Source organism: Genypterus blacodes, unplaced genomic scaffold, assembly GCF_046128005.1.
Source record: "Genypterus blacodes isolate CSIRO-AG114 ecotype Tasmania unplaced genomic scaffold, CSIRO-AGI_Gbla_v1 ptg000216l_1, whole genome shotgun sequence".
Classification (NCBI taxonomy): Eukaryota; Metazoa; Chordata; class Actinopteri; order Ophidiiformes; family Ophidiidae; genus Genypterus; species Genypterus blacodes.
In genome coordinates this window covers 970,001-1,100,000 of record NW_027467015.1, presented here as the reverse complement: position 1 = coordinate 1,100,000, position 130,000 = coordinate 970,001, and the positions used below count along the sequence as shown (strand labels likewise).

At 44.3% G+C, this 130,000-nt stretch overlaps 13 protein-coding genes, 1 long non-coding RNA gene and 1 pseudogene across 19 annotated transcripts in view; 5 read left to right on the top strand and 10 right to left on the bottom strand.

The window, feature by feature from the left end:
- Positions 1-14,098, bottom strand: part of grin2bb (glutamate receptor, ionotropic, N-methyl D-aspartate 2B, genome duplicate b) — a 60,063-nt gene extending 45,965 nt beyond the window's left edge. Inside the window, exons 1-2 of the mRNA XM_076170290.1 lie at positions 14,087-14,098; positions 855-1,538 (exon numbers count right to left, since the gene is read on the bottom strand). Of these exons, the coding sequence (XP_076026405.1) occupies positions 855-1,538; positions 14,087-14,098 (696 nt within the window). The remainder of the gene's footprint in view (positions 1-854; positions 1,539-14,086) is intronic.
- Positions 14,099-21,948: 7,850 nt separating this feature from the next.
- atf7ip (activating transcription factor 7 interacting protein) lies at positions 21,949-44,335 on the bottom strand. Of its 4 annotated transcripts, none has more exons than XM_076170311.1 (14): positions 43,745-44,335; positions 30,036-30,088; positions 28,677-29,180; positions 28,101-28,533; positions 27,812-27,990; positions 27,564-27,701; positions 27,394-27,465; positions 27,229-27,308; positions 25,649-25,713; positions 23,954-24,574; positions 23,473-23,574; positions 23,256-23,327; positions 23,004-23,089; positions 21,949-22,870 (listed from the first exon to the last, which is right to left on the bottom strand). In XM_076170311.1, the coding sequence occupies exons 3-14, from the start codon at positions 29,172-29,174 to the stop codon at positions 22,409-22,411; spliced, it is 2,808 nt and encodes a 935-aa protein (XP_076026426.1). In that variant the 5' UTR covers positions 29,175-29,180; positions 30,036-30,088; positions 43,745-44,335; the 3' UTR covers positions 21,949-22,408. The 4 variants fall into 4 exon arrangements, with proteins under 4 accessions (XP_076026426.1, XP_076026427.1, XP_076026423.1 ...); XM_076170312.1 differs by having other exon boundaries at positions 23,256-23,333; positions 28,704-29,180; XM_076170308.1 differs by having other exon boundaries at positions 23,256-23,333; positions 43,745-44,334.
- A 7,663-nt stretch (positions 44,336-51,998) lies between these two features.
- Positions 51,999-60,685, bottom strand: septin3 (septin 3). Of its 2 annotated transcripts, XM_076170359.1 has the most exons (11): positions 60,542-60,685; positions 60,049-60,154; positions 57,822-58,214; positions 57,578-57,706; positions 57,404-57,485; positions 57,116-57,253; positions 56,345-56,462; positions 56,147-56,242; positions 55,804-55,900; positions 55,621-55,672; positions 51,999-54,590 (listed from the first exon to the last, which is right to left on the bottom strand). In XM_076170359.1, exons 2-11 carry the CDS (start codon positions 60,065-60,067, stop codon positions 54,461-54,463), a joined length of 1,254 nt encoding a protein of 417 aa, XP_076026474.1. In that variant the 5' UTR covers positions 60,068-60,154; positions 60,542-60,685; the 3' UTR covers positions 51,999-54,460. The 2 variants fall into 2 exon arrangements, with proteins under 2 accessions (XP_076026474.1, XP_076026475.1); XM_076170360.1 differs by lacking the exon at positions 60,049-60,154.
- A 4,629-nt stretch (positions 60,686-65,314) lies between these two features.
- LOC143016173 (serine hydrolase-like protein) lies at positions 65,315-68,239 on the bottom strand. Its single transcript, XM_076170365.1, has 12 exons — positions 67,974-68,239; positions 67,741-67,884; positions 67,537-67,650; positions 67,380-67,421; positions 67,142-67,161; positions 66,953-67,027; positions 66,649-66,758; positions 66,491-66,570; positions 66,362-66,396; positions 66,158-66,234; positions 65,980-66,055; positions 65,315-65,670 (listed from the first exon to the last, which is right to left on the bottom strand). Exons 1-12 carry the CDS (start codon positions 67,984-67,986, stop codon positions 65,536-65,538), a joined length of 921 nt encoding a protein of 306 aa, XP_076026480.1. The 5' UTR covers positions 67,987-68,239; the 3' UTR covers positions 65,315-65,535.
- A 56-nt stretch (positions 68,240-68,295) lies between these two features.
- LOC143016172 (uncharacterized) lies at positions 68,296-71,350 on the bottom strand (annotated as a pseudogene).
- A 913-nt stretch (positions 71,351-72,263) lies between these two features.
- Positions 72,264-75,648, bottom strand: LOC143016176 (serine hydrolase-like protein). The gene is made up of 12 exons (XM_076170368.1): positions 75,381-75,648; positions 74,988-75,131; positions 74,320-74,433; positions 74,114-74,155; positions 73,998-74,017; positions 73,747-73,821; positions 73,393-73,502; positions 73,235-73,314; positions 73,131-73,165; positions 72,964-73,040; positions 72,680-72,767; positions 72,264-72,572 (listed from the first exon to the last, which is right to left on the bottom strand). Exons 1-12 carry the CDS (start codon positions 75,406-75,408, stop codon positions 72,429-72,431), a joined length of 957 nt encoding a protein of 318 aa, XP_076026483.1. The 5' UTR covers positions 75,409-75,648; the 3' UTR covers positions 72,264-72,428.
- On the top strand, positions 73,000-76,837 carry LOC143016178 (uncharacterized). Its single transcript, XR_012965489.1, has 2 exons — positions 73,000-73,077; positions 76,692-76,837. It is a non-coding gene; the product is annotated as an uncharacterized LOC143016178 (long non-coding RNA).
- A 5-nt stretch (positions 76,838-76,842) lies between these two features.
- Positions 76,843-79,967, bottom strand: LOC143016177 (serine hydrolase-like protein). Its single transcript, XM_076170370.1, has 12 exons — positions 79,751-79,967; positions 79,413-79,556; positions 79,201-79,314; positions 79,075-79,116; positions 78,980-78,999; positions 78,820-78,894; positions 78,530-78,639; positions 78,361-78,440; positions 78,239-78,273; positions 78,061-78,137; positions 77,879-77,966; positions 76,843-77,321 (listed from the first exon to the last, which is right to left on the bottom strand). The coding sequence occupies exons 1-12, from the start codon at positions 79,959-79,961 to the stop codon at positions 77,214-77,216; spliced, it is 1,104 nt and encodes a 367-aa protein (XP_076026485.1). The 5' UTR covers positions 79,962-79,967; the 3' UTR covers positions 76,843-77,213.
- Positions 79,968-81,810: 1,843 nt separating this feature from the next.
- On the top strand, positions 81,811-82,864 carry LOC143016159 (myoglobin-like). The gene is made up of 3 exons (XM_076170337.1): positions 81,811-81,893; positions 81,977-82,196; positions 82,669-82,864. The coding sequence occupies exons 1-3, from the start codon at positions 81,811-81,813 to the stop codon at positions 82,807-82,809; spliced, it is 444 nt and encodes a 147-aa protein (XP_076026452.1). The 3' UTR covers positions 82,810-82,864.
- Positions 82,865-83,773: 909 nt separating this feature from the next.
- LOC143016193 (myoglobin-like) lies at positions 83,774-86,388 on the top strand. Of its 2 annotated transcripts, none has more exons than XM_076170397.1 (4): positions 83,774-83,796; positions 85,312-85,397; positions 85,481-85,700; positions 85,923-86,388. In XM_076170397.1, the coding sequence occupies exons 1-4, from the start codon at positions 83,794-83,796 to the stop codon at positions 86,061-86,063; spliced, it is 450 nt and encodes a 149-aa protein (XP_076026512.1). In that variant the 5' UTR covers positions 83,774-83,793; the 3' UTR covers positions 86,064-86,388. The 2 variants fall into 2 exon arrangements, with proteins under 2 accessions (XP_076026512.1, XP_076026513.1); XM_076170398.1 differs by lacking the exon at positions 83,774-83,796 and adding an exon at positions 84,579-84,685.
- A 1,257-nt stretch (positions 86,389-87,645) lies between these two features.
- Positions 87,646-90,820, bottom strand: pane1 (proliferation associated nuclear element). The gene is made up of 6 exons (XM_076170334.1): positions 90,649-90,820; positions 90,160-90,236; positions 88,642-88,740; positions 88,467-88,546; positions 88,164-88,255; positions 87,646-87,920 (listed from the first exon to the last, which is right to left on the bottom strand). The coding sequence occupies exons 1-6, from the start codon at positions 90,703-90,705 to the stop codon at positions 87,771-87,773; spliced, it is 555 nt and encodes a 184-aa protein (XP_076026449.1). The 5' UTR covers positions 90,706-90,820; the 3' UTR covers positions 87,646-87,770.
- Positions 90,821-91,191: 371 nt separating this feature from the next.
- LOC143016153 (putative RNA-binding protein Luc7-like 1) lies at positions 91,192-98,678 on the bottom strand. Its single transcript, XM_076170327.1, has 10 exons — positions 98,134-98,678; positions 96,647-96,741; positions 95,391-95,489; positions 94,495-94,605; positions 94,249-94,392; positions 93,951-94,127; positions 93,675-93,841; positions 93,561-93,590; positions 92,809-92,964; positions 91,192-92,467 (listed from the first exon to the last, which is right to left on the bottom strand). Exons 1-10 carry the CDS (start codon positions 98,192-98,194, stop codon positions 92,218-92,220), a joined length of 1,290 nt encoding a protein of 429 aa, XP_076026442.1. The 5' UTR covers positions 98,195-98,678; the 3' UTR covers positions 91,192-92,217.
- A 1,378-nt stretch (positions 98,679-100,056) lies between these two features.
- On the top strand, positions 100,057-101,536 carry smdt1b (single-pass membrane protein with aspartate-rich tail 1b). Its single transcript, XM_076170400.1, has 3 exons — positions 100,057-100,258; positions 100,991-101,150; positions 101,300-101,536. Exons 1-2 carry the CDS (start codon positions 100,097-100,099, stop codon positions 101,126-101,128), a joined length of 300 nt encoding a protein of 99 aa, XP_076026515.1. The 5' UTR covers positions 100,057-100,096; the 3' UTR covers positions 101,129-101,150; positions 101,300-101,536.
- Position 101,537: 1 nt separating this feature from the next.
- LOC143016195 (myosin phosphatase Rho-interacting protein-like) lies at positions 101,538-106,945 on the bottom strand. The gene is made up of 12 exons (XM_076170399.1): positions 106,879-106,945; positions 106,624-106,672; positions 106,361-106,429; positions 106,081-106,170; positions 105,804-105,898; positions 104,385-105,006; positions 103,919-104,153; positions 103,159-103,258; positions 102,850-103,009; positions 102,554-102,667; positions 101,962-102,048; positions 101,538-101,825 (listed from the first exon to the last, which is right to left on the bottom strand). The coding sequence occupies exons 1-12, from the start codon at positions 106,887-106,889 to the stop codon at positions 101,679-101,681; spliced, it is 1,779 nt and encodes a 592-aa protein (XP_076026514.1). The 5' UTR covers positions 106,890-106,945; the 3' UTR covers positions 101,538-101,678.
- Positions 106,946-121,577: 14,632 nt separating this feature from the next.
- kcnj4 (potassium inwardly rectifying channel subfamily J member 4) lies at positions 121,578-123,434 on the top strand. The gene is made up of 2 exons (XM_076170338.1): positions 121,578-121,669; positions 121,793-123,434. The coding sequence occupies exons 1-2, from the start codon at positions 121,578-121,580 to the stop codon at positions 123,432-123,434; spliced, it is 1,734 nt and encodes a 577-aa protein (XP_076026453.1).
- Positions 123,435-130,000: the final 6,566 nt, after the last annotated feature.

The window sequence follows — 130,000 nt, the reverse complement described above, 5'->3', positions numbered from 1 at the left end:
TCATTCTCATAACCTTCACCCCTTCTCTCATTCTCATAAGCTTCACCCCTTCTCTCATTCTCATAACCTTCACCCCTTCTCTCATTCTCATAAGCTTCACCCCTTCTCTCATTCTCATAACCTTCACCCCTTCTCTCATTCTCATAACCTTCACCCCTTCCCTCATTCTCATAAGCTTCACCCCTTCTCTCATTCTCATAAGCTTCACCCCTTCTCTCATTCTCATAACCTTCACCCCTTCTCTCATTCTCATAAGCTTCACCCCTTCTCTCATTCTCTCACTTATTTATTCCCCCCGCCCCCCCTTCCTCTCGTCTGTCTCGTGCTGTTTGTACCTTGAATCATAGACACTCTGGTGGGACGCAGCTCTATTTCAATTTGTGCTCCAGTGTCCCAAAATATACAACCATAGAGTTTCAAAATGATGTCCAGAGAGTCAAGAAATCCATCAGAAATGCATTAATAATCAAATACAATTACTGCAATGTATTAAATCTGGCCAAATATGCTAAATAATCCATTAATTAAACTGATGAATATCTAACTAAACGTTTGTGTATGGAGAATATTTGTTTTCTCATTGTGGGTGGCGTTAATATAAATGTGTTGGTAAGAAGAAGTAGTCGTATTAAGAAATCACTTTTGGAGGCAAACATATGTCACAAGGTTCTGTACAATCTAATCAGATCATCTGCTCAGAGGAGAAACCATGTAGCTGTGAAGTTTAGAGTACATAAACGTACACTGATGATATCATCATGTTGGGTCACACATGGGAGCTCCAGAGCAATTATGTCTGTGTCAAATGATCTGTCGTTCACTCTTTATCTAAAACAGCTGATTAGTTCTCCTACCTTGGCAGCCATGACCATGGAGGAGCCTCCTCTGATACCCAGGATGGGAATGAGTGTCTGGGCGGAGATGAAGTCCAGGATCTGAGCGATGGCCTCCTGGTCCGTGTCGTCACCGAACACGACGCCCTGCAGCGAGTTCCTCGTCATCTGGCCGCAGATCCGGTTTATGATGCTCTTGGGGTCGGTCTCGTTCATGGTGACCACCTCGACTTTGGGAGGATAAGGGATGTGGAGGAAGTCCTCTTTCTCCAGTCCGGCGCCCAGCGCGACTTCACTAGAGTTGCCCACCAAGATGACAGCGATGCTGAGCGAGTTGATCAGTTTGGGGTTGATCGGGGGGATTGGGGGCGAGCCAGGAGGATAGTGAGGGGGCGGCACGACCCCTCTCTGACTGGTGCCACCCTTCTGACCACCTTGTCCCCCTTGAACACCTCCTCCGGGCCCTGTGGCAGGACCTCCGCCCCGGCGGGACTCGCAGACGGGAAAGAGGAGGACGAAGAGGAGGAGCAGAGAGAAGGACAAGGAGAGGAAGGGCAGGGTCGGCCGAGGTCTTGGATAGAGATGAGGGGTCGAGTGGTCTGGAGGGGGGCAGGAAGAGGAAGGGGAGACGGATCGCTTGTCCTGAAGATGGGAGGGAGAGAGGTGGAGGCTGACAAGCATTGTGGAGGAGTGTAGATGCAGACCCTGGAGGGAGGAAGAGCATCATCAGCATAACACACACACCACAGAATCCACCGTAACTCAAACATAATGATGACATCATGGCGTTTAAGTTAACAAACCTAACCCTATCCTTACCCTAAAAAAAGCAAAAAGTTGAAGTTGTAAATGTAAAAACTTCTAGGCTCTTATTGTGTATCAAACCGCACACAATGTGAGCATCAAGCCACAACAACAGAGCCATTATGCTGAGCTGTGAGGCGCTCAGAGGAAGCCTGTGGCACACATCAAAGACAATGGAGGAGGAGATGGTGAAGTGTGTGTGTGTGTGTGTGTGTGTGTGTGTGTGTGTGTGTGTGTGTGTGTGTGTGTATGCGTGCGTGTCGGGTGCGTGCGCGTGCGTGTGTGTGTTCTGAGAGACAATGGGTGCATTCTGACAGATTGACAGCCTCACAGCTTCATGGACTGGCTGCTGCTACGCTGCCAGGCTAAGTGACCATTAGACACTGAGACCTGGCTTGACTGATGCTCACTCGCTCTCTCTCTCTCTACCCTTTTGCTCACCCCAGGTCTCCGAAGTCAACCGCACACCTATGACTTTACCATTACACCGCCATTATTTCCTATTAACAGCTTAACACAGAGAACACTGGAGAAACGTGATGGTGGAAGAAAAGGGGGAGAGAGAGAGAGAGAGAGAGAGAGAGAGAGAGAGAGAGAGAGAGAGAGAGAGAGAGAGAGAGAGAGAAAGGGGCGTGGATGTGAGCAGAGGGAGGCGACAGGCAGCCAGAAACACAATTAGTCACGGCCTGATGAAAGAGAAGTGTGTGTGTGTGTGTGTGTGTGTGTGTGTGTGTGTGTGTGTGGGCATATTTCCTGCAAAGATAAAGTCGTGGAATCTTAAAGTTCACGCTCATGTTCTAAGCTTCAGAGAGCGACAAACGCAGGACTCCTTCCTCTTCACTCACTCAACACCTTGGCTGATCTTTTATTTAGCAAGCACTCCGTGCCTGGGTGTGAGTGCGCGTGTGTGGAGTCAGTCGATCAGCGCCTAAAAAGAAACCCTCCAAAGAAACCCAAGGAGGCGACAGAGTGTGTGAGAGGAAATGTGATCTCGGGCTAAAAACAGTTTGTCTAAACGGTCTAATTAGCAGAGGTTTGTCAGCCTTAATTGCAGGTGCACATGCTAATTGTAAACGATCTAAATCCTCCGCGAGGACGCCACAGAGGAGCAGAGGGAAGGAGGAGGAGGAAGAGGAGGAGGAGGAGGAAGAGAGTGGGAGGAAGGCAGCCTGGTGAAGAGGAGAGGAGAGAGAGAAGAGTGGGGCGAGGGAGAGAATAAATAGAGACATACACAAAAGAGATGGAGGTGGAGGAAGGAACAGCAATAAGAAACCAAGAGGAAGGAAGGAGGAAGAGCGAGGGAGGGAGGGAGGGAGGTGTGTGTGTCGGGGGGGGGACAGCACAGTAGAAAGATGAAAAGAGAACATGATTAGCACAGGATGATAAAAGAGGAGGCAAGGGTGGAGGGGAGGTTAAGTAAAGCAGAAAAGAGGCAGAAAGGAAGAATAATTGAAGAGGAAAGGAACGCACAGAGAAAAAGGTGGAGGAATAGGTGGAGGAAGAGGAGGAGGAAGAGGAGAAGAGAGAAAGTCTCAAATACATACAGAGTGTGACAGTAAAGCAGGGAGCGCGGACCCACACAGTGTGTGTGTGTGTGTGTTCCTGTGTAACAGCAGAGCTTGGTTTCCATAGTAACGTTTCAAATATGCCTCCACACACAGCATCCTGATGGACGGGAGGATACACACAACTCACACACACACTCTCACGCAGAGCGCGGCGCAGCAGCGTACGTGCCCTCTGCTAATAACACACAATCTGAGCCACTGTGTCAAAAACGTAAACAACACACACACATACACACACACACACAAACACACACACACACACACACACACACACACACACACACACACACACACACACACACAGGATGCGCAATAACTATTCCATTGTGTGTGTGTGTGTGTGTGTGTGTGTTTTATAGTGGCTACTAGCAAACAAACACAACTGCAGTGACATTTGTGCCAATCAGACCTGCGGAGCATTAATGGTGGCTAATTAATCAGTTTTGAATGGAGGCGTCTGAAGTGGGTCGTTTACTCGCAGCATAATAGAATAGAAGTGAAACCATTCTGCGCCTCGTCAACAAATCTAAGTTGACATGTGAGTTTCTGTTGCTCTGGAGTGGCCATTAGCGGCTGTTACACACAGATTACTAAAGCATTTACAGTGCTGGTTAGAGGCCACGTATGAAAATCCATGTTACATTCACACACACACACACACACACACACACACACACACACACACACACACACACACACCTATAAACAAACCTCTCACACACACAAACCAATTTCAGTAGTAATATTGCACACACATACTGGTAAAAGCTAACATGAATCACTAAGTGAGACCATACTGAGGTGATTGTAGTGTGTGTGTGTGTGTGTGTGTGTGTGAGATATTATTACACACACACTATAATCACACATACTCACTTCCAATCTGCCAATAAAGACTCTACGCGATCAATCGAGCCATGAACCGTGCGCCTGTCAGCTCCCGTAGTAATGAGTGCTGCTGAGAGTGTGTGTGTGTGTGTAAACCTGTGATGAATATGTGCTTGTCCTGAGTGTTGTGTGAGGATTGCGGCGTGTGTGTGTGTGTGTGTGTGTGTGTCAGAGATCCAAGAGAGCGGAATTATCACTGAGAATGAGGCGAAATTGAACCTGGCACCCCACTTTAAACACACGTTGGGCCGCTAACATCAGTGCCCCCTAGCGCCTGAGGGGAGGGGGGTTGTCCAGGCAAGGCATTGTGGGTAACACAAGCTGACAGGCATGTCTATTAAGGAGCCCATTTACATTCAGTGTGTGGTCAGTCACAGGTGAGCGTGGTGCTTTAGTCCATTTCACTAAACACACACTGCATCAGGCAGCAAATAACAGCAATGTGTGTGTGTGTGTGTGTGTGTGTGTGTGTGTCTGTGTGTGTGTGTGTGTGTGTGTGTGTGTGTGTGTCCATGAACTGCATGGAGCATTTTTGTGGTGCAGATTTAAGTCGAGAAGCAAAATCGATGAAAACTGAGACATTTTTTCCACAAGCAACCCCCCAGAGACGGCACATTTACATTCACTGTCACAGCTTCTATACATCATCATTAATTCAGAAGCTTTGCCGCGTAGAATCCGTCGTTGCGGTTCAAAATCACGACGACACAATTTTGTTCAAAGAGTAAACAAGGCAAAAAAGAAGAATAACCAAAAACCCTGACGCTATTATCTCTATTATGGAGCCATTTCACATCATCCCAGGTTGAAGAGGCGTGTGTGTGTGTGTGTGTGTGTGCTGTTTACAATCAACATCTATCATCTGTGTGAAAGGAGGCTTTTAAAAACGCCCTCTCACCTCTGCAGCGCCGCCGCTCTGCTCGTCAGGCGTGTTTGTGATTAGAGGGCCGCCGGTGACAAACTGGAGCAGCTGCTTATCAGATCTGTGTCAGGAGTGACCTGTGAATTCACCAGGGAGACGGCTGGGAAATAGAATTAACTTCAGCCCACTTCCTGCCGCCATTTTTCCTCTACTGACTCACAACAACACACGCTGGGCTCGACGGAGTTCAGATTAAGTGAGGACATAGGATTTCTCTCTCTCTGGAATGTTCTCAGAGTGTGTGTGTTGTGTTGGGTCTGGAGCCCGTGATGTGAGCTCCCTGTGACTCTGGCCCACACAAACAAACCCCACTTGGGCTCGTAACTGCGGCGAGCTGTCAACCCGCCTTTGCCGCTTTTGGGTCGTTCCTTTGGATCGGAACGACTTCCGATCCGACGTGTCAGTCAGAGCCGTGTGACACTGTGGTGTTCAGTCAGGTAATCAGACCTCGTGCTGAGATAATGAGTCGCCTGCAGGGGTGAGAGGAGCCAGCACGCATTCTATTTACATCCACTGTAATTATTCAATTCATTCCCTCAATGCCAACTGTCAATGGGAACGTTTGAGTGAAAACCACGATCATGTATCTGTTTTGGGATCAAATTTGGGATCGGAGTAACGTCAGAAACGACAGCATGAACACACAAAGTCCTGTTGAATCTCCTGGATGCTTGACTTGTAGTTAGAAATAGGAAAGAAGAGAGAGAGAGAAGGACAGAGAGAGAGAGGAAGAGCGAGAGAGAGGGAGAGAGAGAGAGAGAGGGAGAGAGACAGAGAGAGAGACAGAGAGAGAGAGAGGGTGACGTAGAGGCAGAGGGACAGAGTAAGAGAGAGAGAGAGAGAGAGAGAGAGAGAGAGAGAGAGAGAGAGAGAGGGTGACGTAGAGGCAGAGGGACAGAGTAAGAGAGAGAGAGGAAGGACAGAGGGAGAGAGAGGAAGGAGGGAAAGAGAGAGAAAGAGACTGAGAGACTGAGTAAGAGAGACAGAGACAGAGGAAGGACGGAGGGAGAGAGAGAAAGAGAGAAGGAAGGGAGGGAGGGAGCGAGAGAGAGACAGAGTGAGACAGAGAGAGGAAGCGAGAGAGAGGAAAGAGGGAGGGAAAGAGAGGGAAAGAGAGAGAGAGGGAGAGAGAGACAGAGAGAGACAGAGAGAGCGAGACAGAGAGAGCGAGAGAGACAGAGAGAGACAGAGAGAGCGAGAGAGACAGAGAGAGCGAGAGAGACAGAGACAGAGACAGAGAGAGAAAGAGAGAGAGAGAGAGAGAGAGAGAGAGAGAGAGAGAGAGAGAGAGAGAAAGAGAGAGAGATGCTGATACATGAAGTGGCAGACACACACAGTAAATGAAGGTGGACATTATTCAAAATATTCCAACACTGAATGAAATTTTAACACGAAGAACAATAAACAACAGATTAACTTTTTGTCCAAAATACGGTGAGGTGAACTATTTAGGAATCAATTCAGTCCAATCTTGACACTGAGCCACACGGAGGCATTTTGAATGATATCAAAACGTGTCGTAGCACCAGAGAACTGACAGGCCTCCCAGCATGCTCTGGGGCAACAGACACTCAGGACATTTAAGTTTAATTTGTGTGTGTGTTCCCACATCGTTATCTGTGTGTTTTTGTTCCTGGCGTTTCCTCATTATGTTCACATTCAGCACTTTACTGTTTTGCTGTGCTGTAATTTCGGAGTTGTACTTGTGATTAGGATTCTTTAGTTTGCAGGCAAAGCCCAGCAGGTAAAGAAATGCACTGATGTACTTTGTAGTTGTGTCGTTGATGTTTGCCATTGATTTCACTGTAATTAAGCCAATCAATCTATAATTCAGACCTCATGTAAACACTTTAATATGACTGAAACAGGCACAGATGGAAGTTTGTTTACCAGTGACAGACAGATGGTGTGTAAATGTCTCAGAGAGTGTGAGGCTAGTTTTACTCTAACATATACAGTATGTTAGGTATACATGGAGAACGCTGGAATCCTTAACATTCCCTCCATGTAAACAGCTCGAGTGCACTCACGCTTGGATGGAGTGCAAGTCATCGCAAAGCATCACACGTATGCCGTCCGTCCGCATATCTCCTTCTCATGCATCTGTATCTAATCATCCGCTATCTCGCTCAGTCTTATCGGAAGTCCAGGATGTTAGGAGAGCCACTCGTCCGTTGAAGAGGGTCTTGGGGTGTTTGATTAAGTGCAGTTAAGTTCGACGGAGCGTCCTCCTCTTAGAAGGAGACGCGTCGCACATCTGTACGTCACACTGAAGCCGCCTCGCCTCACTTAGCTACTCGATACGATCTCCTCATCACAGAGACTAAACTGAGGCGCACACGCATGACCGCGCAAGCTCATTACAAACCTTACATACATACAGAAAAGACACACACACACACACACACACACACACACACACACATACTCAGAGATCCATAGGGGCTGAGGGAGGCGCGGGGTGGAGACAGGGTCCCCCTATCCCCTGGGGTCTTCATTACCTCATTGAAACCGTTTATTCCACCGAGGTCACCGAGATCTCCTGCTCTGGACTTAATTTAGCAGCAAAGTGACGTGTCCCTCTCTGCAGCGGTAAGAGGGGCCTTCAGGGCCTTCAGGGTCTGGACCACCACTGTCTCCTAACCATAAGCTCTATGTGACCTATCTCCGTATATCTTATATTAATGTGCATATAGACACAAGAGCCCGAGGCAGACACTACTGGTTCCCAATGTGGTTTTAAGGCCCTATACACACTTTATCACCCACATGACATCTTATCTGAGACAGGAAACGGCTTATCTGCAAGATATTCAATTCAATTTTAAGGAACAGGATGTAAAGAGGAAGTTTTCCAATGTAAAAGTAGCGACACAGCAGGAAAAATGTGGAACTTTTGCAATGCTGTGATGTGGAAAACGGAAAGAATGACCCAATTATGCTGCTGTGCACACTGAGTGAAAACAGTCAAAGGTATCGGTGCCGTCTCTTTAACTCCCACTCTGTCCTGATTGGCCCGTTACATTAGTAAAGTGTAATGTTGTCATTAATACATTATTATTAGCTTTATTTTGATGGTGAAGAGGCTTTGGTACTGACAAATGCTGGCAAATCCCAAATATGGCATTTTCAACAACAGCACGCACACGCACACGCACACGCACACGCACACGCACACACACACACACACACACACACACACACACACACCCCATCACCCTTGTTGCAGCTTCAAAGTTCACACAAATCACATCCATAATCCAATTCCATATAGTTTTCTTGGCCTTTAGAATATCACAAAACGCATTACTTCTAGCAACAGTGTGTTTAGAGCGTGCTTCAGATCTGCTCTGGGCTTTTTGTAGTGCCGCTCCTGTCCAGCAGTTGTGGCGTAGACTCACATGGCAGGTCTGTTCAAACAACATGGTGGCCCTGACGCCAACCAACGGATGTTTGGACTCGTTCTGCTTCCAAAAAGAGAAAAGGACGCGATGGAGTCTGACAGACGTTTGAGGATTTATCAGATCATGTGCAACTTTGGTATTTTTCAATGGACTCACACTCTGTCGTTGTAAGTTTAACGTGTGTTTTGTATCAGTGACTTCCAGAATTTACCGGAGTTGAACTGGAATGGGGACATCTGTATCGATATCCGTCCCTGGTTGGCGCTGCAGGACACGTTGGAATCTGTCGCCTCATTGCCCACAAGCCATTCAGCTGATGGAGGACAGAGCTGGCGGCTGGAGCATCGGGGAACCAAAGGGCATTTTCATGTCTTTGTATTCTTTCTCCCTCTCCCCTTTTCTATCCTGTTTTATGGTGTGTGTGTGCCAGGAAATCAATTGGCCGAACTGCGACAGTGAACGCTAAGTGCTTGTGATCATTTCTGCTCAGAGACGACAAAGCAAACGTCCGGATTAGCAGCAAAAATGAAGCAAATATTAAAAGGGAGAGGGGGAGAGAGAGAGAGGGAGAGGGAGAGAGAGAGAGAGAGAGAGTGAGAGAGAGCGAGGGAGAGAGAGAGAGAGAGAGGGCGGAGACTCTGTCAGCTGGTTAAGCTTCCTCTCAACTCGGCTTTCGTTCTGGCGTCTTCTGATGTCTTTCGTTCTATGCAGGTATTTGAGCGTTTTGTGCGCTGATGTCGTTTGTGTAAAGATGCTGCAGCAACACGTTCATGCACACTGAGCGAAATTAACTGAATGAAGTGAAAAAGGCGCTCTGAGGAGGTCTTGATCAGGGCTGGACGAACGACTCGACACTCCAGATGAAGATGCTCCTTGGGCCTCCGCTCATCAAGCCTCTCTGAGTTCTGAATCATCATCATCATCATCAGATCATAACGTCTTCAGACTCATGTGGCGGCCCCTGATTCAGATCCTCCAGAGGAAAGCTCACCCCAAACCGAGCCCCCTTAGTCTTCAAGATCTCCGTCTCTTCTTCGTCCGTACATCTGGTCTCGCTTACGATCCCAGTCGGCTGATTTCTTTACGATTATTCCTGCGTTACGGTGCTGACAACTTTCATTCAAGCTGAAGCGGCAACTTTGGTTTCCCACACAAGAAATCACAGTAACATAATCCTCCTCCGCTTAGGCCTGGAGAACACACACACACACACACACGGTCCACACACACACACACACACACACACACACACACACACACACACACAGCTGCCATTCACAACCTCACACATCCTCTCTTTGTCCAATTTACCCCCTGGGACGTTTGTTCTGCCTTCCGTCTCTGCTTCTGTCTCACTGATCACTTCTTCTCCTGCTTCATTACTAGCTGCCGACAAATGAACTTGGTCTCCCACTGTGCATGACTTGTCCCTTCATATTTGCATCTGCGTGCACACGAGGGGAGATTTCTTCCTCACTTCCTCCTCTTCCTCCTCCTCCTCCTCTTCCAAACCCCACACCTAATCAATCGGCAAGCCTCGTGCAAGAAGCATCAAAAGTGAGACATCATTGGAGCATTGAACTCCTTCCCGTAATCCCTGAATGTCAGGAGGGAGGATGGGCGGAGGAATCCTGTCGCCTGCGGCAGGAGGGGTCATGTTTTCATCAGCGTGGGTTTGTCAGCAGCTCTCTGTGGGGTTTTTGTAGATAGGCGGCACTTGACTGAAGGACACGTTGATTAGATTTTGAAGCAGATAAAAGCCACAGGAAGAGCGAGACGCAAATCGTAATGGAAGAGAAATCAGGCGAGTGATGGATCATCAACAGGCGGCGTTCAGCTCAGATGCAGGTATCGGCGGAGAGGGGAGGGGCGGGGCAGAGCTCACGTTCAGGCCTGGAGACGCATCAGTCTACCATCAACCTGACGCTAACACGATGCTGATTCTGTCGTGGAAAACTGTTTGGACGTATCTTCAACGTTTATTAGAAACACAGGAATCCAAAGCGGTCAGCCTTTGCTCTTCGCGAGTGAACCGGAACTCATTCACATTTACATTTGGCTCTTCATCCTCCCGCCGCCCTTCCTCTGCTCCTTTTTGAGGTCGAGCGTCATCAAATATTCCTCGACCTCATTCAAGCTATCAAACCCTCCGTGTCTCCCTCTCATCTCCGCACCTCCACCCTCCTCTCAGCCCACACGCCTTTTGTTCCGCTATCCGTCTGTCCTCTCTCTCTCTTTTTTTGGCGTGACACGAAAAGTGACAGTTTCTAATGAAATCTCTGCATGTGTCAGGGCCCAGATAGTCGGATGGTATCATTACCGCAGACGTACAGGCGGGAAAAGACGAAATCCGACGCTCCCGCTCTCATTTTGGCAACAATTGTTCTTGTTTTAATGAAGGGGAGAAGTAAGAGATGAAAGGGAGGGCGGTGGAGTTTGGGAGGATTGTGGGCAGAGGCGTCGCCGTGGCAGCACCGGGCCCCTTCTCTCTATTCTGAGGTCTTCGTCAGTCACACACACACACACACAGACGAGTTGAAAAAGAAAAGAGAGAGACAGACAGAGACAGAGAGAGAGCGAGGGAGAGACACAGAGAGAGACGAAGAGAGACGAAGAGAGACAAAGAGAGAGAGAGAGAGAGAGAGAGAGAGAGAGAGAGAGAGAGAGAGAGAGAGAGAGAGAGAGAGAGGGAGAGAGACAGAGCGAGACAGAGAGAGAGAGAGAGAGAGAGAGAGAGAGAGACACATCTGGAGTCATTTGTTGTCTTCTTCTTCACGTCTTCAGACAGAGACGGGCAGTAAACTGGTATTTCTCCTCTGGGAGTCGTTAGCGTCTCGGGCCAGGTGACTCCTCCCTCCACTCTGGAGCCACGCGAGGGTCGTTAGAGTCACACACAAGTCACCTGAGGGTCGTACGAGTCGTTACGGTCGACCGAGGAGATGTTGGCTTTCTAACAACCCGGACATGACGACTCCCAGCTGACCCCGAGGAGCCGACTGACCAGGAGAGCCAACGACTCCCAGGGCCCTTCAACACATCACCTGCAGGCAGCTTGGGACAGCAGCTACTGTCCCCCAAAAAAGACATGACTGAGACGGTGGACATCTTGCTTCTTCTTCTTCTTCTCCTCCTTCTTTGCTCTCTACATGTTGGTTTGGAGGAAGGATCACAGCTCATATCTGACCAGGACTTTCTGTTTGTCTAATCTACTTCATGCACTTTTCAAACTGTAAATCCTGCTGTCTGTCACATTCCATCCCCCGTTTAGGAAACAACACACACCAGCAGTCCTTCGTCTCTAAAGATGGACACACTGGGCTGATTTCCATGATGTGCATGTTTGAGGCTCATAGTGGAGGTCAGCAGATCAAAGCAGAGCTTCTCCATAGTGAGGTGCTACACCGTACCTCCGCCTGGGCCTCGCTGTCCTCACGCTGTCTGAGCTACATCTGTCCACAAAGCCTCCTCCTCCTCCTTCATCCACCGGATTTACTGCCGGGGTACCTGGATCGCTGCCTGCCTGTCTGCCTGCCTGCCTGTCTGCCCGTCTGCCCGTCTGCCTGCCTGCCTGTCTGTCTATCCATCCCGCACAGCTGTGTGTCCAGACGAGGCGCCACTGTCATGATTCAGGGTGAATTCAGTCGTTTTTTAGTGAAACATTGCGGGGATGAAGATGAAGGACGTGTGGAGTGCAGTCTGCGTAACATATGTGAGGGTAGTATGTCTGCTGCACAAACACACACACACACACACACACACACACACACACACACACACACACACACGTGCAAAGATCCATTTAGATTTGGATAGACGATGCGATGATGAAGATTCTGCCATCAATCAAATGCATCAAGCAAACTCAGAAATAAAATAAAGTCAATACAATATTAATGACAGAGGACAAATTCATTTAGAAGTTAGAAGAAATCACAGAATAGAAGGAACAAACATCAAACTAAACAGATTCAAACTGCAGCCGGACTCAAAACCTCAATCCTCCTTTAAATTGCTTTCTGCTTCATCTCTCGCCTTTTCTTGGCAACGTCATCTTTACCCGCCAATAACTACTTTAAACGTGCCGGAGCCACATTTCTTCTTCTTCTGTCCTCTGTCCCTGCGCTTATCAGTCAAACTGGAGAAGAAGAGCCCTCAGTCAGGCCTCACGCCGCCTGGACCCGTCTGGACAACTCTACGTTTCCATGAGCTTATTGTAGCCGATGTCTTATTAGCCCTTGTCTCCACGCTGAGAGTGTGTGTGTGTGTGTGTGTGTGTGTGTGTGTGTGTTTTCACTGGTTTCCCCCTTGTGTCACTGCTGCTCCAAACACACCACAAGTGCTCACAAGACAGGTCTTTCTTTGTGTGTGTGTGTGTGTGTGTGTGTGTGTGTGTGTGTGTGTGTGTGTGTGTGTGTAGGCCAAATCTGACCTGAAATTGTATTTTCCGGACTGTAAATTAGTGCCCGGGATGGAAATTTTTACCAATTTTCTATTTTCAGCCAATTATAATGACGTGACGTGCATGAACTTTGTCATAGAGCGCTGCAGCCCAGAGCGCCCCCCGCCGCCGCTGCTTGCTTTCTACTCGTTTCTACTCGCCGTGAAACATAAAGCCCCCAGATTCTCTCATTTGACAGAAACAAATCATGAGGCAGAATCCTCGCCGGCCTTTATTTCAAGAAGCACCAGATGTGTCTTCACAGATTACATGAGTATGCAGCGTGTAACATCTGCAGTATTTGGGCTCCAAATTTCCATTTCCAACAGTTTTTCCAATATCATCAATCAACATCTATTGAAGCGATGATTGAGGACAAACGCAGGGCTGAATAAATGGACAGTGAAGGGAAACGCCAACAAAAGCGCAGCGATGACTCAACACGGGAGATTATTCTGTTCTATTCTGTGTTAGGATGAAAGAAGTTCACCTGAAATTCACCTTCCCCACCCCCCCTAGGGGTCAGTTTCAGGATGTTCTCATGGTTTAAACCAAAACAAAGCCAAATGACACAAAGGTCTGTCCTACCTTGAACATTGGCAGCCCAGATCTCCTCTCTGCTCGTCAGAACTGGCATGATGGAGTGATCTGGGATTCAGCTCCTCCTCTCATAGCCTCGGATGGACGGATGGTAGACAGGTGAAGTCTTTGCAGGTGGAGGGGTGAGAGTGAGGGGTCCCTGGCAGAGGGGGGGGGGGGCGGTGGGTGGGGTGGGGCGGGGGTGTGAGGTGCTCGGGGTTTAAATCAGTAATAAGATATTGTACAGACTTTACAAGTGTTTGTGTGGGAAACTGGTCCGCAGTAATTATGCAAATCCCCCCTTCTTTTTTGGGGAATTGGCCACAAAGGCTAATCTACAGAGGAGCAGAGACGCTTTGGACCTCGGGCGTTAAAAGAACAAAAGTTCCCTCGATCGGCTCCAAATGTCAGCAAACTAAACACTTCGAACTTTAAGAAATGAGAGACGGAGCGCGATGAAGGGCCGGTCTGTCACTCGTCTGGTTTCCTTTGCCCCGGCTTCTCAGGCCTCTTTCCAGAAGCCTGCCAGTGTGTGAAAGCGGTTGCCGTGGAGACGAGCAACGTAGATGCTCTTCTTCTTCCTCCTTGTTCTTGTTCTTGTTCTTCTGCTGCTGCTGCTGCCCTCGCCTTCACTCCTTCCTCTGCCTCACCCAGCTGGTCATGATGGTCAGTTTGCTGGCCTCACTCTGTGCTCTCCTCTTCTTCAGTCTGTAGGGGGGAGAGAGAGAGAGAAGGAGGTGGTCAGAGGAGGAGAGCACGACTGTGGACAGGCGGGCGTCGGTGGGAGTGTTTATTGATACAGATCAGCTTCAGTTTGTTGGTGTCACATGTCACATGATTGTTTGTATAAGCAACAAAACTATTGATTATTCTTTTCTAATAATCTGGGACTTTAGTGTATAAAAATAGCAACTGGTCATCGATATGAATTTTTCAGAAACTTTTAGAATCTCCACCCAGGAATTTTTGGGGGCATTTTTACTTCAAAACGATCAAACATTTCTCCAGATCAAGGTCCTGATTGATCGATTTCAGGACCCATATGAGGTCACAGCACAACATCAGGCTGCTTTGGTTCAGTTCCTGTTCTCTGTGCTTAAGGAGATTGAGTTGCAGGCTGTTTCATCCTTCAAATCCACGAACGACTGCATTTCCTGTATTTTTGGTCTTTGGTGTATATTCCTCTTGTGCTCCGTCTCTGTTAAGTAGCAGAAGTAGTAGTAGAAGTGAAAGTGTGTGTGTGTGTGTTTATTTTCAGTATGTTGGGCATGCAGGTACCCAGAATTTAGCCGCAGGAAAAGTGTTTGAGGGAAATCTGCTGGTGTGGAGTCATAATCCTCCCTGGTAATGTGATGAATTATTCATGAGACAAAGTTTATTTACAAACTCTCCATCTTTCTTCTCCACTCCTTCACAGTCTAATTATCTCGCTTGTATTGAGACGACGCCGTTAGCTTGACGCCTGCGCCACGTGCCGCTCATCCTCAAACGACCCGGAGTGAGGACGCTTGGTGTGTTTGGCTCGGTGCGTCTCCTCTCTGGACACAGAATTTTACATTATTTAGACTGAATTATGCCAGAAAACTATTTTTGATAAAGCGCATGTTTTTTTAATCCAAATGTGGTCCACAGCCTCTTTGTGCCCTTCCTCCTCTTCCTCTCTCCTCTTCCTCCCTCCAGCTTCATCTACCATCACGTTGAGCCAAATCACGCCGACGTATAATCCTACGTTTCCTCTTTCTAATGAGCTCGGCTCCTCTTTTAAGCATAAATCCTTTATTAGAGTGAAACCAAAGACAGGAACACGCCCTCTTTAGGATCTCAACGCCCCCTTAAAAAAACACCCCTGAGTAACATTTAACATATTAATATTAATATCCGTTCGCAGCTTCAAATCTATTCAAGCTGCTGTGCACTGGCAGCTTTTTTCTGAATCATTCAGGCTGTTTGGGCTTAATATGGAATATTTAAGAACAATCTGTCCTCAGGCTCTTATTATACTTTAAACTTTAGATGTGAACCCCGGAAATGTCTCGCAATAGAAAGTAACAAGAAATGTATATAGTTTTTGTTTGTAAAATAATTTCCTGGCTGGTTCCTCAGAAGGAGAATCATCTCATTTACTCTGCAGGTCTGACTGCTCCTCCTCCTTTATTTGGCCTTCTATGTTCTTATTTTAGATCAACATAAATCCTCTTTACAGCTCGTTTGTAAGTGGCTGGAGCTTCCACATGCACACACCAGGGTTTGAGACACAGAACACCACAACGGACACAAGCTGCAGCTTTAACGGCCTGTAAATACTTTCTTTTTATTTTATAGTTTAAGGGGGATTACAGGTTGATCACTTGTTGCAGCTTGGCCACGCGTGGACAAAGCAGCAGAGTGTCACAAGTTATAATGTGCAACAATTGGTAAAGGAAGCTGATTTAAGAAGTTCACACTGCTAACGCTCATGTTGCAGCAGTGGGCCTCTGGCTGTGACATCATCATGGATGACATCATCATCAACAACAACAATATGAACCCCACTGCATCGCATATGGCAGCTCCAGTCCACAGCGTGAGGCTGCGGCCCACTTCAAAGCTGTATGAGTCATATTACACGCGTGATTCATTTGCACAGATCTGTTGCAGATCCATCCAGCGGGAGAAGAGGGGTCAGCGCGGCAAACCGTCATTATATCACATATACATGAGCTGAGGGGCGCATGTCAGCGCACTCACCGATCCAATCACCTGTACACTAACAAAGGGAGTCAGGTGAGAGATTCAACCAGTGGAAGCGGCTACTTTAGGCTTCTCTGAGCGAGACGTTTCTGATAAATCACAATCCAGGTCACACTTTCCAAAAACACAACATTGACATTCCACATAAGAACTGATGAGCTGACGCACAATAGTCACAGAGACAAGGAACGTAGTGAAAATGGATGAGCGTCAAAGGATTGTCCTGATAAACAAACAGTTAGTCACAGCAGGCGGCAGGATATATACAACTATCCTTCACACACAGACAGACAGACACACACACACACACACACACACACACACACACACACACACACACACACACACACACACACACACACACACACACACACACACACACACACACACACACAGATGTGCACTGGCACGCGCGTCTCTGGCATCACCTCATGTTCATGCATGTGCACACACTCGGGTGGCGGTAGAATTGAGTGCCATATTAATTCACTACTCACCTAATTAACTCTTTTCTGTAACGCATAATTTATAGACTGTGGACGAGATGTTTTACAGCGGAAGCAGAGTTGAGACACAAAAGCAAAGACGGAGCGAATGGAGCGCTCCTCTGTGTCCCTTCATGGTGACCTCCCACTCTCAGAACGATAAAGAAAGACGCAATTATGAATCCCCTTTATCAGTCCGTAAGAAAGTGGGGAGAGGAGACAACAACGCCTGCTAGAGGCCTACGCTACTGGGCCTAACGTGGCACCGCTCAGTTGGGCGCACAGGCGGTTTCAGGTAGACGTCCGTGGATGTGAAGCTTCAAAACTTATTGACCGCAGGCTCGCAGTGGTAACGTGAGAGACGGAGACGAAAATCGAACACAACATGAAGAGAGAGACAGGGGATGTGACAGGAGGGAAAGAGAGAGAGGGGGAGGGGGGGCGGTGGTAGTGACGAGCGAGGGTGGGGGGAGGGGGGGCAAGGTTCATCTGCGCTTATCTGTCTATCAGTCTGTCTCCATCTGCCACCTGCACACACTCTCGAGATGACTTCACAGCCACAGCCAGGCGACGCCGCTCCAGTGGTCTCAGTCCCCTGACAAAAGGATGAGAATGAAGAGGAGTAGAGAGAGAGAGAAGGGGGTGGGGGTATCTGGACGATTCTAGATGAACGCGACCCAGGAGAGAAGAAGAAGGAGGAAAAATGAAGGGGGCGGCTAATGGGCGTGTAGTTCTGAAATAATATTAATGATAATCAAGATTACATTGTTTGAAATTGCGTGCTGGGGGTTACGGGAAGCAACAGAGAGCCAGGAGGAGAACTAATGGCTGCTGATAGACTGGAAGAATGACAATAAGTGCACACCAAGCATGAAATGGGACACACTCATAATGACTTCAACACGGCTATTAGCTCCCGTCTTTGAATGCAGCACATAAACAACATTGCATGGGGACGATATCATCCACTTTACAATCAACAGCCCAAATTTTCACCCAATCCTACTGGAGCCAGCGGTCGGTATGACAACACAACACATCAAAGTGCATGAACGCTCACTTCTCTCTCTCACTTCTCTCTCTCTCTCTCTGGACACAACTGAATCATCTTCCCTTGTTTCTTTACGTTTCTCTCATCTCGTTTTTCGTAAGGGAACAGGGGGCGACGTGACGCGCCAGACAGAACGATTCCTCAGAAGACAACAGTTAAAAATGGGCGCACTTGGGCAGAAAACGATGGAGACACGAGAAACCAAAGAGCCACCAACGCTCAACCTCTTTTAGGCTCAGTTTAGCGTGTGAGTGCGTGTGTGTGTTGATGTGTGTTTTATGTATACGTAAAGCACACACAAATACACACAGACAGACAGATAGACAGACACTAAACGGTAATTAACCTACCTAGTGTAACATTTAAGAATCCCCGCAAGAGTGTGATGCAAAGAAAAATGGGTGTGGAAGGACCAAAAGAGAAGGAAAAGGGGGAAAAAAAGAGTCATTGATGAAGAGGAGGTTGGTTTTTGTTTTAGCTGCCTTTGAAGAAAATTCATCCAAGTTCATATAACATCAGAGTTTAGAGACAGAGAGAAGCGTGGGATGGGGCGTGATGGATGGAGCGATGGCGGTGGTTTAGGGGGGAAGAGAGAGAAAGAGAGATGAGAGACTTAGACACGAAGGGACTGACAGGTGTGCTGAGGTGCGGCGGAAAGGGAGGAAAGAGCGACGGGGAGGAAAGAAAAGTAGGAACAAATTGTTAAGCAAACTCCCCCCCAAACGCCCCCCTCCTCCCCTCCCCCCCACCCCCCTGCTTCCTCTCTCTTTCCCGTCTCTCACAGATAGAGGAAATTGTACACCAGGTAGATGGAGAAGTAGATGAGGAGGCAGATGACGGAGAGAGAGACTATATGAAAAGATGAAGCACCTCCCAGCACCGCGATGAGGAACAAGAAAAAGATAAAACGAAAGAAAAAATTGAATACTCCAAAGCCTTCCGTCTTTGCTCTGCTCAGTGGGGGCGAGGGGGGGGTCTCTCAGCTGTACCCCCCTCTCTCTCTTCAGCCGGTCACTCGCTTCTTTTATCTTCTGTTCCTCCTCAAAGCCAGACGCCACCGTCCCTCCCGATGAGCTCTGACCCTTTGCCAACGCAGCTGTCAGACATGGCACACAGCTGGCCGCACGCGCTGGGGGGGATCACGCCGCCGCCCCAGAGATACAGAGCGCCCCAGAGCTGACACACACACACACATACACACACACACCTCTGGCTGGCGGAGAGAGAGCGCAACTGAAGCTCTGCGCGTACTAGAGGGGGTGAGAGAGGAAGAGAGGGAGAGCGAGAGAGAGAGAGAGAGAGAGAGAGAGGCGGAGAGAGATGTGGAGGCAGGTCCCTCTATAGGATTCTGAATTACAGGAGGAATGCTATGGTGATGAGTCGCTGTAGCAACAATTGTCAAGGAAATAGTGGCGATAAAAATTCCAATGGCGCCCCCTATTGTTCAATTATACACTTACATGCCATGAGAGGCTTTAGGCGGGAAATAACCCAGCTTCAGTTTGGCTTCAGGCAAAAGCTAAACTTGACGGCAACAAAATACTTAGGTTTATTAATGCCAAATCTAAAATTTAAATGTAAAAAAAACATCAAAGGTTGTTAAAGGTATAGTAATGTTTGAGTATATTTGAGGGACTAGAAAAGCAAAATATCAGAACTCTGACTTCACACACGGACTGAAACACTCCATTATACAAATCATTCTTTAATACTTTTCCATGACTGCAACAAGGAAAGTTCTATTTGGAATGCTTCCAGCTGTATTATATTGTATATTTTCAAACATTATCCAGCCTAAAAACAGTGGGTGAATTGAGTTCAAGTTCATGTTGGCGAGTCTGTATTAATGTGTGTGTGTGTGTGTGTGTGTGTGTGTGTGTGTGTGTGTGTGTGTGTGTGTGTGTGTGTGTGTGTGTGTGTGTGTGTGTGTGTGTGTGTGTGTGTGTTACATTGGTATTAAGAAACCAATCGGCTCAAATGGATTAAAACATACCGAGCTTGTGCTAGCTAGCTATTAGCTACAGCTGGCTACTTTCCTGGGTTAGAACCAACTTACATTGTTTTGTGAAGGTCCAGAATCAGTTCTGAAGGTCATGCGGGGAGAATTTACACAAAAAGTGAACTGCTTAAGACGTATGCTCTCTATCATCCATGGCACAGTGAGAAGAGTCTCTTGCTCCCAGCATGATGTCAGGTGTGGGATCAAGATCTGGGAGGCACCAGCTCTCTATCAATTAACACACCTGATTGAGGCTGTGATTGAGCCTCTCATCGGCTCGGCAGGCGATGCTGGAGCACTGGAGAATCTGCAGCAAAGTGGTACACAAAGACCAGGATCAGCAACCACAGGTCTGTCATGTGATAGATAACAGACTTTTCCGAGCGTTACACTGGGTTGAGGGTTCTACACACGGCATCACCCTGCCTGGGTCCTAAACCAGTCCCCACTGTCACCACACACACACAAACCTTTAGGCTTGCTCTGAGTTGGTGTTTGTACATCTGCAAGGATTTATTTGTTTGTTAGCTTGTGATTTCTTGTGATGTCTAAACCAACTCAACAAGCAATACACAAAAAACACAAACCCACTTCACACGGACTTCAGACGTGTTCCATTGCCTCCATTCCAGATGGGAGGTTGAGTTTTTACAAGCTCTGGGTGTTAATGCAAATTTAACATGGAAATTGTGCAGTTTGGCTGATTTTAGACCTCCAACATTGACTATGTGTCATGTTTATGGTTGTGAACCCCCATGATGAGGTCATTATAGTCCATTGTGCTACTGTCCATCTTAACTTCTTCACAATGGCTTTGCAACATTGCGTCCAGCTTCAGAATGCCAGCAAAGAAATGGAGGCTGCATCCTTCCACTATCCGTCAGTTTAGAGCCCAGTTTGGATCAGCATGAGGCAGAGCCGTCTGACGTTACACACTTCTGCAGCTTCTTCTGGAGGGCTCTATGTCTCTATGTCTTCATACTTTATGCATCGTCAACATCTTGTCTGCAGGGCTTGGAAAGAAGCCAGACCTAAAGTCCCATCTTTCTCCAAAATGACTTTATTTCCTGCAGGGGTGAGCGCTGCACAGCGATTTGCTGTCCATGAAGATGTTTCTCCTCCACATTTTGCAGCTTGCTCTGCTCTTCAGCGACTTAGATGAAGCTTTATGTTCATCAGGAGGACGAAAAATCACTACACTCACGTCTGGGATTGTCTACATTTTTTTTCAGGTCAGCAGGGGGTCAGACTTTGTGTACCTCAAGATCCCAATTTCAGAGAAAGATCTGAACAGAGTAGAGCAGTAACACATGTTCTATGAACTCAGGAGATATCTTCTAACCTTCTAACCGAGACTTCGTTGTGGATACCTGGATCAGACCTTTCTCTACTCCTCGTTGTATGGAGGGGACTAGAACTCAAGTCATCCTCATAGTTCCATTCCGAGAGGCCAATGAGCTTAATTATTGCTGTAAACTTGTGGTTCTTCTGTTCTGTTAGACCAACAGTTCAGAACTCATTTAGGAGCTGCTTTACCCAGAATTACCTGGGGCAATTCTGGAAGGAACAACAGTAGTTCCTTCTGCAAGTTCCATGCCGACAATAACATGATTGTTATGTAAAATAGAGCAAATCACAGCAACACAAACACACAACCTCCTATGGGACCATGCTAAGGTCTTACCAACATCCATTTTGAGTATACTGGTTGGTGTCCAGAATAGAATCGCACCAGGTTCATACCCTGGTGGTGTTTCCTCATCCTTGGTCATGTGTTCCTACAGACACAATTGGCTGTGTCCAGTGCATCAGTGACTCCTATGGACTGCACAATGCATTGGCAGAGGTATACCATTCAAGGAGCCAACCTGCACATCAAGAACATTGCATATGATTTGTCGAATAAAGAATCTGCTGGGATGGCGTGTGCCTCCCCCTACAGTTCATGTCCTCCCAGGGAAGGCTCGACTGCTGCAGGTGAAAGGTGGCAACATCACGTTATGGAGTTAACACATGACTGTACACTCCCCTCAACAGTGCAGTGCAAGAAAACCTTCACCCAGCAGGTCTCATACCATCAGAGGAGCTACGAAGATTCACAGTGCCTGGAAAAAAGGAGCAGCTCACCTTGTACGAGTGCTTTCATGTCACCATGTTAACCTACCTGTACTCCTGGTTGTCCTCTCTGCTGTTGAGCAATACCTAAAGTGCACTTGTAATCCATGACATGCAAGCCATAAACCAAAATTTGAAAAAAGAACCTTTTATTGTGTTTGTCAAAGTCTGGCTGCCAGACAGAACTTACAAAAATCATTCAACTTCTACCACACATTTATAGATTTCTGTGCAATCCTGCGATCATATATATGAATAGTCGCATCTCCTATGGTCCAGTAAAACAAACGAGAACCAGATCGGAGTAACAGAAGTCAACAACATAATTATCTGACTTGTAAGGGAGGTTAACTAATTCTGTAATGTACAATAGCTTAACTCACAACCAATATACAACAGACAGACATGACCAACCATCGCAACCAACCAACTTCCTAAGTCGGTAAGAAGTCCAGTTCTTATGAAGGGAGATATTTACAGATATAATATGTGTTCAATACACCACATTTGAGCTCCTAACACAATAAAACAAGTAAAAGAATCAGGATCATTAAAGTTTTAACACAACAAAATGTTTCCGTTACTTCGCTGTTCAGCTGGAGGTGGAATTGATGACGTTTGTGCACTGAGGTTCACAGAAGGAGCCAAAGCGCCCATAGATGTCTTTGGCTCTGACAGCAAAATGGTAAGTGGAACCAGACTGGAACTGGGTCAGAGTACAGGCCATGGGCAGAGGAAGGGCGTTCACTTCCCCTATTTTCTTCCAGTGCTGCTGTGCTGCACTGCTGTTGGAGCTGTCTTGGTGGAAGGCATACAGGTGATAACTGTCTACAGCCGCACAACTGCGATCAGTTTCTGCCACGCACCAGGACAGCACGATACCCGTCTGGCTCGGGACCAACTTCAGCTGAGGCTGCTGAGGAGGTGAGGTCTGCGCCGCCTCTGGGGGTAAACGGTTTGCAGGTAGGGGTGCAGAGGGGAGAGGGGGCAAGGCCATGGTGGGGCCCCGCGATGGTGTAGCAGTAGTTACAAGGCGGGATTTCACTGGAGATTCCTAAACAAAGGGAAAAGTTGTCAGTTGGGCCTCCATCAAGATCTAGGGTCTGACTATGATTAAGAATAGTATTATAAAAAGACAAGATTTTGATACTATTTAGATTGCGTACAATGCATTACTAAATACTCACCACTGGGGGGCGGTGATGGACTGTCAAATGAGGAGTGCCGGCGCTCTGGTTGATTTGTGGCGATGATCTTGCTCCTGTACTTGTTGCTACAAGAGTAAGTAAGTAAAACAAATGTGAATAAATCACAAATACCATAAATACATAGCGTTATTATTTTACAACTTTAGTGTGTAAAAATATCCCATGCATACCTTTAATGCCGGATGATATAACTTTGTATAAATAAATAAAAACAAAGGGTGGGGGTCTTACCGCTAGGAAAGCTGACTACTGGATGTGGACGCTGGGGAGTTGAAGCAGGTGTAACAGTTGCATTCTGGACACCTGTAACTGGAGAGACACAACTAAGACTTAGCCTCAGACTTGACATGGCTTTACAATATATTATTTTTACAGGATGAAAAAGAAAAAATGACAGAAGACCATCCATTTTGGTATGTGAAGAGAAATAGCTTAAACTCAACCTTACCTTGCACATCATCATCATCTTCAGTGAGATCTATGACAGAGCCTTTAGGGCGTGGCCCGGGTGCCGTTGGTTTGGCTGGCGTGGATCCAGTAGCTTGGTTATCTGAGGACAGAGGGATATTTCCATTTAGATCAACTTCCACAACAGACCAATCACTCACAAAGTGAAGAAGCAAACACTACCTCAAGCATTGATTGGCCCCAACGCCAAGTGTTGACAGTCACACACTTTAATAGAATATATTTCATTGAAGTATTCAACACAATTCATCCTCACCTTTCCCTCACTCATGGACATGATGCACTTAAGGTCACACATTGTTGTATCCACATAAAAGTAATAACTGAAACCAACTATTTAAAACTCAGGAGCCAATGAAATCCTCAAAAAGTAATTGCTCTGGAATTTGACTTAAGAGCCTAGGTGTGAAAGATTGCTGCAGCTCAGATTACATATTCTTTCTCTACCACAGCACCCCTACCTGTCTTTGAGGTCAGAGAGGTCCCTTGTGGGGGTCCTGGAGCAGTGGAACCTGTTGCTGCTGGCCCAGACGTCGCAGGAGAGGAGGTTGAAGACATCGCTCCGGCTGCCGAGACTGTCTGAACCGGGGTCCTGGCTGTTGTCACAGACACCCCAGCATTGGGGGTCGATATTGCCCCGGCGCCCCCCTGGTAAACTGTTCGTGCGAGAGAGATCTGGCCAAGCTGGGGGCCCTGCAGCGCCGAGACAGTGACAGCCGCTGGGGCAGAGGCAGTCGCAGTGGTGGTAATAGGAGCCTGTTTGATTATAAAAGTGGCCGTGGTCGTACTGGTTTTGGTCTTGCCAAGAGAGTTGGCTGCAGACAAAGAGGAGACAGGAATATTGACCAAGGTTCCTGCCTGACCATTGGTCATGGACAAAGGAAGCTGGATGAGGAGCGGCTGGCCTGTAGTCATCATGCCGCTCCCAGGCGCCGGCTTCAGCAGCAAGGTGCCTGTGGGACTCTGGCTGGTGATGCCACCGGCCAAATTGGAGCCAGCACTGGCGGTGGAGGTGATCAGCTGGAGGATAGGACCCTGGGAAACCATGGTGGAAGTGGATGTTGGGGCTACTGCCTGTGTTGCTGAAGTTGTGGTTCATGACAAACATAGAAAAAAAACAACTTAGATTTAGAATCTGACAGAAGGCGTTAAGGGTTACAGTCTTATCGATGTTACATGTACACAACTAATCAGTGTTGTGGTCAGAGTGTGGTCTGGGTGGTCAGAGTGACATGAAGTCACTCTGTTTATCTGTTGACAAAGTTTAGTGACATCACCTTGTTAGTTTGACACTATGTATGACTTTGGCCTGACGCAGATCAACAGCTTTTGGCACTATGGACCCTTTGGTCTCAGGATATCAGGCTGTCGCACAGGCTTATGTTCCAATGGGACATTTTTTTAACTATTGGGGTTTTGGAATTAAGGGCTTTCAGACCAGTAAGCCATCCCTGTTTCAGTGTCATCCACCATGTGCCAATTTTCAAAGAAGCTACAACACTACTCTTTTGTATGACAGAAATTGTCTTAAGTACAGAACAAATACATGGCTGGTTATCAAATACAGCTTATTGGCAAATGTTTGGTGTTTGGCTTGCTGTGTTGCGCTTGTAATTGATGATTAGCTGACTGTATCTTAAGTAAAAGTGGTAGCCTACACACATAAACATACATACACATACATCAACATGCACTCAAAATTAACACACAAAATACACCAGTCAGTGTAAAAGCTTAGACACAGTAGAATTTCATAAAAATCCTGTTTAGTTTGTCTAATGCATTCCCTGTAAACCTGGTTTTTGTCAATGCGATTGGACAATGTGACTGAAAAAGTATTGGCAACATACAGTGGGTTTCATCAAAGCCTCCTTTATATAAATTTGGTAATGCTGGTGGTCCCAAATGATGTGAGAATGCATCGTCTTCAGTTATACAACTACAAATTATGAACCCAACCACACCGACACCAAACCATGGATTTGAAAACCATGGCATATTTAAATGTGTAATAAAAACACTTTTTGTTCATAATAAAATCACAATAAGATGGGCATGATAAAGAGGAACTTGGAATGAACACAAACGGCTCCGTTCATCAAGCAGTCAATTTCATCCAACACCACACTGAAGCCATTAAGGCGATCAATACTCACTGAGTGTGCTGGATGCTGAGAGTATTGTTGGATTCTGCTTTAGTTCCATGGATGTCCGGGCTTGCCTGTTTAGAAAGATTGCTTATGCTTAGGAGTTGTTTAAGTTTAGGGTCATTTTTAAACACAGCAGTCTGGTACCTGAAAAATGAGCAAATGTCCAGAGGTGCTGACATTCAATTTTATTCTGTCCCCATATTTGAACATGTGGAATGATTACAACACAGGTCAGAGTTTTCATGAAAGTATTTAGCAGCGTGTCTGAAATGTTGGGGAACAAATCACCTGGGATTAACCCTTTCAATCTAAACATATAATTCATAGTCCAAGTGCAAATAAAATGTGAAAAAAAATAAACTTCATTAAAAAAAGTTTCATTCATTTCAATTATGCACTTTTGACAATTGTCCCGGTATGCTTCTGTTTCTACGAAATTAGAATGTAAACGTGTCAAGGCAATGTTCTTCAATCATGATCTCGAAAAAATTCTGGTTTTCTCTTCACTCGCAGTATTTCATTGATGGAGTCGCGGATATGCCTCCAGTTGACACAGGACAGTTTGGGGAATCGATGCTCAATGTACATCCTCATGGTCCTCCTTAGGTTTATGGGCAATGCTTCCTTGCCCATCAATCCTATATAGTTGACCCTTGCAACCCAGAGACAGTAGGATTCATATGGAACTAAGTGGCGGAACAGGTAGGATGCGTAGCGCTCAGCCCTGGGCTTCCCTGAGCTTCTCTTGCAGTTATAGTATAGAACCCTCTCCAAGTGGGAAGAGATCAAGCGGAGCTTAATGTCTGCTCTGCATTTTCCTTCACTGAATTCTGCCATCCTGTTTGCAACAACAAACTGCTGTTTCGCATCTCCCCGCTCCTCCTCTTCATCATCATCTTCCCATTTCGAGTTGTCTGACAATGCAGGGCTCTTGCCAACAGAGGGCGCCACTCCCTCTCTGGACACCTCAGGCTGCGGCTCTACTGCCTGCCGATGGAGCACGCTGTTGGGAGGAGAGGTGCAGTTTTAACTACACTCTGCACTGCTTGAGGTAACGCTCAGGCTTCACTTTGTAGAACGTCACAAGACTCAGGACCGGGACCCATGTTACTTTGCAGGTGAAAAACAGACTAGGACACGAGTTTATTCCAGACCAATCTTAATAAAAAATATTTTTACGTGAACTTTTTAAGAAGTCCTGACAAACCGAACAAGGACAGTGAAACCTTGGTCTGCAAAAGGTATGATTTTGGAGGATTCAAGTCTTTATTCTGTCTCCGATAGATATCAATCCAGTCTCTAGTGATTACAGGTAGCAATCCGGGACAATTGTCAACTATTCATGCTGTGAAGGCCTCCATGTGTAGTACTAGCTTCAGTCCAGTATTGTCACGTTCATACATAGTTTAATACAGAGAAAATGCCAAAGATCACATACTGCTATAAAATTTAAGGAAAACACATTAAAACTGGTGAGGATGAATTTAAGTGATTTATAAATTCCAAAAAGAACAAAAAAAAAAACCTGAGAACCTGACTGTAGAGGACCAGGTTAGGAATTACTTTCGGCACGGATATACACTTACCGCTGAGCTGGGGACGTGTTAGCAACGGTTAGAGTCTTGGCAGCAGCAGTGGCAGCAGCAGCAGCAGCAGCAGCGAGTGCCTGAGGAAACCACAGTGTGGCATCAGTAACAGCATTACCACAGAGTAGATTTAGAAAAAAACTTCCGTAAGAAAATAATTCTCACCTCCTGTTTTCTTTTGTTCTCCGACATCTGGTTGGCTTCTCCAAACTTCTTCGCTAGTCGGGCTATCTTGGCCTGAAAACAGTACAGGGGAAGGTAGATATGAGACTTAGCTGGAAGCACAAGTCAGACGAGTTTCATTCTTTAATTCACAGGACTGTCAGTCGACTTACTTGGAGAGTGTTCAAGGCCATCTGGTGTTTAGAAGAACACTCAACCTTGTCTACTCTGGTCTTCAGGTCTTGCAAGTTCTTATCAAAAACCGTCAGTTCCAAGACCTTTAACCGTTCGTCCACCAACTGTTGCACAATCTGAGAACATCAGAAGAAATGGCAAACAAAGTCAATTTACAGACTGCTGCATCTCCACAGGCAACTAGATTACACCTTGCGGTAAAATGGCAGTGGTAGGCTAGACCAACCTTCTCAAGCTTGTGGCGACTGCTGGCTTTCGCAGTAATTTTAAGTTCCAATTGTGCCTCCAACTCCACACCTTCCATCTTGGGCCTCTTTCCATCCCTTTCTGTTGCCTTGCCGTCGTCTTCATTACCCTCTGACAATGTGCGCTTCAATCCAGAACCGGAGCCTCGCCCCTGCAATACTGGGCGGAGCAAATCAAAATAACAGATTACAAACAAAATAACAGATTACACTTCTGAGTAAACATAGAGCGCAAATACTTTCTTGCACAATTTCTGCACAGTCTCATACCTGTGTCAGCTGGTGGAGTGGATGAGGGTCGAGACGACTTCGCTGCTGCCGCCGCTCCCGATTTTTCCTTTTTTATCTCCGATTTCCCCTCAGTCTTTGGAGTTTTTAATCCATTCTTTACCACTTCCATTTGCTCCTTTCCCTCTTTTATTTCCTTTTTTTGCCTCGGGCCCGAGCCAGAAGGTTGAGTTAGACGAGATGAGGACGGACAAGGCGCAGAGGAGGCAGAAGTGGAAGCTTTAGAAGGCGGCTTCTCAACTTTTACTTTGGCTGTGGCAGACTCGGCACTCTTTGCCTTTGGAGTGTCACTTTCTGTTTCCATGGGCTCTGTGCTACTAGATACTGCGGGCGGGACAGGTGAAGAAGAGTCCAAATCTTTAACAGAATCCTTCACTGAATCCACAGTGGAGCCTTCTGTTACAGTCTTGGCCTCCTAAGAAAGAGCAGACATCGTTAGTAGGTTTCAATCATCAGCCAATCCACAATTAATGTCTTTCACTTCAACCACTTCAATCTATACTCAGGCCACAGCAAATCAATACTGAGAAAAACAATGAGCTAACTTGGAATATTTACCTCTTTCTTGTCCTTCTCTGTGATCACCTTTGAGTCTTGTTCCATTGCCTCTATTGGTGCTGATGTTGGGGAGTCTTTCAAAGAGGGTGCTGAAGATGCTTTCTTCTCCTGCTGCTCCTCCTCCTCCATCTTTTTCAGTTCCACGTTTATGGAGTGGAATGGCGACGCGGAAGGATTTTCTTCCTTTTCTTTTGGACTTTCCGAAGAGGGAGGGGACGGGGACAAGTTTAGGGACAGAGAAGGTGTCGGAGAGTGCTGAGAGGTTCGAGAGGCGGGTGAAGTGGCACTGGGAGAGTTTGAGTCCAAGCTGTTAGTTTGCTCTTTGTCCGCTACTTTGTGTCCATCCTCCTTGTGTGTGCCGTTCAGTAAAGGTGGTGGAGACGGATTCGCTGTCAACAATGTGCTGTGAAGAGTCTCCAGCTGCTGACGGTTACTAATCTTCATGGTTTTCCTGGCGCAGAAAATCTTCTTCTTCTTCTCGGCCACAACGACTTCCATTTTGGTCTGTGAGGGGACAAGGAGACCTCAGATGTTATCAAAGGGCGTAATCAGCCATCAATGAAACCACAGTGAGAGCCAGGAGAGAGGCAGCACCATCCCTCCCACCTCTGAAACCACCTTAGTCAATACGCACTTCATAGCAAAGAAGTGGCTGCAGAACCTCAGATGAACACCAGAGGTCACCATGGAGCCCTGGACCTTTCTTACTTGTTCTTTTCTAGAAGGTTCTATTTCCACTGAGATCTGCATATCAAACTAGCCTGTCCCATAATATCCAGAATTTACAAGCCATCTGCCAGAGAACTCAGGCCATTTAGTCTCTCTGAGGACCTTTCTGCCTACAAATGTTTGCACGTCCTAAAACATAAAAGTCACCTGTAACCTTTTCTCATGTTGGTTACAGGAAGTTAAACTGTCCTAACTAACAACCTTCTGATTAGCCTTCTAGCTTCATTTTACCTCAGCTTCAATCTAGAGAACTGAAAAGACATTATAGTTACAACAGCAGCTTTTTCCAACCTGCCTACCATCCCCCCACATTCCTATTGGTTAAAGCCGCAGCAAATCACAGCTGCCATAACTAGGCTGTGCTGGCAGCAGTAAGGAGGTTATGGATAAGATGAGGAGTTTCCGTGCATTGTTGCACACCTTGTAGTGTTGGGGCTAGTTTCCACAGTTTATGAATTCTAATACATCCGCCTGTGTAGTATTTAGATGAATACATGCAGGTACTTGTTTGATGCATGACAGCTGTGTACTGTTGTAAAATGTGCTGTTATGTAATCAAGTTCTCATTTCGCATTTAGCAGCATGACCACAGATACCGTGCACACATTAAATCATTTACAGACAGCTTACCTTTAGGCTGAGAGGGTCTTGATCATGGATTTAACCCTTGATTCTTCTACAACCTGTGGGAAAGAGGAAAGAAGGTTTAAATGAAATGCTTAACATTTTTCAGATACAGATACGAGAACAAATCTGTGAAAGCATCGCTCTAAATTCAGCCCTTCTGGTTTTAATTTATCTTAATCCCTGGAGCAATGACTCAACATTTCAAACAAGGTGTTTGTTTGTGCTATGTTACTTCCAACTGAAGCCTGTGTTAGTACACCAATATAATCCCATTCATCAAAAGGGTGTTTCTGGACAGAAAAATAAACTGCAACTTCTTCTGTTAGTTACCTGGTTCCAACTGACTGAACCGTCGGTAAAGGCCTCCCACTCACAACCTGACAAGCCCACATGTGCGCAGAAAAACACACTCACTGTTGTGGGCTGACTGTTCAATTAACAGTTAGGCTGAGCACCATTAGCCACTCCTACTCTGCTTCATATCATATTTCATGAAATGGCCATAAAGTCTTTGCTGTAAAAACAAGTCAGATGATCTTATCAGATCACTGACAACCTGAAGCCAAAACACAGAACCACGTAAACTGAAATGAAGAGTGGTGGCAGCACGCTCACTGGTCCACTTCACATTCCAGTCGTACTGCGCAGTGAACAATGCCCTCCTCCCCCATCCTGCAGATTCAGTTTCTGTGTCTGGATTCAATGCTGAAACTCAAAATGGCTGTCAGCCCTGCTGTTTGCAGCCAGGCGGAGCACTCCGTAGCTAGCTGAACAGCATTGTCTGTCAGTACCTGATAGATCAAGTTGCAGACCCATTTTTTTCATTAAGAATTCACTAAGTAAAGGTGACCTCACTGTACGAATTCACCACAACCTCTTCAAAAGTCAAATGGGTACTATTCTATAATTAATCACCAAGTGTTAACCGCATATTTATGTGTGCATGTCCTGCCCGAAGCTACCAAAAAGCACAAGAAATTGTACTGTATTTCACTCCAGAAAGCCGTTTCAGTCATGTTTTGCGTCTGGTCATACCGTCTGCCTACAAAAAAATGTGCACGATTAATCATGTCCCCATTTATTTCTCATCTCAGATTGGCTTTGATTACGGTCTGCCTTGTGTGAGGAGTCATATTTCATTACATTTCCATTTATGTTCAGCAGCACTCGAGAAGCACAAACAAACAAGCAGAGACATCCATCTTCTCTCATCTGATTTTGAGCTTTTAAATTTTTTCTCAAGTCTTATTCCATCTTCATCCTTTCAGAGGGTTTTGCATGTGCACCAAAACCAAAACCAGTACCTTAAAATAATCTAGGGTTTGTGCAGCAGGGTGTTGAAACATTCGCAACAGGGGGACTCAAGTTCAAGCCTCTGTGACAATGTGCCTTTGGTCTGCTGAAACATATTTTAACAAGAAACAGGATGCACACAAGCCATCTCTGTGGTCCAACCTCACTGCAATTAAAGATGTTAATTTCTCTTCTAAAACATCACATTACGTATTGACTACTATAGCCAATACGCCATCCAGAATTGAGTCCAGTAACAGTATTCAAACCAAATAATTACTGGCTATTCTGGAAACAATATCATACACACATGAAACAGTGATCCCAAACTCAAAACACATTCCAAGTTGCCACAGGTTAGGATCTGAATCTGGTTTCAGGTTCCCTCAAACTGACGATTGAAAGTTTGGCAATATTTGAAAGTCAAATATTTAATCTTAAATGATTGAACTTCTCACTATAGGCATGTTCACAGTAACAATCACCAAGAATGAGAGCACCAACAGGTAAAAATGACCCCTGATCGATCGAGGTGGTGACAACTGTGGGCCTCATTTCTACGCAAATAAACGTAGGCGCACTATGCTTCAATTTAAAAAAATCCCTCTGAGGCTTGGCAGACAATCGCTCAACATACCCTCATACTAATGCAAAATAATTTTCATGTAAATCACAGGCAAAATTATAATCAATTCAAATGTCTAACAAAAAACAACCTAAGCCCCTGTGTGTGTGACCAAGCAAACCTTGAGTCAAGACTGAAGCTGCAATGAGAGAAACAAATGCTAAGCATGCCTTAAGAATAAAGAAAATTCAAACTGACAGCAGGGAGTGTGGTATTGAGACCTTCTGTGTATTTTGCTGATTGAATGAGTCACAAGGAGCAAATAATCAAAATGTGGGTGTGGCTCAGTTTGGATGAGCCCATCCTGTGCATTGCAGATGTACAGTATGTACTAGACAGGCTGAGCAGTCTTACTCAGCCGATGAAGGGTGTCAATTGTTGTTATTGTTCAATATATGGAATATCTATACTGGTGACACAGCAGACTGCAATAAGCCATAATTTGAAAAGTTAAGCCATTAAGAGTTGTTTTTCTTGACTCTAAAACATTTAAACATACAAGTGGTGATAGCAGCCCTAGCTAGCAGCGCACAGGCAGAAGGGACATGCACTGCACAGACTGCTCCTTAGCAACACCCATCCCCCACTCTAGCACAGCCAGGCATGGGCTAAACCAATCTGACAGAGAGCAAGGGGGATCTCTTTTCAACAAAACACCACAGGCAGATAACATTTTATGATAAAGGTCAAGGACACACAAAGAACAACTGGAATGTAATGTGCTATCTTTTTTTCTTGTACAATAAGTGTGTTTCAGCGAATTAAGATGATCATTTCAAATGTTTATAAAATGGTTTCTCGTGCTGCAGTAGTTAAAAGTGTATTTTTTCTGAAGTCCTGAAATACATCAAGAGGAACTCTTGGATTGAACGCTTGGTCTTGGCTGTAGATACATTTTAGTGAAAATGAGTCCTCTGCCTTCACAGATTTAGTCTGAACTGCCTGCTTACTTACAAAATGGCCACGGGTGTTGCTGTGCACAAGAAGGAGCAAGCAGTACCATGAAAAGAAAATGAGTTCAGCTTCCTGCTAGCCCTGCTAGACCACTGTGGACTACAGGACCTTTACCCAAGTCTTTCATGATATCACAACAGCTACAGTCTCACATACTGCTGAGAAAAGGAGCACAGTCTCAGGAAAAGAAAGTTCCTGAAAATACAAGCCCAAAAAGCAGCAAAAAGTTCTCTCAAGCAGCCCAGTGTCTCCCAACAGTAGGAGCAGTATGAACACAACAAAAATACTTAAGGTCCAACAGAATTATGATAGCAAACATGGTTTAAAAATTACAAATAATTTACCTTTGACAAGGCCTTTAATTAAAGGTTGCATGGATCATTTGAGCTAATTAATCAATCACCTGGCCATAGAGTCAAAGGGGAGGAGCCCTACTCAGACCATTCCATTTAACTAAATGCAGGGATCTTTTTTGTAGTAATTATCTGTGGGTACAATTATAGAGGAGACATTTCAATATCTTGCCAAAAGCATGATAGACATTTAAAGAAAACACAAAAACAGAAACGGAGCAACTACAAAATGTGAACGCAGTACAATGTGTACTTTAGTCAGAGCTTAGCTAGCAAGGCCAACCAGCGCTAAATTGCACACCCACGACACCAGCAGCTGCACTCCCCTCCCCCACCCCTTTCTCTACCTCTCATTCTCTCCCTCTCCCTCTCTCACATACACACATTCTTTTTCTCCCTCTCCTAGAACAGTTCCCTTTGCTAGTTAAACATGGAAGAAACCATTCAGATATGGCAGTGGGTATTTGTCAAAACAAAATACTTAATACAATATACTATATATAATAACAAAAAAACTAATCAAAGTTCTTGATTACTGACATCAATTATTACAAACAAAATGTTTAGGCAAGGAGTCAGTTTTTTATCATTGGTTTAAACATAAGGGTCATAATCTTTTTTTTTTACTGCCTTTTGGTTGAGCCTTCTTATTTATAAACCATAATGATCACAATTTAGCATTACACATTCTTGCTAGCTAGAGAGAAGGAAATGAGAGCACAGCATGAGTGAGGAACTCCTCCGCCCAAGCTCTCCTACACCAGGGAGGCTCAGTGTAAAATGGACTGAACCACTCTGATAGGGGGGTGATCCTCTGCATTAAGGAAACAAATGAATCTCCACCCACAGATGAATACAAATAAAAACAATTACTTCACTGTCTGTTCCTCTTATGTTTTGAGATATAATGGATAATTCACAACTTAACCTATTTAAAAGACAGCATTTTGCAGAGGTGAGACAGAAAACAAGACAGACACACATATTTAACTAGTGTTTGAGAACAAGTGCACAGGGAACACATTATGTTATGGTTCAATTACTGTCACTTTTCCATAATTCATTTATTTCTTTGTGAAAGTCCTGCTTCACGATTAAATCATACCTTGCTGTGTATTCACCATTCAACACAGACACACAAAATGGCCACCAGTGCTGCTGTGAGAGCAGCATGCTGAGCACAAGCGAGAGAAGAGCCCTGAACAAACCCCGCCTACTGTTCTTTGTAAAGCAAGTAGATCGTTTTCTCCACCCTCAGACATGAATGTGAAAACTCAGCAACCCATTGTAATGTCAATACATTAAAATAAATAGTACGTGTTTGAGGTTTTAAATTTCACTTTTACAGTAAACAGCCAATATGCTGTGTGGCAGTTAGTACACATCTCACTAAGCTATGAGTAGAGTGAAAACAAAACCAAGCTATTAGTTCTTATTTTGTATGTTACCATATAGTCCTGGGTCCAGAGACTTTATTACACATAATGCCAAAATTGTTACTCCAATTCCTGAAAGCTGCCACAACTGCCTCAAGCAATGTGCCAAGCCGAGATAGGCAGGACATTTTCTCAGATAACCAAGGTGTTGGTTTTGCTCATTAACATAGTTCATCAGTCTCTACCAATGACCAAATGTTTTTCCACGGGGGGGCGTAACACCAAGTGGAAAATAACTGTCAGCCAGTGAGGACAGAGCCTGCATTCCAACATAACTGCGTACAGTGCGCAGTCTTCCCCTCCCCCACCCTACTGCCTGCATCTGGATTCACTGCAGCAACCCAAAATGGCCACCTGGTCTGCTGTTTGCAGCCCTTTGAGGCTGCTATATTGAGCACAACATCATATCAAGGTACAACACAATCACATCATCAAACAAAACTACTATTATCAACAGCCTCAACATTTAAAAAAAAATTAAGCTTATTTAGCTCAAATAAATGATGGAAAATGATGTATGACTCCATTGCAGCACATAGCTGTAACATCTACCGGCACTGCAAATCATCAAATTTGCCAGTATGTTGTAAAAAGTAGTTTCTAAGCATGTAGTCACCAAGGTATTAATTTGTTAAATCATTATGGCGCAATTGTACATACTGTGTAAAGACCTCTAAAATATGTTTATGGTCAATACTTTCCCCTATATTGCCTTGTCTCTTGAGGGATAGAGAAAGAGGTGGTCTAGCAAAGATATCTGTCTGTTTTTAGTCATAGTGGACTATTGTGATGGTTAGGATCCAAGATTTTCGTAAGGAATGCATAATCAATATTTAATCGTAACAATCATATAGTTTAGGCTAATTTGAGTTGTCATGCAGGTTACATGATCCTTACAGATCTGAGCATATGGCCCTTCATCTACCCACAGAATAACTACTACAGACACACACACACACAAACCCTGTATACACAAAGAAGTGTGTATATGATGATCAGCTGATTAATCTTCCCTTCATGTGCATTTATTAAATCCCTATTCTTTTCCCAGTTTAATCCAGACTGGTGGATAATTTCCCATTCATGTTTTCTCCTGTTTAAGTGAAAAACTTCTACTTAATATTGAGGAGTTAACGCAGTATAAATACTTGATAAATCTGCAATACATGGGAAACACACCTACTAAAATCACCTAAATTTGTGAATCACTTTATCAAAATTCTAATGACAGCTTAAGCATCCGTCGCAAACTCAGTAAGTCCTTACCCTTTTAACTCATCCTATTCAACAAATGGAACAAAACTAAATAATACTATCAGGCCAAGACATCCTCAAAACATGAACACCAGTAAACCTTTCAAAATCTGACTAAATACACAAAGAGCACACCTTCCTAGCCTGGCCGTGCCCTGAGGTTGAACGCAGGATTTTTTTTTGTAGGTGAAGGCTAGCGATGGCTGAGTAGGCTGAGTAGGCTGAGTAGGCTGAGTAAAGGGAAGAAAAGAGAAAATCAGGAGGGTGGTGGGGGAGGGTAGATCTGGAAGCTTCCATGGGAATCGAGCGCATAGTTATTATCCTTTAGTCATGCGCAGCTGAGGGAAACTCATCTCATGGGTACAAAGGGCACTGGTTGTCATTTTGTGAAATCAACAAAAAGGATCAGGGTGACAAATATAATCTGATTCCACTGAGGAGATAAAAGTAGTCAATGCAAAAAGAATAATAAATATGAATAATAATAATAATAATAATAATAATAAATACAGAAATTGTAATGGAGTTGTGTAAGGTCCGGCTAGCAGCACACAGGCAGACCCTCAGTGTACAGGCTGACACAGACTGCCAACACCCCTCCTCCCACACCAGCAGTCTGCTCCGGTCTGGAGTTTTACAGCCAAGCATGGACCAAACCATTGCAGCAGAAAGGTGGGAGCGAGAGGACAAAGCTATCGAAACAATTTAAGCTCTTAACTTGAGTACACACTTAATTAGCCTATGAAGGATATGAAGCAAAACCCTACAATTTCAGCCCGAGTTTTGAGATCAGCACTTTTGGTAAAGCTTAGATCATTTATTATCTCCTTGGAAGCTCAAGTATTTTTACACATTTTACAGCTCTCCTCTTAGAGCACACATTTGAGAGGGTAATGATTTTTTTTTTTTTTTAAATAAATAAATGTAAATGACTTTCAATTTCATTCCTTCCTTATCTTGGCTGAAAACTCACAGGGGTATAATCTGAAATAATCTGAAAGAACAGAGAAAAAGACTAATTTCTTCTTGACAATGGTGTAACTACGCAGTTTAGTGGTTTGCATTAGTCAACAAGCTAGCCTACTCGACTTTCCCCCATCCCCCATTCCCTTCCCTTTGATGGATTGCTTGCACTGCTGCTTCAACACAAAATGGCGGCTGCTGTATGCAGTTAATATACTTGCCAGCAGGGAATCCAGTTGAACTAATACTCTCTCTTGTTTGTGACTGTCTGCTTTTACATTTTGTAAATGTGTGATGTCAAGTGTTTTTCCTCTTGATTCTTTTTATTTCTGTGTGAATTCCAATTATGCAAGGGGACCTTGTCTCACTTCAGCAATGCATTTTTGCACCGAGGAGGAACCATTTAGGAACCATAGTTCTAATTTATATCCTGTCAGTGCAGAGGACTATTTAGGAGAGGACTTTTTATTTTATCATGTATTTTCACTTCTTTTCTCCCCCCAGAGTTGTCCATTGTTCATGTTTACCGTCTTTATGGCAAAAGCATGGTGCAACCATTGTGTTTTCCCATCCTCAGTTCTTGACATCAGACATTAGAGCAGCCCAGTCTGATGTCATATCTGCAATTCGAACTGACCTTGAGAACTGATACTGTCCCTTTCCCACCCAGATAATACCCTACGGTTACACTCTTAACATCAATCAGTCAAACCAGAGTTTAACTGAAAACCAAGCTGCTGACAAAAGATGTTGGGTAATAGCAATAATAGTCCATGTTACTGACGATTATCAACTCTGCATCAGCTCATACATACAATATGTTGGTTGATACTGTGGACAAATTGGTTATTTAAAAGGATGCCATAGTATTTTGTCAAAACTGCAGTTACATGTGACAGCTGATACCTTTGCGGGTCTTGAACGCAGTCAAGGCTGCACCTTAAAGCGATGACAGCGCATGTTCGTGACTGTGGGAAGGTGTGAAAATGTGTAGCTGTAGAAATAAGAAAACGCTAGGTACAAGGTTGGCACCCTGGCTTCATTACACACAAGACAGTCTGTGTAAATAACCAGGGGCAATACACTATTTTGAATGAATGATAAATTCAAGTATGTCGCTAATTTAGAATTTTGATGCCATCGCAAGCTAGCTACACATTTTACGGCTATGAATATGACCTGAGTGGGCTCTTCCCTGAGAAATACCCAGAATATTGTGGTAGAGGCAGTGAAAGTCTTTCAAAGAAAAGTGGTTGCAAAAACAAACCAGATGCAACTGTTAAATGAGAGTTCGTCAGTTGAGATCAAAAACTGGAGGCTTGGGACTGAAATCAGCACCAATAAAATTCCTTGTATGGTGATTTCTTTTTTGGGAGAAACAACCACATGCTGGTTGTCTGATTGGTTCTCAGAAAGTGCCTCCAAAGCATTTGAAATGCCCCAAGAGTTTAAGCAGATTGGGCCAAAATCTCCCCTGTTGAAATAGAGTTCCTACCCTGGTATATTTTGTTGCCTCTATGTGTTTTGGTTTCCTCCAACAGGCCAACCTCAGGCTACCTCAGCCAACTAAACACTGAACTGAACGAGACCAAGTTGCCTGTTTGTGTGAATGACTTGTGGTAGACTGATCACCAAATAAACAATCTGCAAATGCAGAGACCCTAATGAAGACTGAAGAGAACTGTATCAGCATCTTGCCTTCTTCTTCTTGGTATACGACAAGTGAGCAGCTGCCCAGGTGTTATTTGATACTTTGTTAAAGATCAGGAGCGGATGTTGGAGCAGTCTACAGACCAAATCTTGATCATGTAGAGTGTTTCTTGTTTGGCAGCGGCAAGGTCTGTTGCAAAGCAGAGGCGAAAGAATATGTTGGTATATTTCCTATATTTATTTCCTTAAATTTTGGGAGTAGCAAAGGAACAACGGCAAATGACTTTTCGGAGCTGGAGTTATTAAATGACGAGGAATGTGCATCTTTCTATGATTTTTCTCCTTCAGACAAAGAAATGTGAAACACTTTTTCTGGAAGTGTGCTGCAGGAACGCAGCAGCTGGTGTACCTATAGTTAAGTTCCAACAGGGAAGTATAAACTAGCCATCGGTGGTTATCACTGTTGCCTAGGTCTTGGGTTTGAATCCATTTAGGTCGTTTCAGTGTGGAGATTTTATGTTCTCTCTGTGTCTGCCTGGGTTTTACTCTAAGCGTTTGTTTCCTCACACAATACAACTGGAACCCATGTGGAAATGTTAACTTGCACACGTAGTGATGCGTTTGTCTGCTTGTGTTAGCTCGGTGATAGATGGGTGGCCCATCCAACATACACTGTGATAGGCTCAAGCCCCATGTGACCTCAAATGCCATGTAAAAGCATTCATAGACAAGGCGCAATGAATCCAATTTGTACAACATAATCCAAGCAAAATCCAAACAAAATATAGCACTTGGAAGGCAGAGCCTGCTGCACAACACTCTAGCACACTCAACGAATACATGTAAAAGTCCCACATGGGTTTTCTTGCCAGTGTCAACCAGTAATGGGCATGAAAATGGTATGGTGGGGTGACCAAGCACATTTCACTTTTAAATATGGGTGTCAAGGCAAACATCATAAGCTTTATCTGAAATTGCCATTCTGGCTTGGTCAAAGACTGTTTTCAGAAATAGCTGCGTATATAACTTTTCAGAATGCCCACACACATTGACATAACAAGGGGATGTGCAATCCCCATCCGCAAGAAATCCAAATTAGAACATCATTCATCTCATATAGCCCCTACAATGCCACAAAGGCTCATGAGGCATAAACACTGAGACATTAATGGGCTGGAAGTCTTTGTATATGTCATTGGTTGCTTCCAATTTTCACACCAGCATTTGGTCAGACAAATTGTCAGAGAATGTTTTCATTACGTTTGATAGAAAAAGGCCTAACCTTGCAAAAGAGAACAGAGAACTGTACAACAAAGAACCTTCTACCTGAACCTGGAAGATAACAGTGGTCAGCTGCTGAATATCCTTTAAGTACCTGCTCAACAGAGCAGAGCAGAGAAATAAAAAGTTGGAAAACTTGACTGGCAACCCTGTTCATTACCTGTGATCTGCCAACTTCTGGATTACAAGTTGCATTACTGGAGAGACCAACCACCAACAGACCACCAAGCCTCCAGAGGCCCCCACTGTATGATATCACGTCACTGCTCTGAAAGGAACAGTGCATAACACTCCAATCCAATCCACTACCTTCCAATCTTTGACCTCATCTGAGAGGTGTATGGGACATACGAGTCATTATCAAATTGATGATTATTTTCAGCATGCTACCATCTTTTGACTCCTCAATGCTATTTGTGCTTCACAATTTGCGCTGCGATCAGCCAGTCCGACAGGCGGATTATAATCACAGTAAAATTATGTTACTTGTATATCGTGTTAAACAATGTCAGCTCTGAACTGTCTGACCCCTGATTGTCTCAGGCCGTATCAAACGGCCTCACGGGCCGGATACTCACGCGGGCCATAGGTTCCCCACCCATGATCTAAATGAGTCAGAACGCCACATGTTGTTAAACTACAGTTGATAATTCCAGCTCATAGAAAAGCGACATTAAAAGTGTTCTTTTAGCTCAGCTTCACCGCAGCTTTCAAACGGCTGCAGTTTGCCTGCATTTTCCTTTTCTTCATCAAGGTAATGTCTTTTAAAATAAAGAGGACCCAGTACCCAGATAAGCCTTTAATACAGCCGTACAATGCCCGTACAATGTATATACAGAACTATGTATATAAATTGTTAGGGCTCTAGTTTTAATCAACCACTTATAGCCTTACAGTATTGAATAGTGCATATGCAGCATGTCCATCTATTTGACTTGAAACAACACATGTAAATGCATATATGCAAATGTATTTGAATGGACTTCAAGCTAAATGAAGAGAAATCAACCAAGACAGTATGTGACACGTGTATGGTGGACATGTGAAATGCAAAACAATAATTTGCAACAGGAAAGTTACCAATTAACAATGTATCCTGATGACAAGGGTGAATTTAAACAGAGGTTATGTTGAGACTGAATCAGGATCATATTTCTCTTCCCTCTCGTTTGCAGTATGAGGAAAATAAATTGGCTCTAACTGGATGGAACCAGTTCTTGCATGCAGGATGATTTTCTTTTTTCTTTTTTTAAATCAGGAACTTTTGCTGCTAGTTTCTTAATGTTCTGTGAGCTTTCATAGTATTTTAGATGAACGATCGCTTTCTTAAAGCCATAACTCTGTGTCAAAGCTCCAATGCTATGAACTACTATGACATAAGCAACAGGGGTGAATTCAGGACAGATTATTCCCGAGTACACAACTCATATTTCAAGATAAAGTTTGTCTGTTCTTGGGTAGTTATGCTTTGCCTTATGCCACAACAATCAATCCTAAAATGGTCAATCCGATATGACATGAGACATGACTAATCAATTAGAAATTAAATGGAGGTACTATTCATCTCAGGTCTTAGATTAAAGTTGTTAAATTGAACTTTTGCTAATATATATTGTATATATAAATATATGTATATACATACACACACATATATATGATCACTCTTATTTCCATTGTGGCAAAAATGCTAGAGATGAAGATGAAGTGAGAGAGATGAAGTGACTTCTCTTCCACAGTATGGGTTTATCAATTTGAGATTGGACTTGGATGAGACGTGAAATTATCCTTCCAAGGATTCACAGGGGTTATGAAACATGTGTTTAAATGTGTAAATTTCTTATTACAAAAGATTTACCTAGGTGGGTCAAAGCCCCACATTCATACAGATCTGACTTAGATGCTAGGCAACAAAACTGAGCATGCCTCCCCTCATCTCCATACGTTCGGGCTTTTAGAGGTCTAATGTAAACTACAGTTGGGCAGAATCTGATGTTAGTGTACTTGCCACAGTATACATTTATACTGAGCTATCGTTACAAATTGTTTCCAACTGCTAAGCTATAAACATTTAACAGTTTTATATTCACTGAGAAATTCTCAGTACAAAGATCATTGAACAAAACTGACGCATAAAGTCTAGCCTATGTTATGGCAGAACAGCCTTTGAAAAAGTAGGTGGAGCCTTTCAGGCTGCACCCTCTTCAGAAGTGAAGTAACAGACTGTGCTCTGAATTGAGAGTGCACCATGTGAGCGCTGCCATTGGATGCAGTGGGGGAGGGGAAACTGGAAACATGGCCGTGTCATTTTCTCAAAAGGTAAAATCAAACTTCATGCAGCTTATCTTTGTGTTGGCCAAACGGAATCCAACATACTGTATCTCAACAGCATGAATATCAGCCTGCCAAAATCCCAAACTCGTGACTCAATTCTACACACGTGTCTCACACAGGGGAGACTCACTTGATTACATAGGCACATGTAAATTTTGAAAAAAACAAATGACATGCTGAAAGCTTATGTTTGAACTTAACAAAAGAGGTCAAACTGAATAACTGCTCAACTCTTGCGGTGCCATTGACACTAAGCCACACCCACATTCTCGACTCTGAGGCGCATGGAAAATTACTGGACTGTACCACTACAGCACAAGGGGGGTGGCAAATGGTACAACATTAAGACACAACACTTTCTTATTCATTTTAGTCTTCTCTTCCACACTGTGGGCAAAAAATAAGTATTTATCTTCAACTCTGATGTACACTGTAGTGAACTGATTTAAATTACACATGTGTTGTTCATTACCTGAAAACGTCTCAGTAAACTACAACTCACAATTTCAGTGACCTAATAATTACATTACCTATATTGTATATCTTAAGGAAATATACACTCGCCCCCCCTCCTCCCAGACTGCAGTAGATGTGCCAATTGTTTTCAGACCTGCTTTTTTGACCAGGTAAGACTGGACTGTTAGCCCTTAGTGAGTAACATATACATCAATTGCATAACTAAATCCAGTTGTGAAGTAGTGTGCAAATTAAAGTACTTCCTGTTTGTATTTGCTCGTGCCCAAACTCATCAGAACAAAATACTAATAATGTTTGATTAAGCAAAGTGCCACATCTTTCATTGTGCGGGGCTTTACTGTGTGTTTTACTTCGCAAGAAATCCTCCGTCACGTTAGCTTAGCAAACGACCAATGATGGCACAAAGCTGTCATCACATTTGCTAACTTGCATATCATTTACCGTACCAGATTTAACCTGCAGTGGGCAACTTAATTATTAAAAACCAAACAACAAATGTGAAATAAGCAAGTATTCATAAAGCAATGCATGTAATTTCAGAATTTGCAAGCGCAATTTCATAAAGCCACTTGGGTAGCAGCTTGCACCTTTTCATAAAACTGTTTAAAAGAACGCCTACAACTTAAGCGCGTCTAATGTTACTATTATCAGTTAAATCATAGTGAGGCGGTCGCTAAGCCAGTGCTAGCTAAGCTTTCTGCCACTATGACTGTTGCCAGTAGGGGTCACTAGGCGGCAGCAGCTCAGTCCATGGGAACCCCGAAACTGCTCCTGGGGTGCCAACTATGCATGACCTGGGCTGACCCCTCTGATGCATGTATATACCTTGTCATGGCAAGACAAATTTCAACAAATGTCAATTGACGTTTGCATATTAAGACAATAAAAAGAATATTCCAGAAAAAAAGCAACGTAGACTCAAAAATCAGACAAATTTGTAATTTTATAAAAAATATCTGTAATTCCTTATATATTGCTCATATACAAGAGACCGAACCATAAAGAGCATGTTGTCTACTTGTCTTCGCTTAGTAATGTGGCAGTAACAACAGAACTCTATTAGGCTAGCATGCTAGCTGTGTACACTGAACTCACCAACTTTTCGTGATGTTCAGCTCTTCCCGCGATTTTCAATCCCTGCAGCAGTACGGCGCGAGCCTCGTGCGAACGCCTGAGACGGCGACGTGAGCGAAGCGCGAGACAGCAGTCCAACAGTTCTCCGGCACTCACAGGTAAAACTACCGAGTTGCGCCAAAAACAAAACAAAACCCTCTACCGGTGAGCCTCCGCCAAGCGATCCGACTGTACTCCGCTCCCGCACCGCCGTAGACTCCTCCTCTTTTCTGTGCTCCAAAAAAACACAATCGGACGTCAGTCGGCGCGGTGTCTGTGGGGGGAGGGGGAGGTTGGTCTACAGAGACGCCGAACGACCGCGTCGACCAACCGTCGAACTGTGCACACCAGTGTTCCTCTTTCTCTCTCTCCCTCCCTCTCTCGCTCCCTCTCTCTCTCGCGCTACGCACCGCGCCAGGACGCGACCGAGCGGTTTGTACGGGTGAAGTTGGCAGGAGTAACACAAGTCCTGCCTGCTTGGAGAAACCAGACTGCAGAATGGCTGAGGCACCCCCCCACAGACCTGATGGAGACGCCGGGGACCGGAGCAGCACATTAGCAGGAGAAAGGAGGGGTGTGATTTGTACACGGTGCCCGAGCGGAGGGGGAGGGGATTATTGGGTGGGCGGGGCCAAATGAACAACAGCCTAAGAAACTGTTCAGAAGAAGCTGGTGTAGCTAGAAGGTCTGACACTCTTCTTTTTAGTGTTGGTGGAGGAGGATTAAAAGAAACCATGCACTTGTGTGACACTTGAGCGCTTCCCTGCTTTGTTTTCAGATTGATTTCAATAAGAGCACTCCAGAGGGACTCATAGACAGAACAGACATGTTTTTCGTGTCACAGCGGAAGAAGCGCAGGTGTACCTAATAACATTAATTATGACTGAATTCCACATATCTCTGCCACTGTGAGAGAAGCCTATGTATGAGCAGAGAGTTCAGGTTTAATGCGTTATTAGATTAGATTAGATTAGATTAGATTAGATTAGATTCAACTTTATTGTCATTGTGCAGAGTACGGGTAAACGCCAATACATTTCATTTGTTCAGTACATTTTTATACCTAGGCCACACACGCACTATGTCAAATCAGGACATGTGAGAATTCTGGTTCTTTTTAGCTGTCTCTTATCAATATCATAAAGATCAGCTATTTTGTCCTCTCACTGTGTGTGTGGAATGTGTAATGCTGGTGGAATGGTGGGAGATTCCTTATCAACCGTTCACATGTTTGTTCAGGTCATGGTGGGTGAATGTTTATCTAATGTATTTAGGAAAAATGTAGTGTACCTGGCCAACACCAGGACAGGAGTGTGGTGGTGGTGCTCCTCTCCCTTGCTCTCCCCCTGTTCTTTCTCTCACACACACTTGAATACCTCTGCCATGCTAACCTAACATTAGGAAGACTGGCTGTATTCCATTTAGATGTGCCTCTGCTGGTGTGAGGAAAAAGTGTATCGACGATCAGAGGGATCAGCCAAGGTTAAAAGCGGTATGGTGACATGATATCGGCTAACCTAGGCTGCACTAAATGTTTTATACCACAATTTTGTGGATTTTTGGAAGATCGGGACGTGAAAATCCCAGTTGTTTTTAGCTGTCTGGTATCAATATCATAATGTTCAGCCATTTTGTTGTCTTCCTTGTGTCTATGTGGAACTTGCAATTCTCATGAAGACCAGTAGAGGGAGGTTCATGTTGACTTAACCTTTGTATCTGCTCTATTCAGTGGAAATGCAATGAAGTCAGTGCACAAAATCATGTGTTCAGTGGAGTGTGGTGCTGTGTGAGTATGATGGGAGATGTTTCTCTCCCTTGCTCTCCTGTTCTCTCTAACAACGCAAAGAAGACTTGAGGTTGTGGCTGCATTGCATTTAGGTGTGCCTCTGCTGCTGCAAGGTAATTGTATTGACCACCAGAAGGTCAGCTCGAGGATAAAAGCGTAACAATGACACAATGTCTGCGAAAAAGCTTATTTCTATGAAACGGGGCTACACTTGGGCACAATACCAAATCATGATGATCATCTGGATTTTCAGATAGATCAGGACATGGAACGTAGAAATCCTAGTAGCTATCAGAGATCACTATCTGATCAGCCATTTTGTAGTCTCGTTTGTACGTGTGGAACTTGTAGTTCCCATGGAGACCACTAGGCGTAGATTTATTGTCACGCGTTGTTTGTTCAGTCATGGTGGATGAATTCTGTGATGTGCTCCATTCAGTGCAAGAGTAGTGTAGTCGGGAGAGAGTCCAAAATGCAGGTCCTAAGTCAAAAGTGGTGGTGTGGCTGCCTCACTCTCTCTCTCTCTCTCTCTCACACACACACACACACACACACGCACAGGAGGCAAGCTCTGACATGCTAACCTGACAAAAAGCAGAGTTGAGGTTTTCTTATTCTACACGAGCAGACAGGTTGACCTTGTTGTTGTTTGTTCAAAGTGGTTTCTCACGCAGAAATAGCATAAATGACATCTGTGATGTTTACTTTGTAAATATGAAATAGCTCACAAAACAGAACCCTTATGGATTGTCACAGCAGCAGAGGAACCATAGGCAAGGCTATCACTCAACAACTGGAACAGCACACTGCAGTGATACCCTGAATGTGTTTGGAAGTTCTGTGTTCAGTATTGGCAGTGAGTCATGAGACACAAGTGGACCATGACGCCGTACAGGGTGGGGTCACTGTAAGAGTTTCTGAACAAAAATCCAACAAATCCATGTAAATAACAAAGTTTTTCAAGTTCATTGACAAATTGGTGGCATTTCATCCAGTTATTTTAATAACTCTCTTTATTCTTTCCTACACTGAAGCCTTCACATGGGCAGTTTATTTAGCGTTGATAGTCTGATATCCATTACGGTTCACTTGAGTTAATGATCTATGTGTCATGATAGATAGAAGCATAGTATCTGGTGTAAGAATAGCAAAAATAGAGGCGGAAGGTCACAGGCTGCTCAATTTGTTACAAAACCAGAGGCCTGTCGAGTTTGTTTGAGCAAATCCACGTTGAGTCTGGCTGCTCTTCCTCAGGGACGGCTGTCAAACTTTGAAGCGTTTCGCAACATTTTAAAACTGTCTCGAAATCTTTCGAAACGCTTTGAAACAGCGATGGCTCAACATTGTCATCTACTGGCAGGTGCTGTCCCTACAGCCATTAAGTGTCTCCTTCTCCTCACCCCCATATACATGAGACACTCATCATTTAAACCGATATTGTTACCATGGAAAATGTCACTTATTTATTTATGTCTCAATAACATATGTCTCAATGTATAATAACATAGTAAAAAGTGTAAATCCCATGACTGCATCCCTGTTGATGGATGTCCACATACATGATCATACAGACAGGCATCCTTCAATCCTTCCACCAATTTTGCTTTGTTTGTTTTTTGTTTTTGATTTCCCGTCACGGCTGGAGTGCATTGAAGTTTCAGTCTGTTTGCTTGTTTTTGTCCAAACTGATGGCAAGCAATGGCAAATAGCATTTAAAAAAAATAGGACTGTTTTTTACTACTTTTTAACGCCATTTTTGCTGTGATTACTTTTCCACAGTACCATACTTTATTTTACATGGCGTCTTTGTTTTGCCCATAAACCTGTGACTAGTATGACTCAACTGCAGCCCAACTGTGTTTTAGTCAAAATAATGCTAATCTCATTACTAGCTGATAGCATCACGTACAATATTAATCCCTACATAAACAGAGCTCAGAAAGCTGCTTCATGCACTTTGTAGTTGTGGCTCAATTTGCATGTGTGCTATGGCAGATCTTTCCGCTGCCCTCCAAGGCAAATGCTGCACTCACTGCTTCACTGGAAAAACAAAACGTAGGCTTATAAAGTAACAATTAAGTTCAGTAGCCAGGAACAGTTCCTGCCTCATCAAGGCACTGGATTATCCAATATGAGACCACAAATGTATACTGTTGTAGCACATGGAAAGGAACCAAGTAGCATGTTAACAACAAATAAACTAGCCTTGCCTAGTTTACCTGGAACCCCAAACCCACTTAAACAAAACATGTAACAAATCATGGCAGGTTGAGCTAATAAAAGATTTCCCACCGCTCTATAAAGGTATGGAGGACTAAAAGTGCCAAAATTAAATAAATAAATACGCCATTAAATAATTAATTAAAAGTGTCAATAATTAATTAAATGTGTCAATTATTAATTAAATGTGTCATTAAATGTGAAATAATTGATTAAATAAAACAAGTCATACAATTTAAAAAAACATTTAATTATTTCAGTGCACATTTAATTATTTCATAGTTCGGTGTTACAGCGAACCATGAATTTATTTTATTTGTCAAATTTACCCGTCAAAGTTAGAGGGCGGGTTCTTACACCTGATTGGTTACCCTGCACATCAAGTCAAGGCAGGTCCTGCTTCCACATACTGTGCAAGGTCTAAAATATCTCTCACCAACTCTCTAGAAAGTTCACGGAGATCCTCCATCAACACAGCTGCCATGTTTAGAAAAACTTCGCGTTAGCCCCGCCCACCAACTTTGATGGGCGAGGTTGACGGATAAAATTAATTCATGGTTCGCATTCACATTCAATTAATTATTGACACATTTAATTAATTAATGACACTTTTAATTAATTATTTAATGGCGTATTTATTTATTTAATTTTGGCACTTTTAGTCCTCCATATAAACGGATGAATGGTAGTTTATTAACACTAACATATCTGACTCTAAATGTGCTTTCATTTGGCTCAGTGAGGCAGTTAGTTTAGAGCAGCAAACCAACTCAGCAGTGATGGCAGCCCTGTTAGCTAACAGACTCAATGACTGCACACTACCTTATGGTTTCTATACAGATGTGACTGTCTGTGAGGAGAATTAGTTTCTCTTACTCAGCCACGTGTAAAAATTCATTTTACAATCTTTGAAACTAAAATGTATTTTAGATTTCCCATGACCGATGCTTGTCTGCTAGTATAGATTAGCCTGAAACCGACCTTGGAAAAAAGGGAAACCACTAAAACATTTAGTGGCACAATTGTGAAATTAGCTTATAGGCAATGACTTAGATGTCTATCATTTAAAAAACTGTTTCAAGTTCGGTGTTCCTTATCGCACCCTGTTTCCTGACTCACACACAACAAACAGCAGGGTTAGAAAACCTGCCAGATGAGTGAGTCACTACCGGGTAGAAAATACATGCATGGATTTCATCCAACAGCTTGGTTAATAGAAAGACGGATCTTACCTATCGGAAATGTTACAGTTGGAATGTTTTGATCTAAGATTTGAATAAGACTCCTCGACAATCCCACTAATGGAAACAGCAGCGACTTTAAATGGTCAAAAACAATATGTGTGGATGACATAATTCACCTTAAGTAAAGGTGGCATTTTCAGTCTCTGTTTTTTATGGTTATGATGTCATCAAGCTGACTAGTTGGACCAATGATGCCATAGCAGTCGAGAGTTGCTCCAAAGCTTGGGTCAAGTTGGTGCCAACTATCTCCCACTGTTTCTTATCAACTGCACGTGACCACTTCTCATACGATCTCTGCCCAATTATATCCCTCTATGTTGGAGGTCTTGGTGGTTTGTTTGGTCCATTGACTAACGTCTCCGTACTTGAGTTTTCCTCCTCCATGACAGGAGTGCTGATGCTCTGTGAGCTCTGGTTTGCGTCCAGTCGCTGAGCTTCACTTTACTGATTTGGTCAATGTGAAGCCCCTGTCTTTCCTCCCTCAATCAATTTTCTTTTCCCTGGTGAATCTTCAAGCCCACTGCAAATGTCACTTTGCTCCAACCACAGGTGGACACCTGCAGTTTGTGACCTGCTGATGATCTCTCCAACATGCTGAAATAGCATTGGATCCTGCAGGCATGGGTTGCTTGCCCATGATCCCCATCAGGCCATTGTCTTTCCCTCGTTGCCAGCGGTTCTTTCATGGCAGTCACTGGACAAATCCAAATGATCAGATTCAATAAACACTGTATGAGATGTTATAAATTGTGTAAGCACTGGATGAGATGTTATCATCCAAGGAGTATTTGTGTTCATAAATATGTACAAACTCTACTACCTCATATATTCCTTTAAAGCCTTGTGAAAAATGGCATTGCTCTCCTGCTGGTTGTTTTTCTCTTCCACTGTGGCTGACAGAGGACAGAAAGAAGAAATGGAAAGGGTACCTACACAGGGAACATAGACGTGTTTAGTACATGTCATATACCTTACATAAACATGATCCTGTACATATAACTAAAGGTTAAACGCAAGCAGCAGTTGTGAGTTTGTGCTCATTTGACCTTGAATGATGGGGATTCAAACAATTTTGGAAAGAAGAAAGGTTTCAGTTACAGAGCCACCCTCTGAGTTATCAGCACTGACTGCCGAATGTGACACTGTCGACTTCAATCGAGCAGAAACCTGGAATGCAAAAACACGTTGGTTCCAGGTGTTTGAAGCCCAAATCCCCTTGTTGGCTAACTGGCTGCTCAGGTCGTTGGTAAGGTCCAAGACCCTGAGGTGGATGGTTTAATCACTGTTTGACAGATGGTTGTTCCTAATGATGAAACTGGGGGAGAATAATTAGCCTTTATTCTTATCCAATGTGTGTGATTGCTCTGTTTGGTCATTGAATAATTCAGAGACAAAGCAATATCTCTGAATTACGAGTTTTTTCAATAATGACTTAAGTGCCAAGTCATAATTATACGGTATCAAGACAGATTTATGGGACATGCGTGTCCACCCATCTGCATATCAGGTTCATTGTTGAATGGTGGCAATTTGTCTGGGCCAACTGCCAGTCTTGTTCCTTTGGCTCATCCTGGAGTATTTCCTGCAGCTGTTGATTTAGCAGTGAAGCACAGTCACAGTCTGCCTTGAAGCCTTACTTGGTGTTTCCTCCTGGTGTTTACGGCAAAAGATGGCAGCCCTGGCAAGCCATGGAACATTTTTCGAAGCCAAATTTACAAAACGTTCAAACAGGATGAGAAAGTCCCTGTTTGGAAGTTCAAGGGCACAACATTCATTACGTTTACATGCATAGGAGCTTTCTGTCTTGGTAAGCTTTACCATGGAGATTGACTCAGTCATAAAGTTGGGTCCTGACATAGTAAATGGCTTCTTTCAAATCTATATAGTCGCTTGTCCCTCTTCTTCTTTAGGCTTGGTGTCTTACATTATCTTTAGCTACAGGGAGAAAACTAAGCTAGGGAGGCAGTGGCTCAGTGGGTAGTGCTTCCGCTTGGGAACCAAAGGGTCGCCGGTTTGAGCCCCTGCCGAGGTGCCCCTGAGCAAGGCACCGAATCCTCAATTGGTCCCCTCTCTGCGAAGAGTGGTAATGTAAGTCGCTTTGGATAAAAGCGTCTGCCAAATGATCGTAATGTAATGTACACGTAGTTGCCACATCCTAGCTACAGCTTATTGCAGCCGCCTTTTTGTCAGAGATTTTAAACGGGGCCCATTCCAGCTGCACATCCCTCTCTGCAAGGATACAAGAGACACATTTGGACATAGGAGTGACAATCATTCCAGCTACAAGTTGTCAAACAGCCATTGCCTGTGCCTGCACATTTGACATGCAGTCTTTTCAGTTGATCAAAGGGCAACTAAGCTCATCGCTTCGCACGGTGATAATATAACGCCTCAGGTCTGATAAAACCCCCATATAGACACTCCAATAGATGTCTAATAGGAAAGTCAAATAGCACATTCCACAGTCATACCATTAGGATTGAAGACATGAACACAGAGGTGTTCTTGTTGGTGTGTCTCATAATTGGTAACAGATACACAAGATGTTGATCTGGTGAACACGTTCTTTTTAAACACTGTATATAAAACTCACATAACACAGGTGTCCACAATGTGAGCATATAAGAGGTTTGACAGACTACATGAGGATTCGGAGCCCGTAGATGGAGCGTCATGTCCAAGAATAGTTTCATTTTCACACCGGTCTCCTTTCTCCAACCTTGTGTCAATTTGAGTTTGAAGGCAGCTGTTTTATATAACTAATCACTGCTGGCTTTAATCTGGTTGGATCACCCCTACCTAGTTTGTCAAAGCTATATTAACATTGATGTAAAGGACCACGAGTTTTAGAGCTTTCAACTGTGCTGAGCAAAGTTCTTTAGCTATGGAGTGAGACTGTTTAATTACCTCAAAACAAATCTCACAGTCGATCATGTAAGACAGAGATTGAGCGGACATAGAGAAAGAAAGAAAGAAATAAAGTTGCTGAAGTAGAGAGACTTATTTTTATTAAATAAAGAATACATTTACAATAAATAACACATGAATGTATAAATAACTCAACAAAACACTGGAATTACATTTCAATGTATCACAAAACACTTGAAAAGTGATTATTAAATGAAAGATAAGGAGATGGTGAGGTCGAGATGATCACAGACATGATTGATCTGTGCATCGCAGGCTGTGAGTTTAGCTACAGGAGTGAAAACGGCAACTTTTACCTCAGGATCTTGCACTGTACATGTTGGAAAGATTCAACTAGTTAGCATAGAGGTGGAGTGATGTTAAAGGTTTGGAGTAAACAGATTCTTGGCAACAGGCATGAATACAAACAGAGTAAAAACGGAATGCTTCTTCTAATTCTGCTTCAGTTTCTGCTGAAAAACTATCGATCGAAAACTGCAGACAACTATTGATCATTTTGTGCAGACACCATAATTCATATCTTGCTCCCACACATTTGTATGATTGTTATAAATGTTCTCAGGGTCAATGACACCCACGTAAGATACAATTTAAATGATAATGATTGACAGATACAGAAAGATTGAGTTTATTTGTGCTCAGCTGAAAACAGTATGCATGGCAGAACGCATGAACTTTGATTTGATGAGGGAAACTTGGCAAACAACCAAACCAACACAACCGAATGCATCAGTTGATTTGAAATGATTACACTGGCTTTTTAAGTGCATATTGATAGGGCAATGTACTTGGCAATGTTCTTGGTAATGGTAAAATGGTAAACGTGACGTGGGAGGATATGACTACATTAAAGTTAGTAGCATTAGCAGTGCATGGGCCAGGCCTTGTAAACTTCATCTGGAAATCAGACTTGTGGATTAAACATCTCACCATTCACAACATCTGAGGAGGAAACAAAGCTCCACCAATTGTCTGCAGTTTGTTCTATTGAGTCACTGCTTTCACGCAGAGCAACACTGCCACCAGGTGGTAGACGAGGGAGGCAATTTTAAAATGACATTGGCACAAGACACTGGTCTCCAGGCAACATGAGTCTCAACTCAGCGGAGCTGAAGGGCTTGCATACACTTTGCATGGCACAAGACGTCGAGCTGAAGGAAGAAACAATGTAAGAATAAGTCGATTTTCAGCTCAGCTGTTATCTGTGGCTGACACAGATGCAGGCTGGGTCATGTGGCTTTATGATCAGGAAATAACCTGTTTATGAGAGGCCAGTGGGGACGAGGATGCATCGCACTGTATACGCTGTGCAAAATGTAAACGTTTTGGAGACTCTGACACACAGCTGGAAAACCCTGATTTCATTTTCTATGATTTTGCATTGCACACAGTTATTTGAAGTGTGATTTTGTGTGTCATTATTGGCTGAGCTGCTCTTTCATAACCTCCCAAAGCTTCTGTAACATAAGACAGAACCTGTACAGACATTAAATGCAGCAGATATGTAGATGAACTCTCCGTATAGTTAATTAGAACAAAACATTATTCAAAAATATTTTCAGTGATGTGTTTTGTGATTCTTCTCTTTCTGTCGATGCAAGTGAGCCAGCGGATCATTTCACCTGGACATCACGTCTCTCCTGCTCAGCCATTTCTGAGTAACAAAGCATGATGAGCTGTATTGTCTCCTACAGTTCATTTGCATATTTGCACTATGATGGTGAATCTTGAAGTGATAGCATCTTCACTCACGAACCCTGCATTTAATTACACACACACACACAGACACACACTGCCGCCCACGGAATCGTATTTCATGAGTAATACTGCAGCCGTCTCTCATCTAAGCATGCAAATGTGTTCACACAAATTATTTTAACATTGAAATTCGCCCGGTGGGGTGGGAGGGTAGGGGTGGGCGAGCAGGGGACGAGTGTGTCCATTTGTTTTTTCACGGTACGGTCGGGTATAAAAGATGACAGCACAGCCTTTCCTGTTTGTTAAGCACTCCTGACAGCCAAGCCGTCGGGAATAGCTGCTGTTGAGAATTGATCCCGAGCAGTCTGCACAGAGTCGTGCCATGCATCACCGCCGCACAGGGGAATACGCTTTTAACAATCCCAACAAATCACATTTGTCGGAACACCACAAGACTAAACCGACTGGAAAAACAGACTTAGAAATCAGCCTCTTCTAAACAAGATAATAACAATGTGGCACTTTCTAAGCTTCTACTACCTGGATGAGGAGAAACCACGAGGCGTTGGCAGTAATGGTTGATTTTATAATGGCACTATGATTCTCTGTGTGGGACTGTGATAGCATCCAAATGATCCTCGGAATGATTTTGAAAGACACACATGGGGAAGCAAATTAGAAAACGATGGTCTGCGTTTGAAGTCTGATGATGTGATATGAGGCTGATTTACGCCAGTTTAAACATGCAGCGATGCTTTGATAACAATGATGATAATATACGATATATTTCGCTGTTTTGGTTCTCATTCTCAACTGTTACGGTTACAGGTTGCTTTCTTGGGTGTCATTGGCGGATATTGGGTGCAGACCTCCGTTCTCGTTGAGTCTCTTGGCGCGGTAGGTTTCATAGTGAATGTTATGCGTCACCTCCTTCAGGTCCTGGAGGTGAGACCTGAGAAACAGAGGGAGAGAGAGAGAGAGAGAGAGAGAGAGAGAGGAAGAGAGAGTGTGTGTGTGAGTGAGTGTGTGTGTGTGTGTGTGTGTGTGTGTGTGTGTGTGAGTGAGTGAGTGAGTGAGTGAGTGAGTGAGTGAGTGAGTGAGTGAGTGAGTGAGTGAGATGTGGTATAAAGAGGGGAAAGAGAGTGTCAGGCAAAAGAGGGAGAGCGAGAGAAAGAAGGAAAGATGAAGAAAGGCAGAGGGTAATGCAGGGAATCCAGAGAGGGAAGAAAGAAGGAGAGACAGGCAGAGAGAATTGAGGAGGGAGAGAGGATGGAAACAATATGAAGCGATGGGATTTACCACACGCTACATTCATAACATTCTCAGAATATTCCACAAGAGAGAGGACAGAGCGAGCGTTTGCCAGCGTTACACTCTCGTCACGTTCGCCTACTCGCTATCTCGGCGCTCTGCTGGTTTGTTGGCAAAGTGCGGGACGACAGATTGCAGATTCGGTGGCTGAATAGTTACTATGTTTTTCTCGCTCTATTAATATCTGTGGGAGCGTCGGCTTGCAAAGGAGTGCAGCGGTAATTTGATTGCGAGCAGGTGCAGAGAGCGGCGTGCCTTGTTTATTGAGTTGTAAATGGGTAGAGGGGAAATAAAACCAGAGAGAGAGAGAGAGAGAGAGAGAGAGAGAGAGAGAGAGAGAGAGAGACAGAGAGGGAGAGAGGGAGACAGAGACAGAGACAGAGAGACAAAGAGAGAGACATAGAGAGAGAGACAGAGACCGAGAGAGAGAGACAAAGAGAGAGCGAGAGGGACAGAGAGAGAGACAGAGACAGGGAGACAGAGAGCCCCCCCCCCCTCCCCTGGTTTGATTCTAATTAAGTTAATTGAATTTGTTCTGCAGCAGCCAAGCCGAGGATCGATACCTGCAGCAGGTAAACTGCATCAAATGAGTGAAATTCGAGCCGCTCATGTAAGCTACGCAACCGTGTTCATAAGTGTTTGTTCATGAGAAGATATGAGGCCTTTCTTACCTGATCAGGAAGTCCCTCAGCTGAGCAAACTCACAATGGTTGGGGTTTTCAACTGCAAGAAAAAAAGGATATTAGGAGATGTTGAGATACGAGCCCTTTCAATCAGACCTTCCTCATCTTCCTCCTACTATACGGGACACACACGAGGATGTTGACGGTAATAACAACGGACATGCCGCTAACCTTCAACAATCCCCCACGCCGTCTTCCTGCCCAGAACTCTTTTGCCGCTCACTTGATACTCTTTGTCGCTGCCCACCACAGCAAAGGGCATCGCCTCCTGTGATCATCATTTAAAAACAGGGGTCAGCGTGACGAAGAGGAGTGCGTAAAGGTTTATGGGATGAAACAAATAAACGAGACGCCCCGGTGCACTGATGCACTGTTAATAGGAGGCAGTGTGTGAGTGTGTGAGTCGGGTGTGTGTGGGGAAGCAGACTCTATGGATAAAAGAGCTTGATGATTTCAGGGACGACTCTTGAAGAGGAAGAGTAACACATGCCCTGAAAGAGACGGGACCTCTTACCCGTATCTTGTCATTGTCGCTCTTATCCTCCATGTCGTCATCAAACTCTTTCTGTGGGTAGAACTCGATGCCGCTCATCTCCAGCTCCTTCCTCACCTACAGCGAAGACAAAGACGTCATGATTTTGATCCGATAGAGATTTGAGTTACTTGAAAGAAGCAAACGAGGAGTTCTGTGTCCAACGCCGTCGGCTCTCACCCGCTGTTTGAACTCCTGCCTCTCCTCTATGGTCATGGTGTCGGCCTTGGCAATAATGGGGATGATGTTGACGGAGTGACTCAAGCGCTTCATGAATTCAAGATCTAGCTGCCGAAGACTGAGAGGGAGAGAGAGATAGAGAGATAGAGAGAGAGAGACAGGGAGAGAGAGTGAGAGTGGGAAGGAGAGAGAGAGAGAGAGAGGAAGACGAAGAGAGTGAGAGTGAGAAGGAGAAGGAGAAGGAGAGAATGAGAGAGAAAGAGAGAGAATGAGAGAGAGAAAGACAGGGAGAGAGAGTGAGAAGGAGAGAAAGAGAAAGAGAGAGAGAAAGACAAAGAGAGTGAGAGTGAGAAGGAGAAGGAGAAGGAGAGAATGAGAGAGAGAAAGAGATAGAAAGACAGGGAGAGAGAGTGAGAAGGAGAGAAAGAGAGAGAGAAAGACAAAGAGAGTGAGAGTGATAAGGAGAAGGAGAAGAAGAAGGAGAAGGAGAGAATGAGAGAGAGAGAGAGAGAGAGAGAGAGAGAGAGGATTTGATTTGTAACGTTTTGTGTCCCCTCTGCAAATATTACAAAGTTTCTGAACGGTTCTGCATCATTGAATAAGATAAGATAAGACACAAAAGACGACCTGTTTGTTTACTCAAGTGTGCGGAGGAGAGATATGTGTGTGTGTGTGTCTCTGTGTGTGTGTAGAAAAGATTTTGGCTAAAAGGTCACAAAAGCTGTGTGTGCGACCCTGAATGCTGAGACGTCTAGACGGAGTTTAACTCACGAGTGTCCGGTGGGGGAGATGAAGTAGAGGCAGCAGTGCACCCTGGTGTCGGGGATGCGCTTCTTCCTGGTGATGTTGACCTCCTCCTTCAGGAACTTCTCGTACTGCTCGTTGATGTGCTTACAAATGGGCTCCCAGCTGTGGACAAAGCAAAGCCGGACAAGCGAGATAAACGATTATTCAAAAGTGGGGGAATTCGATTCAATAGCGTTTGGCTGACGAGAGAGAAACCGCAGCGTTCGGAGACATTAATGAGGCTTCAATGACGCGTGAACGGAAAAGTCTCACCAGTTGTCGTTGTTGATTAGGTCCCCAAAGCCTGGAGTGTCAACCACCGTCAGCTTCATCTTCACACCGCCCTCCTCAATGACTACAACACACAAGTAATGACCCATAACCACCGAGCATCAGCCATACATCTGTGGTGTTGTTGAAGTAGGACTACATCTGTCCTGGACTCACCGTGAGACACTGATCTAATCTCCACAGTCTTGGGGATCTTGTCATCGCGAGCCCACCCTGCACTCCTCCTGCTGACCTGGGACTTGAACAGCGTGTTGACCAGAGTCGACTTGCCGAGTCCACTGTGACCTGAGGGCGAGGGCAGAAGGTGAGAAGAGAACAGAAACCATCCAGGTATGACCAAGGAACAGAATAAGTCTAGGAATCACAGCTATCTATTCTTCACAGCTCCTCTCTGACTCACCCACTACCATAATATTGAAGTCAAATCCAGTCTTCATGGTCTTCTTCCTCATCTGCTCAATGATGGTGTCAATGCCGATGTACCCCAGTAGTGTGGATCCACTGCCGGAGGTGTTGGAGCCCCCTTGAGGTCCACCATGTGTCATAGCGTGACCCCCGACGTGGCCTGCACCTTGTCCCGCAGTCGGAGCCCCAATGTTGGCTGAGCCGTGGCTTCCGATGGGCACAGGAATGCAGCTTGGAGCGACTGAGACGCCGCCGCTTCCTCCTCCTCCTCCGATCCCTGACACTTGGGGTGGGAAGGGAGTGGAGGGGGAAGGGGTACCCACATGCGGGGGCTTGGCAGGGACAGCCGGTTTAGGTCTCACTTCTGGGGGAACTATGTCGGACATGTCTACAGAGAGGGAAAGAGGGAAGATAAAAATATGCAGTCAAAGTAGGCCAGAGGAGCCGTCTGAGGCCTCTCCTCATCTCCTCATCTCCTCCCTTCACTTGTTCTACATCAAAGGCTGTAAAGTAACTGCAGGCAGATGGAGGCAGTAACAGACAGTAAGGTTGAGCCGTTATGTTCATCACAATCTAACCCCCCTGCAGACACACACATGAAGCAGGCTGCTGCTGCTGCTGCTGCTGCTGAGCCTGAGGTCAGTGCAGCCACAGAGCCTGATACAGATCACACAGGTCAGTGAGGCAGCGGCCGTCAGTCTGAGTCACAGCAGCACTCAGTGGTCAGGCAGTGTCGCTCTGTGCTCCATTGCCCCCTCGCTGCTCACTGGCACGCACACACACGCACACAAACACACACACACACACACACACACACATTTGCAAATCACAGATTATATCGATTAATCATCAACTAACCGATGGTGACTTCAAATGTCAACATGTGGCTTCACTGTTTTAGTGATTTTGTAGGAATTTGGGCCTCTTTCCTTTGAGGATATTTAAGATAACAGTGAGCTTCAAACTTTGTGGCATCAGATTAGGGGCAGGAACATGAGCAATCTGCATGCCAGGCACTTGGGATTTGGGATGAACTAGAAAGCAGATCCAGGCCTAATCGCCCCACATCAAGTCAATCCCCGCCAATGCCACATTAATAACACATTCAAATGCGCAACAATGACACAGGGGCGGGTGTCCACATACTTCTGGCCAGGCAATGGGGCTACCGCTACCGCTCCTTTTCACCTTTCAGCGACCTGTAATCCTCATTAAAAACGCGAGTCTTTGTCCCGAGTCGCCGTACAGAGTCAAGCGAACGCACATCTGACTCATACACACTTTCGACGCGTCCACGGTACACACACACACCCACCGTTAGCTCCATCCACAGCCTGCCGACCCCATTGTCTGCCTCCTGTCATACCGGGTAACGCCGCTAGCATCACCCGCCCCTGGCTAAGCTACAGCATGCTAGCGCCGATACACGGCAGAAGCCACGCCAATCACGCACTTACCAACTCCCGGTTAATTGCTCTTTAAGCGCGAAGAAACGCGTTCGGCGGCCGCGGCGGCTGTACGTGTCCGTGTCCGTGTCCGTGGAGGAAACCGCGACGCTAATAAGATGCAGTGAGCGGTCACGTGCTCAAATGGTACCTCTCTGGCCGCGAGCCCCCCTCCTTTGCCGTTACCAAGGCGACAAGAGGAAAGGGAGAATGGGGACGACTCGCGCATGCGCAGTGCTGGATCACTTCACCTCAAAGGGACATGTTTGGCTTCAGGCTGGTTTAAGGAGTTGGGCAACAATAAACTCAATTATGCATTTTCATATAGTTTATATTAATATTATATAATTTTGATCATTTTAGGTCTAATTTGCTATTGGCTATTTTTCCAATCTTCATCCATCCATTCTCTATACCCACTTTTCCTGGAGCAGGGCCAGATCTCGGAGCTCTGACTAAGGGGGCCGGATTTATCCAGCACTTGCTTGGGGTGTGATGTGAGGACAGGCTGGGTTGGTTCATCAGCATTTAAGTAATTACCTGATTCAGCAGCAATAAAGAGTCATTTAGACGGCGAGACAGGCGTTTGGGGAAAGAGCCAAATAACCTAACTTGTTATAAGAAAACGATTTGAAAGGAAATAAGAGAGGAGGATATTGTCTAGATGCAAAACAATCCTTTATTCCAATGAGAGGAGTGATGATGATGATGTGGAAGGAAAACATGTCGGGTTCAGTGTTGTCAAGTCGAGTACAAAATTCAGAATCGTTAACTCACATAATGTCTGAATCACCATTTGTGTCAATTATTCATCAATCGATCCAGTAGGAACCCACATTCTGTCTGATCTGCCGTGATTAAGCGGTGAAGTTGTGACTGCCCCCTGCAGGATGTAAAGAGAACTGGAACTGAATTGTAACCCTATCCTCAAAATAAACATGAAAATCAGTCAGCTAATAATTTGTGGAGTTGTAATGTTTAATTCTAACAAAGACAAATAAGGTTGTTTTTTAAAGTCATATGACATCTCAATAAAAACAGAGGGGATTATAGAGTTGTATTTGTTTGAGGACCAAATTTGTGGCATCTTAAACGCACGCAAGAGAATTAGAGATATTTCCACATTGATTCATTAACAATACGAGTTCAAAGCGTTTATTACACTGGAATCATTTATGGGTGGGGGGGGAGTCTTTGCCCTTTGCCCCTAGTCACTTCCTACACTGAATGCAGCTGAACAACCTTCGCCCCGTGGTGGAACAGTACTCACATGTTATCTCTGCGTTCTTCCTCTGTTCTTCCTTCGCCTTCCTCTCTGCATGTTTCGTCTGTGTGGGTTTGTCGCACGCCTGTCTGTCTTCCCCAGGACCAAACACTTTGAACCACAAACCAGCGGCGTCACGTCGCTCCTCAGCGCGTCTGTTACCTTACTGATAAGGAGGCGCCGACTTAATTCCCTCTGCTATCCCCTCAGGCCACACCCACAACCGAGTCGCATTACTTAAGTCTGCCCCAAATATGTTTACGACTTCCTATCACTTGTGCTTAGAGGAATTAATGGATTTAAGCTTTGGATACCTCTGTACTCACCCATGGACTCATACACTGATCCTGGGTAATACATGGTGACGTAGTAGGGGTCCTCTGGGTCCTCGGCAATAATCGTTCTTTCTGCCGGAGACTGTTTCGGTTTGTTTGGCGGGATGCCGCTTGTCGCCTCTTCCGGCCTCCAGCTGTTGTGTGGTTGGGATTGCAGGTCACATGACCCCTTTGGACCGGAGCCACGGTCGGTTGTGTCGACTGGGCAGCGCTCCACAGACGGCTGCCAGGTTACCACACATTTCTCCACCCAGGACACCTTGCGATTAGGTGCCACTAAGACATCAGTTGCGCTCTGTCCTGTGTCTCTGGGACTCGCCTCTTTGTGGTTTTCGCCACCACGTGCCGACGTTACTCTTGGTGAGGCAGGTTGGGGGGGTTTCTGGTGTGAGGTATCTGGTGTCCGAGGTGCCACCAGACACATCTTAGCTCGGCTTAATCTGTACGCACAGAGCGGAGCGTCCAGGTTTTGATCGCCAACTCTCGACTGACAGCTGTGATCCTTCGATATGCAGTCTGACTGACACCTGGGTTTAGACCAGAACCTGTGTAAGCGAGGGGATTTGATGTTTGTAGACGCATTGGGTTGTTGAAAGAGTTTGGATAAAGGGTGTTTCGGCGTCGGCAGCGTGATATCTTCCTCCTTAGGGGCCTGCCTAAACGGTGAGTCGGGCCTCTTGTCATAGTTTGAGTCGAAACGCCTTCTCCTGGACTCGATAGTGGACGAGAGAACTGGCGGGTGCTTGAGAGATTCTGAGGAACAAGGTGTTACAACCGCCGATTCATATGCAAAACCTGCAGTTTGAGTGTAATACCTGTGCTGTGTGTAGTCAGTGTGTGTCCGCTGGGCAGCCCGTCCATCAGTCAGCGCCTGAGCCTGAGCAGCATTAGCAGGTCTAATCCCCTCTGAATCTGACAGAGAGCTTCTCGTAGCTGACGTTCTACCCGACAGACTTTCTATTTCCTGCTGCTGCTTCATGTTTGTCTTTGGTTTAGGCTTTGCAGCAGTACACGTCTCAACATATATATTCCCAGTTCTCCTTAAACCAATGTTGTCCTGATACCTGTGAGACTCAGAGTGAGGATGAGACTCATTTCCAGATTTCCAGCTCACCGAACAGGCTCGTCTTAATTCAGGGCGAGTGAAGTCCAGTAAGGCTTCTTGGTCAAGAATGTCACTTTGCTCGTATTTTTTGCTGGAGATGGGAATCGATTTCGCCCGTCTTTCTTTGGTACCGGGAGAAGCCTGCTGGGCCTCTTGGCTACCCAAAGGCATCCCTTGGCACAGAGCGGTCGGAGACGGACTCAGTCTGGGTATCAAGACCGTCAGAGTTGGAGATACACTCAGCCTGCTTGGCGCTGGAGAAGAATTGCTTGACTGTGAGACGGGGAGATGAAGGGAATCGCTCGGCTTTGGCTTCAGACGGGAAGGAGTGGGAGAGGAATTTGGATTTGGGGGGGAAATGCAGATGCTGGGCTTTGCAGAAAGATACGCAGAGCAGCAGGTTTTTGGTTTGATTCTGGGTAGGGTTGCAGCTCTTTCCTCATGGTTTCTCTGTGAATAATGACAAGATTTACTCCCAGAGGACTGACTGGAGGTCCTGACTGATGTGGATATTGGAACAAATGATCTGGAGGTGAAAGACCAAGGGGACAAAGATGAATTATGATCAAGCAAATACATTTACTTTTCTTATTATTTACTGCACAAGCGGCTGCTGGTTGTACCTGTCAGAGGACTGTTTTGAGTCACGTTTCCCGTAGACGAGCCCCCTCTCGTCAAACGACGGGATCTGGATGACTCTCTTTTTGATGACAGGAGAGAGCGAGAGAGGAGGCGGCAAGCAGCCCGAGGTATCTGCCGTTGGTTGTCTGGACGATGAGGACACTCGAGGGATGAGAGGTGCAAGTCGGTCGAAAACACTCATTCTGTCATGCAGGAGGAGGGAGGAGATGAAGGGGAGACACAGCATGGAGATCAATCAGGAGTGAGATAAAAGAAAAGAAAAATCCAAGAAAGGACTAGAATGAGTAAAAGCACCACTAACCTGCTAACTGGAGCGTCGTCTCTGTTGTTAACACTCGGGAGCGAGTGAGCCCAAGTGTGTGAGACACTGAGAGCAGAGCAGTAGGAAGTGGTGGGCACACACTTGCCATTCTCTCCATTCCTTCACACTGAGGCTTCACTGTTTCACTCCCACTCTCTCCCATCTCTGGTGTCGCTCCTTTCAGTCGGGACGCCGCCTGCAGATCGAGTCTCTCTTTCTCTCTCTCTCTCTCTCTGCAGGCCTTAAGGACCGACTGTCGCAAATGTAAAATGTTTCAACTTCAAAATAACACGCAAACGCAAACACCATGAGGATTAAACAACTTTATTTTCGTATGAACAATGGAAGCATAAGGTCATCATCAAAAGAGGAGCTCACACACCTGCAGTTTCCTCCCCATGCTGTCTTGTAAAAACAAAATATATACACTTTGAGCGTTGATAAATGCTTTTGTCTGAAATCTTGGTCCGTCTCAGGTCTTCTTGACACCTTGAACAAAGTCGTTGCATTCACTGAGCACATATTAAATTGGATGAAGTCACTACTTCTAACACACCAACATCATTTTGGCACAATGGCACTGCTAACCATCCACATGCTTCACACAGCAGACACTGTTCAATCATTGCACGTAATGTTTTTTATCACATCACTGAAAGCACAATATAAGTAAACGTCCATGGTAAGTGATTGTCGAATTACAAAACGTACGCAAAAAAGTTGGCACAGGTAAAAGATGGCATGAGATTTACATCACACAAGCTCGTGTCTGTTCAAACTGTCACACATTTCTAAAGGGCGTCACCGTCCTACACACACACACACACACACACACACACACACACACACACACACACACACACACACACACACACACACACACACACACACACTTCCCTTTTTCACGTGTGGCCTTCGCTTCCTAGCACCCTCTGCTCACTTTTCCTCAATCTCCATGGCAAACGTCCACGCGGAAGGTCGGGGGAAAAGTTGGAACGTCACAACAGAGCTTGAATCTTCCTCCCCCTCCTCCTCCTCCTCCTTCCCCTCTTTGACGGTGATGGATCTCATCCCATCCCGCAGTGGTGTCCTGGCAGCACCTTTGTCCAGATGGCCCGCCGTCCGCTCTTCCTCATCTCTCCTCCTCATCATATCAGGGCATTGCTGTCGTCATCTCTGCAGTTCACGCTGGCTACAAGCGGGTGATGCCGGAATGTTTTGTTGCTCCATTTGTGGGAGTCCTGCAGCCCGGGCTCCAGAAAGTAGAGGCACGCTCCAAAGCCCGCCAGCACCAGAACCGACACCAGCAGGTAGAGGGGGACGAACCAGTCCAGGAACAACCACGACATGCTGCTCGTCGAGGAGGAGGATGGGACGGGAAGGGGAGGACTGAAGGAGAGAGGGGGCAGTGGGGGGGGGGGGGGGGGGAAAGGAAGCAGGTGAGGTGAGACCGAGGGTGGACGAGCAGTTAGGAGCACTTCATCAATTCACCACAGGGAGACATCGTGCAAGAACTAAACTGCAGCATCTGACGCTCGCTTTCCTGCTGCTTCCTTGCACAGGAGGCATGACACGTTACAAAAGCAGCTGCAGGCGCGAGTATGCCGATGTCTGACAGGTGTTCCCAACAGGCTGAGAGGGATTCACAGGTCACGACTGAAAATGTTCCTCTCTGATTAATGAAGACATGCGGCGGTTTGGTGCTTACCTGCAGATGCTGCTAAACCAGGCGGCGTGTGGCTGCGTGACGCTCGATCATCAGACTGTTGCTTGTGAGGGAGTGACGGGAATCACAGGTGCTGGGAGAGAGGCACGGGAGACAGAGGCTGCATGCTGCTTCATCCTCCAGCTCCTCGCTCTGACGTTCGGGAGAGGAGGGGCGGGGGTTGCCATGACAACACCCCTGCTGATAGTTTAGAGGATGGAGGGAGTGGGAGGGAAACTTATATAACTATAATCATTTTTTGGGGAGGGTGGGAGGAGAGGAGAAGCCCTTCAGATGTCTCTGGGTGCTAAAATCAATTCCACTCCATTTAACACAGAGGCCATCACACAGTTAATGTGGCACTGGCATTGAAACACAGAGGGGAGGAAGGGGGGGTGCAGTGTTTTTGAGTCAAAATGTGATTTCTGTTGTTTCTGACGCTGAACACGGACAGGATGACCTACATAATGAGTAGTTGTCAGAGGATGAAGAGCTGCCATTTATAGCTCCTTCTTTGTGGATCAAATGTGTGCAGAGTTAAGTAGCTCAGCTCAGCTCAGCAGCTTGTGACCTCCTTAAGACATCAACACCTTTTTTACAACATGTAGGATTTATTTAACTTTGTACAGCTTTGATCTCATGACACATAGATCTGAATCATATATGGAGGAAATCATTGACAGGTATTTGCTTGAGTGCTGGATTAAAAGTAATCCTGTGAATTTGCATTGTGACGGTAGATTTCCATTGAAGGTTTACAAACTATATCTTATGATTCCATTGAGCAGTGTAATAGTGTCTGGACGGACAGAAATGGCATTGTGGATATCACAGCAAGCCGCTCTGAGTCACACTGACACACAGAGTGTGGAGGTTCACACAGAAAGTGTGTGTGTGTGTCTGTGGCTTTGTTTATAACTTGGATGTCACTTGTGTGGTGGACTGTGAGAGGACTTTGCTCCTCAGGAAATTGGAAACAAATGGAGCAACAACTTCAGGACAGTTCAGATGGATGTGATGGTCGCCAGCTACTGTCACCACCGTGTGCTGAAAGAGGGGGGAGAGGGGCAGCAGGGGGAGGGGGAGAGAGGGGTGTGGAGGGGAGGTGAGAGAGGGAGGGGGGTTAGTGAGTGAATGAGATCTACTGTCTCTTCACTGTTCAACAAACTTCTGCCTGTCTCAGTTTGTCATTAGCAGCTCAGCATGGACACACAGAGACAGTCGCTCGGCCCCTCAGCTGCTGGCTGACGTTCAGCTCAGCACACTCAGGGTTCTCATGCCGTCTGTGTTAGAACTCAGAATTACTCAACATGATTCATCTAATACTTAACATGTATTTTGATTCTGCACACTCACATTTCTGTCCTGAAAGCCTTGCAGCACTTTTAGTGGAGCTGAATGTGAAGGAGATCCAGCGGAACTATGTTCTGCTCTGGGAGGAAAGATTGAAGAACATCTCCAATGTGACAACCTTTGTTATTGTTGTATTTTATACTGAGACTAATGTGACAGTGATGTATTCTAGCGTTCTTACATAATAACTAGAATGGAGGCTTGTATCATGGACATCATGGTCAGACTCTGCTCCAAACTGAAACGTAACATGTTCCTCTGAAAACGGAAAGTGACACAAATACATCACAACTACATCCCCCGCTGAACATAATAGCAACACCAAATACTTTTATTTAGGATTATGTTTTGGTTAAAGTGACTACAGGGGGTTAGAATTACTTACAAAATTGACTCGGAAGTCTCGAGAGAACACAACTCCTGCAGAAAACACAAATACAGTCAGCTGCTGTGTGAGTGTGAGTGTGTGTATGTGCGCGTGTGCCTGTCCGTGTGGTGGGAGATGAAGACGTACCTCCATCCGCTTGATGCTGACCTCGCTCTAACAGGACTTGCACAGAGCGCTCAGACAGCGACGGGACAGCAGACAGAAGCCTGGAAGACACAGACGAGGTTGTGTAGCATCTGGACTGACAAGCTAAATAAAGAGGTGAATAAACTGAGCAATAATACCTCTGCATGGCCTTTTCGTACGTGTAAACTTTCTGTCTCCTCTCTTCTGTGTTCTTCTCAAACTGCAGTGTGTCCTCTATCCCCTGCCTTATTGATCTTGGGACTTCATCCTGCATGGAAAGAGACGATTATAGATGATTATGTGACAAATAAAAACTAATGACCGGAGCAAAACACTCAGTGTGATGTTATGAAGATTATCCCAAACATAAGAACATATATAATAAAACATTACAGTACATTATACTTAGTTTGGACTCCTAAACAAGTCTTAATGCGTGTGTACCCAACAAAATGTCAATACCAGATCTGCAGGGTAGAATCCACTGGTGTCCAGCAGTATGAGACCTTCCACCATCTCAGGAAACAAAGCACTGAACTATGGACGGACGGACACAAACACACACACACACACACACACACACACACACAAATATTAAACATGTTCAGTGAATACAAGAAAAAGATGCATGTGCTGTATTTTAATAATTACCATAGAAGCAATGATACCACCTGTAACAGAGTGAACATACGGCACCGTCACACTCAGAAGCTGCAGGCACGAGACTCACACAAACATTAAGACTCATCCATTCATAAGCACAGTGTGACGTTTGACGTTTGTTGACTTGTTCAATCTGGGACTCCAGAAAGCAGTAATGTTCCTGTTTATGTTAAAGTACATTGTGTATCTGGATGTATTACACACACACACACACACACTGACTCACCCATGCTGTGGCCTATGATGGAGAACCTCCTCCATTGAAGAGCTGCAGGAGTCATTTCAGATAAAAAACATTTCAGATCCTATGCAGCCTGACAGCAACGGGACCTCACACTGCAGAGACTTACAACCACATTTAGATTTGAACCAAACGCACACACCTTCTACAAGTCGGCGTACGTCGCTGGCAAACTCCAGATACGAGTAGAATGAGCCGGGAGGACGATGGGATGACAGACCGTGACCTGGCAGGTCCAACGCCACATATGTGCACTCTTGAGAGAGAGAGAGGGAGATGGGGAGAGAGAGATTCACTTTTACCCTCTTACTGTCACCGTCTCTCCTCCCTGACAGAGGTATGTTACCTGTGGGCAGCAGGGGGATGAGGGTATCAAACGAGCCGCAGTTGTCAGCCCAGCCATGCAGGCACAACACAGGACGACCGTGATTAGGACCCCAGACTTTACCTCTCATATCTCCCCATGAGACTGGAACTGTGAGCTCTGAGACTGGACACACACACACACACACAGATAAAACTGTTTGCATTGAGTTTAATTCCCTAAAGTAACAGAGGAGTTACAACAGGAACTCTTACCTGTTGGTTTCATTTCGGTTGACAATGGTGTGACAATTAAACAAGTGAAGCTAAAGCAGGCAGCCTCTCGCTCTTTGACCCCCAAAAGGAGCAAACACTCGCTGCAACTGAGTTGTTGGGCAAACTCAGCCAATCGCAGCAGTGCACAGGGGCGGGCCCTTACTTCTAACCCAATCAGGGCACAGCAGTTAACAAACCAGCTAATATTCCCTCAGTGAAGCCTGTCAGGGGTCACGTCACTTTGTTTTGAACTTCAAACCTAAACTTGTCTCATTATTAAAGTTTAAAAGTCAAAGTAGTAGCTTTGAAGCTTCATATCTTTTAGAAACGAGTATCGTCCTGTGGGATTATTGTGCAGGACACGGCGAAGGCGTATTGCTGCCCCGGCTCATTTGTATATCTCCACTGAACGTTTATATCCTTGTATATATTCCAGTGCGTTGAAGAAATTGAACGGGTTGTTACCTCATGTTGTTCACTGAATGATCTGTAACTCCAATTTCTGACAGCTGTTTGCTTCATGCATTTCTCTGTGTAGTAGTTTGTGTTTTCCATCACATCATGTTTAAAGCTCTGGAGAGATAGAAATGTTTAAACTTTAAACATTTCTATCTCTCGACAGCTTTCTCCACCAGGGTGCTTACCAACCAGTGCCAGCCCACGATTCAGTGCACAGTGAGCCAGTCACAAGGATTGAGAACTGGACTGCACAATCCAACATTTAGGGAGGTTTAACACTTTTTAATCTCAGTATCACCAAATACAGGAAACAGTTGGACATGTTCTTGCATTGTCAGACATTCAACAGCAGCACAGATTGAAATATATTTCAGAAATTGGGGCAGAATTCAAAGACATTACAAAGAATTCCAGCAGACTCTGCTCTCTGCTGTGGTCAGGGAGGTGTTACCACTGCCTGAAGGCCAAAACAGAGCGGAGGAGGAGGGGTTTCCTCCCTCAAACCATTTGGCTTCTCTGCTGTGTGGCTTCTGATGTGGACCGTCAGGCCTCCACTGCGAGCAAAGTTTTTACCACAAGCTGAGAAACAATACGGCTTCACCCCTGTGTGTGTTCTCATGTGGATCTTCAGGACTCCACTGCGAGCATAGTTTTTACCACAAACTAAGCAACAATACGGCTTCTCTCCTGTGTGGCTTCTCATGTGGTATGTCAGGGCTCTACTGCAAGCAAACATGTTGCCACAAACTGAGCAACAATACGGCTTCTCTGCTGTGTGGCTTCTCATGTGGATCTTCAGGGCTCCACTATGAGCAAAGTTTTTACCACAAACTGAGCAACACAAAAGCTTCTCTCCTTTGTGGCATCTCATGTGGGTCTTCAGGACTCCACTTTGAGCAAAGTTCTTACCACAAACTGAGCAACAAAATGGATTCTCTCCTGTGTTTCTTCTCATGTGGATCTTCAGGACTCCACTGCGAGCAAAGTTGTTACCACAAACTGAGCAACAATACGGCTTCTCTCCTGTGTGTCTTCTCATGTGGGTCTTCAGGACTCCACTCTGAGCAAAGTTCTTACCACAAACTGAGCAACAAAATGGCTTTTCTCCTGCGTGTCTTCTCATGTGGATCTTCAGGACTCCACTGCGAGCAAAGTTTTTACCACAAACTGAGCAACAATACGGCTTCTCCCCTGTGTGTCTTCTCATGTGGATCTTCAGTTCTCCACTGTGAGCGAAGTTCTTACCACAAACTGAGCAACAAAATGGCTTCTCTCCTGTGTGGATTCTCATGTGGACCTTCAGGGCTGCATTGTGAGCAAAGTTTTTAATCACAAACTGAGCAACTAGATGGTTTCTTTCCTGTGTGGCTTCTCATTTGGACCTCCAAGTCTCCATTCAGAGTTGAGATGGTGGATAGAGCCTCTGTGTTCTGTTTAGTTTGACTTTGATGAAGCTGTGAGGAATCAACTGTCTCTTCAGCAACTTCAGTCATCACAGACTTCAGACCATGAAGCTGCTCTCCCTCCTGACTGATCCAGAGCTGCTCCTGCTCCTTTTTAATATGTGGCGGTTCTGTCTGCCCCTGGTGCAGACTGGGGCTCCACTTTTCCTGCACAAACAGCTGCTGGACGTCTAAAGGGAATGCTGAAACAGACAAATACACATTGGAAAACATATAAGGTTATATTTGCACAACCTTATAGGAGCACTATAGTGGAGAAAGGTCACAGTTCACAATGGGATCAAGGTTAAAGGGTTATGTTGATATGGTGGATACTCGGGTTGTAACGATACCAAATATTTTACTTCAATACCCATGCCAAGTTCAGTATTGCAACACAGTATTAATACGGTACCACTAGTCTCAAATCCCTCCAAGGTAAACAGACATTGATGAGAAAATCTATGTTTATACATAGCACTAGGCCCAGTTTGATATAAAACACAATTTTATACAATATGTATAGTAGGGGGACCCCGCTTCATCTCTCCGTCAGTTTGGGGGTCCTTGGCCTGAAAAACATTGAAGACCCGTGGTCTAAGACAAGTGTGATAACTTCACACATTATACCACACCATAACAAAGCTTTTCTGAGAACACCAACAACATGAACCTGTTATTTTGCTTATGCAACTGTACAGTAATCAATCTGCTGTACTTCTTTACTAAAAATTAGTTGTCAAATGTTTGCCATAGCATTTTAATTCTTGTGTTTCTTCAAATTCACCTTTTGTTTCAATTTCACCATAATTTTTTGGTTGTAAAGGACATTGTATTTATTAACAGTTCAACCTTGTCCTAAAATACAAAAGAGTAAACAAACCTATTCGGTGCAGCCGGACTTCAGGGTTGAGGGCTTCGAATAGTCGTTTGCGTAGTCGGTCGTTCTCCTGCTGTGACTGGGACAAGTCTTCTTCTAAACCTCTGATCTCTTCTAGTAGATCTTCAACAGCCGCAGTTGGTCGATGGCTCACCAGCGATCTCAGCATTTGGACAGTCGACATTTTCAAACAAAGACGGAACCTTTTCTCGTTTTTTCTGACTGTGTTGTGTTTTCCAAGCGACCGGGTTGAACTAACTCGAGCTAACGGCTGTGAGCCTCGCCTCGGTGGAAGTTAGCGGAGATGAGGAGAATAGAGGAACCTGCCTAATGTCCAACTGTTGACACATACCAACACACACTCATTTACGTACACGCAGTATCTCTCGACTAACGGACAACACAGTCCATTACGCCTGCCAGCACTCTGCTGCTTACGCCCCCGCAATTTCTCCACAACTCCCTCTCAAGGTCTTGCTCAGAGACCAAGATAACAGTTGCCCAGCAGCCACACATGCGGAGAGCAGGTCAGGTCCAGCGCTGAAACATCCTATTGCTTAATAAAACTCATCATATTCTCAGCTCTACTTCTCCTCATCCTCCACCTATCAACGAACACATGGAGGACCCTCTGATCCTTCCAAATACACCCAAAGTGACGTTTTACTTCTGTTACGGTATGCGGAGGACTGGACACAATGTTGCTAACATGACAACCTTCTCGCTAAATCTGGCGATATTCCACTTCTGCATTCCTTTAACAAAAGCGACTGGCGAGGAATGCAATGAGCAGCGACTTTGTCTGGTGTCCATGGAGATGAGTAGCAGGTCAACTGCTGTCAACTTAAAACCGTCGATACAAACAAAAGGTTATGGTTCATGGCCAAAAAAAAAAAGTTCACCTTTTGCTGTGACTTGTTGTAGGATCCGGAGTGGAGCTTAAGGTTAGAAACTAAACCAAACTTCAGGAAGAAGAATTAGATCATTAAACAGGAGGACACAACTGATTTATGTAATGTGCGTCTAGACAAAGCATTTAAGTCATAGGGTTATTTTGAGAAGTGATGGCCTATTTCAATGTCAACATTAAACAACGTCTCTCCCACGACGTTATAGCTGTCCTTCATTTCTACAAAATATGCAAATTAGGCGATGGCGTTATTTAGCGACTTCCAGCAACGTTTGGAACAACCAATAGCTACTTTCCTTACTGGTGATTTGGTAACCTAGTGCTGCAGAGCTTGTAGATGTCCATCGAAACTAAAGCAGCACAAATGACTTTTGGACTCCAGAGGTTTGGACAGAAATTCTGAACTCTCCTGATTCAGATAATGATGAAAGTCTTTACCAGCTGATTTGTGAAGGCAACGACGCAGAGCCTTCGCAGCCAAATCAGTGTTTAATGTTGGCGGAAGGCAGGAAGCAGCAAAATGTTTATTAAACACTGTGCAAATCTCCTCAGGCTCAGTTACTGACCTACATAGATGAAAGCAGACAGAAGGATCAGTGTGATGCTGAACTCTTATTCTTTTATTCATCGTAATTTAAATGTTTTTTTGTCTGGTAATTACATGGAAACGCAACAGTTAATTCAGAGGATAGTTACAATTTTATTCAGTTTTAGCTTGAAGGCATCATTATGAGGAAGGTGTGTGCGTGTGCATGTGCGTGTGATCATAGCTTGGATGGCTGTGTGTTCACTAGAGAGGCCGGCTGTGAAAGGACTTTAGACCGCAAGAAGTCGGAGACAAACGGAGCGATAACCTCAGGGCTGTTCAGATGGATGTGATGATCGCCCGGTACTCTCACCACTGTGTGCTGAGAGAGAGAGTGAGTGAGAGAGAGAGAGAGAGAAAGCAAGAGAGAATGAATGGTTGAGAGAGAAAGCACGGGAGACAGACAGAGAAAGACCCACAACAACTCACATTTCTGTCCCGAAAGGCCTGAAGAAGAGCTGAGTTGAATTTCTTCTGAGTTTTTTCTGAAAACAATTTATCCAAATTGTCTCCTGCCCTGAAAAATAAAACACATTTCAAACTTTTAGTTCTCTCAGCTACTTCTCTCAAAACTCTTCACTTCACCTCAATGCCCATTCATAACTACGCCATTGCTCTGTGTGAATCGCTTGTTACTGGAATATAAAGGACAACATTAGAATTCAAAGATCCAGTGCAGTCTGGGGTTCAAAGTGGAGGAAAGAATGTCTTACAGAATGAGAAGAATATGGGTTTGTGTCCTGCTCAGAGTCTCCAAACTCTGCTCCAAACTCAGCCGAGTGATGTTTTTCTGAAAGCACAGACGGATGCACAGGGCTTTGTATGGAGTGAAGGAAACCTAGTGGCAGTAAATGGTTAGCAGAGGTTAAAGGTGACTTACGAAATTCACCCGCAAGTCTCTGGAAAATGCAACTCCTGAAAAAGAGGAAAACATTGAGTTGCCTGCGTGTGAGAGAAAGAAGAGAGACGGAGATGAAGACGTACCTCCATCTACCTGAAGCAGCCCGCGCTGTAAGAGGCTCTGCACCGACTCTGCAGTCAGAGACGGGTTTGCAGACAGCAGCCTGGAACACATGAAAGGTTTATTATAGGTTTAAGTCTCAGGGTAAAAGGAGCAGCCAGAGAGTGAGATCGTGCTTCACCTCTCAGCCGCCTTCTCGCGTGTGTAAACTTTCTGTTTCTTCTCATTATTCAATTTTTCAAACTGTATCATCTCATCGATGCCTCGACGGATGATTTTGCACAGTTGCCTCTGCAAGAAAACACAGAAACGATGAGACACACACACACACACACAGCACTGCAGGGAAAAAGAGGATCATGATAGAAAATCATAAATAAATATTTTTTTAAACTAGTCCTGATTTTGCCTTTTGTACTAATGGATGCTGGATTTCTGTGTCTCTCAGTCTACTATGGGATTTTTTTTTACAGTGCAGATTTTGTGGCAACCAAAAGCCCAAAATGACTTCAGACTCCAGATCCAGTTGCAGTACCGTGTCAGTAGGCAAGAATCCGTAGGAGTCCAATAGAACCAGAGCTTCCACCATCTCAGGATACAAAGAGCAGAACTGTGGACACAGACACGATGTGAAGAACACACACCAGAACATTGGGAACAGAACTGCTGTTTGTGTGTGTGTGTGTGTGTGTGTGTGTGTGTGTGTGTGTGTGTGTGTGTGTGTGTGTGTGTGTGTGTGTGTGTGTGTGTGTGTGTGTGTGTGTGTGTGTGTGCAATGTTATTTACCATCCCAGCGATGTCACCGCCTATAAATAACAAGAAAGCAGGTTGGATTCTTATCTCAATGTATGCAAAAGGTCAAAGTTGGTGTCGTTGATGTTCACACACACTTGTTAACTCACCCATGCTGTGGGCTATGATGGAGAATGTCTTCCACTGGAGAGCTGTGGGAGTCATTTCATACATCATCTACCTCAGTGCCACATTTACACAACATATGGTTTATATACTAACTTGGTCATTTCACCAATCATTTCTTTAATCTTGTGTGATGTGTGTGTTTACGTCTAACAATAACATTGCTGAGGGGCACTGGGGTCCTACACACCGTCAACGACTCTGCGTACATCTGCAGCATACGCAGCCGTGTAGTAGAAAGCTCCGGGAGGGCGATGGGACGACAGGCCGTGACCCGCCAGGTCCACCGCCACGTATCTGCACTCTGACAGAGACAAAGAGAAGAAAGAGATGAAGTCGCCACCGCAGGATCATCTGCAGTCTAGAACAAGCCAGTCTCCTGTAGATAAATCCCTCTGTGGCTAAGAGGGTTCTGAGAAGTGCAGCCTGCAGTGGCCAAATTTGCAGGATACAGCCAGCGTAACCTTGGCAACGCTCATTAGAAGGTTGTTTGTTTGAGTGTTAGCAGGAATAGTTTTTTTAAGTTTTCATGTTTTGCTTTTGTTATCATTGCCAGATCGGATTTGCTTTGTGAATTTTTTCCAAACTGATGCATCAAGCCGGCCTGTGAGACTCATGATGGAGAATCAATATGTGACGTCTTGTTTGGACGCAGATAACGATCATCATGATTTCAGGCAAATATGTGTTCGGAAAAAAAGTACAGACACTTTAAATGCATCTTCTGTAGCTATGGATACTACTGATCTCTGTTAAAATCGCAGAAACTAATTAAGGCAGAGTGAGGAAAGTTCAGTACAGTGACATTCCTGGGCTCAAAGCACAGCTGATCGTCGTCATGGAGATCCATCTTGTTACCTGTGGGCAGCAGGGGGATGAGGGTGTCAAACGCACCGCAGTTGTCAGCCCAGCCATGCAGGCACAACACAGGACGACCGTGGTCAGGACCCCAGACTTTACCTCTCACCTCTCCCCATGGGACTGGAACTGTCAACTCTGAGACTGGACAAACACACACACACATCTAAATCTCCATGTGAAGACGTTGTGCACTTTTGTTCATCATAAAGTGAACAAACGAGCTGAATTGGCGTGATGCGTTCAAAGGCAAACCTCCAACTCCAACTCATGACTCAAAGTGCAGGAGGAGAGACAGCAAACAAACACATTAGATGAGAAGCTAACGGGTTGAGTTTGTATGTGGAAGTGTGGAACTTCACCCAGAGCTCCTGGACAGGTGAACGCTCTCACCTGCTTGTGTCGTTGCGGATGACGTCATTAAGCGTCCGATGGTCCTCAAAGTTCAAATGACACTTAAACACAACGCAACGCCGAACAAACGCGACAAAAACTGCAGGACTTGGATAAAACAAAATAATCAGTGAGACGCCAGGGGGCGGGGCTAGTGCTTTTGACAGGTGGTTACTTTGCCCTCAGCAACAACTGACAGGCACATTGTAGTTTGTAGACACTTCACGTAATAACAAAACATTACGATAAATTCCGTAATCTTGTCGACAGAAATGTATTATTACAATCATAAGTTAAGTTGCCAAATTAGGCTATTTTTTTAGACGTGTTTTAAGTCATTATATCATGTCACAAATGTTTAAGGGTTTAATTTGGAGTTAATGAATGTACGCAGATGAAAGCATCAAAACATAACATAAACAAATACATAAACGTTTGGAACATTCACCAGCTACCTTATAGTACAGCCAGTGAACATGAGGAAGAAGCCGCTGTGTTAGATTCACACTTGGGAATGTGACAATAAAAAATCCATCATCGTGTTCCAGCTCTTAATACAGAAAAAAATATCTATAAATATTTAATCGATAGTAGAAACTGGGACAGTCTTCGGGGGATGTATGACAGCTGAACCCACGCAAAACCGCTTTTGTTGGAGGCGTTTATCAGTTTGATTGATCCCAAATCAGGGCTTGAGACAGGTTTTAATAAAGGCAGAAGGTTTGTGCTCACATATTTACTGAAAACGCAGCCACAGGCGGTAAAGAATGTGTTTTGCTCATAGTGAAATTGTGATAAACATGAAATGATTGTTAAAAGATTGCAGTTTTTGGGATTGTTAGAAGATGCAAGTCATCTCTTCTGAGATGCTCAGTCCTTCATCCCCCACTGCAGCCTACCTTTAAAGGTAATGGATGAACACACACACACACACCTCATAGATTTCCTGCAACTGCTAAAATATTAACAACTGGCTGGAGACTTCTGAGACTCCCAGCTCTGCACATAAAACAGATTCCTCACAGGCAGCAGGCTCAAGGTGATTCTAGCTCCAGGCTGCCAAATTTACAAGCATGTCTGTTCTGCCGCAGTCGGCACAGAGACAAATCAGGAAGCCAGAGAGCACAACATGCCTGAGAAGAAGCCGAGGCAGAAGAGGCGGCGTGGCAGGATTCACCAGTTCATGCTATGGTTTATGCGAATTCACTAAACCAAACTGTGTCTACTGAGCCGGCCAATAACGTTTTGAGAACTACAAGTTATAGAATCTAAATCTTCTTCCCACGACCTGCAGAAGATTAGATGTTGCAGGTGTGTGTGACCTGGCAAATATATGACAGTTTGTCCTCATAGTTGGGGGAAAGGTAAGACTCGCCTTCTCTCACGGTGATTGGTCCAGACTGCAGCCTTGAGATATCCGGTTATCCAATGGCAGCGTCGGGAAAGATCACGTGGCCAACAGTTTGGAAATGTAAAAATATTATTTTTGTTTTAATGAGCAATAACTTCTGGTATTAAAACAGAGAACATCTGGGTCCTGATCAGTGTTACACAGTCTATGGTACATTAGTCAGCCACTGTGATTGGTTGATGGAAGGTGCTGTGTGAATACTAGTGCTTTGTCCAAGGATGAGGATGAGTCACACACACACGACTACTGAGTTAGGTCCATTCACATTTACTGAATAGCTACGTTTAATAAGTTTGCATGTGAGAATCTATAGCACCTAAAATGTTTACAAAATTTGAGTCTGTTCCAAGAAACGTGTGGCGTCTCGTTGACTCTCTAACAGCTGTTAAAACAGAGATGTTATAATTTTGTCTGCATGTTCTCTAATCAGAGAGAACGTTAGACTGCAGGAAGTCGCAGACAAACGGAGCGACGACCTCAGGGCTGTTCAGGTGGATGTGATGGTCACCTGGCACTTTCACCACCGTGTGCTGAGAGAGAGAGAGACGGGGGGGAGACAGAGAGAGAGAGAAAGAGAGAAAGAGAGAGAGAGAGACCATTTAATGTAACCGCTGTGTCTTTGGGTTGTAGGATGAAACCCACACAAACACAGAGAGAACATGTAAACCATGATTGGAGGACTACTCGGCCTTGGTGGAGGTATGCGCTCTGGTCCGTCAGTCTGTTACTCAGAATAAGCATCATTTCATTTGTGCCACTTCCCCACAGGCAGCGTCAGCACACACGCTGGCCTCCTGCTGGTGCTGTGATTGGCCTGTCAGAAGCTCCCATGAGGCTCTTTTCCAGCATTATCAGCAATTATGGCCTCTAACAAGGATCATAAAGAGACTTTTTCGGGTGAGTGGCTCTACATTTCTCCTCTTTATCAGCTCCATCTGACCCGGCACCAGTATATAGGTCAGCATCCAGTTTCGGAGCTATAAAAACATTTCTGCTGAGATGTGAAGCTGGCACCTGCCTCGGTGCTCTGCCTGCATCTGTACAGCTGTCTCACTTACTGCAAAGAAACACACACACACACACTCACGTTTTTGTCCCTGTAGGTTTGGAGAAGGGTTGTGGAAAATTCCACCTGCTCTGGTTCATCAAAGATTCTTCCAAAGCCTTCATCTGCTCTGGAAAGACAGACAACAGACGAACATTTAGTAAGAATCATTATGGAAGCGGAAACGGCTTTAGGAAACTGGTGTTCCCCTAAAAATGTCTTACAGGATCAATAGGACCGAGGCTTTGATGTTGGACTGCATTGCCAAACACTGCTCCAAAGTGTAACGCACTATATTCTTCTGAAAGCACAGAAAAGAAACGTGCATGAAGACGTGAATTGTCTGGAATGAGCCAAACACAAAAGGGACGAGCAGAGACGAGGAGCCGGTCCATCACTCACCAGGTTGATGCGAAGGTCTCGGGAGAAGACGACGCCTGTGAGAGCAAAAACAAAGAGAAGAGTCCCGACATGAGAGACGGGATGGGTGAGAGCCAAGAAAGGGTGATGACGACGTACAGTACCTCCATCGACTTCGGCGAGGCCACGCTCTAGGAGGATGTGCGCCGACTGCTCAGACAGGGTTGGGTTTGCAGCCCGCAGCCTGAAAGAGGAGAAACATGGACTTGAACTAACAACAAACCGTCAACAAACCAGACAGGGAGGATGAGCGGATGAATCGATGCAGTGAACCTCTCAAACGCTTTGTCGTAGGTGTAAACTCTCTCTGTCCTCTCGTCTCTCTTTTGCTCATACTGCAGCATCCCATCTACGCCCTGTTTCATCACGTCGGCCAATTGTTTCTGACAAAAGAGCGAAAGAGACAACGAGGTCATAACCCAGACGAGACGCGATGACATGTTCTGGATTCTTTGTAGTTGACTGTTCCCTCTTTCTTTCCACATGACAGCAAACAGGGCAGCAGCAGTATTGATGGTGCTAGCACAGTAGCAGCTCTAGACTGTATAGAACCGTTGTCAAACCGGATCAAAGGGGAAGAAACCGAAGGAGTCCAACATCACCACAGAATCGACCATCTCGGGATACAAGGCGGAGAACTGTGGAGAGAAACACACACGACACGGAACACATCACCACCATGTACACGGACACAAGAAACACACCTACAACGCAGTGACTTACCATTCCAGCAACATTACCACCTGGAAAAAAGGGAAGGAAAACATTAAGACGCGTATAGATTTGGATCATATGGTGGTCCAAAGAGCTGCACTCACCCATGCTGTGACCGATGATGGAGAATCTCTTCCACTGGAGAGCTGTGGGAGACGTTTCACTGATCATCCATCATCACAGAACACAATCTTAAACTATGAGCTCAGCACTGTCTCGGACTCACACACCCTCGACTAGTCTGCGTACGTCGGACACGTATGTAGGAAAGGAATAGAAGACGCCGGGGGGCCGGTGGGAGGACAGACCGTGGCCTGGCAGGTCCACTGCTACATATCGGCACTCTGGACAGACAGATGGACAAACTTCAGTCATCAGGGTTTCTTTTGTTTATTATTATTACATGAATCACATAAATAGAACACTTGCCATTGTTAGTTACCTTTGGGTAGAATGGGGATGAGGGTGTTGAATGTACTGCAGTTGTCGGACCAGCCATGCAGGCACAACACAGGACGGCCATGATCAGGACCCCAAACCTTACCCCTCATCTCTCCCCATGGGACTGGAACTGTGAGCTCTGAGACTGGACGGACGGACGGACGGACACACGGACCACACACACACACACACACACACACACACACACACACACACACACACACACACACACACACACAGGGCAGCCTCAGTTTCACACACACATCACCAGCATCATCGCTACAAACGCAACTGAGACGTAAACAACGATGATGTGTCGCAAAACGTCACTTTGAGTACCTGCTTGTTTTATCGCGCTGGTCGCCATGTGTCTGACGCCTTTCAAACGCTGCATCCTCCTGCAGATCACGTGAACGAAACTTGAAATCATAAAGTAGGAAAGCGAGTTTGGCCGCAATGAATCATACAAACAACTTTTAACACAACGGAACCCTTTGCGCTGCCATTCCGGGTGTTGGAAGGCCACGTGATCTTTCCTGACGCTGGCCATTGGATGACCGGATATCTCGAGGCTGCAGTCTTGACCAATCACCGTGAGAGAAGGCGGGTTTAACCTTTCCCCCACTGTGATGACAACATATGGCCAGCAGGGGGCTCTGGACTGCTGATAAACTTTCACCAGCCGTAACAAGACACATAAACACAACTAATATACTAACTAACATCACATGGATAAATGTGGTAAAGACGATAAAGATGGACACGCCCACCATTAGAATCAGAATCTCATGTAATCACCAAGTAGCAAGTAAAGCGACATATTTTTGGGCATTTGTGTCAACTGAGGACACAATATAAGAAGAAGCACAAAACAAATATGATTTGAATATGAAGACAAATATGAATGAAGAAATTCCATGTTACGAAAACGGAATTTATACAGTATTTTAATATATAATTAACAAAGCACATGCGTATTCATATATAAATACATTGAATATTGTAAAATGTACACAAATCTAACACAACAGGGATTACAAAAGTAAAGTAGGTAAGGAAACTGTAGAGGTCGAGGAAGGTCAAACCATTATGTACTTGCTGGTGATTGACTGTGATTGTGGCTTTCAATGAGTGCAGCCTGATTTGGCCCCCACAGAGTTCCACCGCTTACCAAACACACACAATGGGTTTTAACTGGAATTTGACAATAAAGCGGTGAGTTCATGCACCCTGCTGTAAAATCACACTGAAACCAAGTCTGCTGGTGTAACGCTGCACATTTCAAGCAATGAAAGCAAAGTACTAATTTAAAAGTAAGGCTCCCCACCGCATTACAGGTATGACACACAGAGTCAGACAGACAGGTCAAAAGTGAGAGTGTGACAATCAAAAATGATTTTGGTTTAAATGTTTACATGCTTCTTGCTTTTCCTCAAATTAGATCCATTCTACCGACTACACACACACACACACACAACACACAACACACATACACATACACACACACGCGCGCGCGCGCACACACACACACACACACACACACAGACATCTTTCAGGTAAAAAAAATCCTCAGACATTCAAATATGATTAAACAGAACAGATAAGGGATCTGTAACATTCAATGTATGATACAGCCTTATGTATGATGAGCCGAGGGAAGAGGATGTTCACCTGGAGTCGTATCAAAACAAGTTTAGAGGTATGGTGACATTATAATAGCTGGGGCGTTGGAAGGTGGAGTGAACGGGTGACACAACTATAAAATATTTCCTTACGTTGGAGGTCAGGCTAAGAAGAAGTTGGATATTTGACTGCTTGACAGGTAAGATCTGCCTCTCTGACTGCTTAACACTTTTGTCCTTTATTCATTCACCTTTATTGATTTATAGCCTGTTGTCAATTAAAAAAGTCACTGAAAAAGAGAAACAAGACACCATATATGATAAACTGGTCATTTCTCTTTGTGTGTTTGGAGCTGAAAGTTTCAGCGCCTGTAAGAGCAATGAGGACAAACGAGCGAATGAAGATAAATATCCTTAGTGTGAGAATATCCACTCTTACATAATCTATCACCATATAATAAATGTAAGAGCAGAAAAACCAAGTCTGTATTTATGAAGATTCAGTCCTCATGAATAACAAAGGCAGTGAGGGCAGCTGAGGGGAAGTATCTCAACTCCTTCCCCTTTTGTCCTTCATCAAATGGCTCTTGGCACCTGAAAGGACTCTTCCTCTCTACTTCACTTAAACTAAATTCATCTTCCATCGATCATCTTTATTAACTGTGTTACACAGTGGCCTTTCAAGGTGAATGTGCTCAGTTTGGAAATCTTGAAATTCTAAATATTCCTAAATGTGATGTTTTGTAATGTTAGACACGTTAATCAGTGTTTCAGATCATGGCCGACTACGAAGCAGTTTTGAAGTATTGGGGGCCACTTGACAAGGACCCACGCGGTGTCGGAACCCTGGTCCTGATACGGTCTGTGACTCTAAGAGAACAAAAACACTCCATCTAGTAGGTCCGCCTTTGGTTTGTAACAGGTGAATCTCTCTCTCCTTAAGTTTTTTTAAAGAGCATCCTGAGACTCAGGACTTGTTTCCAAAGTATGCTGGGATCCCTCTGGAGGACCTGGGGGGAAACGCAGATCTTGCCACCCTTGGAGAAAATGTGGTGAGGAAACTCGGTGAGCTGGTGAAGGCCAGAGGCAACCACGCAGCCATCATCAAGCCTTTGGCCACCGCCCACGCCAACCAACACAAGGTTCCCATTAAGAACTTCACGGTGAGGAGGTTTGTTCTCAGGCTGAATGGATGTTTTTTGCCTGAAAAGTTCTAAAGCAACTGGGAGAGTCGAAAGTAACCTCAAAGTATTATACCCCAAAATTCTGGAATTATTCCCGAAGAATTGGGGCTACCACAAAAAGTCCGAAATAATCTCTGAAATTGCTAATAAAAATGGGTTTAGTTTTTGTTTTTTGGGAAAAAATTTGAAAAATCTTGGATATCCTGGAATAACTTTAGAAATTTGAGAATAATTCCAAAGTTTAACCAATAACCATCAGATATTGCAGGCAGTAAATTGGAAAAACTTAAATTGACCATGTTTCATTTGAACGGGTTATAAGTGTAAACGTCATATCACAATTTCTTGATCTTTGAGCAAACTCGGTCAAAATCTGCATAAAAGAACAAGAAACACAAGAAACATGTCAATTATTTGTAGTAAATTCCTGTTTCTTGTTGTTTCTCTGCAGCTGTTATCCGAGGTGATTGTTAAGGTCATGGAGGAGAATGCGGGGCTGGACGGGCCCGGTCAGGCGGCCCTGAGGAAGGCGATGGCTGCCATCATCGCTGACATGAATGCCAACTACAAGGAGCTCGGCTTCACCACTTAAAACCTCTGGCTCAGTGTCTAACAATCTTCTCAAACTGCCAGCGCTCATAGAAACAACAGAGGGCATTAGAGGGACGTCACTGTTCAGCATTTGTTCGGAATTCTTTCAAATTCATTTAGTTTTCCATAATCAAGCCTAAATTTACCTGCATGAATTACACACTGAAGAAATACACACTGAAAAATACAAATGTGATCCTGTTGTTGTGTCTGCACGGAACTGCTTAGTAACAAATGTGATGTATGCTGAGGATTTCTCTCTGCCTAAAGAATGTAAATGAAAACATGCAATTACCAAATAAACTTGCTGATTTAATCCTTCTGCTCTGGATTTTTCAATGATTACAATAGACACACAATCACACACACACACACACACACACACACACACACACACACACACACATACAGAAATGTAACAACAAAATGAAGCAGTAGTTTCAACAAACATATCATGTGGATGTTTCAGGCAATCACTGGGGTACTAATGGTTTCACAAAGTATGCAGAAAAGTTTTGTAAACAATGCATGATCTGTGCTACACTTAACCCTCATAGAATGACTAAACAGGTGAAAGCAGCGCTTCCACGTGTCGCTGAAGGTCCTACATGACATCCATTCTGGAGACTGGATCATCATCTGCTGCTTCCAAAGGAAAAACTGGAGCTCATCCAGGTGGGCAGGCCCGTTTCAGGTCCTGTTGACGACTCACACAGCAGTGAGAGTCGCAGAAAGAGTAACCTGGATCCACACAACGCACTCCTTTAGTTTTTTTAAAGAGCATCCAGAGACTCCGGTCTTGTTACCAAAGTATGCTGGGATCCCTCTGGAGGACCTGGAGGGAAACGCAGATCTTGCCACCCTTGGAGAAAATGTGGTGAGGAAACTTGGCGAGCTGGTGAAGGCCAGAGGCAACCACGCCCCCATCGTCAAGCCTTTTGCCCCCGCCCACGCCAACCAACACAAGGTCCCCATCAAGAACTTCATGGTGAGGAAGTTTGTTCTCAGGCTGAATGGATATTTTGCATTTTTCACCGAAAAAGAGTCCCCACACCCAGCGGCAACTCTCCTTCTGACAAAATTCCTGAAGCTGACGATTCAGACAGAGAGCCATAAAACACTGTGAGGCTCCCCACCGCATTGCAGGCACGACACACAGAGTCAGACAGGCGGGTCAAAAGTGAGAGTGTGACAATGAAAAATGTGCTTAAAATGTACAGTTTCCCCCTTAAATTTTGGTTTAAATGTTTACATGCTTTTTGTTTTTCTTCAAATAAGATCAATTCTAGCGACTACACACACACACGCACACGCGCACACACACACACACACACACACACACACACACACATATACACACACACGAGTGGGTAGAGCTTCCGCTTAAGAACCGGAGGGTTGCCGGTTCGAGTCCCTGCCGAGGTGCCCCTGAGCAAGGCACCGAACCCTCAATTGCTCCCCCCTCTGCGAAGGGTGGTAATGTAATGTAAGTCGCTTTGGATAAAAGCGTCTGCCAAATGATCGTAATGTGATGTAATGTAATGTACAAACACACACACGCGCACACACTGACTCCACTCTTTCACTTTCTCTGTTTGCACATCTTTCAGGTAAATAAAATCCTCTTAACTCAGACATTCAAATGTGATTAAATAGAACAGATAAGAGCTCCGTGAAATTCAATGTAAGATAACGTGAGCCTGATGGAAGAGCCTGGAGTCGTATCAAAACACGTCCAGAGGTATGATGAACATTATAATACTGTAGATGGGGCGGTAGAGGGTGGAGTGAATGGGTGACACAACAGAGGCAGGCACTATAAAATGTCACGGTGGAGGTCAGGCTGAGAAGAATTTTGATATTTGACTGCTTGACAGGTAAGATCTGCCTCTCTGACTGCTTTTGTCTTTGATTCATTTGCCTTTATTGACAACATGTATTGATTTATATCCTGTAAAAGTAAAAAGTCAATGGAAAAAATAAACAAGACATCCTATATGATAAACTGATCATTTCTCTTTGTGTGTTTGGAGGTGAAAGTTTTTTCTATTTATGTTCATCATCACTGAGTGATCAGAGCCTGTAAGAGCAATGAGGACAAACGAGCGAATGAAGATAAATACCCTTAGTGTGAAAATATCCACTCTTACATAATCTTTCACCATATGATTAATGTAAGAGTAGAAAAACCAAATCTGTATTTATGAAGATTCAGTCCTCATGAATAACAAAGGCAGTGAGGGCAGCTGAGGTGAAGTATGTCAACTCCTTCCCATTTTGTCCTTCATCAAATGGCTCTTGGCACCTGAAAGGACTCTTCTTCTCTTCTTCACTTAAACATAACTCATCTTCCATTCATCATCTTTATTTAACTGTGTAAAGGGCATTTCAAGTTGAATGTGCTCACTTTGGAAATCAATTTAAATTCCATCAATTTCAAAATATTGCTAAATGTGATGTTTTGTAATGTTAGACATGTTAATCAGTGTTTCGGGGTCCTCAGATCATGGCCGACTACGAAGCGTTTCTGAAGTATTGGGGGCCACTTGACAAGGACCCGCGCGGCGTCGGAAGCCTGGTCCTGATACGGTCTGTGACTCTAAGAGAACAAAAACACTCCATCCAGTAGGTCCGCCTGTGGTTTGTAACCGGTGAATCTCTCTATCCTTTAGTTTGTTCAAAGAGCATCCTGAGACTCAGGACTTGTTCCCAAAGCATGTTGGGATCCCTCTGGCTGACCTGGAGGGAAACGCAGATCTTGCCACCCATGGAGAAATTGTGGTGAAGAAACTCGGCGAGCTGGTGAAGGCCAGAGGCAACCACGCCGCCATCATCAAGCCTTTGGCCACCTCCCACGCCAACCAACACAAGATCCCTATTAACAACTTCAGGGTGAGGAGGTTTCTTCTTGGGCTGAATGGATATTTTTAGCCTGAAAAAGCCTGAAGGCATCTGGGAGAGTCGAACCACTAAACTTTAACTTTAACCACTAAACCATTAGAAATTGCAGGCAACAAAATGAATTGAAAAATTTGGTCAAAAACAGCATAAAATAACACAAGAAACATGTCAATTATTTGTAGTAAATTCCTGTTTCCTGTTGTTTCTCTCCAGCTGTTATCCGAGGTGATTGTCAAGGTCATGGGGGAGAATGCGGGGCTGGACGGGCCCGGTCAGGCGGCCCTGAGGAAGGCGATGGCTGTCATCATCGCTGACATCAATGCCAACTACAAGGAGCTCGGCTTCACCGCTTAAAACCTCTGGCTCAGTGTCTCACAATCTTATCAAGCTGCCAGCGCTCATAGAAACAGCAGAGGTCATTAGAGGGACGTCACTGTTCAGCTTTTGTTCAGAATTCTTTGTCAAACTGTTTCAAATTCAGTTAGTTTTCCATAATCAAGCCTTAATTTACGTGCATGAATTACACACGTGATCCTGTTCTTGTGTCCACCTGCATGGAACTGCTTAGTAACAAATGTGATGTATGCTGAGGATTTCTTTATGCCAATAGAATGTAAATGTAAACATGGAGTTACCAAATAAACGAGCTGATTTAATCCTTCTGCTCTGGAATTATGAATTATCTCCCTTGTTTATTTATGTTATAAGTTATAATAGACACACAATCACACACACACACACACACACACACACACACACACACACACACACACACACACACACATTTGATAATGGCGCCACATGGATTTTATATGAGTCTATTTTCAGGGTCGCCTCCCATGGCGTCTGCACTGATATGTGAATGAGTTTACAAGTCAATTTATGAGAAATTAATAGGTGGAGACTGGAAACTAGAAAGTGTGACAGAGAGAGAATGAAACGTCGTCTGGGGGCGACGTTGGCACTGTTATGCAATGCTGGCAGGATGCAGGTCAAACACGCACGTACACACAAGTACTGACACAGGCACACACAGGCACACACACACCTACACACAGGCACACACGGCTCTGTCAGCACAGACTCTTACACACAGCAGCATTATCTCTCAGACCCTCGTTCCATTCTTAGTCACTTGACTGTCAAGGACACGACCCCCCCACAGTGAAGCAGCCATCAACTCTTTCACCCCCCCCGGACACACAAACCCAAATACACCAGGCAACGTGTGTGTGTGGCTCATCAGAGGTTGGAAGGGGGGGGTAAATGACTTTGGTTGCTGGGTCACTTTAGGTCATATGGCACGAGGAGTCTTCACCCGTTTGCTCACAGTGACCAGCAGCTTCATCAGGTCATCAGTCAGTGATCCAGTTTGGACATAATTTCCCTTGTAAAGTCAGTTGTATCATTTGAAGCCCATTGAATCTCCATGATGGACAGAATCATAGACAACTTAGATTGCAAACTGATTCCTTAAATTATACATATTTCATTAACCCCGCTGTTCACAACATGTTGTCTTCAATGTGGTGGAAAAAATATTGAATACAACAAAAACAGACTTATTCCTTATTATTTGGCTGTAGAGCATCAAAATGTCTAAAACTCAAAGCCAACATACTTGATAAAGAACCTTGGCTGGCCCGATCCGGTTCGACCTAATTGATCCGTACAATCAAGCCATGGGGGTGGTGTACAGTTGCTGTGACGACAGGTTATAATTAGTGCGGGTTGTGTGTTTTGGTGTGAGTACGTGCTGGCAGGCACAGAGCTCCCAGTCTGACGTGATGCCAGAGCAAGCAGCTGTTCCCCTTTGAGTGCTGCGGGAAGGTTTTGGTGATACTGAAAACAAAAATCCTCATCTTCGCACTTTGCCATCGTCTTCCTCACAATTTCAACTCTCAGCTGAATTTCAACAAATCGGTCAGGATGGGTTGCTGAACTTTTATTGATTTGCACAAAAACAATGTGTGGCTGCCAAAACCACCTGATCACAGGTTCAAATGTACAAACAAACACAAACAAGACAAGCGTCACTTCAAAAGGTCTCGGCTGTGGGATTCAATAAAAACTAGGCTGGTCGATGTCCGGTGGCACGGTGCAGCGAGTCAGGTTAGAGAAGTAAAGTGCAGTCGTCATGGGAACAAGCCCGGCTGCCACCTTCAGGATGGTCAGCAGCCTCCCTGTCGCATTGGTCACACCGTCGGGTGTCTGCAGGAGCGGAACATTACAGAGCGACTGAGTGTGACAGGGGAACACCACGTCACATCACTACCATACAGATCTGCGGCCTGGCCTCATGTTGTCATGACAACACGGTGCTGATCAGTAAAAAGACGAGAGAATTTTGAGAATAAACTTGAAAGGCGAAATGTGTATTAAGGGTAATATAACACAAAGAAAAAATGATTTGCTATGATCAAAGTTTAAAAAGGTCCTATTTGTGATCCTAACCTGGTCCTCTGCACACAGAAGGGGGCTGTGGAGCGACGCAGCCAGCTTCCTCACGGCATCCAGGCGCTCGATGGTGGCCGAGGCCTGACGAGCTGGAAGAAGCAGATGTGGCGCGGGGACGGCCAGTTACACCGAGTCAGAACAGCACAGCTCAGCTCAGGGATGCTGCACTGTGGCAAGCAGTCCATCTAGCAAACTCCATCTCATCCCCTTTACTCCGTCTGCTGTGCTCCTTCATGTGACGCAAAGAGCCGAGGCTGCCAATCAGTCAAATAAGCAGTTTGTGTCGGCTCGTTCTCTTACCGTTAGTGACCATGAAGCAGACTTTGCCGAGGAAATACCCAGGGTCCAGATGCTTCAGGGAAGCTTCTGCTGACTGCAGACTACAACAAAGGCAAAATAACACAGGACACCATTGACTCCCGGATTGAAGCTCAAGGAAGTAAGTGGAAGAACATCTAGGGGTCTCCACAGGTACCTGAGCTCTGAGGTCAGGTCCACTATGAAGACCACCAGGTCGATCCTTGGGCGGCTTTCCTCGTTCTTGATGGGCAGAGGCAGACTCTTGGCTAGTCTCCTGACAAGTGCAAGGATAGAAAAGAGAGAGAGATGGAGATGAGCTGGGAACTAAACCAAGGCTGCAACTGATTTCCATAGATCCTTTTAATCATTTATTTATGACCCGAATTATTTGTTCCATCTTTCACATTCAGTACTTAAAACCAAAGAGGTGGGAAACTTGAGGTGGTCTGATTTGGTGGATGATCTCTCACTCTCATGTTATTTGCCGCCCTCCGGAAGAAAGACAACTCCTTTTAATTTTTCATGCTTTGTTGGCAAACTGCCATGTTCACCTCAAACGACATCTGCAGCCAACCTTGATCCTTGAGCCTTGTGATCTCTTTTTGTAGACAACATAACATAATTACAACACCCGTTACATGTAGCCTGTGCAGCAGGTTGCACCAGTTCTTGTACCAACATGTAGCTTTGCTTGCACAGCCTTAGAATGCTGAAAGTGAGAGTCTTAATCTTTATCTATGCACACCTGTCTTCTCCATCGGTCTTGTTTTCAAACTGGCATTGGTTTCCTGCTCTGTTCCATCATGTGCCTCAAGTGCAATCATGTGTGTGATGTTCAGCTTCATTCTGCACCCTAGTGGTCATTCCCGTGGGCTCCATTTACCTCCAGCCTTGATGCGCCTCGGTCACAGTCTCTTCCTCGCCCCTCTGTGTTGTTGCTAGAAATCTCCTGTGCTTGCTCAAGGTCTGTGTTATTTTCAGTATCATCCTTTGAAATGCACAGATCCCCATTTTCTATATTTATTTTTCTCAATCTGAGACCCGGATGCAGGTTCCTCCATGTCTGACAAACACCACTGTGCCGTCTAAAGCTGGGTCTTATGGGTAAGCACAGAGGGCAGGTTGGGATTCTGTCTCAAAACCAACTGATGAGGACTGTAGCCAAGGTGACACTTTGCATGGTGTTCTTTGCCAGAAGAGCCCGGTCCATAACAGCGCTCCAGTCACGACGGTTACTCATCTACTCTATGACCGTCACTATGACCTCACTTACTGAGGTCACTATGACATAAGTAAGTGTGTGCTTGTGTCTCTCCAGACGTCCATTGCTCTGTGGGCTGCAGTCTTTATTTCTATGTTGCCGTTTTCAGACATACCTCACATTCATCCATGCATGGACAAAGTGTTTCATTACTTCAGAACATTTCTTTGTGGTCAGGATGCTCTTCACAATACCAACTGGTTATTCTGCAACCAATACACATTTGGACAGAAAACAGGAAATAACCCATATTAACTCAAATGAGACCCCTCTGGATTTGTCAGCAGGAGAGTGTGGAGTTGAAAGTAGATCAGGATGAAAAATAAAGACCCTAAACACCTCTGATAGAGATCCTGCAGATGTGCATTGGTCAGACGGACGTATTGTCCTTGTGACCGAGGTCATACACAGTGGGGACGCAGCGTTACTCACACATTGACAGTGACGGCTGTCTCCTCCACCAGTGTCTCTGCTAAACGCAGCTGAAACTGCTCCTCTTGCTCCACCAGCTGGAGGACACACACAACAACAAAGCAGAACACTGATGATGATGATGCAGTCACACAGGGGATGATTGTATATATACTGTAGGGTCGTTACGTTTACACTAACCTGTCAAATTAAAAAAAGGGAAATGTAGCTTACACAGTATTGTGCTTTAACTTACTTATAGAGACATTTTACATAAGAAAAGCACTCAGTTGACTAAAAGGATCTGATTAGACGTTAATATATGGTGTTTAGGAATAAAACTAGTCAATCAAGGTATGCCATCGACATGTAGTATGTACAAATACTTCGTGTAGTTGTATATGTTTAGAAATATTATGTGCTACTTTGACATTAGGACGTGTGTGTGTGTGTACTGCTGCTGCTGCTTGGGCTCAACAACATCGGCGATAGTATGAAAAACAAACTCACCAGGATACTCGCTGTGTTCAAACCGGGAAGTTTACTAAACGGTTTCAGTCGCGACATGATAACACACAAGATACAGACTCGAACAGTCAACTCAGGCTAGTGTGTAGATGTGAGTGTGTGTTTGTTCGCTTCATTTTATCAACGCTTCGCGCTTCTTTTCTGAACGTGCGATATGACGTCATGACGCTTCTCCATTTCACTTGTAGCTGTTGCATGTCACCTACAGGCCGATAGGTGCATTACAACTCTGACCTCCATTCACTTTGGTAGCCCACAGGAATTACGTTTTTAATTTAATAGTGATTAAGTCTGATGTAATACGATAGTGAAACGTTTAGTTATATTTGAATACAAATTTATTATAAGAATTTGCCATTTTACAATCTTTAATGCCTTCATGGTTACAATGCAATGTTTGCTAAAAAAAAATTACCAGCAGCTTATACATTGCAATCGAGGTGACAAGCCCATGACTGACACCTTTGCATTTAAGTCAAAATGCATCGATTTAAAAAAGACTCTTTATAACAATTTTCATGTCAATAGAAGCAGGAGTTTTTTATTTATCTTATGGTAGATGGCACAGCAAAGTACAGACTCTCCCTTTACATCCTGGTTGCATCACATCAGTGAAGGAGACAAGTTGCCAAGCCTCAAGTGCCAGCATGTAAATAAGCACATCGTCAAGTCAATAATACACGTGTCAGGGATTTGGTGGAAAAGGGTGGACGACTTACTCCAGGAGGCATGTTGGAGCTCATCTCTGCAGCTTCCATTAAAGACGGACTCAGTGACAATGTGTGTCAGATCTCAAATGAGAGTTTTGGCCTGAAGGCAGATTTATTGTCAAAAACAAAAAAAATGCTCCTTCAGTCATTCACAACTCATCCGATGTCTCCAGTTGAAGGCAGCTGGACTTGCTGTCTTCAGTTTTAAGGGATAAGCTGCAAAAACGGCTTATAAACCAAAACAGCAAAACCAGCTGCATTTGGTTTGCTACTTTTAGGTAACTTGTGACCTGAATGACTGAGAACTGTCATTGACTAATATGAGTAAAAATGTATAGCTACTAAATCAGGTGACAGATCTGTAATGGACACAGGAAAAACAGTAGTAGGAACATTTCCGGTCCTATTAACGATTAAAAAGAACAGCATTTCCTGCCAGTAAAATCAGGCTTTTGGTAGATTTCTGGTTTTCCCACTCACTTGTGCCTCATTATGGTGCAGGTACCTGTGTATACTGTAAGACTGATGTGTCGTCATAGGCGAGTACTCCTTTCTGTTCATTCATGCCTTCCTAGTTATTCTCCATCATTCATCACAATTCAATGTCATTGCCTTACATATAAAACTAGTTTTGCATGTGACCTTAACCACCACCACTGAACTTCCCCTCATTAAGTTTCCCCCCCTTCCTCCCCCTGGCGCCACTTATGTATATATCCCACATTTAACATGACCTCTCGCACAGTACAGACACGCTCGCATTCACGCAAACACACTCGACTCTCCATGCTCCTGTAACTAAACAATATATCCAAATCAAGCTCTGGGGTCGACCCTCCGTTCATATCTCTCCGGACTCTCGCTCTTCGGAGCTGGAGCGTCGGTCCCGCTCGTACGACAGCGACCTCTCTCGCTCCCTGCCCCTGGCCATGTTCGGGGAGGTGGGCCGCTCCTTGTTCTGCCAGTCTGCGAACTCGGCCCCGTCGTTGCGCCAACCCTCTCCTGCGTTCTCTCCGGGATTCTCTCTCCATCTCTCCTGGGACAGCGAGCGCTCCCTGTCGCGAGTGTGAGTTGATGTTTCTCCGGAGGACCTAGAGGGAGCGACAATAAGGCAGAGACAAAACCCCAGGCTTTGAGTTCATTTCCAGGATTTCAACATTTATCATTTTGTTCTTCCTGCAGTTCCTGACAGCTCCCATTATCATTAATGTACAGAAAGTTCACTCCTTCTGCAAACTACGTAAACTATGAATTCTAAACTAATCAATCTGCTTTTACCCACTTTGAATGCAATTATCTTGTGACTTTCGTCTAGAGAATGTAGGGCGGGAAAATGCTAGATTATGGCTGAATGACTGGAATGGAAGCACATTCTCAGATCACAGCTCCTTCCCCAATTCTGAGCAGGAAACAGTACTGTTAAAAGCCACACCTCTTCCTTTTGTGCCTGTGTGAGTGGGAGCGTGAGCGGTGGTGTTCCTTGTGTCTGTGCTTCCGCTCTCTATCCCGGTCCCGGTCACCGCCTTCTTCTCTGGAACGAGAGGAGCGGTGAGGTCTTGACCGGTGGGAGGACGTACTGCCTCCATCCCTACAGACAGACGAGATTGAGTCCAAGGTTAAAGTGCAGAAAGTGAAAGTACAGAAAGAAAGTAGTTAAGGCACTTAATCTCAAAGAGCTGGCATAATCCTTCTCATTCAGAATTCCACATGAGCCGAATTAAAATCCCTGATAAGAGCCCGTGTTGCCGTGTAAAACTCAATTACATGCTCATATATTCAGCTCTGTGCCTGGCAGTGCATTATAATCACAATAATACACGTGAATGGTGTACAATTACGTAGCGACTGTCAATCCTGATCCTCGTGTGCCGCAGCTCATCATAAATTAGTGAAGGTATATGTATTCAGTTGATCAAGCATCATCGTCTGAGATTTTGATTTACAAAATGCAACTGGCCGGTGTGTAGTGGACGGACAGGAGAAATGGAGAATATTCAGAGTAGGGCACACGGGTGGATCAGGATTGGGAACTAGACCTGAGCTAATGGATACTAGATTTGATACATGTGGAGTCTGGGGGAACCATTTGATCAAACGCCTCAATGTTAATAATGAGGACTGAGTAATTGTGGTTATGTGTTTGTATGAGCTGTTGAAACTTGAGGTGGCCATAGTGAAACATACCTGGGACGTTCTCCACTTCTCGATCTTGACCTGAGATGGAAACACAAACAACGTTAGGTTTAAGGACTAATCCCACTTTGTACATATGAACGGTGTCAGTCGAGCGTTTCTTACCTCCGACGGTCCCGCTCCCTTTCTCGTTCCCTCTCCCACTCTCGCTCCCTTTCGCGCTCCCGCTCTCTTTCGCGCTCCACCTCCCACTGTCTCGCCTTCTCCTCTTCTCTTTCGCGCTCCTCTCTTCTTTTCATCCTCATTCTTTCCTGTTTCTCAACAACTGCTTTCTGAGCAAAAACAAAGTAGAGAACTCAGACGTACTAATAAGTAACCGTCTACACCTGCTGTAGGCCAACAGTCATATTTGTCACGTGCGGCAGATCAAACATCACTTACCCTTAGTTTTTCAAGCTTCTCGCGGATTTCAATGAACCCAAGGTGCAGTTTGCCACCAAAGTGATCGGCCAGACGGCGATCGTTATCATGTAGACCCAAGTAGGCCGAGCACACTTCACAGACTCGTAGTTTTTGTTGCTGAAAGCTTGAGGCGGGCATGGAGTTCCTATACACATCCTGCAAGAATAAAGGGCACAAATAAAACCTTAAAACAAGAGAAACAAAACCTTTGATTTAGTTAATTGCACACTAAGTAAAATTGCATCTGCCAACACAATGTTGTCATTCAGTCTCTGACCTCTGCTTCCTTCTTCAGAGCCCGGGTCTTCTCCACTTTTTCCAGCAACTGTTGTGCCTCATCCACGTTCCCCTCACCGCCGAGCTGCTCTGCCCGGGCCAGAAGCTTCCCAATTTCTTCATTCAACTCGTGGACACGCTCGGCCTAATCATGACGAGAAGAAGCAGCAGGATAATGAGCTTTAAGTTCTTGGAAATGCTACTTCAGACCTAGAACAACCTGAAATGCCAACAGAGCATCAGTCACCTTTGCAGCCACTTCAGCGCTGATCTCATCCTGAGTCTCAGCCAGTCTCTTTTTGGCGAGCTCGGTCCTGCGGTCACAGTCGGCAATGAAAGACTGAAGGTGCTCAGCAGCCTGCGAGCAAATACAAGAGATAAATTAGTGTGTGGAGACAAACTGATGGAGGTGATAGGTTTCATAAATTAGCTGCAATAGGTTTCACTTCTATCACAGTGACATTAACAGCAGCTGTGGCATCAAGCTGATGCATTTGAATATGCACAAGCAGATTTAATACTAGGTCACTAGGTCATCACAATAAATGCCCTTTCAATCAACTGTGGGGACAACATTAGGAGCTCCATCAGGTCTAGCAGAGCAGAGGAGCCAATTTCCATGCAGGTGATGTCTGCACATGTCACGGTTTTCTAATCACCAGGGCTCTAGAGCCAAACTAGGTCACAATTATTTCACAAGTTGGAGCATTCTTGGCGCTTTGTTAGAGTTGGGGTGTGAGTGGAAGGGGGGGTCCCTTTAACAGCCTGTGTGGTCACAAACTCATGCATTCTTCCTGTGTCCTCGCGTCACCATCTCTCGGTGGACACAGTGAACACCACAGTTCATATCATTTTACAATTAAGTCTCAGCTGATCCCAGCACAAGTGCAATTTTAGCCCAGTGTTCATTTTTATAACACCTATATTACAAACCAACTGGCGAGCAAGCAAGTATTTTTTGCCAATGTGCATTTCATCTCTATTTCACGCTTGGCAGATGTTATTTTGGGACTACAGGCGTGTGTGGCTGTAGCTACTTATGACTGAAAAGAGTGTGTCTGCTGAAACTGTTGAATAATAAAAAAACAACATGGAAAGAAGTACACAGTGGTATGCATGTGTGTGTACGATATCACAACTCACATCAAGCTCAAAGAAGTACTCCTGTTCTTTGGAGGCGATCTCGTAATCCGCTCTGAGGGCCAGGTCGTGCACTTTGATGCACTCTCCCAGGTCCATTCGCTGCACAAACATGAAGGAGAGAATTATCCTGCATTGTTGTTTGACATCATCCTGTGAACGCTGTATTTACCCTATGAGATCATTGCAAATTCAATCTACTTGTATTCTACCTCAGGGTTTACGTATAAAGTTTAACGACGATAGTATTAACGGTACAACCTTCCTTCTTTCTCTGTCTCCCTCTCTCCTCTTCCCCCTCTTTCTGTATAAAAAAAATTATCTCCAAAATATCCCGAAATTGTATGCACAATGTCATGTAAAATGTTTGCTTCAATAAAAACAAATGGCAGAAAAAGGAGAGAATTATGTTTACAAGCTCAACCAGACTTTCATCCCAGATTCAATTTCAGCGTAAAAGAGCTCAACTACACACTTAAAAACACAAACAACAACGATCCACTTCATTCATGCTGAAGGCCGTTGAAACTGTCCCCTTTGTTTGTTAAAATGCTATCAATGTTACAGCTTTTCACACAACCGTCTTAGTGATGTAACTTCCTGACTCACAATGAATTAAACACGGATGTTCATCTGTGGCCATCACAGGCAGTGGTTCCTGCTTTTTCTTGTGATGTGTCACTTAATTATTGATGGAAACCTAGAGACTTCATTATTTCACTTAGCAAGCCACACCCATAACTTCACCAATGTAAACATTCTTCCTGTCTGTTACTGGCATTTATATCTTAAACTTTGTATACTGCAAGGCAACATCTGTGACACATCATCCATTATACACGTTCACCTGCAGTGTGATCACTATAATCACATGACTATTTGCAGTAACAAAAGAGCAGAACAGTTTTGTTTTGAACTATGAAATACAATATTTTCATCAGCACAATGATGTGTGTGTAGCCTCCATGAATGGGGAAATTGTTAAACTGTTGCTATTCAAATTTACGTCTTTAAAAATATAAACACATCGCCATAAACCCCAAGTTGTGTGCAAGACGGCATAGCATCTTCGTGGCAGCAACCTCCACAAACAGTCTGTAGTAATTTGTAGCAAAGGAGCCTCATCCCGTTACGGGCAACGGTGAGAAAATCTCATCCTGCTAAACAGAGCGATATCGGCTTTACAACGTCTGTGTTTATATTACCGTCCTTCAGTCGCCCTTATTCCTACAGTGCCTTTACATCAACATGATACTCACTGTGCCTGACAGGATGTCGTGAGGACATGAATCCAAAAGGTGACTCTTGCAAACTCGATCATCAGTAAATTTGATTCTCTGCCGCATTGTGTCCCCTTTAGAAAGAAAAACAGACGTTATTAGACAGATATTTAAAGAAACTTTTGAAGAAACCAGATCAATTTATTTGTCATCAACAGGCTAATACACCTTGTACATGCTCAAAACTGATGCTTTCACTCCATCAGCTTCACCTAGATTTGTCAACAGACTTAAAGCCAATTCATACTTCAAAACCGAGGTGGGCGCAGACAGTAGGGGACAGAATCGCGTCTGCTTGCCACGAATTCTGTTGTTTATATACTCGGCACAGCCCGAACTCTTCGGTGTGTCTGGAACAGATCATATCTTTGAATGCTAACAAGGCGAGTGCACACAGAAACAAACATTTACACACTCAGGCAATTTAAGGGTTTCCAGTTCACCTAACCTGAATGTATTTGGACCATGGGAGGAAACCAGAGCAAAGGGAGCAATACAAATGTGTCCTGGTATTTAATGCAAAAAAAGCTGCTAACATCGCTGCTTTTCACCTTTAGATACTTCTACTTCTGCTGGCACGAAACTTAGGTCAGTATGTTCATATCAATGACAGAAACATCATTTTGCAGTCACTTCTGGATCAGCAGAGGGACCACAAACTCCCATAACACCAGGGCAACACCAATCCAGACTTCAGCGAGGTCTTTGGCCCCGTCATGAGGTCTGCAGCATTCTGCCAAACCCAGTAAACACAAACCCGGACCCGGCAGGACCCAGGGTTAGCGTCCCTCACCCGGTAAGGTTCAGGAGTCTGGAGTTACAGTGGAAATTCAGAGGCCACAGCCATTATAATATATTTTCAAGTAACGTTCCTATAAAGTTCTCGAAATAAATGCCTTATCTTGGTTTATTGAAACCAGTTTTTCTCAGCTTCAATTACTTTCTATAAAGTACAAATGCTACAATGACTTAACATAAAACGCATGATACTGCTGGTAATATGTAAAGAACCAGGAGCTATGAGAACTTTTGCATTCGTCAATTATCCAGAAATGTTTAACTGAGTTATCGATAATGAACAGGAATTAGTTGCGGCCCCGGTCCCATTTCCCCACCAAAAAGAGGCAAAGTAACCCCGCTCATACTTAAAAAATAAAATACAACAACGGGCCCGTGGACACAACACAAAGCCCCCATACTGTTCCCCTTAACAGCATACTGGCCCTGTTTACGGCCCGTTGTTCTCGTAAACACACCAGCCGAGTGAACTCCGAAGTCTCGATACAACAGGTAGCTAGCCGGCTGGTTAGCCTCATGTTAGCTAGCCTGGTTAGCAAAGCATGCCTTATCTGCACTACATGTCAGACCTGTTAGCTCGCCGGCTAATGCTAAGAGCAGACGATAAACTCGGTTTCCTAAGGACACCGACCTCCGCCGGTCCCACACAGCCTCACAGCCCCGCTCACCGTCTCTCCCCGTCCCCATGAGCTGGTCCAGCATCGCTCGCATCTGGGCCTGGGCCGACATGTCTCTGGCTGTTTCGGTGACAGCAAGCTTCACACATGCAGCAGCCGCACAAACCGCAGGCCTCGCTCACGGCTCTCCTCCGACGCCGCGGACAACTTTTTCCCCAGACGGAACAGCTCGGGTCCGTGTGAGGAGACAGTTTAGCCGGGTGCACTCGTCACAGTTCGGTTGGTTGTTACACCACCGACACGGCCAAATGGTGGTTTTGTGACGGTGGACGGCTTCAATTCGGTTGAGCAAGTGTTTGAAAACTGGAGCTGGAGTCCTGCTCGTGGCGAGTTGAGTGGTGACTGAATGCAGGCAGGGTGTTTAGTTAGCTAAACTAGGTTAGTATCGAAAGAAACAGTCGGTTCTTCTGTAACATAGTAACTAGCTTTATTTCCAGCCACTCAGCCAGAAGTTGACAAGTTTAATCAATGTCCTTTCTTCCTTCCTTCCACTTCCTATCCGTGCACGCCGCCGCTGAGTCGCGCGCTAGCTCCGCCCCGAGGAAATGCAGCGGTTTTTATGCGCGCGGCTCGGCTGGTGACTGGCTGTAACGTCATCGCTGCGTCGTCTCACCACCACAGTGTGTGAGTGAGGCCACCAGGGGTCCGGCGTTTGCGTAGGGTGCTGCTTTATGACATATACCATTTTTTCGTGTTATTTTTCATCCTAACCTGTCTTTAACTATAATTGGAGAGGGCGTGTGTGTGTGTGTTCAAAATCATTACGTTATGTAACATAAGTGGAGTATCACCTAGCCTAATTGTTTCTTCTGTAAAAGTGGAACATTGGCCTGTCATTAGTGGGTCGTAAAGTACATTTGGAACAATGGAGGCCATTTGGAACCATGGACGTCAATAAAACGTGTACGATTCCTCCAATCGCCTCCAAACTTGCCAGAACATTGTTCAGGCGTCCAGCTTTTACATTAGGTGTTTTTCATTGACAAAATTATTATAGTCGTGGGAGACGTTAATGGCACCAACCGAGCGCATCACTGTTGAGACACATTGCACCCCCATAATGACATCATGAATGATGTCACATTTGTTCTTTAGGCCATTTATGTCTATGTATACTACTGGCTCTACTTTGAAAAAAATGTTGGAGGTCAGAGTGAAAAACGAGCTCCATTCAAGATACACTTTTCCATAAACCATTTGCATCATGCCGAAGAAAAGTTTCCGTCACCAATCAAGCTACAATGCAAAGCACAAGAGTGAAGGAATCTCCACAAAAGTCAAGTAACAATTACCTAAAGCAAATGTTAATTCAAATACAATAAGGTAGGGCTGGGGTGAAGAGGGTTAAATATCAGGCTGAGGATGTTTCATGAGGGTTGGCAAGAAATGGTAGAACGCTCTCTACTTTGTGTAATAAGATCCCTACGCTCCCTAACACAGGCTCTTATCATATGAGTTTTGTAATAAGATATTTCACCCCCTTGACCCCAGCCTTAACCCATCACCCCTAACCCCCGTCTCATGTGATACATGAAGTAACTTCCACATTTGGTAACATGGCATAACTTGGTTACATTGCATTGATGGAGATAACCAACTGTGAAATCATTCATGATATCATTATTTGTTTGCAGTCATGATGTCATTAACAACTCATAGTATCCCTAAATGTGATATGCTAGGGTGATTCCATTGAACCACTACTATATATGTGGTAATGTAAATAAAAAGTTAAATACAAATGAAAAGCACCCTACGCAAATGCCGGACCCCTGGACAGAGTTTGTGGCAGGTTTGGAGGTTATAAGAATATGGCGCTCACTGTATTGACGTACATGCAGTACAACACACGCACGCGCTCTCCAATTTTTGTGGGATAGGATTGTAGTTCCACACGAGGCCCCGCCTCTCTACGTCTTCTTCGCCCCTCCTTTTGTGCAAACAGCTGGGGAAAATGGCGACTACACTGTTACGGCTCTCACGGCAATCTGCTGTCAAAAATGCCGGTTTAATGAGCCGTAACACCGGCTTGACAACGTCAACCATATCGAGAACGACTCCCTGTCGAACCGTCATATCAGCGCGATCGGGGGCAATCCTTCCGAAACCCGATAAAGTAAGTTCATGTCTGCTGGTTACCCGAGGAAACCCTGACATACAAATTTGGCAACGGAGGCGGGGCTTATGTGAGGATTGACATCCCATGTGGCGAATAGAAAGCCAGGAAACCTCGTAGCGCGATCAAGTTAGCCAATCAGCTTCTGTTTATTTTACGCCAATGCACTTTCAGGAAGTAATGAGCCCTTCTATCATATATACGGGCCTTCATTTAACAGGAGCCTTTTAATATGGAAACGTTACATTGTTTGTGTACTGTATTGTAGGGACTCTTGAGTAATGAAAGGTTTGAGCGACCACTAAAAATCAGATCTATCACTGTCTGCAGTGGCACAACCGCCCTGCTCTAATAGGCCGGATATGCCAGTTTGACCTATGCTTACACCATATTAGATTAAAAATGCCAGTAACTGTACACAATATTGAGTCATATCCGAGAACCATGTCCTCAACATGCTATAGGGAACTAACTGTTAAGGCCTTCCTATATCATGGATGATCTGTGTAAACCATGTTTATTCCAGTTAAGTCTGCAATTTGGTTTGTCATTTGTCCGAAAAACACAGATATTGATTTGAATCAGAGTAAAGCAGAAAGTCCCAATACTGGAGATGATGGATTCAGCAAATGTGTAGCCCTGTTCTTGTACCACTTTCAATCCATTTGATACAAAAGAGAAAATCCCTGCATTCCCTGACCCTCCCTATGGTTCCACATTTCCTCTTTCCAGACACCCTTTGGTCTCATCCGTATGACAGCAGTGGTGGTGCCTTTCCTCTATGTCGGAACTCTGATCAGCAAGAACTTTGCTGCTCTCCTAGAGGAACACGACATCTTTGTCCCTGAAGATGACGATGATGACGACTGAGCTAACACTGGGCAAATAAATGGTAAAGTCCAAGAATCAATCACAGCTTAGTTAAAATGCAATGTTTTGTAACCTTGATATGATCCTTATGGAAAGTTTACAATGATGAAAGATGAGTGAATAAGAATTGAATGCTGACTGAGTTCAAAAATGTTTTTAATTTATCTACAGGTTGCCTTGCATAATGACTGAAGGCATGCCATCCAGCACGAGGAAGATTGGGCAGTTCAACATATCCATCTCTACCTCTACTCGTCTCCTTCCTTGATCGTCCCATATCCCATATATTATGTAAAAGATATTATAATTCATATCATAATTATGTGAGGCTATCAAAGCTACTGCTCCGCCTTCACTCTTGTTTGCATATTTGGGTCTTAACTCAATAAACTGAGTCGATACACAGAAGTTCTTGCTGGTATTTTTCTTTATATTGTAATTTTATTTTTGCATAGACAGTCTCCAAATCAAGTCCACAAACCGCCAGAACCAGACGGTTCTTGTACCACCTTGCTGTCTTTGCTCTTCTAGTTGACTCCTTGCAGGTGCTTCAGGTTCCTCTGGCTCCCTCCTGCACTGCAGCATTGGTCAGTTTCAAGCGTTCATTAAGGGAGCCCACTTCCAATTGGCTGAGATTCTTCGTGTCACTCAGCTGCACGTACGCCTCCTTATAACGCTCATAAGCTGCTTCTTTCTCCTAGAGTAGGGGGTTGATGGTCAAAACATAAACAGTTTGAATCAAAGCTGTAAATTATCTGATAATGTTTTGTTTGTGCTGATATTTAAAGCAATGACGGTTCATGAAAGAAAAGAGGTCAGAACAGGAAACCTACTTTGGTAAGAGACTGCACTTCACTCTGTAGGCAGCTGATTTCTTTCTTAAGATACTGCACCTCAGTTTCTTTTGCTCTCAGCAGTGTCTGAAACAACACATGAGCAATTATTATCATTCCAATAAGATTATAAGTAAGAGTGTAAGGATCTCATCAGGCCCAGCTGTGGACCTTCAGCTGCTTTAAACTGGTGATGCATACATTGGTGTCATTGAGCCAGTAGATGGCAGTATGTCCTGCAGAACATGAACAAGAATGGGGACACTTGGAAAAAAATGAAGGAGGTGACAATGCTGCTACAGGGAGCAATAGCTGGGAATACAGCACAGCGGTGAAAATGATCTGGTCAAGCTGTTTCATTAAATGTGGGCTCAAAATTGCACCGCACATCTGTCAGAGTCTACTTCCTGGCTTCCCATGACGGTCCTGTCAAAAGCTTTCTCCTTTAAGTTACTGGCCAACTTAATATTTCACAATGCAGGAACCGCCGAGGGTGCAATTAATGAAACTGGGTTGGGATGCAGCAAGAGGTGAGGTTGCGTAGGCTCTAATTCAGTCACCGCCATTTAACTTGATTAATTGCTGTCAATACCTCTACTTCAGAAGCAGAGCGCTCAGCGTTACCAGGAGACGTCATCTCTGACCTCTGCCCTGTTATGAAGTAACGCATGCGACTGATCTCTTCAGCCACCTTGTCCTTAAGCTCCTGCAAAACATGTCATTTGCTCAAATTACAGCGTGAAGAATTAATGCTCAATAGTTTCATATGTCATTCATTTACCCACATAAGAAAAACAAGGACATTATCTGGTATTCTGTACACACATAATATGGAATATGTTGTTTATATAGAATCAAATCAGTAAACTATTTGTTTCTGTCTTAAACCTGGTTCTCTCTTCGTAGTTGCTCGATCTCTCTCTCCTTGACGCAAAGTTCAGTCTCTCTGCTTTTGCCGCCCTGCTCGGTGCGGCTCAGCTCCAGGCATTTCTGAGAGTAGCATTCTGACAGTACGTCTAACTCAGTGTGTAACACACCAGCTTGGGGCCTGACACACACAAACATTACAGAGCAAATTAGTAAACATTGGCATGCGAGGGGTCCACTGTGGAACGTTTAAAGCCTGCAGTCAGAGCCCGTGAGATTGAGAACACTCTCACTGCATCTTCAACAATAGAATGCCTGTGATTAACTCACATCTGCCCAATGAATAAAGTATCAACATGTGCAGTCCCTCCAGCTGACCTCCTGGTCCTCTCCAGCTCCTCCCTGTGAGCGGCTCTCAGTGCCTCCATCGCTGAAGGAACGAGAATGGATGGAACAGGAAACAGTCACATCAATGACAAGGGTGACTATAGTGCTGTAAAGTAGATGTTGCGTTATTGTTCACATGCATGTAACTAAAGTACGTTTCCTGGCTTTTTTCTAAAAAAGATTAAAAGATGGACATCCTTTATGAAGGCAGGTATACTAAAAATATTACAGAATTCATTGAAAGGGCCCTAAAATGTTTCAATAGGTCTAAACTATAATGCGACACAAAGCTACTGAAGAGGAAATCTATGTATATTTTGGTGGTATGACAGAGAAATCAAACACTACAACATGTTAATCAAATTTAGTTGAAACCCTCACAAATGCCACAAATGCCGATCTTAGAACTTTATTACAGGTTAATAGTAAAAGATAATATCTAAGTACGATAAGATCACTTTTTTGTGTTTTGCTTTGATTTTGCTCACTCGCTTTCTTGATCCATTGCTATATAGTTTTGAGCTAAAAATAACTTTGCTCGGTGCAGTTGTCACCGCAGATAACTAAGTTTTACTTATGCAGCATTGTAAGTCAGCACAGTTCAACGTTTCTCTGCAGCCAGGTAACTTAATTTTAAAATTAAAGTGACTTTTTTTTAACAGTCAACTCTCAGAGCTACATTACGTCACTCTGCCTGTCTCACCTTTACCAGCTGCCTGGCTCTCCTCCTGCAGCACCCTGTCTCTCTCTATCTCTAGCTCCCTGATCTCCCTTGTGTGTTCCTCCTCCAAGTCCTGCAGTGTTTTCCAATGTGCTGCTTCCATGGTTTCCAATCTGGCCCTGCAGGGGGCCTCGGGCCCACACGGGCTGTCTACCTCTATTCCCATGGCTGCCCGTTCCTTCTTAATGCTCTCCACCTGCTGTCGAAGCGAGCGGGTCTGAGAGATGGATTTGCCAAAAATAAATGCAGAGAAAAGTGAGGAGTTAAAACATTGAGAGGTAAGAATGTGGAGGAGGAATGAGACAGACGAGATAGAGAAACAGAAAAAAATATGATGGGGTAGGGAGACTTTGGATCAAGTTTGGACGTAGCAGTTATGACTTTGCTTCTCCCTTGAATTGAAAACATTCTAAAATATTCCACATGAGCTGAATGTGATTTCTCTTACCTCCTTTTGTAGGGCCCCAGCTGTATATGAGTGACTTGTTTGGACACCATTTATGGAAGGAAGAGCCTCGTATGAGCTTGACAGGTCAGTTTGTGAATCAGTGATACACTGGTCCATTTCCTCTGGGTTGGACAGGTGAGTTTGGGGCTGTAACGCCTGCGCGGAGCTTGATTGTTGAGTCTGGGCTCCAATGATAGACTGGGCGCTCATTTCCGTAAATGACAGTCCCTCAAGTTCTGCCCACTTCATGCTGACCTCTGAGTCCAGGGTCTCAATTACAGGCACAGGAACGCTTCCCTTTTTCAGCTCCATCAAGTCCCACCTGCTGCCCATTTCACCGAAGGGAACCCCCTCCTCAAACCACTTGTTCCTCTCCTCCAATCGCTTAGCTTGCTCGTGGTCCCAGCCCTCCCCTGCCTTTCTCTGACTGGCTGGCGATAAGTCAGAGCTAAGATCTCCGTCTGTACAGTTATTTTGATGGTGGTCAGCGGTGTTGGTGGACTTGGTTGGATCAGCAGTTGTTTCAAAGCCGGCGTCTCTGCAGGTGAGCCGAGCAGGGGGTTGGCATGACGACGGTCTCCGGGAGAGGGGGTTCTCTTTCCTGCTACTGGTGTCTGATTGGCTGAGGTTGGAATCAAGGGAAAGACAAGAGTTTAGAGTTACACATCAGAAGAAAGATGATAGATGCAGACAGACCACCCATGCCAACATGCTCTAAGGAATCTTTAGTGATTGACAAACTTATTTAGATCTGAATTTATATTTTGTTATAATTCAAGTAATACACCAACCTTTTTCTAAAATTGTTGATATTTCAAGTAATACCCTCATAAAGGGTGAAATTAAAATATCCAAATAAGAGAGTTTTAAAAATTGTATTCATGATTTTGTGAGCTTTCTTTTGAGGATTACAATTCCTGTTTATGTTTGCTAACCAAAAACTTTAATGCGCATAATGAAACAAGGCTGAGATACAAGTATTAACATTTTAAGAGCTTGTGTCGAATTTAAGGTCTACAAATTGAGTAGTAACTAAATCTGTCAGATAAAAGGCTGGAAGTTGTACAAAATGGAATCATATCGCAAAATTGTACTTGTACTTCAGTAGGAAACTTGAGTAAATGTGGTTAATGTGTTTTTCAGGCTCTGCTAGTGTCTGACTGAATGATGACAGATTCTATAATTAGTGCGGGTCTACTTAGCATTTTTTTTATGCTTTAATTTGATCACATGCACGATGAATTTGTTTTGGTTTCCTGTAATCATCCTTCTTTTAAAACTTTAGAGACATCGCAATAAATGCAATATAAATCCTATTGTAGGGTTTACTTCATGTTGTTTGCATGCGCTGTACTGCAGCTGTCTAAACACACACTACGCATCTTTCCACATCGGCTGCAAGCATAAAGACAGACTCACTGCGTGCTGTTCTGGATAGCCTGCTTTACTAACTTCACCCAGTTCCGCCGTATTCTGGAGGTTGTGGCAGAAAGAGTGAACACTGCTCTCTTTGTCTGGAGGAGATCAGAAGACATTGGGATGACACACACACATACACACACACACACACACACACACACACACAGGAAGGAAGCAGCCAAACAAGTAATTGATGTGGAAAAGGGCAGCTGGGGGCATTCTGACTGAACTTATGTCTGACTACACAACACGACCACAACACAAGTAAAATACATACGTGTATCTCAAATCCATACTTGTTCTCTACGTCACAGTCTGACACATCCACACAGGATGTCAGGTCGATCTCTCCATCCATGTCATCTGACTGGGGGCACAATAAGGTCAGCTTTAAATGATTTAGAAGAATTCAATCATAAACGGTTAACACTGGCCATCTCACGCTTCTAAATGTCCTTGTAAACATTTTCAAACCAAGAGTCAAATCAAAATCTGTAGGTTAAAATATGGTGACTTTCTTTCAAATACATGCTTTTCTGGATCTGATCATACTGTACCTCCTCAGCTTCTGAGTCTCTGTAGTACCTCAGCCAAGAGTCACTCAGAACAAACCAGTGCTTCCTCCACTGGAAATAGAGAGAAAATATGAGTTATTGTTTTGGTAAACAGATGACATCAAGAGAAACTGTATCATCCATTTCCCCATTACTATAGTTGTAGACCTGTTTGCTCTATATAGGATGGTAGGTCAGCAGCTGAAAATGAGAATCATTTCTTAATATAGGAATTAGGTTTGAAAATGTGAAACACTTTATCTTACCTCGCCATGTTCATCGAGTCTGGATATCCACCCCTTAAAGTAACAATATCTACAAGGGAAGCATTTGGAAAAGAGAAGTTTGAACGCATCCTGTCATGGTTTCTGTCTCAGAGTTGATAGTGAACAAAGGGGAAGTAGAAAAAACTGTCAAAAGTGCAAAGAACTACTGCTGTCCGGACTTTAAAGGATGAGTGTGTACAAAATTCTATCACCAGAATTTGAGCGCACTAGCACCATATTACAGAAAATACTCACGGTGTATCCATGATTAGGTGTCCAATAAGAAAGGCACAGAGAGAGAGAAAAGTGTAATGAGCCTTCAACTACAATAAGGAAGTACAACATACGTATGAGATAATGGTCATTAGCTGTTGATGCAAGTTGTTGCAAGTTCTGCAAATCATCGCTGCACACAATTCACTGCACTACACTTCTTGAAATACTATTAATTTGAGTGATTCATTTAGTGGCTATCTGTTGTTCTCTTCGTGGTTTGCTCAGCAGTTTTAGACATGACACTGCAGTGCTGAGACTGCAGGACACATCAACTCCAGCCTATTAATAAAGATGATAAATCCGATGAACATGGTGCCCTAAAATATAGAGTGCTAACTAAAGCTTTTCCTGCAAGGTGCTCCTGCAGGATAGGAGCCTGAAGTTAAAGAACAAAAACAAACAAAGATCTACTTTTGAGCGAATGTAGGGATGACCCACTTTAGCCCAAAAACTGGATATACTACACAAATCAGAGCAAAGAATCGTGGGATCATGCTCACCTGTGTCTGTGCTTGGTCATGAGCGGCTCTCTCCTTCACCTGTGAAGATCTGTGTTTTCCACTTTGAGTGTCTGAACTCTTTGACACCAAGAGAGGACTAGATTTGTGATTGTTTGTGCTTCCATGTGTCAATTTCAACAAAGATATTCTGCAGTGAACATACCTGTGTGTGAATGGATGTCGTCGACTGTCTTCGTGACAACAGCCCGTTATCTGTATCCCGACATTTCTCCCGCCTGTCTCTCCCCCTCTCTCTGCCTCTGCCTCTCTCATCAGACTCGGGTCTTGAGCTGTGGATAATCATTTCCTCTTGACACCTTAAGAACCAAAACGCCACACAGAAGCAGAATATCCGAAATATCACATCATCAGCACAAATTCCATCCTCTGCTTCCAGCCTCAGTCTTCTTTTGATACTTTGCTACACTGCTCTTTCATTTTGCCACCAATAGAAGAAACATTTTCACCGAGAATGTAGAATAAATGCGGGGCTGTGGGCCTTCTGACACAACTAATAACATTTACAATACCATTCCATCACCAACCTGGGTGTCCTAAGTCTCTGGTCCCTACGTGGGCTGGGACTTTGATTCCTCCTCCTCTGCCCAGGATGTTCTTCTTCTGACTCCAGGTAGATGGTTGGGATATTAGCCAGGACCATGTAGTCCTCGATCGTCATTGCCGCCTCAGACACAAATTCAAATTCAGACATTCATAAAGATTATATTGACATTATATGTGGTAGATGTACTATAATGGTGCTTTATTACTGGGTGTCCACTCTTTAGATACAGATCCAAGTGAAATAGGGTATTATTTTTTGCAAATGTGTACTGAAAAGGACAAACAACAACAAGCACGTACACGGCTGGAATGGTGCATCTATAAGCAATGCACTTGAGTACAAAAAGCATTTTCCTTTGTCGTGTGGCCTTGTGAATAAATACACAGAAATCACAATAACTTATGTACCTCCTCAATTTCTTCAGGAGTCTTCTTAGCATCAGGGATCAGCAATGCATCCATGCCCCGCCTTATGCTGCTCCTGCTTCTGTCACCGCTGACTATGTCATGTCCCGTTTTGCCTCTATCAGTTTCTGTGGTTGTGACTTGGGTCAGTGAACGTGCAAGGACCTGAGAGTCCACACCTCGTCTTGCTGGGGAAGATGCACCTGAAGGTGCAAAGCTCAGCAAGGAGTGGGAAGATCCCTGCCAGGAGCCTTGCAAAGGGCTAGAGAGGCATTTTTCCTGCATTTCACTGGGTGTCTTTGAAAGTGTCATATCAGGTCTACTATCTCTAGACTGGGGCTCCCTACGTGGGGTATGGCTGTGTGTACTGTAGCCATTCCTGGAAGGTGAGATTTCGCGGCTACTATGAGCACGAGTGTTGGCCGAGCTATTGACAGCTGTCCTGATTCGAGCAGATGCTTGGGATCCCTCATATGAGTTTTGCTGAATGGCTGAAGAGCCACGGCGGGAAATAGAGTCCAGATTTCTGTACAGTTTTTCAGAGTCTAAACTATGCCTGTTTGAAGCTTGCGATGAAGGCCTTGACTCTCCTCTTAATCTTTTTTCTGCGTATAAATCACCATTTTGCAAAGGGAGGGAGTCCCTGTGCTTATGGGAAGGAGTCATCCTGGAAGGTGACGCAGGCCGAGACATAACGGACCCCCTCCTGCGAGATGGACTGGACCTGCCTGATGTATGCCGAGATTGAATGTGTGACGGAACCCGAGAGGAACCATGAGATGAAGCATGAGAGTGAGTTAGACTCCTGGGGACTGAGCTCCTTCGCTGGGATTCCAAAGCAGATCTGTTCAATTTGCAGCGATCTGGGCTCACAGAGCTATGACGGGTTGGAGAATTCGATTCTGATTCAGTTCCTCTTCTGAAGTTGGAGTGGTATGTGTACCTCTGTGGAGATTCACTTCTCCATGTTTCCTGTATGTAGGTCTCTGGGGTCCTCCTTTGGGAGGGTACACCAAGGCCGACATTCCTGTACGGGACACAGGCTTTTGGCTCAGGAACGTAGTTACTAGGAAGAGGATGCCCCCTCTCAAAGTAACGAAACAAGCGTTTGTTGGCTTCTTCCATCTGTCGTTCACTGTTGCCCTTTCTGTCTGGGGAAAAGTAGCCGCTCTCTTGTTCCCGGTGTCCTCTGGACACTGGAAGTTAGACAAAGTTGTTGTGATTGCCATAACAACAGCCAAAAACACCATGGATAGCATTTCTTAGCACAAGGTCAACAATCCTTCCTTGAGGATTTAAGGTGACTGACCTGATGTCCGGCGGGACCTGTCTCTGCTCCTGCTCTCATCCATCCAGGAGTTTCCACTGGCTCTGTTTGGAGAAGGGTCAAACCTGGTCATATCTCTCTGGACCACACTGCTCCTCCCCGGGCTGAGGGATGTGCTTCTCTCTCGACAGTCCCAGTTTGGATTTGGAGAGCTGGAGGAGAGGAATCCAGGGTCACCACAGACACAGACAAGCTGAAGCTGGTCAATAGCGATGATATAGAACAACTACTCAGATTTTGAAGTACACCCAGTCTACCTTCCTAAAATGTGGGACAGTAACAGACAAGAGTCATTCTTCTTGCGTAGTTGAGAAGCAAACCAAAATTTGCAAATTTTGCAAAAAAGATAAAGGTTTTTGTTAGCCTTAGAAGTAGGACAGTTGTCTCGTGACCTTGTAATCCTTTATCTGATATCACCAAAATACAGAGATGCAATGATGCAAGATCCTCTAAAACTCAGGATAAGCAGCTCTTGCAGTGAACCTACAGATGAACCTTCAAGGTCACTCAATGGTACTGGGGTGCCTTTCTGCTATGGATAGAAGGGGGCTGTATTCTTGGGAAAAAGGTGGCTTCTGAAATCAGGCTACAGGATACAGTCACCTGGATTGTGTGTCAGTGTCACAGATATTGAGTTCCCAGTCAGGACTCAGGCTGGGCACCAGGCTCCATTCGTATGTCCAGCCGCCTCTCACGTCATCACTGCTGGCACTGCTCACCTCAGACAGAGCTTCATTATCATCAGCATCCTGGTTTTCAGAATGCACAATATTAAAAACTATTCACACAAACATGAATAACTGAGTGAGACTCAAAGGAGGCAGTGGAGTGTTTCAATCGTAGAATAACTGAAGTTTGTGAAAATATGAATCAGAAGAGTCAGAATTGTTGTTTCCATAGGCGATTAGAGAGCAAATGAAAGATTTCTTCTTTAATCTGGATATTTGTTCTGATATTTCCTCCTGAATTTAAATGAGTACATCGTGATGCTATCACATTTGCTCACGATTGATCACATTTAAAATAATCCCTTACAAAACAATATCAACATTCAAACAACAACCACTTGTTGCTTTTTCTGTCATCCACTTCATTGTAGAAGACAAACAATGTAACACAACAAGATACACACGACACAAGCCTACCCGACTTACAACCCTAAACAGGATATATTAGGATATAGTTCACTTACTGTGACTTCCCACTGTCCTTCAACTCGTCTTGGCCAAATCTGCTGTCAAGGCTTTGGTATTTCTCCTGCTTCTCTCCTTCCCTCTCTCCATTCCTCTACACTGGCCGGTACTTTTAGACTGCACAGGACGTAACTCAACCTTGTCTCTGGTCATGCTCATCATTATTTCATTGCTCTGGTGCTTTTGCATTACCAGAACCGCCCACCTTCTTCTTTCTCACCCTGATCTTGATCCCTCCTTCAGTTGTAACCTTTGTTTACACACTGGTTTGCTTGTTTTAACTTTTGATCCGTTGGGCATATGCAAGTTTTGAAAATAGCCAGTCTCATTAGATTGTGTTTAGGTCAAAATAAAGCATATATTAAAGTCGACTAAAATACATTTCCACATAATGCTGCACAGAGATAATTAAACTGAAGTGGGCCACAGCTGTGTGAGGGTACCTGTTTATGTGGGAGTATTAGATTACAACCTATTCCCCAAGGACTGTAATGAGCTTTCATTAATTAATGATACAGAATCAAATACCATCTTCTTTTATCATCTTTCTCCCACCTCCACGTAATTTCGACTAAGTGTTATGAATGTCGACTTTTTGTGCAACAGTTATTTAAGTGGGAGCAATGAATTAGTATCGTCTACATATGATTGCATGACTTTGGATCTTGCTGAATAAGATAATGGGGGCTGGAACAACTCAGTACACGTAGACAGATGATTAAGAACTGAATGATACGTACCCATACATGTAAAGGTTCCTGTTGGGCAGTAACGGCTGTACCATTCAGGTGCATGTGACCAGGTCGCAGGCAGGAGCCGCAGCGTGAGGGGTCAAAGGTGTTGGGCTGGAACTGACAGCAGTAATAGTCCTTGCCAGACAGTGCCATGTGGATCCTGCTTAAACTTCCCTGTCATCTACAGCACCTGGCAAGGTTTTCTCCAGTACCTACACAGCAAAATTGTTGTAATAGTTGGATTGATTTTAGCTGTAGGTTATACTTGCATACTCAGCCTTCTACTACCATCAGCCACTATTACCAAACCATCTAAATGTCATATGATCCATCTTCGACTGAAACTTTCACACTCAAACTCTAAATGACAAAGTTTTCAATGCTTAATTTCTTCTTGATTTGGCAGAAATGACTGGGGTTTCCTCTAAATGCTCAGTGAAACATGACATTTACTACTGTGTGTAATAACTGCTTAGGGACAATTTGTCAACGCAATTACTGAAATGGCTTCCCAACTGAAACACACACCGCTATTGATTGGATGAGTTTACACCTCAAGGAAGAAAAATGTGTCTTTGCGTAGTGTATCTGTGACACAGTAACCAGAAGAGGGAACCTCCTAAGGTAAAAAGTGTCCATATCTATGTCACTGAAATATGAAATGTTCAGTACTCACCTCATTGGCACATTCCAGCTTCTTAATTTGCAGTGAGAACATGCGTTTCCAAGAGCGTTTCCATCATTCAGAGCTCAGGATGGAAGTAAGTCGGCGTGTTAGAGGAGACCACAGAGACTGGGGTCGTTTATCAGAAAACAAACATTCATTGGTTCCCACGTGGGCCCAATATGGAGAGTGTGTCCTATCAGATGTCATCATCTTTACAGAGTGAAACGTAGCACTGACTCCTCTCGGCAGATGTCTTATGGACGCTGCTGAAGTTGCTGCACAGATGGTCACAATGCAACACAGAGGAAAGAAAAGGCAAACTGAGAAGAGATGAGTGAGCGTTATAATGACTTAGTATGATATGACAAGGTGAAATGAAATACTTATTACAATTTGAATCAGTGGTGTAGTTTAAAGAAGAAAGATCAGACTCAATTCACAGGCGATCAGGGGTCTAATTATGTTATGTTATGTTATTTTATGTTGTGTTATGGTTGTAATGTTTGTTTTAATGTTTTGCAGATAACTAAGTCAACAGCGATGCACGTGATTCTGCAGTTGTGATTTTAACAAAGTGCTATGAAATTCAGCCCTGCTTTCTCACTTTGTGCTGCTGGCTCATACCTGAACTATACTTATGATAAATGAGGTCATTGTCGTGCCAAAGCATTGTATAATACAAAGCTTTAAAAAATGGCTTACTGTATAATATAAAAATGTTTTAGCACACTGCAGTAAATCTTCCTCAAACTGCATCGGGAATTAGTGAACAAAGGTGAGGAAGAACAAGTAGACTTTACAGAATGCTCAAACTCGGATAACACTGGACGAACCTGGGCTCCACCACCCAAATGTTGTCTGAATGTGTGAACGTGTGTAGCAGATGATGTTATTACAGGTTAGCAGACATGTTTGTTCACAGGTTCTGACAGTTTAGCCAACACGTTAGCTAACAGGTTAGCTCAGAGGTCAAGCAGACAGGTTATCAGAGGGGGGTCAGCCGATCATTTATGACAGTTTAGAAGACAAGTCAGCAAACAGGTTGTGGCAGATTAGCTGAAAGTTACTCAGTAAATATGACACAAGATTTAAATCAGAAAGATTTAGTTATTGAAAGATGTGTTTTCCATGTATTTCAATAGATACCATTTTCCTTTCCTTTTTGTTTTTGTGCTAATCATCCTGTAGAACAAGGATGAAACTGATATCTCTTTTCCAGACAGGATGGAGAGACAACACAGACTAAACAGTAATGAGTGTGTGCCATCTGTTTGTACTGTGCTCTCCAAACACTCATAGAGCCAGTGTGTATTTTTAGTTGAACTATCAGGCTCAGGCCCAGTTTGCTGAGTGAACCTACCTGAGTATGAACAAGTCAACTTGTAAAGATGCAAACAAGGTTTGTGATGATTAATTGCTGCCTTAATTTCAGTTGTAAGATAAAAGAAATGTTTTTTTTTAGATTTTTGGCAAGTAAACTGAGCAGTAGTTATTTATGTCTGTACTTTTGCTTTGTGTCACATGCAAAGCTACTTTCCGTTGCTATGGCAACAGTTGCCATAACGGGAGAGCAGATCCAGTATCCATGGAAATGCAGTTGGTCAAGTTCACTGCACAAAACTTAAAATTAGCATGAAGGTAAAAACATTTTAATTGAGTGTATTACTCATGCTACGGTGCTCACTCATAACTCTGACACAAGTTAATTTTCACTTATTTATTTTTTTACACATTTTTTCGTCAAAGCTACTTCACCTACTTTGCTCCTCCCCACCAGAGCTTAGCAGACATCATATGCCTCATTAGTTTGATTCACTGAAGCATAAGGTAAAAGGGTCGGTCAGTGCACTTTTGTACACATTTGAGTTATCTTGTTTCACTACATGCAGCTCCAAACGGACTCCTGATGGTGTTTTTTCTGATGTGCCACTCTAGATTTCCACTGACAGCATAAATAAAGATGTGTTCCATACAGAGTGGGATGTCAGATTTTCCAGTTGAAAGTTCCAACTTCAAAACTCAAAGTGTTTCATGACCAGCAACGCTAAATGTAAACATGGCTGAACTCTCTGTTTGACGGTGACAATGTCAGTAAAGTAAACAGAGGCCCGTTTACATGATTAATTCAGCATGTTACACACAATACCATGAACAATACCATATTTAAGATACTGTATATTTTCTTCTTTCATTTCTCACGTTTCTACTTTAACTGTAGAGCATGTGTGTATGTGCATGTCTCTACATCAATACAATGTGCATCTTATTCCTCTAATTGCCTCCAAACACGGCAGAAACATTGTTCAGGGGTCTGGCACTCCGCACTCTAATTTCAGCTGCTGGATATTTCAACATCAAAAACATCTTCAACTCTGAATAACTATCACAAATTTGACACTTCACAAACACTACATGCATAGAAATTTAGGGATTTATGTCCTCTTTCGGAATATGTAACTTGTTGAACTCTAGCTCTAGTTTTTGCTCTTTCTGCCTTAAAGTGAAAACTGGTCCTCAATTTTCCTCATCTAGCCCAATGTAAAATTTTCAGCTGAGAAAAAGTCGTGTACATCCTTTCTAACTCGCTGGTTCTTTTTTATTTTTTGGCCGTTTTTTGACCATAATACATTCCTATGTTCAGGAAGTTCTCCTGGATCTCACAATCCAACCCATTGTCAGATAGGACTTACAGTTTTTGCGTGACAGCCAGTTGTTCCACATGTGGTTTTCCAGTATCTTCTCCTTGAGACTGACTCAACTCTGTGTCTCTGCTTAATTGGTTGCACCTGTTGTTTTTAAACAATCAGTATCCTCAAAGGATTTTAGCTTTAGATGTCATTCAAACTGCTCATAACATCTTCATACAGAAACCATTCAGACCTTTTTCAGGCCTTCACATATCAATTTGTCAGGTACTTGTTCAGTGTGTGTGTGTGTGTGTGTGTGTGTGTGTGTGTGTAGCGTGTTCATCGTTGTAATTTGTACCTCAGCGTTTCAACTCATATCTTATTACACTATTTCCTCTTTCTCTCCATTACACTGTCTGATTTGTAAACATGTCATAGTAGTATTTCAAAGTAGGACTGAGCGTAGATGATTAATTAAACCACCAATCACAAAACAAATAATTGATTTAGCACCCTGATCCATAACCTTACTCAAGGAAAGTAGACAAAAAAAGTGCCTGCAGTTGTTTTTGTCTCATGAAAGAAGACTATTTTAGGGGTGGGGGAATCGATTTGGAGTTATGTCACACTGCTTTTTCTGTTGTTAATTATAACCTCACTGTACAGTGAGCATATACAGTATGCTACTTATTTAGAGAAAATGTATTCACCTACTGGGAGCTGTTGGCCTCGTGACTGTTGCTGGCTCCCACCCTCCTCAGCCTGCTTTTCTAAAAAACATGTTGACCTGGATCAGCTTTCAAAGTGAGAAATGAGGCAGCTGTATGCTTCCAAATAAATTGGTTCTGGTGGCGTACGAGGGGGAGTCATCAAGCAGAGCCACAGAGGCACTCAGAGCCAATGCTCCCATCATCTGCTTATCAAATACTAAAAAAGAACTCACAGGGCATGTTCTATAATGATGCAAAGGGCTTTTGGGGTTGATTTCTGTCATTGACCTATTTCATAATTCTTGAAAAATCGCCCTCTTCTGTCGCATTTATGTGCTTGCATGGATGGGGAAGAGGAGAAGTGATATATGGGCTGAATAGGCACAGAAATACTGAAGAGCCCCCAGCTGAATATGCCACAAAATGACATTAATAACTCACTACCACAGAAATTAGGGCTATGTATTTTAACACGAGGCTCCTATGGCAGTAAGGGTAGCGTCTCCTTCACCTGGCTGAGTTTCATGCGAGAGTGTATGGCTTGATATGCACTGACTACAGGGTCATCTATCGGACACGGTCTTTATAATGCTGCTGCAAATAGGACCTGCTGAAACAACGGTCTTATCCATCATCATACTACTAGAATAATAACTCATTATTGCCCTGTTTGTTTAATAATAATTATCTCTCAAGTGCAAACAGGGCACCTCCTCCATGTTAAATACAAATTGTGTACCTTTGCTTCTTTAAAAAGCGAACCAGAGTGACAACTGTCATTTTATTCAGACATGAAGAACATAGTGTTCTTGTGACTGCAAGTTATTTTCAGCCTACTCATTCCCTCTGTGCTTCCTCTTCATAAATCCCCTGCCCTCTGGCCTGTGCCCACACTGCTGAATCCCATAACGCTGTACCCCCACCACCCCCTGAGCAAAGAAACGCCCACCTGTTTTTCATGCAGCAACAATTTTAAAAATAGGGAGAGTGGATGGTGAGTGTGTGTGTGTGAGAGAGAGAGAGAAATGACACAAAGAAGGGAAAAATAAAGGTTTCCATGGAAACCATATGGCTGTGTCTAATTGGTAATAAAATCTTAAAGAGGTCTGAAATACGAAACCGTGAAGCCGGTCTGACACAGCCTCATGAATGTGTGACACTCAGACATCGTGCTCAATCATCAGACCAGAGTCTCAGTTATTAGGCGTGAGGAATGATGTTCAATTAGTCCGACACTAAGAACAAATGATTTTGACCGCAGACAGTTCCCTTTCTATTTCTGGGATTACAGGTTATAAGAAACAAAAGCAGGGCAGATTATTTGGCTCACAGGTAGCGTTCCACATTTTGACTCCGCCAAAAACATCTCCAGGTGGATCCCTGTTTTATGGAAGACATGCTGTAGATGTTCATATAATTTATGTATCAGCTCAGTTATATCCTTCATACAGGGTATCACTCTGTTGATTGAGTCATAAAAAACAAACAAAAGTACTTTTTGAGACACAACCAGTGTTTCAGTGGTTACAAAGTTTAACAGAACCGATGATTAAGTGACATAATCATCGCCTCAGCATGAGATTAAATGCAAATGACGCTTGGTTATTGAGGAGGATGAAGATTCACCTCCACTAATCGCAACTCATCTAAAAATAAACCCACCGAAATCCAGTATGTGCTAATATGAAAATTCCATTAGTGTCACACTGTCTATGTACACATGTTCATTTTCATGTATTGTCATATATTATACTGTTTGTACTTTTGTATATATCAACATATATTAGAGACCTAAGATCTGTGTTTTCATGGATGCACATGTATGATTTGACATGTGGGCTACACATATATTACCATACATTTATATATGAAACACATACTGCATGGTTACCTCCCTGTGGCAGGGAACATATACAGCTTGTACATTCAATTCCTGGTGAACTGGTGGAGGTTTGGAGGTATATCCCCAGGAGACTGGCTAGTGATTTATCATGGATGACTGGACAAAGTCTTAGACAATACAAAGTCTAAAATACATAACAAAAGTATTCTTATATCTGAAAGAATAAACTGAGGTTGGAGTGTAGATTTTAGCACAGAGCAGAGTTTTTGAGTGGCCTATATCATAAATAGAGCAGAGTAAAATATTGAGTACCGCTGCGAAACTGTATGTTCCTGTGGGTGTATTTTGGAATATACCATGTGAGATAAAAACAAAATACTTAGCTAAGACCATAGTATTCTCAGTGTAGAAATACAAAAGTTTTCATTTATGTTGATGTCAGTAAAAACATCTATATTCTTATATAAAGCTATACTGTAAACTACAGTATACTTCCACACTCTGGAGAAACAATAGCATATAAAGAAGAGGGACATAATCAGATCAGAGCTCACTTCCTCCCTCCTCTCTCTATCTCTCTCTCGCTCTCTCCTCCCTCTCTCTCGCTCTCGCTCTCGCTCTCGCTCTCGCTCTCTCGCTCTCTCGCTCTCTCTCTCTCTCTCTCTCTCCTCTCTCCTCCCTCCCTCTCTCTCCCACACACACACCGGCAGGGACTGTGGCAGATGCGCACCGAACAGACCCGTCCACTCTCCAGCACCATGGAGAATGGAGACCTGCACAAGTTTGTAAATGTGGAATCAGATTCGTGAACATCGCGTTTGTCCATGAAGGGCGAACAAAGACGATAAGAGAAGAGGACACCCACACGTATATTTTTAGAAGGATGAAACCAATGTTACTCTTCAAGTGATTCAGCCTGCAGTAACACCAAGGTGAGTCTCTTACTGTACGTCTGCGTACGTGGCTCTGCTGGGTGAAGTTTTCTCAAAATGCTTACATGCTTAAAAATATCAAACCTTTCTTGTAAGCAAGTTTTCCCACCTTTTCACTTTGACCCCCTTTACCTTAATTTGTCAAAACTGTAAGATGCGGAAGTGTCCTCTCAGTGGGTCCTGCAAAATGACTCAAAACATATAATCAATACTCCAACAAAGCATTCACGTGGCTGAACAAGTTCACTGTGAAACATTTGGTGGAACAGAACAACAAAGATTTTAGAGGCCAAAGTCAATGTTAGGGCAGTTTGAGTTGTTGATTAGTCCTGCAGGCGGAACTGATTTTCAGAACTGGACAGCTCCTCCAAAACAGCTGCTTTAGATAAAACATGGATCATATATAGTTTGTACTGTTTTACTGAAAGACTGTGCATGTTTTAGTTCATTTATAGTATGTATGATGTGAAAATCAATAAGCAATTGATCAGCTTTCAAAATGTGTGCGGGATGTTTGATCCATGAGGCATTTACAGATGCAGTACTATGCAACAGGAACAAAATTTAAACAAGTTCCTATTTGATTGTTAAAGGAATTAAATGGAAACAAAGTGGTGGCATTGCAGTAAATTGCACATGACTGAAAATGTTTGTACAGTCAATCACTTTTAATCATCTTAATTAACTTTCAATGTTTCAAATAAAGCAATTGAACACAGACAGAAAACTCTAAACTAAATTTTGTCTCAAAGTTTTTCTAAAGGACATTGCTGCCCAGTAACATTCTATGATGTCATCGTCTCAATAGGTCAGTGTTTTTCCTCACACGCTCTCTAACTTGGAGGTCCAACTACCTGCAAACGCCTCTCATCCTTTTTCTGCTCTCCACTTTTTTAACCCTTCCTTCCTTCCTTCCTTCCTTCCTTCCTTCCTTCCTTCCTTCCTTCTTTCCTTCCTTCATCCCTCCCTGCCTTTTCAGATGATCTCAGATTACACAAGGAGCTTAAATTGGGTCACACAAACGCCGCCTTCCACCTTTCATATTGTTGTTTGGATTGGGAGATTATGGCAATGGTAATCTGGTATTTGATCAAACAGGTCTTCTTACTTCCTTTCCTTTGCATGGGATTAAATTGTAATATACTATGTGACAGCGTGCTTCCTCTGACGTACTTGAACAAGAGATACGTCAGTTACATGCATTCATGTTTATCCCTTATGTCAGTGTAGAGGCAGATTATGTTTCTTTATAAGAATTGGCACAAAGCAAAAACCAATGACTCTCTCTGGGCATGTGTGTGTGTGTTCTCTACTTTAAGTGTATACGTAAATTTAGGATGGTACATGTTTTCCCCAAGAGAGAATCCATGTCCTATTTCCTCTCCTCTCCTCTCCTCTCCTGTAACCTACTCCTCTTCATAAATTCTCGTCACATGGTAAACCATTGCCGCACAGAGGAAGGGAAGAGACGTTCCTACGTTCCTATGGAAACAGCTAATAGCTATGATCAACCAATAATTACTGCAACTCTGGCCCATGACTCCTAACTGCTAAGAAAGACTGATAAGAAGGCATCCAGTTATCGGTTACCACTAACAGGTGCAGTTGTTGCTTTCCTGCGTTGTTGTGTACATTTTGGGAACACTCTGTACATACAAACCTTATACAATTGGTCAGTATTTTGTTTTGTTGTTTTGTCAACACAATGATTCAATGTTACATAAAGGAGAGTACAAATGAAAGAAGAGTGATATTGTTTCATGATATAGATTGGAAGAAACAAAACCCTCAGAGAGTGTTTGCTGACTAAACCCCATGGAGAAATTTCAACATTTGGTTTCCATCCAATGAAGCCAGAAGCCAGAATTTCCAGCTGGAGTCCGGAACCTGTTGGTGTCTGGAGATGAATAAAAACTGGAGGAACCTCTTCCAGATCAGATCAGGTGGATCTGAGGAGCAAACAGATATGACAGGAAACCATATGGAGAGGAATTGTGCGTTGGCTCTGATCTACACTGGAGCTGGAGCAGAGGATGAAGATGATTGGACGGAGGTCATGGCAAAATCTGACTTGTTGAAGTAAATCTGCGATCAGTTTGAGTTGACTTTTGTTAGAGGTAAACCTGTGGTTCTCAAACTGTGACTCTGCAGTACAGTACAACAAAATTTCCCACTCACCACCTCCACAATCACAAAGACGACATAAACTTGTGACCTCTATTGTTCTCACTGGTGATGATGCCCCTGGGACCAAGCGTGAGCTTGACCTACAGCATGTGACTCAGCACATTACCTTGTGTGTCTGCACGCACCCTGGAGGATACGGTCTGGATTTACAGATGTGACGTAATCTTGCAGGATTATCCGATTGATATTCCCTCTTCATCTGGCCAATCAGCTGCCAGTTTGTAACATCTGTCCTTTGTGTGACAGGAAGAAGAAGCCCTGAAGCATCAAACAAGGGCCTAACACAGCACCATCGCCTCATTATGTCCATAAATGTGTTTCTGTGTGCGTGTGTGCCAGTGCTTTGCATCATTGACGAGACCAAGCCGTTTATTATTGTGAAAATCAACTGCTGCCTTTGCAAGGTATCCATGTTCCCCCTACCAATAAAAATAAAGCTCTTACACTCTTTATATTGCTGCTACTAGTTACACAACCTGGTGTTTTTGGCTCTCGCACTGTCCAGCTGGCTGATAGAACAAGCCAAGTGAAAGTGTACAAGCCTCCGAAAAGTTGTCATGGGGCCAAACAGCAGATCAATTGTTCCTCTAGCAGTAAATTAACACTGATTCATCTCTTTTTAGACCTTTGTCCTCTGCAATGCTCATTTGCTTTTCACCCCTGGTTGGCCTTTAGGCCCCTGAGGCGAACAGCTAGCAAGGACCTGATCAATAAGCTGTCGTAACACAAAAACTGTCTGGTCTGCTTTACGCATAAGGATCAGGCCAAAGTTGTCAATGGCAGTTTTTTGATACTTTGTGTAAGTGTGTAGATGAATTATAACCATTAACCCTGTTTAGCTTCATTCTGGGGGAATTCCAGATGTGAAAATTTGGTTTGATCCTTTTGTTCCCTTTGTCCTCAGATAATGAATCATCAGAAGGCAGTGTTGACATCTACAAGACAGACCTGAGCTCATACTGCCTAGAAAGCCCAGCAACAACACTTTAATGGTTGGAACTACCCGCCCCAACCTGCATTACTGCCCACGCAGACACAGCCTGATGATCACTGGAGCTATGGGAGCGGTGCGAGTTAACAGGTAAGACATGTTCGCCATCCAATTTTCCATTTTTTTTGGTAATTGCTGAAACACAAAACGCCCCAACAGAGGGCGACAGAAACAGATCATCCTGAACTCAGTTTTTTCCTGCTCTTCTTTCAGATACAGCATCGTTTCTTCCGATGAAGATGCCCTGAAGATCTCCACCCTGGGCCTCCACAATGGTCACGGTCCTCTAACACCTCAGGCACTGGCAGGGGCCCACATGGGGGGTGCAGGTGGAGGAGGAGGAGGAGGAGGAGAACGAGAGTGTCCAGGAAGTGATGACGGTCGGGCCACACTGTCGCTGAGAGTGAAGAGCGAGCCCGTTATCCACGGTGTTCACTGTAACTCACCTCTGCATCATCTGGGCCAGAGTCAGGGCACCGGCCGCCTGCGCAGTCGCTTTGTGAAAAAGAACGGACAGTGCAATGTGGTGTTCAATAACATGGAGGATAAACAACGACGCTACCTGGCTGACATCTTCACCACTTGTGTGGACATACGCTGGCGCTATCTGCTGCTCATCTTCACTACCACCTTCCTTCTGTCCTGGCTGCTGTTTGGCTTGGTCTTCTGGGGAGTAGCCCTGGCCCATGGAGACTTTGATCTTCGCATCCCACTAAGAGAAGGAGCTCCTATGGGCATCGTGGAAGAAAGACGAGATGAATGGCGCCCATGCATTCTCCACGTCCACGGCTTCATTGGAGCGTTCCTCTTCTCCGTGGAGACCCAGACTACCATTGGATATGGCTTTCGCTGTGTCACTGAAGAGTGCCCGGTCGCAGTGGTGACCGTGGTGGTCCAGTCCATCGTGGGCTGCATTATTGACTCCTTTATGATCGGCACCATCATGGCAAAGATGGTGCGTCCCAAGAAGCGGGCCCAGACGCTGCTGTTCTCCCATCATGCCGTCATCGGACTGCGTGATGGCAAACTGTGCCTCATGTGGCGCCTGGGGAACATGCGCAAGAGCCACATTGTAGAGGCGCATGTTCGTGCCCAACTCATTCGGCCACACATAACCACGGAGGGCGAGTATCTCCCGTTGGAGCAAACAGACATTGACGTTGGCTATGACGATGGCCTGGACCGACTGTTTCTTGTGTCACCACTGTTGGTGGTCCATGAGATCAATGACAACAGTCCTCTGTATAACTTGAGCCGTGCAGACCTGCAAAAGGAGGACTTTGAGATTGTGGTCATCCTGGAGGGGATGGTGGAGGCCACAGCCATGACAACTCAAGCTCGTAGCTCCTACTTGGCCAAGGAGATAATGTGGGGCCACCGCTTTGAGCCTGTGGTCTTTGAAAAGGGTGACCGCTATCATGTGGACTATTCCCGCTTCCATAAGACTTACGAGGTGTCATCTACACCCCAGTGCAGTGCTATGGAACTGCACCAGATGAAAAGTCATGGTGAGCAGTCTTCATCATCCACCTCAACGTTCTCCAGGTCTCCGTCACCATTTGCTCCACGGGCAGCGCGTCACCTTCTGGCCCCTCATTCACCCAGCGCATTCTGCTACGAAAATGAGGTAGCCTTGTGCTATGGGGAAGATGAAGATGAGGAGGACATGAAAGAGGAGGCGGGGAACGATATGGAGGCAAAGGCAAGAGACGACATTCACTTGGGATTCAAGGAGACATTTGCTGAGGAGCAGGCGGTGGAGATGCTGTGTGCGCTGGACACAGAGAATCAGGTTAGCCTGGACAGACTACAGCCCCAACTACCTTTATACATCAGCAGAGAGTCTGGAGTTTAAAGCCAATCAATGGGGAATGGCTGGAATGAACTAGGTGCCCATTTCTTTCCCATTTTGTTGTGTGCATCCAACCAAAGTTTGGATTTTTTGTGCAACTCTAGCAAACTGCACCCAGCTTTTAGCCCATAATTGGTTTTGGTTTCAAGTGATTTGTTGTTGTACATTGCATCAGCAGTCAGCGTTATGGTCACCTGATATTTCTAAAATCTCTAACATCAAAAGGTATCGTGAAACATTCCTGCTGTCTTCTTTTTATTTTTCAGTATGAATTATTTGTGTATGGTTTAAATCTAAGTTTTAATGAAGTTTTTGTAAATATGAAATCCACTTGTTTTGATTTAAGAATGGTCACACTGAAGCTGACATCATATATATATAAACACTATGACAGAGAACATTGGTCTCTTCTTTAAAAAGCAACCATAACAACAAATGTATTCCATTTATTTTCTCAGTATGAAATAAAGAAATGATTTATGTATTTAGAACTTCTGTCTTCCTCCTTGAGTTCTGTGACTGTTGGGGTTTGATAAATGAGCAATTTATCCAAATATCCACACAGTAAATTCCATTATAGCCACAATCAAAAAAATAAAATAAAAGCCTGACCCTTGAAACATGTACAGCTGAAGAACAAGCACTTTATTCTTACTTTTATCAATAAAGATAGACACTTTGACAATGTTGTTGTTTTTTATGAATCAAGCACTAATAAACAATTAAGTACTTGTTGTTGAATTGTCTCTTTTGTATCCCAAGCTGCTGGGTCAAGGCTTCAGCTACATCCATGCTGATGATCACATGTGTCCAATTACAATTAGCACCGAATCCTCCCACTCCCACTGACTCACCCGGGATTGCTCCTTTGGAAACCCCCGCAGTGAGAAACACTAAGGTTGTGTCGAAGCACCACTTCCCGATGGCCTCAATACAAGCGTATCTGGTGACTCTCCAGTTTGAATGTCCCCGACAGTGAAGGTGAAGATAGAAATAGCAAAAACGCAGGCTAGTGACAGATCACATGGACAAATCGTGGTGAATGAGGACAGACGGGGACGAAGACAAGGCAGACAGACGCTTACCAGAAAAGCCATCGGGAGGCACTGGAGCCCATCTCACTGAGGGGGAGGACACTGTTGGCTCATGTTGTGCAGGCTCCCTCAAGTGGTTGACCAGTGCCACGACGATGGTTCAGAGTGCCTCAGCATGATTACTCTTATCATGCTGCGGAGTTGTGATCATTCTGTGCTTTAGTTGTAGTGACTGAAAGTTTGCTTTAGGTGTTATTACATCATACGAGTTTCTCTAAGTGCCTTTCTTCCTCTGGCCCCATTAAGATTAGCTGAAGCTTGTGCCATCTTATCAGATCTTTTATTTTTAACTTAATGGGTATGAAAGTTGTTTTGCTTCAGATTTCCTGAAGTCTCTCGCGTGTTTATTTTACCCAAGGCCAAATCTATTCTCCGTGTTTGACTCATCCCGTCTATTTCGGGATGTACCAACCAGGGACCAAGTCCAGTTTTGCGGACACTTGCTTGGTCAAGGGCAGTGCGTTCCTAATGCGTATGCCTGCCGGTGTGGGAGGAGAGTAGAGTGACTGAAGAAACACACAAAATACATGAACTAACATGCAAACGCCACTCGGAAAAAACACCAGAGCAAAGATTCAAAACTGGAACCTTGTGTAATCAAATCATCTTAATTTTAATGTGGTTTAAATGCATTCTTCTGTCCACACTAACACACCATGTCCCTGCTATGATCCTGTCCTCTCCTCTCCCCGGCTGTTTTGATCCTGGTTAATTAACCAGATCGTCACACCCCCCTGTCATCAACATCCATGAGCCCGACCAGCTGGGTGACCTATGTGACCTTTGGTAAAGTCGCTAATGGCTGACAAGGATCTTGCCCCAAAAGGTAGAATGTGTTCATCTTTGTACTTGCACTGCGTGAGAGTGTGTGTGTGCGCTTTCATGTGTGTGACACCCTGTACGTCTCCGTGCCCTCCCTGGCCTCACTGGCTGTTTGTCCCCTCGGGCTGAGTAGCCAGTCGGCAGCAGTGTGTGTGCTCAGCAGGGGACAGTATTTAGGCACTAACTGCTATGGCTGGAGGATCTTTGATTCCATAATGAGCTGTTGTGTGTTGTGGAGCTGTGAAACGGCGTGCTGGGGAGACAGAGGGGCATTGTGTGTTTCCCGGCCCAGAACAGCTCGGCTCAGTTCAGCTTAGGCCCATGGTGACCTGTCTGTCTGTCTGTCTGTCTGTCTGTCTGTCTGTCTGTCTGTCTGTCTGTCTGTCTGACTGCTGCTTCTTCCTTCTTCTTTCTGTAACTGTTCTTGTTTCTCCTTTATTTCTCTGACTGCCATCAGTACAATCAGCCAGGCTGCAATAGTGACACACACTCTTTGTGACCTCTGACCTACATTTGTATTGTATGTATTATGTATTCTCAGTTGGTTGTGATTTAATGAAATTGTTTTTTTGTCAATTTGCTGACATTCTTTTGGAATTTGCTGGTTTTATTCTAAAAGAGTTTCAGCCACAATCCAATTTTCAATTATAGTACAAATACAAGTAAACAGCCACTGCAGGTTCACGGTCACAGAGAGCTTGAGGAAAGTTAATTGTAGCCATAGCAACCGTGGATTTGTACGATTACCGCAAAGATTTTTGAGTGTTGAAGTAGAAATCAGTACAACCGTCTGCCTGAATGTTTGTGTATCGTTCTGTTTTGTGTGTGTGTGTGTGTGTGTGTGTGTGACTGACTTCCTGTTTTTCTCTTCCTTTGGCAGATCGGACAAATTCACATTTTCTGCCATTTATAAGCAGTCTGACGTCACCGTGCATCTGTCGCTGCGCACAGTTGTTTGCGACACAAAAATGCTCGGATGCTTAATTTGTTCAGAAATATAAATAAATAAAGATGACAGACTATAGGAATGCAATAAATCTCCTCGTTTCCATTTTTTGCTCGAAAATGTCTCATCTATCTTTCTGTCTCTTTGGCTTTTATCTCTTCCTCAACTCAGCCAACAACAGAGTCTTTCATGCCGCCGTCTTGGCCTCAGACCCCTCAGGCTGTCTCTCTCTCTCTCTCTCTCTCTCACTCTCTCTCTCTCTCTCTCTCTCTCCCTCTCTCTCTCTCTCTCTCTCTCTGTCTCTCTCTCTCTGTCTCTCTCTCTCCCTCTCTCTCTCTCTGTGTCTCGCTCTCTCACAGAAACTAATTAAATCTTCCCAACAAAACTCATGATTAGAATTTCTGTTGTTGCACTCTTGGTTGCCCTCTTTCTCTCTCTTTCTTTTGCGCTCATATTTAATTGTTGATTTGAGAATTTTACAGCTGTTAAATCAAGACGAGTGATTTTATTTCTTTTTTTAGGATCATATCTTTATTTGTTGCTTTCGATCAGACCAACATTTACACAAAAGTAAGACCTTAGCACAGCAGAATACATCACATCCATGTCCCTCCTTGCCTGTGAGGAAATTTAGAAGAGTATTTGGCAGATGAAAAACACATTTGTTAATAATGTGTATGAGTATAATAATATGGTTATGGCATTGGGGTGATCACTCTTGAAAATAAAGCATAAATATACATAAACAACACAGCGTGTATTTACAGCCAAGGCCCAATCCATGATTTGTAAGTACATGTTGTATGTTCAGATGAAATTCACATATTGTACATAATTTAAGGGTTTCACTGGTTTTCTCAGCTATTTTGTTATTGTTTGCTACATATGCAGTCATCACAGATGTACAGTAAATACGCTCCTCATAGCATCAAAAATCATTAATACATTGTTCTTTGTCATTTGCTGTTCACTTGTTCACATTTGGAGTATGGATTCTCCCTTTTACATTGGCGCCCCCACCAAGTCTCGGGTTCCATTCCTCACACTTAACAATGAGTGCCTGAAAATGGGCCTGTGAATGTGTCAAAAGGCATAAACTCCATCCATCCGGTGTGTGTGTGTGTGTGTGTGTGTGTGTGTGTGTGTGTGTGTGTGTGTGCGTGTGTGCGTGCGCGCGCGCGTGCGCAAGAGAGAGAGAGAGAGAGAAAGAGCCTGAAATAAAGCTGTCCACAGCCTCTCATATGCTAAATCATAAGCTTATTCTTAGCTTAGCTTATTCTACTTCACCTTAGCGTCGAGAGTTTAGCTTAATTTAATGTCGTTTATCTTATCTTAACCTTACTTCTAGTTGGAGCTCTCCCTCTCTCTTCTCTCTTCTCTTTCTCGCTTAGCTTTGAGGTTGGAAGACAGAATTTTCAATAGGGACATTTTTTTTCTGACCTCTAAATGGAATACAGCATTAGCTTATCTGAGTTTAGCTTGTTTCATGCTTCCTTAAGTTTAGTTTAGCATGTTTTAGCTTTGGTTTGCTTCGCTTAACTCAGCTTATATCTTGTGATATTTTAGGTATGTTTATCTTGTCTTACTTTAACTTGTCTTACCTTCCCTTTAGTTATAGTTTCAGTATATGTTTAGTTTAGTTTAGCAAAGCTTATGCTACATTTCAAAATTGGGAAAATTGGGGGAAACCAAATATCCAACACAAAATATGACATCTATGCCAATAAACAGAAACTAACAGCAAATACAAAAATGGTCTAAACAATGTATTTCTGTAAAAAAAAAAAAAAAAAGAAAAAAAAAAGAAAGAAAGTCTGCATGTCTGTGTTTATACTTCAGTGTATCTGTTACTATCAAGAAACCCTTCAATGATCTTAACGTAAGTAACACTTTGCCACTGATATTTACCACCATCCTATGAGCATCTGAACACATTATATCTATAGTTTAGTTTAGTTTAGTTTAGTTTAGTTTAGTTTAGTTTAGTTTAGTTTAGTTTAGTTTAGTTTAGTTTAGTTTAGTGTATGATGCATTCTAGAGAAATGGTCTACCTCTTGATGGTGCTTAAAGTCATAGTTCCTCCACGTGCAGTCAGGGCCATGGACCCTGACTTCACCATGCAGCTGCTCTGAGGTCAATCAACATGACGCCACACAATGAACGTAGACATGACAATGGATTCAAATTGGGTGTTAAATCTCAAAGAGAGGACTGTGCCATTTAATGATGTGTGTAAACATGTGGTGCAGTATCGTGTGCCTCTGTTTACTTATCATTCTTTCTCATTCTTCACCCTGCTCTGTTTTGTTCTGCTGATGTACCAGATGCCTCATTCATATTTAGTATAGTTTAGTTTAGTTAAGTGAAAAGCTACCTTGTTTACTTACAAAATGTACTTTCCTCTCACTTCCTTTCCTTTCCTTCCAGTTTTACATGACTTGACGTTGTGAAGCAGATGGCAGGTGCTCAGAGTCACACAGAGCACAGTTCAGCACAGGTGAGGCAGAGCAGAGGGAACTTGAGTTTAATCATTTGTAATCGTAAACGTTCACAGTATTTCCACTGTGGGGAATCGTGCGCAGCAGGAGTGTAGCAAACATCCGACTCACATGCATGACTAAACAGCTCGCTGGCATTAGCATGTATGACTGAGGGGCAAAACAGTCATAATGTGAATGACACCATTGTCCATCTCACCATCACCACCATCTTCATCATCAGCAGCAGCAGCAGCACCATCATCATCCACCCTGAGTTTCAGCCGCCTTGTGCGTCTGAGTCAGACACAAACACAATGTTGCTGACTGTTTCTTGTGCTCATTTTTCACACTTCGGCTCTGTTTTTCTCTCTCTCTCCTCTCCATGTCTCATTACAAGTCATTTCTGGATTTCTCTCCCTTATCTTTCTCTTCTCCATCTTTCTTTCCTCCCTCTCTCCGGCTAGGAGCTGTGGACGGCGCAAAGAGACACGGACACAGCAAACCGGCGAACAATAGGCCATTCATGATGCCCTGCGATGCAATGATGATCCTGCTCTGCCCTCCACCACCCTCCACCCCCACCCTGCACCAGCCTCCACAGCTGCACAGGAATGTGGTCCAACAAGTTACCCGCTCCCCCTCTTGCCTACCGCCACCACCGTCGCTACCACCACCACCACCTCACCAGCACTGCTGCCATTGCAACCGAAGCCCCCTTTTCCCAAATAGAAAAGAAGACGAAGAAGGCAAGAAACTAAGAGGGGGGAAAGTCTGCAGATGGAGCACAAAGAGAGGATTCATGGTCGGTCACATACTCTCCCAAAGAAAAAAGAGGGGGACCCATTTAAGTGTGGTGCAGCTGCACTAATTCACTGGCAGAAAATGGGCAAAAAGGAGTGACAGAGGTCAGATAGCAGAATCGTTTTTTATTCATCCCTACAGGCTGCGTGTCACTGCATCAAACAATTATAAATAACAGCCACTTAATAAGTATGAAGGATGGATAAATCACGTCATGGTTAGATTTAATTCCAGTTCCTGAGCCTTTATACTCAACTATTCGCCAGTAAACATAATTCCTACTCTTCTGTGAATACTTCAGATCACATTCAGCAAGTTATCGTGTCTGAACAATGTTTCCCCTTTTCAAAGCACAAACAACAACAACAAGACGATGAATTTACAGCTAAGTAAAGTTCAGAATAAAAGCCATCGTGTGAAATAGGA

Coding starts and splice junctions, on each gene's coding strand:
- LOC143016173 (XM_076170365.1), bottom strand. Junction 66,397..66,490: donor TCAGCATCAAGCGGATGGAG/GTACGTCTTCAT, acceptor TGTTTTCTGCAG/GAGTTGTGTTCTCTCGAGAC. Junction 66,056..66,157: donor GCCTCCATTCTAGTTATTAT/GTAAGAACGCTA, acceptor CTTTCCTCCCAG/AGCAGAACATAGTTCCGCTG.
- LOC143016195 (XM_076170399.1), bottom strand. Junction 105,899..106,080: donor AGTATGGATTTGAGATACAC/GTATGTATTTTA, acceptor GATCTCCTCCAG/ACAAAGAGAGCAGTGTTCAC. Junction 103,010..103,158: donor ACTTTATTCATTGGGCAGAT/GTGAGTTAATCA, acceptor TGTGTGTGTCAG/GCCCCAAGCTGGTGTGTTAC.
- pane1 (XM_076170334.1), bottom strand. CDS start 90,705: ATGTCGCGACTGAAACCGTTTAGTAAACTTCCCGGTTTGAACACAGCG. Junction 88,547..88,641: donor GACCTGACCTCAGAGCTCAG/GTACCTGTGGAG, acceptor CCTTTGTTGTAG/TCTGCAGTCAGCAGAAGCTT. Junction 87,921..88,163: donor TTCTGTGTGCAGAGGACCAG/GTTAGGATCACA, acceptor CCGCTCCTGCAG/ACACCCGACGGTGTGACCAA.
- LOC143016176 (XM_076170368.1), bottom strand. CDS start 75,408: ATGACGTCATCCGCAACGACACAAGCAG. Junction 74,434..74,987: donor CATCCCCCTGCTGCCCACAG/GTAACAAGATGG, acceptor TGTCTCTGTCAG/AGTGCAGATACGTGGCGGTG. Junction 73,041..73,130: donor GAGACTTGCGGGTGAATTTC/GTAAGTCACCTT, acceptor CTGTGCTTTCAG/AAAAACATCACTCGGCTGAG.
- smdt1b (XM_076170400.1), top strand. CDS start 100,097: ATGGCGACTACACTGTTACGGCTCTCACGGCAATCTGCTGTCAAAAAT. Junction 100,259..100,990: donor TCCTTCCGAAACCCGATAAA/GTAAGTTCATGT, acceptor TCCTCTTTCCAG/ACACCCTTTGGTCTCATCCG.
- kcnj4 (XM_076170338.1), top strand. CDS start 121,578: ATGGTTGGAACTACCCGCCCCAACCTGCATTACTGCCCACGCAGACAC. Junction 121,670..121,792: donor GGAGCGGTGCGAGTTAACAG/GTAAGACATGTT, acceptor CTCTTCTTTCAG/ATACAGCATCGTTTCTTCCG.
- septin3 (XM_076170359.1), bottom strand. Junction 57,254..57,403: donor CTAATCAACAACGACAACTG/GTGAGACTTTTC, acceptor CTTTGTCCACAG/CTGGGAGCCCATTTGTAAGC. Junction 54,591..55,620: donor CTGAGGGACTTCCTGATCAG/GTAAGAAAGGCC, acceptor TCTGTTTCTCAG/GTCTCACCTCCAGGACCTGA.
- LOC143016193 (XM_076170397.1), top strand. Junction 85,398..85,480: donor GGAAGCCTGGTCCTGATACG/GTCTGTGACTCT, acceptor TCTATCCTTTAG/TTTGTTCAAAGAGCATCCTG. Junction 85,701..85,922: donor TCCCTATTAACAACTTCAGG/GTGAGGAGGTTT, acceptor GTTTCTCTCCAG/CTGTTATCCGAGGTGATTGT.
- LOC143016177 (XM_076170370.1), bottom strand. CDS start 79,961: ATGGCCAGCGTCAGGAAAGATCACGTGGCCTTCCAACACCCGGAATGG. Junction 79,000..79,074: donor CATCATCGGTCACAGCATGG/GTGAGTGCAGCT, acceptor CCTTTTTTCCAG/GTGGTAATGTTGCTGGAATG. Junction 78,640..78,819: donor GTTTCTTCCCCTTTGATCCG/GTTTGACAACGG, acceptor CTCTTTTGTCAG/AAACAATTGGCCGACGTGAT.
- LOC143016159 (XM_076170337.1), top strand. CDS start 81,811: ATGGCCGACTACGAAGCAGTTTTGAAGTATTGGGGGCCACTTGACAAG. Junction 81,894..81,976: donor GGAACCCTGGTCCTGATACG/GTCTGTGACTCT, acceptor TCTCTCCTTAAG/TTTTTTTAAAGAGCATCCTG. Junction 82,197..82,668: donor TTCCCATTAAGAACTTCACG/GTGAGGAGGTTT, acceptor GTTTCTCTGCAG/CTGTTATCCGAGGTGATTGT.
- atf7ip (XM_076170308.1), bottom strand. CDS start 29,174: ATGGAAGTCGTTGTGGCCGAGAAGAAGAAGAAGATTTTCTGCGCCAGG. Junction 24,575..25,648: donor CTCAGCATCCAGCACACTCA/GTGAGTATTGAT, acceptor CCACAACTTCAG/CAACACAGGCAGTAGCCCCA. Junction 23,334..23,472: donor AGATGATGATGATGTGCAAG/GTAAGGTTGAGT, acceptor GTGTCTCTCCAG/TTACAGGTGTCCAGAATGCA.
- LOC143016153 (XM_076170327.1), bottom strand. CDS start 98,194: ATGTCGGCCCAGGCCCAGATGCGAGCGATGCTGGACCAGCTCATGGGG. Junction 95,490..96,646: donor ACGACATCCTGTCAGGCACA/GTGAGTATCATG, acceptor ATGTTTGTGCAG/CGAATGGACCTGGGAGAGTG. Junction 94,393..94,494: donor GCGCTGAAGTGGCTGCAAAG/GTGACTGATGCT, acceptor CGTCATGATTAG/GCCGAGCGTGTCCACGAGTT.